Here is a 119663-nt window from a genome sequence, read left to right as displayed (position 1 = left end):
CGCCCGCTTCGGCACTTTTTTCTGATTTCAGTCCTTTTTAATGATAGCCCAACTGAAATCGCAATCAAAGGGTTAGCATAACGTGCACTTTACAAAAGTTAGCTGTATGCAATCGAGTCCACTCCAAATAGGGAATGCCTCGAATGGGGTGAACTCCCGGACTCACACAATTGATGCCTTGAATTGTCTTTGCGGTCGTTTGTCACACGGCGTGCACAGGTGCAGAAGTGTTGATTGCTGTGGTTTGCACTGTCAAACTGTCAAAGCTCGTTGCATATCGTGAGAATCGCTGCATTTTGGGGCTTCAAAAAATACTTGTTTTGTTTAAAAAATACCAAGTGAGAGGCAGAGAGATGAAGAGTGGGCTGCTCACTGGGCGTGATTCCGCATAAGCCAAAGGCTGAGCAATAGACCTATATGTATCCAAATCCTACATGAAAATAATCAATACATTGATAAAAATTTAGTTATAATAGGGCAGATAATCGTATCATAATGATACCGTATATGGATATCATTTGGTCTGGCAAAAAGCCTGAAATAGTATCTGAATATAAAAAGCGAGGAAAGCATTGTTAATACATTGTATCATTATTTTATTTTTTATATAATAATTTAAATGTTGATTACTTGAACATTACTAGAAAATATTAGGTTTAAAATGTTTAAAATTTAAATTATTTATATATTTAACATTTAATAAATTATTTTGATTTTTCAACTGTTTTGTCTATAGTTCAAACGCATTATTAATTATTAACGAATACAAATTAAATGTTTAATGTTTCATAATATTATTATTATATAATAATAATATTAGGCGCATTCGATCTAAAAATTTAAACTACAAAAATGAATGAATCTAAGAAATATATATTTTTTTATACTTTTATTCTCCTATTAGAAATTATGTTTATTTATTCATATAATTTTCTTTTATATTTCATATTTTTTATTTACAATCTTTTATTTTGCATATATTTAGTTTATGGTCATGAAGAAATATTTAAATTTTGAATTGTACTAATTTTAATCCCTGTAATACTATCTAATCTTGATATATTTTTTATACAATATTTAGATTTTTAAGTGCATCAATTTGATTCCCTGAGTTATTATGAAATTTAGCATATTTTTAATGATTTACATACATTTGAGAGCATGTGCCTATATTTTAAGCATTTGTTATTTTTTCTTAACAATAATGAGAGTATCTATGAAAGCAAGTTGAGAATCCCGACCTTTTTCATATATTTATATTGTAAAAAAATAAATGTAAACGATTCAGTTGATTGATTCTTCATTCAGCCCACATGTTCGACTATGAAGTGACCGCAAAAAAAAAAAAAAAAAAAAAAAAAAAAAACTTTAAAATGGTGAAATCAAACCTTGACGCGAGCAATTCATAAAAATGTTCACAGTAGCATAAAAAATGGAGGAGAGTCTATTATGGTCTAGAAAAAGAATCAAAATTGCAAGCCGATATCAGAACAAATCGATTCTCGGTTATTAGGCGTCACACAGTCATTAAAAATTTTGACAGCTTTTGACAATTTATTGATGTTTCTGCACAGCGCGCGACAAATGATAACAATCCGAAATTCTAAAAAAAAAAATATATATATATATATATACTCGTATATGTGTGTGTGTGTGTCTGCATGATATAGAAACGTAGACAGTTCGAAAAGTTTGACCTGTACAAATTGCGAAAAGTGGACAAATGTTTGCCAGGCTGAAATTTTTTGCTGCTGAAGTGGAGGGGAGTGGAGTGGAGTGGATGCTGTGTTTGGTCTCAACCCCCGGGGCGAGATAATTTGATTAATTGAAAGTCAGCCGACCTTTTTTTTATTGCGTCGAGGGGAGGGGTTGTGCCGAGGGTTGTTCTGCGGCGTGATTAAATGATCGTTTGGCTCGGGCGCCCGGCCGACCCTCAAGTAGCTCTATTGTATTCACATTAACAGGTTCGGATCAACCCACCCATTTCCGCCGCCACAAGCCCTCATACTCGAAACTTGTCTGACTGTTGGTATATCGTTTCCCTATCACTTCCATGTATCGCATCTTCCAAGTTTTTTATACAAAATTTAAATATCGCATTACACACAGACACTTGATTTTAAAGCGCATTCAAATGTTTCACTTGTTGGGCCGAACGACTCCTTGCGGTTGCTCTCTGGACAATTTTCGAACATGTGTTTTTTTGTTGGGTCGGTCGAAAATTAAAATCTGTGTCTGCTCGTGATTATGCGATAGACTTTGCTCCGATGGATCTGTCGTTTCTCTATCGCTTCTGCACAGTTGTCCAATTGTCGCTGCCTCAAGTGGTCTGTGGTCGAGAAAACCTTTTTCGAAAATTGCCCTCATTGTGGTTTAGCTTGAAATTTTAAGCACTTTACATATCAACTGGGTTCTAAATAATAAGCTAAAAGGGGGAGTGTTTTAAATTTGTTATATTATTGCTACTGTTTTCCTGCAAAATATCATATTGGTATAGTTTCTAGATCTGGATATAGTGTCTAGATAGTATATGTAAAACCATACAACTATATTTTTACTCTATGTTTCAGATAATATGAAGATTACTAAGTCTACAAAACTCAACAGAAATGTTTTATTTATAAAAATATTTTTTTATTTTTAAAGTTCGTAAATTATTTGTTTTAGTAATAAAACAGATCGAAATCGAGACCATTTGAAAATTATTTTACCCTAATGTCCAATTTTCAAAATATGCAACAGAAACCTCTACAGAAAACTACTTCATTGAGTTTAACATTTGTTAAGGACTCGTACTTTGGCTTCCATCAATGCCTAAACATATTTCATACATATTAGCTACAGATAAAATCTAGCGCGATTGTTTTTGAAAATATATTAGGATATTTTCAGTTAAGATCGCGCACTATTAAGCTGAAAGGCTAAAAACAAACAAGTAAGAAAGCTCCAGTCGAGACTGCTCGACTAGGAGATACCCTGAACCCTCCAAGCTGATATTCTAATCATTCTGCACTTCTTTTATGCACACATACATACACATGCATCCACACGCACGCATAAGCCTGCGCTCTGCTAACTGCGCAGTAAGCAGCGACTGCGCTTGGGCTGCGCTGCAGTGTGGGCAATATTATGAGAATTTATTTGTTAAATAATTTCTTTTGTAGACATACGATCTTAATGAAACTTTTAGAGCGTAATCATATGGTGAATATGTGTGTATATTCCAAAGCCCAAGTCTCTAGTATTTGAAAGTATTTTTTATCGATAAAAAAAGATCGGGATGAGTTATCGATTTTTAATGATAAACTTGATATGCGCGCTGTAATTACGGACATTTTAAAAAAAAATTTGAAGTCTCTAGCTCTTATATCTTCTGAAATCGACGCGTTCATACATACGGACGGACGGATGGACGGACAGACAGACGGACAGGGCCAAATCAACTCAGCTCGTCGCCCTGATCAAGAATATATATACTTTGTGGGGTCTGCCACGCCTCCTTCTGCCTGTTACATACTTTTAACAAAACCATTATACCCTGATTTCCCATTTTCAATGGGTTCAGGGTATAAAAAGCAAAAATGAATAATATTAATTGATCAAATTGTAAATAAAAGCAAAACTACAAAAACAACATTATTTCAGGCTCAATATACAAAATTTTTATACTTTTAAATAATCATTTAATTTTCAAAAGGTTTTATTCTGTTGCACTTTGTATATATAATATAATATATTAATAGTTTAACTTAGAAAACGGTTCTCTATATTATACGAACATTTTTTCCTATTGCTAAACAATAAGCAAATTTGTTGACTTTGACAATAACTAATAATTAATAAATTAACAGATGGCTTGATCTGCAATCTGATTTTCAGAATGAATATTCTGAACATCTCAATTTTCTACTCAATTTTCATTTTACTTTTATTCAACAGCTTTATTTGCAAAAATTCTCACATTGAGAAGAACGCAGAATCCTGGTGAAATTACCTTGAATTTAATTATAAATACATGTTTCAATTTTAATGCTCTTCTTTTTCAGTATTAATTATTTGATACGATTTTAATTCTATTATAAATTGGATAGCATAAATTCTAAAGACAGATATCAAGAATTGAATAAGTTTATGTGTATATGTCCACGTTCTGAAATGTATTCATAGTTATATCCAAACTACCTATGTATGTATGACCGAGCCCCTTTAAATACATTAACTGTTTATTCTATTTGATTCCAGGAAATTGCCTAACAAGTACATAATTTTGCTTTTACCTAACAACTATCCCAATGACACACACACATTCTCACATTATGAAACTCACACCTACCTGGACACTTATCCTCACACCAACTCCCCTATGCAAATATATACACACACACGCACACACTGACACCTATGAACGCAAGAGGTCCTTTGGAATATAGCCACATTAATTATCTCAAACTTCGGAGTTGGCTAAATGCAGCTAGAGCAACAACATTTTGTAATTTTCTGGCACAATGCCCCAAAATGTGGCTATGTTGCTGTTCAGAAGTGCCACGCCCACATACATATATGCAAATTGATTTTGTTGCATATGAGAGGGAGAGAGAGCGTCACGTCAACGCCGAAGGACATTCAACCTGTCAAGCAGCTCCAGCTGGAGCAGAGCAATTGTAATAAATGCAAAATGATGTGGCATGCACTTTAAAATATTCGCTCAGAAAGCGAAAGTGGGTGGATTGGCTTTAGATACACATAGATACATATATGGATAGATATACAGATATGTATATAGATGCATAGATACAAAGATACATATATTTATACATATATAGATATAAAGATATATAGATATGTAAAAATATCTTTAGTTGAGCATGGCAAATCGAAAACATAACAACATTTTTTACAGTTTTAAACTAAAGGCCTACAATTTCTACAGCTTTATTAATGTTGACTCGCTGACTCTTGCATTGAGCCATAAATGTTTTGCATAAATTGACTCGTTCTCGATTCATGAGCGAGAATTATGCAGTCGATGGGGTATGACTGTAAAGTTCTTACTTAATTTGCAATTTGCAATTACCAATTTGAGGCATTTCACTTTCCCCCTCTCTCTCGATCTGTAATTTCCTCTACCTCTCTCTCCCTCTCGCACTCACGCTCTTTCAGTTTTTCGCACTCTCCTTTTAGCCCGTAGCTTATTTGCATATTTTTCGCCAATTATGATTTGCATATGCGAAAAATATTCTCTGCCTATTGTGTTTGGCATCTAATGCGATTTTTGTTAGCTCGCGCCCATTTGTTCGATTCGTCTTGCAATTTGCATTTTTTACGATTTGTTTTGCCCGCTTGCCGCGCCCCCAGCCCCCTTTCTGGCATTGATCTCATAATCGACCCGGTTGTTGCCTTTTGATTGGCACTCAATAAAAAAAGAAAAAAGTCAACAGCAGGCCTTTCTGTGTACCTAGCTGAGGGTCCTCTCATATTTGCATGCGCACTTTTTTATGCTTTGCCAATTTTTGATAGATGATGCGTGAAAACCTTAAATGGCAACGGATCATCAGTCCGGGGGAAGAGTCGCGAGGGAGGCGGGGCACCCCGGGTAGCCGTCTCTCATAAATTGCGCATTTCAAACAAATTGTTTGTGGGCCAGCTAAGTGTTATTCAATGTGCCTCCTCCTGACTGCCTCGCTTATTTGCATATTTGATTAATATGTTTTTTTTTCGCGACCTGAGTATTGTTTCGTTTTGGGTGATTTTTTATAGAAAAATAATAGGCCATTTATCGGTGCGGTCTGAGGCTGAGGGATGTAGTTTTTTATGAAGGCTATACAATGGAGTGATGTGGAAAATCAAGGTTATAAGTGAGCTATTGTTTATGGGTGAAAGGTGGAGACCGATTGGGAGACTGAATGAGTGGATGAGGGGGAGAAAGAGATGTAATTGGAGCATTACAGATACATAAATTCAGATACAGATACTTAGACACAGATACAGATATTCAGATACAGATACTCAGTACAGATACAGATACAGATACAGATACAGATACAGATACAGATACAGATACAGATACAGATACAGATACAGATACAGATACAGATACAGATACAGATACAGATACAGATACAGATACAGATACAGATACAGATACAGATACAGATACAGATACAGATACAGATACAGATACAGATACAGATACAGATACAGATACAGATACAGATACAGATACAGATACAGATACAGATACAGATACAGATACAGATACAGATACAGATACAGATACAGATACAGATACAGATACAGATACAGATACAGATACAGATACAGATACAGATACAGATACAGATACAGATACAGATACAGATACAGATACAGATACAGATACAGCAAATTTAAATTATTTAAAATGTGGTGCAATTCTTTCTCAGTATTGTCCCATTTAACTAAACTACTCTAGCATTATATAGTTTATGGCTGAAGAACAAATGGGTTTCATGGACAGCAGCTTAAGCTGTGCTTCTTTCAGATGCAAATCGGAGCAAGGACAAGCCCACTGTGAATGCTGCAGCAGCTACTGAATGTCTCTGTTGAGATTCCTCCTGCTTCTGCTACTATTCGTACTCTGTCTACCCCCTCTGTTGCTGCTGCTGTTGCTGTGTTTTCCTGCAGGGCACGCACTAATCCAATTGCTGTATGGATCATTAAGCACTGATTGCGTTTATGGTGCAGACACTTGAACACACACACACACATATGCACACTCGCACACATACCGACACCTCGGCACATGTCGCACATATGCAGATTAACCCACTGCAAGGAAGGCAGGGGGGAGCAGCTCTGACATCAATTACATTGCTGTAGCGGTTAAAAACAAAATTGATTTTGCATTTAAAGTGCGAGAAGCTGAAATGCATTTGAGAAAATAAAATTTCAAATCAAAAACTTTTCTTACTCTCGGCGCCACACAAACAACTTTCGCGCATTCAAATGAGACGCGCTCAGATCTGGATTTGATGGACCCAGGCGCACATGTTGCAAAACCAAAACCCACACACACAGGCACAGAAAACAAAAAAGTTTTGGGTAGAGCAACTGTCACAAAAGGTAACGAAGTACACACAGATACACAAACACACAAACACAGACACAGCCATACAAAAGGCAAAACAATTGCCAATTACGTTTGGTGTCACTCAGTATGGTTGTTTACCGTTAGCAACAGCCCCACCCCCAGCCACGCCACCCTAAGCCACCGGCATAACAACCACACGGGTGAAAAAAAATAGGAAATCAGTTCATGAAAAACTATGAGGAAAATCACTTTTGCGCTCATAAATTTCAATAATAAAAATTTGAATGCATTTGACACGAAACAAGCGCAAGAGTGAGAGAGAGATAGGAAGACGGAGAGGGAGAGCATGTGGACAACAAGGTTAACTGAAATAAAAATCATTGAAATACATAAACAAGGCTCAAGGTGCGGGTAGCACACAACAAACCCAGCCGCACATAGCCACAGCATCCACAGCAGCCACAGCAGCATCCCGATAATTGAATTTCGTGCGCCGGCAACTGCAACCCTTTCTTTGCTTTCCACTTTTTTTATGGCTGCAACAAAAGTTTTCCTTTTGCATATGCTACACTAAGCGCCGTCGTTAATCTTGTTCTGTTGATTATAATTTCACGATGAATTGTGCTCAGATGTTAGGGTTTATTTGCGCCTAGGCTTTGGCTGGGCTGTGTTAAAGGCCACACATAAACAATCTGGCACTTAGCACTCTGTAATTGTGAGCCTATCTAGAGGTCAATGGGGCTGAACTACATATGTATATAATATATATACCTATATGTAAATATAAATATAATGGTCCATTTTATATAGTATGTTAAGACTACTATACTGCTAATTTACTACTATACAAATATTAAAACTAAATTTAAATTTGAACATAATAAACTCAGTTTTTTTTAGAATTATTTTAAGGAATAACACAGAATAGATATGAAAATATATTGAGCTTTAATGGGAAGTATATCTAATATTCAACATAAATTAATTTTCTACTAAATGAAAATCTTTTTAACATTTCTAGAAATAACAAACGAATTTTAGTTTTCACCAACTACGGATACGTACAACTGTATTAAGTAGCCCAAGCTACAAAATGTTGAGGTAGAGACAGACTCAATTATGACTCACTCATGGAAGTTCTTAGGACAGAACAACAATACTATTCAATTGTAGTAGAGTATATAAAAATACATATTAAGAAACTTAAGTTAAAATTATAAAAATATTTTTTAAAAAATTATAAAAATTTTACAAAACACAACAAAAATAGAATAAAAATAAAGTGCTTAAAATAATAAAAACAATGTATACACATACATACATATGCATTATCATCATTATTATATTTAACACACTCCATATTTACCATCACTATAATTATATCATTTTGTATATGCTAAAATTTTTGAAAATAAAATATTATATTATTGTTTTCTTATTAAAATTTTTCAAATTACATATTAAACAAAAATAAGACTACAAACATATTAATTTATAACTAAGAAAAATTAGATAAATAATTTTGTTATTTATTTTTGAAGAATTAAATACACTTCAGCAAGAAAACAATTAATTTAATTCGAATATGCATATGTATCGTATATTGTACATATATACATATGTTTAGTAGTAGTTGATATTAAAGTGCAATTCTTTAAAAATCCGGGTAACTAAAATGTACCACAATATTAGAAATTTAATTTAAAACAAAATGTCTACTAAAATTGTGATTTATCGTTTCCTAATGTTAAAAGTAAAAAAGAATTAAATTTTACATAAATTATTCATATATATCAGAACTGCTGCTATGTAATAATAACCGAGCTCATAAAGACTTGCAGATCGAAATAAACAAAATTGTGAGTTTAAAAATTAATTTAAAAATTCAAATTATAAATGTACAGAATTATTCCAGGTGACATAAAATGCACACAAGCAGCACAGACAGCACCCGCATAGCAAACATCCAAATAAATCAGATTCCCGCTGCGTCTGACTGTGGCCTGTCCAAAGGCAATAAACAGCTGCTAGGAGTAAATCTGCCTATTGTTGCTGCTTAGGTTCATTGTTCTGCTAAAGGTAGGGACGACTTCTGAATCTTCTTAGCGAATTGTGCAAATAAGGAGCACGCACCAATTGGATATTCCAGCAGCTGCTTTTGAGTACAATATAAATTCCGTCGCTCTTGCTTGACTTGGTTCGTACAATGGGGATAGATGAAAACACAACACAACAATTCACGTTTATGAAAAAACTAAAACTTTATTCTGGTTGTTGTTGTTGTTATTGTAGACAGAATTATCAGGTCTAGATGGAGTTTACTTCTTGGCCTTCTTGGCATCGGCCTTGGCGCCCTCCTCGCTCTCAGCTGCCTCCTTGGCCTTCTTAGCGCGAATGCCAACCAAACGAGCATCAGTACGTGCCTATAAACAAACAACATTGATAAGTAAACAATCAATCAAAATGAAGATAAAGCAATAGAAATAAGTCAGAGCTGAGTCGCACCTTGCGCAGAGTAGCGAATGCCTTGAACTTCTTCTCGTCCTGTGTAACATCACGGAACTCGACAACAGCTGGCAGCTCCTTCTTGAGGGGCATAACTGGTCCTTGCAGCTGGGTAGCCAACTTGCATTCCTCAACAGTTGATTCGCCCTTGCGGATCTTCTTCTCGTTGATGGGGAACAGAATCAGTTTGCTTCTGTATTCCTTCAGGCGCTGAATGTTACGTTGACGCGACTCCAACGACTTGTTCTTGCGACGACGATCGACAGCAATGCCGATGGTCTTGGCGAATTTATAGCTCAAACCAGCACCCTGCAATTGATTAAATTCATAAATTAACTATAGAAAGAAATTAAATTATGAGAATTCACATACCTTCAGCTCCTCCAAGGTGAAACCGCGTCCGGTACGCAACTTTGTGTGGTAACGGATTGTGGGGCAACGCACAACTGGACGCAGGGGACCGCTAGCGGGGCGAGGGAAGACTGCCTTTGCCTTCTTGACACGGTTTTCGTGTCTGCGGACCTTGCGCGCCGGCTGGTTGAACCAGGTGCGCACATGACGCTGCCACCACTTGTGGTAATGCTGGTTTGGAATCATATTGTTACCCTTACCCATCTTGGCGGTTTAGATTAGCTGCAATACAAATTCCAAAAATACACACACATAAATATATGGAGACATTTGCACTATAACCAAATAACGGGGGCATACACCACGTGGCTAGCATATATTTGTCTGTTTTAAGGTCTATTCTAACATAATTTTTAGCATATAGGATGCTCATTTATAGCCTGGTAGGCGGCACAGCTTTTTATCTATTAATCTCATAATATTAGGTGTCACTATTTATCAAAATTTATTTATTTCTATGCGTTGTAAAATTCCACACACCTTTTGCTACCCAACAACGAATCAAAAAGAAAATCGCAGCCAACTTCACGTCATGAGCATACAGTAATAAAATATTTCCCTTGCAAATTACCCCTGCTGCCGCACAAATTTCCCCAGCTATCGATTGGTGATGCAATCAGTGTTAACAAAAACTTCACACAGTTTACATTTTACCGTGGCAGAACGTAAAATAAATGTCAAATGCACAGCGATTGTAACGTGTCAAACAATTAAAAATAAGTATAATACAATTTGTGCGCATCTGTGAAACACAATATAGCCATTTGCCTTATCGATTGACTACTCTGTCGCGTGGCAACTCTGAACTGTACTTTCTGATACAGATAAAAAACTATTGACTATTGAACTGACTATCTATAATCGAGAAATTGCGCGCTTATTTTTTTGTGGCATCGGTAATCAGATATCAATAAACAACCAAAATAAGCTTAAAAATGAACGACGGAGTGGCCAGTTCGCCAATGGTCGTTGAGGCCAAATACGAAGATGTCTCGCAGCTCAATTTCTCCAAACTGTACTCGCCCAAAATGAAAAGCGTCTATTGGCGCTACTTTGGCTTTCCATCAAACGATAATGACGAGGTAATTACCAAGCAGAATGTTGTGTGCATCAAATGCCACAAAGTGTTGACCAATCATGGCAATACCACCAATTTGCGTGCTCATTTGCAACATCGGCACAAAGACTTGTTCAAGGCTCTGTGCCAGGAGAACGACATCCAAGTGCCGCCGCGCAAAACGCCGCGTAATCTCAACCATCCACCATTGTCCAAGCGCAATGTCTCCTCGCGTCGCGTCAAATTGGAATTTATTAACAATCGCAATCATCATGAAAACGATGAGGATGAGGATATGGACGAGGCTGCTGTGGCCGCAGCCGCCATGCAGGCCGAAGATGATAATGCCTCGCAGACAATGCTCTATGAGACAATGGTACCTTTGACTTACGACGATGCCGAGAATCTAGTCGAAGAGGAGGATCGCTCCATTAGCATCGAGCCGCGCGATCTGAAGTACGCACGCAAACGTAAAAGTACAGCCGCCTCGGGCACCATGCATTTCACGCGCGCAAACATCAAGCATGAGGAGGGAGCCGGGGGCATGCAGGTGCGCAGCTATATTACCAATTTGGCCGAAGCTATGGCCGACATTGTTATACATGATGTGCGCAATGTGGAGACTCTGTATGACGCGGGCATCAGTGAGTTCATACGCCTGGCCATGGGCAACTTGTCTTCGCTGCCCATGCCCCAGAAGATTGACGCTCTGATCACCGAGCAGCATGCATCAAAATTCGTTGAAATCGGTGATTTTACTCGCGACTTCACGGCCGAGAAGCCCTATTCGCTGGCCTTCGAGCAGTGGATTAATGTGGAACAGCGACGATTTCTTAGCATCTATCATCACTATTTGAGCGATGAGACGCAGTGCGTCCGCAGCATTATGTACGCCACCATAGAGTATACCGACTACGTCTCTTTCGATGAAGTTCTCGCCGACTTCTATTTGCCCAATTGTACGCTGGCCATAGTCAGCTATGACGAGGAGGAGGATCTGCTGCAGACCTATCTGAAGGAGAAGAGTGAGTAAATGAATAGTTTAAGATTTAAACAAATGGCATATATTGTGTGTGTATACTCTCGAATTGAATGAATAGTTTATCAAGTCTACTTATATAGTATAAACATAGACCCAAATGCGGTAAAAGTAGGGCATTTTTATTTATTGTTTTATTTGTTTATACTTAAATTCATATCATGCTTCGTAGGAGTGAAGTGAGAATATACATAATACAAAGTAGCCCCACTTTGTATATGTATAATAATATAATAATATAAACAAGGATAATATATACGGTATCATATAGTCAGCCCGGAAAGTAGTTGCTAACAGCATATCCATTCATCTATTAATCCTCGATACTTCTTCATCCTTCCCGCAGATATACCCGTTGTGCTCTGCTATGTGTCGGTGATTGACAAATGTCTGCGCCACGTCTTTGAGCTGGAGGAGGTAGCCACAGCACTGGAGCAGGTGAAGGACATCATACAACGTCATTCGGCTGAGATTAGCTCGAAGGTATCGGAGCTGCCGGCATACAATGAACACTTCCCTTGGACTCTGTACGAGTTGCTCAAGTTCTTTGCCGAATCCATATCTTGGTCCGAAGATATGGATCAGTTGGTAATCACAGCCAAAACTGTTACCGAAGCGCTCAGTGCCCTGGTGGTAAGTGTGAATAATGTTCAACCTCCTGTGAAGCGTAAAGATAATGACTAAATCGATCCACCAGATTGCATTGGACACATTGCGTGGCGAAGATATGCCACTTTGCAGCATGTTGTCGCCGATCACATCAAAGATATTGATCAAGAAACTGGGCATTGCTGAGCAGGATGAGCCCCTAATGATGAACATCAAACGTACGATCGCTAGTGTGCTGCAATCGCAGATTATTGCCAATGATACGCTGACCAGCGCTGCGCTGCTTGATCCGCGTTTCCATCGCCTGACCACAATTGATAATCTTGACAGCTGTGTGCGCATGCTAACACAGAAATATAATAAGGCTTTTGGTGGCTCGATGGGCACGGATAGCCAGAGCGGAGATTCGACTGAGGTGGCGTCAGCTGCAAATGTGAGCAGTGCTCCAACAGTCACCATTAAAACGGAACCAAATGTCAAGTCGGGCAGCAGCTCGGCAGCCGCAGTGGCCGCCTCGCATAGCGCAAAGAAATCAAGTAAGTTTGAGTAGCTAACAAATATCAGTCAGAAAATTGTGAAATTAATTTGTAATGGATTTCCTGTAGAATTGGAACTGCTGTTTGATATTACAGAGATACCCAGTGCTCCGAAGCGAGATGCCGACAGCACTGTGGAAACGGATCTCAAACGCTATCGCAACGAGGTAATCGTGCAGCTGGACGAGTCGCCCATTGAGTGGTGGAACAAGATGGGTCATATCTACGGCACGCTGCGCGATTTGGCTACACTCTATCAGGGTGTACCCGGCGTTGTCAATTTAAACTTCAAGAAGGTGCTGCGCGAACAGATTTATGACTACAATAAGCGTTTTATGCTCACTGGCAGCCAGAACCAGATCGACGCGATACTGTTTTTGAATCGTAGCAGCAACTTAAAGGACACAATATATGTTTAATAGATTTTAATGTTTTTATCTATATGGGATATGCATATTGTAATTCTGCTATTCTATAATCTGTAATTAAATATACATACAATAATATCCAAAGGGAAATTGATTTTGAGGCAAAAGGAATTTTTGGTGGGGGAAATTTTTCCAGATATAGGCAAACAAAATGTTGGAAATTGCCCATTGCGACTCTGCTTGCGCTAGTGCTGTAAATGATGCACATTTTGCTACGACTTACAGCACTGTGCAGTTTTTGGTACTGCCAGACAGTTAAATTTGCCCTTATCAAGCGACGGCACTGCAAACATAAAATACAAAAAGTTAACAAATAATTTTAATTTGCATATTGCAGCTCGGCCTTAATTGTTTTCTGTAGACTGTGTTCGTGTGTATGTGTGTATTGAAAACAAGTAATATCAACATGTGCGCTAAGCGCTTGCAAACCGTACGTGGGTGTAGGAGACGTTCCATGTAAAATTCAGATAGAGGGACCCTAATCGTACCAAGCGAACAAACCCACAGACAAACAATAACGGGGCGGCGGCAACCATAACAAAAAAAAAAAAAAAAAAAAAAAAAAAAACAAAAAAAAAAAAAAAAAAAGAAACAGCAACAACGAAGACGACGACGGCGATTTCGCTCTGTTGCTGCTCAGCGACTTTGTTTGAGTGACGAAAGCAATACTTGTAGCAAGTTTCCTCAAACAGAGAAACAACGAAACCAATGTGCAGGATGTGCCGTATTGACATCCGTCGCTTCTGTGAAGAATGGCGTATTTGGATAAAGCCGCTCCTGATTGTCACATATGCGATATTCGCGATAATTGTGGTGCCGCTGCTGATTGTGAACTCGGTGAAGGATGGCTTCAAGCAGAACGATCAACTTATACTTATCGGCGGACTCTTCGTGCTCTCCGCCGTGCCCATTTCCATTTGGCATATCATACAACACGTCATTCATTTCACAAAGCCCATACTGCAAAAGCACATAATACGCATACTGTGGATGGTGCCCATCTATGCATTGAATGCGGTAAGTGGGTCAATGGAAGCGGTCGAAATCGAAACTTTTGATTACTCAAAATCATTGAAATCGAATCTTAACCAATTATCGTTCTCATTGAGTGAGTGCTGGATTTTTTGACTAAGAATTTGTATTTTTGTTTACAGTGGCTGGGCCTGCTATTTCCGAAGCATTCCATATACGTGGACTCGCTGCGTGAGTGCTATGAGGCGTACGTCATTTACAATTTCATGGTTTATTTGCTAAACTATCTGAATCTTAACATGGACCTGGAGGCAACGATGGTATATAAGCCGCAGGTGTCACACTTCTTTCCCCTCTGCTGCATGCGTCCCTGGGTCATGGGCAGGGAGTTCATCCACAATTGCAAGCACGGCATCATGCAGTATACCGTAGTCCGGCCCATTACGACATTTATCTCGGTGTAAGTAGAAGATCACGCACAAGTGCCACGTGTCACTTTGTGTATAAGCTGTGACGAGCTCACTTTGGAATTTCGTATAATATATGCGATTCGCAATAGATTAAAGTTAACTGATCCTTAGATGATGAATGACTGATAATTTCAATGAGAAATCTGTAAATTGTTACATACACATATATTACGTTATCATTAACTAAATCTGGCAACTAATTCATTTAATATTAAGATAATTTAAGTGAATTATTTCGATTATACAAATTTAACTAATTATATTACTGATTCATACTTCTCCCCCAGCATTTGCGAACTATGTGGAGTTTACGGCGAGGGCGAATTTTCGGCGAATGTTGCCTTTCCCTACATTGTGGTCATTAACAATATCTCCCAGTTTGTGGCCATGTACTGCCTGGTGCTATTCTACCGGGCCAACAAAGAGGACTTGAAGCCCATGAAACCTATACCGAAGTTTTTGTGTATCAAGGCTGTTGTGTTCTTTTCGTTTTTGTGAGTACCAAAGCCTTTTGAAGTGAAGCCATAAGAATAACAGAATTTCCTCTTTTTAGCCAAGGGGTGCTGCTTAATGCGCTAGTATTTTACAAAATTATTAATGGTATATTTGGTGACGTGGGCGAAGCCAATCTGGCCTCCACGCTACAAGTAAGCGACACTGGCTGGAGTATCTAATCGTGATTTGTTAAACTCAACTCCGTTTCGTCTGTTTCAGAACTTTCTCATATGTATAGAAATGTTTATTGCGGCTGTGGCGCATATTTACAGTTTTCCGCATCATCCATTCCATATCAATTCGCCACAGTATTGGAATAATCCGAACCACAGCTGGTGCCGAGCGTTTCTCTCGATGATGGACATCTCGGACATGCAGGAGGATGTGACGGAGCATCTGGGCGTGGTTAGCAGCTCGATAAGTCGCCGTTTTCAGGGTCGCAGTACATATCAGCCACTGGCGCGTGGTCCGCGTCGTTCGAGCAGCGAGTCCGAGTACTTAATTAGCAAGCGGCAGGAGCCGTCGATGTCAGGTGGCAGCTCCGAACAAGCAGGTAACAGTAATGCCACCTATGGGGCAACAACGAGCCGGTTAATTGTGCCCGTCAATGTGGGGCAACTGGACACCCTAAGTGAACATCAAACTCATTCCCCGTCTCGATTTCCCTTAGCAGGCGCCGATGCGGCTGATGATATTAGCAGTAGCAACAATTACCAACAACAACAACTGCACTTGCCGGGCGCCAATTTGAAACAGTCGACGCGTCAGCGTGACACAAATCAGCATCTGCGCGAACGAGATCAGCAGCATTTTCTTGGCGGTGTTGGGGCGGCGCAAGCGGGTGGCAGTAGCTTTTTGCAGGCGCGTACGACTGCCTCGGCAGCAGCTCCGATACCCGAGTCGAACGATGACTATGCGCTTCTGCTGGGCGCAGGCAGATGACAACGTTATCAGCAGCAGCACATCGATGTGCTGGAGGATGGGGACGATGTAGAAGTTAGTCAAAATTTGAATGCCTCATCGCTGAGTGCATCGCTGTCCGTTTCGTTTGGGATGTCAAGCAGCCTAAAATTTAGCGCCACGTGCAGCAACCAGACTGCATCCGAGTGGTCCAATTCAACGGGCGGGGATGATGACAACGATGACGAAGACGATGACGAGGACGATGACGAAGACGAAGACGATGATGATGAGGAAGACGATGATGAAATAGTGAATGCAGAGAGTGTCGAACAGATGCCAGTTGTAGTTGTCGCATCCACGACGCGCCGTCGACGCGACAGAGAGTACATCACCTAGACCCAATTATTAGTGACAGAGCGATATTTGTGCTTTCTATATAAACACCTATACTATCAGTTATTTCACTTACTCAATTATCGTTTGCTCGATCTATTGGCAAACCAAAATTCCTTTGTATATTAAGCTAAATACTCACATTAAGCTAACTCTTCTGGCAGCCCAATCAAATTGGATGTTTCAAAATTGCGTGGCCTTAGTTTCCAAAGCGATAGCGAGAGCAACAACTGATTTTAAACCATAGCTGCATACTGCATATATAATCGATTTATAGAGATGCATACAATTCCATAGGATCATCATAAATATGTACTTCTATATGCATTGGCCAGCGAAGATTTTTTATATACAAATATATTATAGATTAGGCTCGAACTGTTTTTATACATTCAATTTCAAAATGATAGGAATACATAAATTAGACATATTCAGATAGAAAGAGAGAGAGAATTAACTAATATATATACGATTGCTGTGTGAGTGTCAGTAGCTTGTAATTTGATTAGGCTATTAATACCCTGTATTCGTATACTGCATAGTAGATCAATTGATACATACCCATAAAGCAAACGATTGTGAATGAAGTGACTGCCGGTCAGAAAAGGGCGTAACTTATATTTGAAAAACCCACACATATTGTATATTTAACTAATGTAATTCTCAATAATATAATTATGTAAAAATTCTATTAATGTATTTTCTTTTCGTTTTTTATCTTTTCTAATTGGCATTTTATTTATTTTTTTTTAAAGCACATATTACATTTAATTTGCATCCATTGTGACACCTCTGTTATTTCTTATTTTTATAATTATTATAAAGATGAAATGATATTTATTTTTTGTTGTTGTAAGATAAGCTTGAAATATCTCACTTGGCTTATTGTTGCTTTTATATTCAAATTATTATACTATTTAAAAACTTTTACTATGATATTTTGCCAAGTATTTTATGCAAACGAATTTACATATAAATATTTTATTCGAATTTTTATATAGATGCATAGCATCGCTTAGCTGCTAGTATATTCAATATTTGATGCCTTTTATCCATGACAATACTTAAAGAATGATATTCAAACAGCTAGATGATATATTGATGAATCTGAAAAGCTCCTTGAAGCAGATTTTTGTGAATTCAATTTATTGATTACTCAAGACTGAAATGTTATGTTAAATTCTTACTTTTGCTGACATTCTTTTATTGCCCATATCTGAAATTGCTTTACGCTTTCGCGCAGATTTCTAAATTGCATTTATTTCTCCATTTTTCTCCATTGTACCCAGACCCAGACCGATGGTAAACACACTCTAGAATTTATCAAAACTCTTACTGATAAAATGGTAATATCGTGAATCAGAGCACACGAGTCCGTATGTTCTGCACATGTGTGAGTGTGTGAATTATTTATCAACTTTTTAGAGTGCGTTCGCCCGATAGGCACCTCCAATTAATTCAGCAATTTCATCAAATCAGCGCCCACAGCCATCAATAGATTTCAAGCGTTGTTTGTTTATTTTTTTACAACATTTGATTATGTTTATTGTTTTAAGCATTTTATGTCTTTTCGTAATACTTGCATTCTAAGATTAGAACAAATAGAAAATCAAAATAATAATAGAAAGAAAAACTTAATTACCTGACGTATTAAAATTTCCTTTTTTTAATATTTATAAGCGGACGATTAACAAAATAGAGGAAAAATAAACAAAACTGGTGACAAGGACAACGTTTTTAAGTACAGGCAGAAGAAGCATAATCAAAAAACATATATATATAATTATTTAAATGGCATTACGAATGCTTTCGTAGGAATATCGTATAAAAATCCAAATTGCCGTTAAACATAAAAGAAAAACATGAAACAAAATTCGCTTATCGAAACACAATTCGAATACAAACAATTTCAGTCCAGGGTTTTGACACTTGTCGTGAACGAACGGATAATAATATTATAATTTGTAAATGTATTTCCCGTAAATTTAAAAGCGCGCTCTCCAATTAAAGGCACACACCAATTGCTTTCGAATTTATACACGCATCGACAACAACAGCGAAAATTGTTGTCGCCATTAATTGTTGTAGTTCTGCCTGCCGCCCAGCTCCAGCAAATATCGATCCGGATGATCCATCCAATCGGCGGCTGTTAATTTGACTGTACGCTGACGTTCCGCCTCCTTGATTTGCCACTTTTTAATATCCAATTGCACATCGCGAGATGATTTATCGCCGCAGCCCCAAACCTGTAAGAGAGAGCGTCGTTATTCACCTTCTTGTTGTTGTTGTTGGTAACAATTTGTTGTCTCGGAATTGAATTTGTTTTGTTTTGTTTTGTTTGGTAAAGAATTTAGACTTCATTTGTATGTACACACACTTTCGCGCCCTACTGTCGAGTCTGGCCTCGATTGAACTTAAGTAAATTGACTCCGGCAATGATCAAGCGTCCAAGTTCGATGGCCTTGACTCTAGCAGCGGCTCGAAAGTGTTGTTTGTAAATGCTTAGTCTGGCCCGTTGATATATACATACATACATACATAACTACATATAAGTATATACATATTATATTATATTATATGCGATAGAGCATGGCGACATTTCTATGAATTTTTTATACCATATATACTATGTTGACTAAGGCTTATTGCACATATAAATATACAATATTAGCAATTGAATCAATTTACCTCAATGGACCTAAGACCTGCCGCAATGCCCTTGCAGTCTACATTCTCAAAATGTTCATCTACCGCTATGATGGGCTTGCGGGGATCAGCTCCAGCGCGCAATCCCTTCGGATAGCCGCGAATGCTGGTGTTAAGGTACAAAATATTGGGCTTCTTTTCCAGTATCACAAATCTACAAAAAGAAAAAAGTTAATATTATATATTCTGTGATCTTAGTAGACTCCCAGTACACTCACTTGGGCAACAGCTGTATCACACAGCTGCCCTCTGATCCGACAAACAAATGGGTCTCCTTCCACTCACTGGGCGCCGCAATGCAGTAGGTCTGTTTGTCGTTTGTGTGCAGCAGGACCAGCGTAGGTCCGCGATAGCCAAGAACGTGGTGCAAGAATCGATTGGCACCGACGCCATGCTCGTTGGAGTCGTACAGCAGGGTCCAGTGTGATGGCATCATCGAGAGTTTATCCTTGAATATCTGCACAGCTGACTGGGCGCTGCTGTTGTTGCTACTGTTGGGCGGCGTAATTGTACGCGGCTTGGAATAAAGTGGCGGCAGAGCGCCGGCCAGCAGCCAGGCCTGTGAGAGTGGCATCAGCGACTCCATGTGCACGCTTTGCGCATTATGATCCGTTGCATCAGCGGATGCAAATGGATTGCGTTGCTCGATGACTGGCGTTTGCAGCTCAAGGCCACACGATTGTGTCTGCTGCTCCAGACCACGATATGCTGTGGAGAGCGTATGCACACAATACTTGTGCACCAGTAAAACAGGACGTATCAGATTCTGCTCGAACCATCGGCAAACGAAGCCCAAACTGAGGCTGTCGTGACTGAAAAATATCGACTTTGTCACCGACTCAAAAGTCCTGTTGATGGAGCGGCAGAGCACCGCGTTTCCCGAGTGCTGCATGGCAATCGTATAGCAGATATGCAACAGACGCGTGACGCCCACTTTATCGATGAAATCGGGATTATCCACCTGTGCGTACATCTTAATGTAGCTCTCCAGCACCTTAGTATCGTCCATTATGCCCAAAAATCTTTCGCATTGCTGTCGAAAGGCTACGACACCCAGATGCTTTGTTGTTGCCTTCGAGTTAACGTGCATTAATTGAAAGAGACGATGGCCCAAATCAGTGTACCCAGGGAACACTTGAGACTGCGTACGAGTGTGTGTGTGTGTGCGTGCAATTAAATGTTGTCAAGTTGCTATAAAACTGTTATCAGATAATTAATTGTGCTTGCTCACCACAAAAACATCTGACACAATGCCATTAATGCCGTACTTGGCACTCGTCTGTTCCTTTAATATATCAGCCAGGCGCTCCACTGGCACCAGCTGTGTTAGGTGCTTCTCCGTCACATCGGCGCCTGATGCGGATCTGGTCATTGTTTGTGTTTGTGATTGCACCTTGAGACTGTTATTGCTGCCGTTGCCGTTGCCGCCGCCGTTGCCGCCGCCGTTGCTGTTGCTATTGCTGACAACAATATCGCTGGCATTGTTGTTACCGTTCGATGACTGTATGCTAGATTTGTGATGTTGCTGGTTTTTATGTTTCCCACCATCCAGAGGAGGTTCGCTGCCCTCGCCATCAGGCATCGCCTTGGCACTCACATTGTTGCCCATTTTGAAGTTTTGGTTGTGATTGTGTTGTGTTCGTGGGTCCAAACTTCGACGCAATTTAATTGCAAAAAAAATTCCTCAATGTTAAAGGGGCAGAAAAAGGCCCAAAACGCAGGTTTGCTTTGAAACCAGCCCAACAGGTGCAGGGTAGATTTTTGTGCCAACTACGCCACAGTAACAAACCAGTTATGAAACACAAGCTCACATGAACATATCAAGACTATACTAATGAATCAGTTAAATATATTTACATAATTATATTTGCTAATCAAAGAAATATAAAAAAACCCAAACAAAAACAACCATCACCAGCTGGGTAATTTTGTTATCGATTAGTGCTGAAGCTATTTAAAATACGCCCATCGCTAGAACTTTAAAAACAAATATGGGTGGGTGTTGGTATGTTTAAATTATTTTATATATGTATGTGTTTTATTATTCTTCTAACACATACCACATAAAATACGCCGAAATGAGGTCATCTATATTAAAAGTGTCCTTTGAAACACGCCATTAAAATTAATGGCTTTTTCTGCTCAGCTGAGCGAACAGCTGATGGCCGAAAATCAGCTGTTATATTTTAGAGCATTATCCCTTGCCTGCTGAAAGTTCAACAAACTCATTTGTATGTTATTTACTATAACGTACTTATTTACATTATTGTTAACTGATTAACACACAAGTGCTATTAGCTATTTCTCTAGTTGAACAAGAAAAGAAGTGTGGTAGCAATGGTAGCTGCTGTAAACAAACTGCAGAAAAGCATAAATTCTGATGAAGATGAGCCCTCTAGGCCTGCCCACGTCCAAGGACCGGCTTCGTCAAAGCTGCACGGCTCAAGTATATTGTTGGATGCTAATTCGACAAAACGGAAGAGTGCATTTCTACCATATCGTCCTCAATCGACGGTCCTGACGAATTTGCAGCGCGGCAACACAGAGGCCACATTTTGTCCTGTGGAGGTTACGCTGTCCTTCCACGAACGTGCTGGTCAAGGCGAAATCACAGAAGAGCAGGTTAAAGCTGAGCTATTGCGACAAAAACATATTGATTTCAGGGACTCCCATGGATTCACGCCTCTGCACTGGGCCTCATCCTATGGCCAATTGGTATCAGCGCAATTACTTGTAGCGGCTGGTGCTGATGTCAATAGTCTGGCACCGGATATGGTTACGCCACTGCTGCTCGCTGCAGCTGGGGGCCACAATGAGATTGTGCGATTCCTACTTGATCGCGGAGCTGTGTCCACGCATATGGACATTGTGGGCAATACAGCACTTATGTACGCGGCAGCTGGCAATCATCCGCACACTTGCAACGAGCTGCTGGCCAGGGATCTGGACTTTAGTGCCACCAACGAGAATGGGGAGACAGCATACGCACTGGCCGTCGAGCATGGGTCGCATCTGTCCCAGGCTCTGCTGGAACAGTATATGACTGCCGTGCTGACGGCAGGAGCGCTGGGCAGCATTTAATAAAATATACATAAGAGATTTATAGACTATAATATAGTTTTAATAAAAAGTAATTTAAGTTGATTTCCAAACTAGAACTCGAACATTTTATTCTTGCTCTTTCGCGTCTGCTGCTCCTTGCATAAAGTTATCTCCTGCGCTTGCAGCGTAGCCAGCTCTTGCTTCTGTGCCTGGAGCTGCACATTCAATCGCTTCTGCAGCTGCGCATCCGTTGCATTGCGTGCCAACGACTGCTGCACTTTGGCAATGTCACGCTGCTTTCTGCGTATATCGTCTGCAACTCGCACCGTCTCCACATTGAGCGTTTTATTTGAGTGTTGCTGCAGATTGTTCGGCTTTGTTTTCTTGTTTGCATTCTCGGTCTGCTGGCTGCCCTGGCCCAGCACGCTGGTATTAAGAAAGGCAAACACATCGGCACGTTTCGCTGCACGTTCGTAGGCCTTTTCATTCGCAGCTTCCTGGCGACGTTGAGCGCGTTTCAGTTTACGCTCCACACTGAAGTAGTCCTTGTCGCCGTTGGCTGCCTCACGCAGCTCCATGCAAGCGTCGAGCGAGCGGCCCTGTGGCAGTATCTGTGCGCTAACGGGCGTGACAATACCCCGACCATCCGAGCCCAGGCCTGTGCCGTGTATGTAACCCATATTGGCCATCAGTTTGGAGCCTATGCCCTGAAAGTAATAAAATTTAGTTATTGAAAACTGGAACAGAAGTTCTTCAGAAAACTTACTCGTGTATACTGCTCCCAGGCACCCAATCTCTCGGTGGGCTTGAACGTGAAGAGGCTCAGCTCTACCATGCGTGCTTGACGCGCCGCTTCGAAGTCGTCCATGTCGGAATCATTCCCCGCATCGTTTCCATCAGTTTCATTAGACTCTTCACTGTCGCTAGTCAGGTCGTCATCTTCGGCAGTGACCAGAGGAAAAAGTTCCTCAAATGGAAAGTCTCGCTCACGCTCCTTGTGCTCCTGGCCATCCAGACGCACACGACATTGCTGCTCCACAAAATTGACGCATAGCACCCGACCACGGTGCCACAGTCGATCTTGCAGCTTGGCCAAAACTGGACAATTGCGTGCAAGTCTATGAAAGTCGGGAGCATTGTAATCCTTAATGGATGCTCCTGGTACCAGAGCCCCGTGCGAGTAACGACATCGCACTTCGTCAAATCTACATTCGCCCTCCAAAAAATAGTTACAGGGCAACATCTCGCGGTGAGTTGGATTTGTGAAGAGAACGCGCAGTCGCACGTCCAAAATACCATTTTTATCCACTATCAATTCATCATCTACCCCACATATAAGTGCATTGTGATAGCTGAGAGCACCCCAGCTATGCTCATGGGGTGCGGAGCACTTTTCCCCCAATAGACCATTATATTTGGTGCGTAGTTCTTCCAGCCGTTGTTGATCCTCGCCGGGATCAGCTTGCTGGTGCTCCAGGTCAATTAGTTCACTTTGAAAACGTTGTAGTTCATCGTCTATATTATCGGATGTCTCAGGTGTCTTTGTGTTGCTGGTAGCTTCAGGCTCACTGCCTCTGGTCAGAGCCAAGAGTTCCTCCAAATTTGTTTGCAGGGCTATTAATTCATCGCGTTGCTGCTCGTCGGATGTTACAAGCAGCGCCTGCTTAACCACCAGCAACTGAAATTGAGAAGAAATTTATTATGCAATTTTATTATAATCAGGTAAATCTCACCTGGGCTTCGTATTCATCCATCCTCTACAGTTTAAACATTTTTGTTTATATTTTACAAAAATATCTAATTTTGCCAGTTAAAATGAATCGGCGACATGCTTAAGGCTAGTATGCCGCTCTTATAGAAAAGAGATGATTTAAAAATGCTTAATTTTATATGTGTAAAATTGATTGATTATGCATGGGTCCTTTATTTTAATTTAATTTAAATGAAAAATGTATAAATTTAAAATAAATAAATAAATTTACTTTCTATTAAATGCGAAACCAAATACTTTTGCTCATGGCGAATCGATTATGTAGTTTACCAATCTGAAAATAAAACAGTGTTGAAAAATGTGGTAATCGTGTTGCACAATTTATCGAGGAATTTCAACGGGCGCCACATGCTTGTGTTTATTTACCTTTTGTGCTATTAAATAAGTCCATTTAAAATGGCTTCGCTTTTTATGCTGGACACAGCTGGCCATATAATGCTCGCGCCGCGACTTTTTCTGACGAGCACACACCTGCTGAAGCGATACACCTGCAAAATAAGCGCAGCAGTCGAGCCGGCAGTGCTTGCCGACTTGGAGCAAGCGGCGATCAAACCGAGGAAACATCCCGGCATTATAAAACCCAACTTCATCGAGCTACCCAAGCAACTGAGCGACACGTTAAAACGCATTGTGGGCGATCATCCTGTGAAAAAAGTTCTGCGCGACAGTGAGCTGCTCAATCGTTATATAAAAGCTCGCCATCCGCCGCCAACGCCGTTGGAAATCGAAAATAAGAAACGACTGATTATAGAAGAGATCAATGCAAAGATGCCATTGGAACGGCTTGCCACGCTCAGTGAGGAGGAGACGGCGCGTTGGCAGCGAAAGCGTGAATTAGAGATTAATAGGCGTTTGGGCCAGCGCACATACGCTTGGAAACCCATCGAATACGGCACCTACGAAGCTATCGTCTATGCCGTGGGCAGAGCGGCCCAGGAGTATGCGGTAATGAAGCGCGTGCTCTCCGAAATTCAATTGCGCGATGAACAGTTCAAGCCGCGCAGCTACATCGATTTTGGCTCAGGCATCGGCACCGGCATGTGGGTGGCTAGTGAACTGTGGCGGGACAGCATCTTTGAGTATTACAATGTGGATCGATCAAGGGAAATGAACGAACTATCTGAGCTCATCTTGCAGCAGGGACAGGAGAATAAACAGATTGCGTTGCGCAATGTTTTCTATAGACAATTTTTGCCCGCAATCGATACAAAATATGATTTAGTTATTATTTCACACACATTATTCGAGCTGCCCGACAAGCAGCACCGCCAGGAGGCTCTGTTGAATCTGTGGCGCAAATGCGATGGCTACATGGTGATCGTGGAGGAGGGCACACGCAAAGGCAGTGAGCTAGTCAATGAAGCTAGACGGTATCTGCTCCGTGCTGGCGAGGAGCATGCCGGTCACACGCTGGCGCCAGTGAGTAGATAAAAATGCATATACAATCGAAAGTTAATCCGTTCATTTTGCAGTGCCCGCACGATTTGCGATGTCCACGTCTTCGGGATTTGGCTGATCGTACGCCGTGCAACTTTGAAATTGCCTATACGCCGCTGCGAATTAGCAGTGATTCCGTAGTGGATCGTCGCACTTCTACGTATAGCTATGCGATCTTAAAGAAGGGTCCCAATACAGATGCCACTCGCCAATGGCCACGCATTGTGCGTCCCACTTTGGTGCGTTCGAAGCATGCGATTTGTCGCGTTTGCACGGAGTCTGGCAATTTGCAGGAGGTCATCTTTACGGCTTCCAAGCACGGAAAGTAAGTATAGAATGCTCTTCCATTTCCCATTTGCACACTAAATGGTATCCATTGCAGAGCGGCCTACAGCTGTGCTCGAGTCAGTCGCTGGGGCGACCGTCTGCCAATGGCCCTGGGCACGCCGCAAGCGAAGCAAAACAAAGCCAAACCGGAGCCAGCGGAACAATCTGAACTGGCGTAACTCACAATAGTGTTAAGGCATTTTGTTGTTAACGATATCGATTGGCTTTAAATATAAAGCAAACAATTTGTTGCTCTAATTAAATACAAACAAATCGTTGCGCAGCGTAAATTTTGTTAATTATTTCGACGCACTAAACTGGCATTTCCTTGATAGTAAATCAAACAGCTAGCGCACCCTCAACTAGCATTTAATGGCAAAAACACAAAGAGCTGGAAAAAAGTAGAGCGACACAAAGCAGCTAAACAGTTGGATTAAATTGTTTTCTATAAGATATACGAACGAGTATATAAGCGTTGTGTTTCGCCAATGGGCATCAGTGAAAACACGCCCATTGCTTATGTTCCAGTCGCTGGCACCGTGGATGGGTGTACGGATTTTATTACAGCAAACAGAGAATTTTATAGATTATATATGTGAGAAGAAATAAAATTGCAAAGCTTATGTCTGCAGAGTCGGTTTTATGATCGAATCATTATTAAATTTACAATTTCACAAGGTTGTAATATCCAATTACAAATTTTTAATTATTATTGGGGAAGCTTACTTACTTTCAAATACTCTATACAAAACTAAAAGAGAAAAGGATATAGGCTAGAGTGAAAATTGCAGAAAAGAATCATATCTTTATACACATATTTACTTATATTTGTATATAAAAAAAATTAATTAAAAATAATTTTTATATATTTGTTTAATATATAAATCCTATATAAAATAAATATTAATATTATTATTAGAAATTTGCACGATCACATTAAGGCAATAATTTTTAAGGGCTGTAAACATAAAATAAGGGGAAAAGTTGTATAATAGTATATGTATATAAATGTGTAGAATGATAATTATGATTATAGCTAATATTACTGTTTGAAAGATGAAGCTAATAATGCTGTTATGTAAGGCAACACAATTTGTTAATTGTGCTTGATACTTAATAGTTGTAATTATAATTGACGATGAACTTGATGGCGACAGAGATGAAGAAGAAGATTAGCATAATGAAGAACAAAAATTATGTAGTTTATGACGATGATGAGGTAATTATAATAAAAATATTAAAACAAATACATATTAATTACATTGTCTCTAATACAATTCCAAAGATTACTAATAGTTTAAAAACTATTAATTATTAACAAATTATTAACTAAAATACTTACATAAAAGAGGAACCCTGCACTGCTCGCGAAGTGAACGCCACCACGTCAGGAACACAACTGATCGAGCTCTGCTGCAGGCTCACACTTTAATAGGCGAGGAACCAATGAAAATGGATCACTAATTTTCTCTGAGCGCCTAGGGAGTTACGTTCTCACACTCAACCTGCAATGGAAAAGAGTAAAGAGGATTAGTGTTTTGTCTTGAGTAGGTGGAATATGGAAATGGTGGGATAATGGAGAGACAGGTGAAGAGATGTATATCTATGTATGTATGCGTATATACCTGATCAGGCTGGCGAGCTGAGCTGGCAGAGTATATGTACATACATATATATTTAGCATTGCTTTACTGAGCTAGTGCTTTCTTATTTGGCAGATGAGATGACATTGAAAGTGGAATATCAAATTAAAATAAATCAAATTAAATTAATTTAATAAAAAAAAATTATAAAATATATATAAAGAGTTAATTAATTAAAAAATAAATTATTTAATTAATAAATAAAATAATTTCTTGTTTCATTCTAATTTGTATTTTATGTACATAAGTATAAATATATATTTGTATGTACATATATACATACAATATATATATATATATATATATATATATATATATATATATATATATATATATATATATATATATATATATATATATATATATATATATATATATTGTTTTTTTTTCCTACTAAAATACATGTTTCCAATTGAACTAGGAATGCACCTATATATATAAACCGATCCTTATTCAAATGCTATAGTATTACATATTATTATTTATAGTCTTCAGCCCTGCATTGGAAACCCCTTCAAAATTCAATTAACAAAACTGGCTGCCAAGAGTTAAAATGTTTGTATATGTGCGTACGATTCGGGTGGCATCAGTGCCAATCCCAGTTAACAGGGCTAGCGACTCGCATACATTGCCAGACTGACATTTGGCTATGTGTTAATGTGAAACGCGCCCTTTTGGTGACCGCGGATCATCCCTGCATCGAGTCGTGCTCCTTGCGTGGCCATTTGGCATAAGGCTCCGGGCTAGACAAAGGGCAGCTGGTGGGGCGCGAAAACTAACACGTCTTCTCTCTTCACTTCCATGGGTGTGCCAGAGTTAATATATATAAGTACAAATATATGTATATATATACTTATATGTAGTATGCTTTTAAGGATTGGCCCTGTAATAAGGTGTGCTCTAGAGCAATGGACTGTGGATACATAAGAGTGGTAGAAAAATATTGGTAAATGGAAAATATCTAAGGGGTTTCAATTCCCTTTGGTGCTTTTTCAACATGTTACATTATTATCATTATGATAATTATAATTATGTAATGATTACTTCAAATATATTTATCACTAAAGTTTTGGTAAAAGTTTAAATTCTTATTATATTGTGTCGAGCAGGTATGGAAAATATAAATATTATGAAATATTCTATACTACTATTTTTATTTATTTGTATTTTATATATTTTAAAATATTCTATAGTTATTATAAATATATTAAATAATATATATAGCACTTGTATATAAGAAGAAAATAGTTTATATACATTATTATATACATATATCTCAAGATGAAATTTATAGAGCTTATCTGCTCGAATATTTGTCTTTTAATTCAATTGGAACATGGAACTAAATCTAGTTATTTTTATAATTATTGATTTAATATGAAATCTTGCTTATTATTTAGTATCAGTTTTAAAGAGATTTGAATTTACATATATGTATTTTAGCCTATGGCATAATAGGTATCACAGCTTCAGAAACCGGTACGAAATTATATTTATTGACTTGATCGAAATACATATAAGAATAAGCATAACAAAATTTGGAACAAATAAAAATATTTAATTCTAATAAAACTAATATATTAAATACTATAGATTTGTATTGTAATATAAATACTGTATTAAATTTATTTGTATGATATTTATATATACTACTTAATTTTGTTTTATATTGGTTCAGGTTAACTTTTAAATCTGCTTACAATTGTATATAAATTAAATATAATTAATTAATTATAAAAAAAAAATACATAAATTCTCTACACATTTATTAGATTAAGTTTACTTTCTATGTAGTTAGAAACTTTTGTAATTATTACTAAGATTTCCTCTTTATTGTACTTTAGATATATTAAATATTGCCCGAAGACCTTCGTTGCTCTGGCTTACAACTTGTTATTTAGAACTAATTCTTTGTAACAATAAATAAATAAATAATAAATAAATAAATATTGGCCAATTAAGCTGCTGTTGCGAATTATCACCATATGACACCTTACAAATGCATCTGGCATACAAATTTAATTAGAGAATGCATTCGCCAAGTCATTAACCCATTTAGTTAAATACATATAAACTTGATATGACGGGACATACATATGTACATGAATACATATATATTTGTATATATACACGGCTGTCCAATGATAAACGTTTACATTATATGCTAACCAAGGCACAAAGACACCCCCGCCCTATGGGAACTGAATAGCCAACACACACAAACACACACACACTCACACATACTGAAGCGCGTCAGGTGGCGCCCCCAGAGCTATGGACACTGCTAGCTCGATGCTCTAATGTGTGTGTATATATATTGTACATACAGAGATAGTTAGTTATACGCATAGCGACTAGGTGGGGTCAGCTCATTAAAAAGGCGCGTTCGCTGGTGTCAGCTGTCGCTCCGTCTCTATCTGGCTATTTGTACTAGTAAGGTGCGTCCCACAACAACAACAATAACAACAACCACAGCGAGTGAATTGGTGGCGTTTAGAAAGCATGCGCCGCTGTTGCAACATTCGTTTGACCCACCCAATCAGTCAGTCAGCCAACCAAGCGGCCAGCCGGCATTGTTGTTCCTTTTGTTCCGAGTCTAATTCTAATGTCGACTCCCCTGGACAGCAGAACAAAAAAAAAAAAAAAAAAAAAAAAAAAAACGAATATAATAAAAACTAAAAAACGGCATCAAAGTCTTCTCATACAGTATATAGTCGGTCGGACGAGCAGTTAGTTAGTTAGTCGAGCAAACGGCATTCCGGGAAGCTACCTAGTGGCTGTTGGTGCGGTCTGTGCATCAGTCGAGGCTCGAGCGTTGCCAGGAGTAGTTGGATAAATAACTATATAACTCAAGTCGAACCAGTGCTACTATTTGGGAGCTATCCTTAGCCGGCATCTTTCATTCGCGCCTGTATCTTGCTGAACCGTTACAATTGTCACATCCAAATCCGGTTGAGCAAAATTTCAGGTGTGTGAGAAATTTGTTGCGGCCTCATCGCAGCATCCAAAGTGTTCCACATAAGTGTATTTGAAATGAAATAAATCACAATTTTTAAAGATAGCTAACAGGTAATTACACTAAGACCGTTAGACATGGAGTGTTTTTGGAGTTCTGGAGAGGGTGAGCAGTCTACAGCTATCATATATACAGAGGTATATAAGCAAATATATCCTTCATACTTGGCATAGGATATCCTCTGAGGCTCTCCAAATTAAATGGAATCAGCTAAATTACGCCTAAAAAGATTTTCAAATAGGTTGTTAAGGTTTTTAGGGTTTTTTCTTTACTCAAAAGTGCATTCCTTATTTTACTAATCTTTAAAATTTGTTTTCTTAGAACTGGAATAAGCAAACCCCACAGATTATAAGCTCTGTATTATATTTTAATATACATATCCAAATTTGACAAATCAAGAAGAATTTCTCAACCCACCCAGTATCCGCGATATATCTTTAAAAAATTCCTATTACATCACAAAAATCATCCAATAATATTTGTATTTAAAATTAATCGAAAAACTATAGTGATTTTTCACTCTAGAATTGTACTTAACTATTTTCAATATCTTTAAAGTAAAGACTTAATATCATTCCAATATTCCAAAAGAAGAAAAATAAAATTTGTAACATATAATAATAATAATAATGATAAAATGTAAAACTAAATTTAAAAATATACTCTAAATGAGATTAAATAAAATAAAAATAATAAACGAATTGGCGCTGCTGCATATCAGCTGATCAAAAAAATAATTAATTTTGTTAAAATATTAATTTTGCATGAAAAATCATTAATTTTGATTAATCATCATGCTGTCAAGTTGATGATAAGCTCCAGACGGCGTGGGCATATAAATAAATATATATATGCATATGTGAATATAGTTTTATATACATATACAATATATATATATATATATATTTTTATAAATGTCTACAAAAGTTTCATTCATATGATTTCATTCATAGCTGAAAACCCCCAGCATTATTCATTCTAAATTGAATGAAAATAAATATTCTTAAAATTGCTTCAAATGTAGGAATGAAAGATAAATTTAAGAATTTAATACGTATATTTAAAATTAAGCGCATTATTATATGATGTGATATAAGATTTCTATATGAAGTCCTGGAAATGGATATAAAATTTAACTTGATTTACGGATATGATAAAAAAATATATATATAACTAAAATCTAGTTATTTTCTATAAATGCCATAACGAAATTCAATCAATCTGTAATTCATATGCAATTAGAAAGTCTCTCAACAATTCAATGTATTTCGAATAATATTTTAATAAAAATTATGAGCTAAGACTAATAAAAATAATTCATTGAATATATTATTCTAAATTTCGTTTCTCAAATCACGCCACAAATACGAATGGGTAATAAAATGGGCACACGTTTCGCATCCGACAAGAAACATGTTGAGGCGTCGATGGCGTAAGTTTTCAATGGAAAGAGCCCAAGACAAATTACTAATCCCGAGTTATCAGTTTCAAAATGAACGACATACACACAAACAAATGCGGAAAACAATAGCTACTATACGATTGTACTAGAGTCTATATCGCTCTCAGTAGAACACCCACAACTCAAGCTGACGTCGAGTTCGACAACGACTTTGACTTCGGGTTCGACTGAGATCATATAAATGCCGCAAACATTTGGACTTTGGCATTAGACGATGCGTCGTACCGAATCTAGCCGATAAGTAACTGACATTTATATTATAACTTGCGTTCACGTTGCTCGAGCCACAGAGCAGCCCAAGTATTTGCCAAGAATTTCCTGTGAATTTCTTCATATTCATTGTCGTATATTTTAATCTTATCATTTTATGTACCAATCGTGTTTTCGATAATATCGACACCTATGAAATGCTTATGTAAATTTCATATAAATGGCATTTTCCTTTCTGATCATCAATTAATTCATCAAGTATCCAAAGTCTATGTTCGGAAGCTCACGATCTTCAAACGATCTGCTAATCAGCGCTACAGACTTGAGGGAACCGGCCTGTGCATTGCTTTTAATTATAATTGCTATTGTGATTTTATTTTATTTCTTGTTATACTCGCAAGCGAACAGAGAGAGCATATTAGTTTTCAGCAGTGTCCTTAAAATTTGAAAATCCTCAACTGAACCTGAGAATTGATTAATTTACTTACAATCGACCTCTATAGAAAAATTATTTATATGCTTCTTAAAGGGCGTGGCATGGCGCAAAAAAATAATAATATTGAGCCGATCCACAGATCTTAGGTTTATTTTTAGTCGATCTTTCTGTTCGCTTAAGGATATTTTATATAAATACCTTCAGAGTTATAATATATTCTTATATACATAAGAATCAAATTAATATAAACTCTTATGCATACTGCATAAGAATAGAAAAAAAGAAAAACAATATTTATTTATTATAGATTAGAGTTTATATAAAATTTTCGTTAGCTTAATAAATATTTAACATATTTAACAATTTTTGAGGCAAGATTACAAGCTTGTCAATTGGATAGCCGTTAATCTACTATTCAGATACGCCTATAAATTATAAGCTACGAGTATTATGCAGTTGCTTGCACCCGATTACAGCTTTGTTTTGCTTCAATTCTATTAGAAAACAATAATGCATTCGTTTCAATTGGGTTCAGTCTCGTTTCACAGTCAAGCTAATTACGGTCCAAAGTCGAAAAATGAGCAAATAAATACTAATACATACATATATTCAGCCATATACACTTACATTACAGCAATTACGATAAGAATATAACTAGCATTCTTGAAAACTTTCAAGTATTTCAAAGCCACTTAAGATGAATCAGCTCCTGAATGCTCAACAACTGAGTTTTGAATATACTTTAAATAGTGAAAGTTACAAACATATATCTATGTCATATATGTCGTATATTTTTGGTATATATATATATAGATTTACATTGTGAAGTACGCTAAGCACTTAGTGATAAGCAAAATAATGTTATTTTGATAAGATATCGATTTTTAAGCAATGCCAAAACAACCCAACTCATTTCTTGCTGCATAACCTCTAGCTGAACTTTGAGTATAGTCCAAGAATATTGCATTATTTATAGAAATTAATATATGTATATTAAAAACAAATAAAATCTCAATACCTGTTTACAAGTTTTCCATTACGAGTTAGATTTAATTAAAATTTATAGTTGCACAAGTAAGTATTGAATTGAACTTTGCATTATATTATCTGATTTGCAAACATTAGACTATCAATAATATATGGGAATCTAAAGTTTCACAGATAGTCAACTGATATGAACAGTATTTCAAAGTTTCCTGTTGAGCATTTTAGATAAGAATTTTAACTTTTTTTATGTAGTTTATATAATTTAACATGGTTTACGAAAATATTTCTTTGCCTACAACTAGAGAACATAATATAACAGCGAAAGGCGAGCTAAAACCCAATAATTAATTAGCCATGATTCATGAGGGGAGCACAAAGAACTTTTGACTGCATTGGTATTATGTATTGGCAGCATTGTTAAGTCGTACGATAATGCTGCTCGTATAGAGCGATCCATTGTTTAAGAGCGAAGAAAATAACAGCAAGGCCAGCTGAAGAATTTTATTACGTAGCAAGACGTACGAAATGTATATGAAAGACATACGATATATGGACTTGTGAACCCAAAGGCCGAGCCCAATATCAATGCGTTGCGTTGCCAACCGATCGCGGGTGCTGCGTCGGCCAAATATATTATTGTGGAGCTGTTATCACTAGAAGGAAAACCACAATTATAGCAGGCCCACTACACTAATAGCCAATGTGAACAAAAAGCGTTAATAGAAGCCAGCAACAAAAGCCGAACGGACTTCGTTTTCGGTTTCGCTGTGATAAAGCTTGCATTGCACACATACATACACACGCACACACACACTAGTATTCGTGCTCGCGCTCACATAGATACTCACGCACGCTCACACACACTCACACAACAGCTGAGACGCTCGATCGTGTCTTTGTGTGCGTCTCAACCGGCTGGTAGCCGCCTCCATTGGAACTCGGAGGGAATTGCCATAGCTAGCTGGGATTATTGTTTGTTTGCTGGCCGCCAGTCGCCGATGTCACATCGAAGACGCTGCTACGCGGTTACTGTGGAGCGCGCAAAATTAACTAAATAAATAAACCACAACCGAAAACAAAAAAGAAAAGAAACGAACAGAATATAATCGAGTATATAGAGTAGACTGTGAATTGTGTAGCATAATAACCAAGTGACGTGCAATATCATTATTTAACTGCGATCGTTCGAGCACGGCACGGGTAAGGCGAGCACGAATTGTTTGTATCTACAAGTTAACACAACACCAGGAACAAGAACTGTGCGCTAAAAAAATAATACACAAGAAAATTGCAGAGACCCAAATTTTAAACATTTTAAAATTGTTTTGACTTTTGTTTGAGTTATGTGAATATCATTTTTATTATGCCTGAAGAGTGAAGTCTGAGGAATTTCCCCAGAATAACAAAAAAGAAAATAATTATAAAAAAAACAATAACAAAATTTATACCTACAAAAGAATATATATATACATATATAAAAAATTGTTTTATAAAATTTTTATAATACTATATACTATACTATATATAATTATAAAAAAAACAATAACAAAATTTATACCTACAAAAGAATATATATATACATATATAAAAAATTGTTTTATAAAATTTTTATAATACTAAAAGGATATTTCATAGTAAATATTTATAATAATAAACGATAGAAAATGATAAAAATAATTGTTAATTAATCAAATAAAACTAACTAAGCTCAAAATCTTATAAACAAATTTAAGACAAAATAAAAATAAAATAAAATTTATTATATATAATTATTGAGTTATGTATCAACCAAATTAAAAACAAAAAATATGATATCATACTAAAAAAAATAAATTTAAAAAGGATAAAAAATAAATAAAAATACATACATATGTAAAAAAAAAAAAAAAAAAACAAAAACAAAAACAAAACAAAGCAGAAAATATAAACTGAATATATTTAATATAAGGCATAACCAGAAACCGTACAATTTTTTGAAGAAATTGAAATAAATAATTAAAAATAACAAACTCAACATAACAGTGATATTAAATATATTAAGTTTTTATTTTTATTTTGAAAACAACAGCTAAATAAACTAAAGAACAATTTGTATTTCGACCACCCCAAAATATATATACATTTAAAAAATGTATTCAATAAACCAATTTTCGTGTATCTATTTTTAACTCATTTAAATTATTGTTAATTAAAAAATATATATGTATAAAAAAAAAAAAAAAAAAAAAAAAAAAAAAAAACTATTTAAACGATTTGAGTTATTGGCAAAAATAATCTCCGCCCTACTCGCATACATACAAAAACTCTGAAATTAATCTAACACAAATATTGCTTAGCACACTGAATAATAAAGCTATTAATTAGCTGTCAGATCATCATTAGCAATTTGGAATGATGAATGTACATAACTCTTACTCAAAGAGTATATTCACCTTTTGCCTAATACATAGATTTGCATTTTAATGGCAATAATTCGTAATGAAGTCAAATTTGAGAAAAAAATCAAAATAAACAAATTATAATTGTGGTCTTAGAAATGATGTTCTGATTCCCAACGGAAGCAGCTGCCGTTGCTCTGCTCTCTCTGTCTCCAGATCTATTCTATTCTCCAGGTTTAGCTACCGTTTCGAGTCTCTCAACCGGTTTACTTCCGAGAGCGGAGTAAACAATAACATTGTAGCATACAGATAGATACAAAGCACACACACATGCACATATGTATATGTATAGGTTACAATTGCAGTGCGTATACACATATAATATTTCATAATATGTGGATAAGATGAATTTCGGGAATACCTTGGCAACGGGAAAAGACAGGTTTCTCAGTTACCTTCGAGTCATTCAGCTGACAAGTTTTCTGTTTTCGGTGATTTTTGCATGCAAATAATAAGAGTGAACTGCAAATAGCAGAGAAGACACGACAGTGTCAATCAAATATTGAAGTTCTGCTGATAAAGTATCAGTGCGACGGTGTGCGTCACAAGCAAATGGCGTAGTTTTTAGTTTAGCCCTTCGGCTAGCTGATATAATTATGTCTATATAGTGCATAAGTTTGTGTGAGAGTGAGATTCAGGGCATTGACATTGTGTAGTGAGCTGAGTTTTCGTTCCAACCAATTCAAGTGCAATGCCCACTAGCCGTAGTTGGGTGAGCGAGATCAACAGATAGCTAGATTCTCCGATTAATAATTCGCATGTTATTGAATTATTGAATATTTAATGGAATACATATGCAATTCACGAACAGTTGACTAGCTGCTTTTGAGTCTTGACCATGTCCAGGTAAGCTCCACTTTACCTAGCCTTGAATCTAGGATTTGGATTGGGATGAGAAAAAGACGAGGCTCAGAAAAGACTCTACTGTATTTTGCCTCTTAGGATTGTAAAGTATAGTTTCAAGTTTCACTGAAACAAGAGAACAAAAAATTTTTAAAGTAGTAAACTGAACGAGAGCAAGGACTCTAATTTTTATTTTGCATTATTAAAGAGAGAGAGAGAGAGAGAGAGAGAGAGAGAGAGAGAGAGAGAGAGAGAGAGAGAGCCATATCGAATTTTTAAATTTACTTTGATATTTTGACATTAAAATATATGAAAGTAAAAGAATCAACATTTGCCTTAAATAGAAATGAATTTTATTTAAAATTAATGTCTTGAATTAGAAGAACCTTTTTAATAGTTTTTTCTTTTTTTTTTTTTTTTTTTTTTTTTTAATTTTAATATTTTTTAGACTTTAGCATGAATTTATTAAAAGTCTACCTCATAACATTGTTTGCCTATTCAATTGATTTCACATCACTTTGCTTGTAGGGTCTTTATAAGAAATTTTGAATACTCAAATCTAAAATTTTGTTTTTCAACTCAATCCAATTAAAAAAAAAAAAAAAAAAAAAAAGAATTATTTTATTTTGATTGTAGTAGTTTTTCTTTTAAAATTTTATAATTTTTTCGAGTTGTAAATTAAAAATATATGCTATCTTCTGCAATTCTGCGGTACAGTTGAATATAAATATATATAAAATGTATATCTATTTAATTCAACCAATTATTTATATGTGTATTATACATAGTATAATCTCTATATATACTATGCATTCCAAGACCAAATAATATATGTATTACACTAGACTCTAACATATACTATATACATTTGTTCTAGTCGTATCCCAACTTTGCATATATATTTACAATATATGTATATAAATATATATACCCTAGTTTACCTTGCCGTAGTATGCATAAACTAGATGCTTGTCAGCTCTTATACTATATACAGTTAGTATAAGTATACTTTCGCAGTAGTAACTATTTTTATTAGCTCTTTTGACTTCACATATCCTGTGTAATTCCTTTGTGAAAGACTCCGTAGTATCCTCTAGTATACCCGAGCATTATGCAGTGTATATTCACATAATAGGTGATATTTTGTAGATAAGGCGTCCAGGCTGCGGGTTAAAGATGACACATGATGAATAACTCGTCATAAGGCGAAGTCAATTGCATTTACATTTAATTCACATTGTATACAGATATACTATATGCATGTATAATAATATATATACATATTTACATTTATATACACATAATTAAGCCTACAATATATGAGATGAGTTCGAACAATGCTTTTGTTTTGATTAAAATGTCGTTACATATTTAAGAAATTTATAATCTATATATTTATATGCGATTGTTTTCTACGATTACAATTGTTGCTGCAGTTGCAGTTGTTGCAGTTGTACCTTGATCTTACGGAATATATATATATAAACGCATATAATTTCTATTTAAATAATATACATCTGAATGAAGCTATTTATTAACAAATACGGCAAAAATGTGGAGTAAATTGCGTGCTACATTTACTTATATAAATATTGAATATTTTATTGGGGTTGTTGCAGATAATTTTAATATTTTTTTTATATGCTTAAGTTCTGTTGTATGCTGATTTATAAAGCAAGCAGTTCTTATTCAAATATAAAGTGTGTTTATGGAAATATATATTATATGAATAAATAAATATCTTTCCATTTATATTATTTTCTTATGAATGGGCATTTTAAGAGTTTAGCACATATTAAATATAGATAATCTATCGGATTTGCTCTTCAATTTTAGCTATTTATTAAAAGTGCATGTTGCACCTTAATTTGTTCTCAAGAAGCAAAGCAAATATCAAATAGCATGCATAATTTTTGACGTCAAGTATAATCGTCATTTGCGTAATTAAGTGACATAAACAAAAACAACGCGGCTCGAAAGCCAAAAGAGTGAAAAAAAAAACTACAAGTGAGAATTTTACAAACGGGCGTAACCGACGGCAGTAATACTCATTAATCAACAAAATTCCACGTGCTTCATACGAAGCTTTAATTCACAGATTTTATTTTTTAAATATTTATTTTATTTATTTTTATAAATATATTGTACTTTAGTTTTTTTTTTTATTTATTAGGAAAACCAGACCATCTATTGCTCTATTATTAAGACATTTTTAACTCATTACAAATTTATACATATATACGAATTTTAGTAAATATATTTTTATACATCTACATTTATTGGTAGCTCCAAATCTCTGAAAGATTCATATAAGAATGGTGCTCGTGCTTAAATGAAACAATATATACATATATATTTTTATATTTGTATGACATCAAAACTCTAGTTTCAATAAAATGAAAATGCCTTAAGTTCCTGCTGACATAGCATAAAAACCAATATACTCTTTTCACTCTGTGAATCCGAGTACATACATGTTTGAATGTAAAGCTATATAGAATATATGTGTATCTGTCTTTAAATGTTTGTATGTGTATATACACAAATTCTAAAATGAAATCTATCCACTCACCTGGCGGGTGGCAAACGTTTCGTCGCTGTAATAATTAACAGGTGCAAAGGTGAGCAGCTTACGGTAGTCATCCACATGTGTTGCGCCCATGATCCGCAACAGTTTGGTCAGAGTGCAAAATGGCACGCAATTCACATAAAAGAAAAGAAAAAAAACCCGTTTGATCAAGTTGAGCATTTTCGTAGCTGTAGCTGCGGCCAGGTAGTCGCCAGCTGGACTCTGCCCCAATAAAATGTGGCACAGCTCCATGAGCCATGACGCCCGTTGCATCACTGTGAAAATCAATCAAGCATTGCTGCAACCCACTGCTTCATGTTTGAGTCTGCAAAGAGAGTTCATAAATGAATTACAGATGTGTATATAATAGATAGTAGACTCCATTATCAAAGTTTTTGCTGAATTAGTCATAACTAAATTAGCACAAGAGGTTGAAATCTATAATTAGTGATTAGAAAGTTCTGAGGTTTTTATGGGACTTCAATTAAAAATTGTATATATAATGCAACTTGATAAGTGAAATATATTATATATTAATTTTAGCCGATTTAAACTAATTACAAATATAGATATATAGAACTAGTTCGATTTAGCAGTAAACTAAATTGTTGAAAAAGAAGCAGGTATACAGCATGACTGAATTGCTACAATTATTCTAAAATATATTTAAATATTTTAAAGTGTTGTAAATATTAAATTTTTCAATAGAATATATGCGAAAATAAACTAATTTTCCTTTTTGAGTATTAACAACTTAAGTTGTTGATTATAGATATACAAAACCATTTATCGAACAGTAACCCCAAGGGCATATAATTAACTTACCGTTTACTACTTGGACTGGACTTTCGTATCGATAGTCATTATTATATCACAGCACATGCCTAAAATATTGTTTTTATTTATAAATATATAAAAATATTTATGTACATATTTTGTATATTTAATTTGTTTAGTAATGCAGAGTTTCACAAGATGCAGTCTTAGAAAAAATATAGTTAATAAAACTATATAAATAAATATATATAATTATTTAAATATATAATAATAAAAAAATTAATAATATATGGGTCTTTATAATGATTATTAATATTATTATTTATTTATTGAATGAATTTATTTTATATTTTACATAATCTCAAAAATAAAAGAATTAACCAATCTAATAATCTAATCGATGAACGTTAATCTTTACTTTAATTTTTCATTTCGTATTTAACTTCTTTCCAGCTGATTGATCACAATGTTATCGGCGCGAGAACAGTTCTTCAATAGCGACGGCGGCACTCCCGGCATAGGCCTAGGCATTGAGATTGGGGAGAGCGGCACAGCGAAGCCCGGACGTGGTGTCTACAATTCCACCACTGTGCCCATGACAAGTGCCAGCAGCTGGCGCAATGGACAGACGAATACCACGACCACTGCCACGCCCACTGCAGCTGCATCTGCCAAGCAACCGCCCTTGGAGCCGGTGGTGGAGGCCGAGGAGGATTTCAACCTTGATACGAATGCACTATCCAACCTGCCGCCACGCGAGCCCGTGGACATTGAGTTCAAGGAGCTCTCGCTGACGGTCAAATTGGGCTTCAAACGAGGTGAGTGCCGGCATTTACGATCGTCAGCTCTGGCCACGATATGGCAGTCCATAAAAGTTCAAACACGCCCCGATAAGATTGCCAAAATAGAAAAGAAAAGGCGCTCCATTTTATGGATCCACACAAAATAGCGGCTACTTTGTGATGGAGCCACAAGAACCATAAGCGGTGCCTAGGCGCATGGGTCTCGCAGTTCAATAAACACACGAGTAACCACCTATTAGGTATTTTTTTAACAGCTCATTCTTTTACAATTGATTAGATACGACGCCCTTGCCCCTGGCCGCCCATCAATTAGTCAACAGCTATAAATAGAACAGGAGCATATCAATTTTATAGCATAGTTTGAAATAGATTATGAAATGCACTTATGATATTTATTTTAAATATTTATATATTTATTTATTTATTTTATATTTTATTTTGTTTATATTTATATGTATATGGAGATGTGATATTATATTTAATTTAGATTTATATTTAAAGTTATATTTATAGTTTATATTTATATTTATATTTATATTTCTTTTATATTTATATTATATTTATATTTTATATTATATTTATATTTAGAGTATATTTATATTTATATTTATATTTATATTTTATATTATATTTATATTTATATTTTAGTTACATATATTTACCTAAAAATTTTAAATGAGATGATTTGAGGTACCCTATCACAAAATCTTTAATATAACAATATCAAAGTCCAAGAAGCTAAAACGTGTTAAATTTTCATATCACAGTTAATATTTGGCGTGTTTTCGGTTACTANCGCTTGCAGTACGCGAATGATTATACGTTAGCACAGCGCTCCATAACGTAATTATCTCTGCTTTTGTTCTCTAATGTTTTGTTCTCTAATGTTTATCATTAAATAAAGGCCTCACCTTTAAGAGCTAATCGACTGGCGCACAATTTATTACCAGTTTTAGTATATGCTAATATATGCATTAAAGAAATAAGCCCATTAATAATTTATATTCAATCTATAATGTGTTTATAAGAGTATCTGTAATAGGCAGAGGAAGTTAGTTAATTCCTATGAAGTATAAATACTCTTACTTGTTCTAGCATACGCTGTTTGCTTCGTAGATAGAAATGAAACTAGAATAATAGCTCAAGGTATCTCCTAGCTGGGCTTTCCCTTACTTGTTTTCATCGATTCCATAATCTGTCGCTATGACTGGTCACACACTAAGTGTTAATAAATAAGATTCTCATAAATCAGATTTTCTATTGGTTTAATCTGTTTGGTTTGGTATAAGTGTAATTGACTATTAGCAGGCAAAACGACTTATTGTAGAATGATTCGATAATCAAGATGAAAACTGACGGTTTATAAATTTATGTTCAACAGGTGAAAAGGAAATTCTGCACAATGTCTGCGGCAAGTTTCCCGGCAGCCAGCTAATTGCCATTATGGGTCCATCGGGAGCTGGTAAATCGACGCTACTCGATGCTCTTTCTGGATTTAAGACCACCGGCGTCGATGGTTCCATACGACTCAATGGACGACGACGTGATTTGCGTGAGTTTATTTCAAAATGAAAATTGAAAAATATTTAATTGATTAAATATAAATATATATGTATATCTCGATCACAGCCTCATTTCGTCGCATGTCCTGCTATATTACACAGGATGATCGTCTGCAGCCTCTGCTGACGGTGACCGAGAACATGCATATAGCCGCCGATCTGAAATTGGGTGAGAATGTCAGCTACGAGGAGAAGGAGAGCAGAGTAAGCCAAAAGTTTTGCATCTTTATGAAACTTCATTCAAGCATGACTTACCATTTTCTAGATTGAGGACATTCTGTTGCTGCTGGGCCTTTACGACCACGATCAGACGATGACAGGCCGGCTGTCTGGCGGCCAGAAGAAGAGGCTATCCATTGCCATGGAATTGATTAATAATCCCACTGTGATGTTTCTGGACGAGCCCACAACGTAGGTGCACATTTTCGTCTAGTCAACGGCCATTCTCAATCTCTCGCTTTACTCTGTCCAACAGTGGCTTGGACAGCAGTTCCTGCAGCAAAGTCTTGGAGCTATTGAAACGCTTGACCACCCAGGGTCGCACCATCATTTGCACCATACATCAGCCGACTGCCAAGCTATTCCAAATATTCGATCAAGTCTATGTGCTCTCTTCCGGCAACTGCGTCTACCAGGGCGGTACCCAGAAGCTGGTGCCCTTCCTCCAGTCCGTGGATCTGCCCTGTCCTATGTACCACAATCCAGCTGACTACAGTGAGTGTCGCTTAAGACCAACTGTAAACATAGTTGACGTTTCTCTCTCCCCTCTCTCCATACTCAGTCATCGAGCTGGCCTGCGGGGAGTACGGCTTCGACAAGATCGATACGCTTAAGTCAGCGTCGGAGAACGGTAGCAGTCTGGCCTGGTTCAACAATCCGAGCGCTGTGCTGCGCTCCGAGGCGCTCATCCACAAGCATCCCATACCCAAGCGTAGTAAAAACGTTTCCCTGGAGAACACCAGCTTTATGAATCAGTGCACTGTGCTGCTACGACGTGGCTACATCAAGTCCGGTCGCGATACGACAATGACCCATCTACGGCTCTTCGTCAACATTTGTGTGGCCGTACTCTACGGCGCAATGTACGATCACTCCGGCAAGGAGGGCTCACGAGTTTTGGATAATTATAATCTTCTGTTTGCCATATTGATGCACCATTCCATGACGACGATGATGTTGACGGTTCTGACATGTGAGTAGAGATTTATTAGCAACTGAGATTGCGCCGATCGGCATAGAGACTGATCCAATTGTATTTCTCTTTAATTGTAGTCCCCCTTGAGATGACAATATTGATCAAGGAACATTTCAATCGTTGGTATTCCCTGAAGGCCTACTACACAGCCATGACGCTCTTGGAAATACCCATAACAGTAATTACCATAGCCTTAACTAGAGAGGAAAGTCTAGTATATCTCATGTCTCACCTGTTTTCCAGTTTATCAGTACACTCCTGTTCACGGTCATAATTTATTGGTGGAGCTATCAGCCCATGGAGTGGGTGCGCTTCTGGATGTTCTTCGTGATCAGTTTGCTTGTTGTGTTTGTGGGTCAAAGTTTTGGATTGATTATTGGCGCCTGGTGCAATGTGGTCAACGGAACTTTCCTTGCTCCCGTGCTCACTATTCCCATGATGATGTTCGCCGGCTTTGGCGTCACTTTGCGAGACCTACCCAGCTACCTAAAGTGGGGCAGTCACATATCCCATTTGCGATATGGTCTCGAGGGCTACATAGCTGCCATCTATGGAATGAATCGTGGGGTTTTGGACTGCAACGAGGCGCCCTACTGCCATTATAGGTAAGGAAGTAGATCAGCAGCTGACGAAGTGGATTACTTAACATCTTACACTCTTACAGATACCCAAAGAAGTTCTTGGAGGAGATTGCCATGTCGGGCGATCAGTTCTGGAACGATCTCATGGCGCTGAGCATAATGCTGCTCCTCTTCCGTGTGAGCGCCTACTTTGTGCTCAAGGCCAAGCTCAAGTCGATCCGATGAGCGCTGCCATACCAAGAAGCAAACTTGCCCACTTGTATTATATATAAATTGTTGAAAATTACGTTTAGTGTTAATTTTACTAAATTAATTACATTAATAAAACACTTGTTAATTAAATCTATAGCACGTAGACTCTATATCACACGTTTCAATTGTTCACGCCTTGTGCTGCCTGCTTTAGCTCCTTCTTGGCAGTTGCTGTTTGCTCCAAAAGCTGTTGCAGCGCTTGAGCATTGGATGCCATCTCACCAGAATGGAGCTGAGGAGAGATTGGAATTAGAATTAGATTGGCTTCGCTGAAGATTAGGATCGTTTACTTACCAGCACAACGCGCTGACCCACCGCTTCCAGCAGTCTCCGCTTCAAGCGCAGCAAGGAAGTCGCCGATCGACTGAACTTCAGCGTCTGTTGTGGCGTCAGCAGCTCTATAAAGTATATGCTGGCTTGCTCGCCTTGGGTCTGGACACGCAGGCTGGGCAAATTGATGCCGGTAATGGGGCATACCAAGTCAACGCCTTCCACCTCGGAATCTGCGGACAACTGATTGGCGTATGCAGTGAGATCCTCACGCTGACTGAGCAAATAGGCGGGCGCACGGGCGAGCTCCTTGAAGGCCTGCTTCGTCTTGACGTCCGTCCAGGCGGGATGCTCTATGGCCACAGCAGATCGCAGCACAGTTAAACGGCTGTCCACTTTGGGTTGTGCGCGCTGTCGCTGATGTTGTGCGGCCTTCAGCTCCTCGGCCCCGTCGAACAGCTGCTTCGAGTGGTGACCCAGAATAACCAAAGAGAGACATGCATCCACTAGTTGGTCGGGAAAACGGTCATACTCGCCGTTATTCAATTTACGTAATGCAACCACTTCCAGTTGTCTCAGCTGCTCCGCAGTTAAGCTGCAATTCAACTGTGCGCAGCTCCAGAGGAATGTGGACACGTCCTTGGCACGCAGTTCACCGGGATTAAAACTCAATAATCGTTCCACAAGGGCCTGCATGCATTCTGGCTGATCCCACAGCATCTCAGCAAAGTACGCAAATATGTGTGCCAAGCCTCGCGGCTGAAGTTTTGTTAGCTGTGTGGGCTCCAGGCAAATGTTCTGCAGATGGTGGCAGATTCGCTCGTCGTGCACGCGTTGGAAGCGCAATGCCTTCACATAGCAAACAAGCAGCGAATCATCCGGAACGCTATCCCCGTCAAGCTTTAAGTTCAGAATTGCATCCACCAGGGCAGTCTCATAGGCCTGACGCACTTCACCGGTCACCAAAGTCGAAGTTTTATAGGCAGCATTACAAACTAGAGCCAGATCCAGAGGAGTTAAGTTCGCCAAGTGCTTGCCAAGCTGCGTCGCAAGCAGCGTCTCCAAATCAGTTTGCTGATATTGCTTCTGCAGGCCTAAATAGAAACAGATTTGCAGAAAACGCTGCTTGCTGCCAGCCGCTTCCTGCACCAAACGTCGCATGGCCGCATGATAGAAATCGATGCGCCTCAGCCAATTTGGGATGAGAAACAGAAATGCATAGAGCGTCTCCAGCACAGTGGAAACGTCCATTTTGTCTAGTTGTGCAGTTGCATGCGCATCCAACACATTCAAGGCCTTGGCATACATGGCTGGTACTGCATTCGAACGATAGCTGGATGCATGTATGATTAGTGCCGGCAGCTGTGAAGCTTCTGTCTGCTGCACGGAGCGTCGAAAGTAATGCTCATCCGTGATGGGAAAGTAGTCCGAATAGCGAATTTTCGTTGGTGGCAGCACGTGCTCCTCGCACTTGTAGCGGTCGATGGCTATGTGCTTGGCAAAGCGGGTCAGCAGCGTACCGGTCTCATCTGAAGTGTCTCGCAATACATCCCTTACCGAGAAGGACGCATAGCATCGCACCTGGTTTAGCTTTCTGCTGTTTGTGATTGATGCGCACGTCAAACGACGCAATAAAGCAAACATTTCTATTGCAACTTGTATATTATTTATATAACTTAATTTATCAAACACAACGTGCTCGGCTTCAATCTATGTAAACTAATCAGCCAGTGTTGTAAGCGGTGCAAAGCGCGCATTTTTTGAATACAAGCGTTTTTTTGCACATTTTGTGCTGGTGGTTGTCTCGGCTAAAAAAAAATACATTTTGCAATACAATTTACATTTACAAATAGCAAATAATTTGCAGTAGTTGCTTTAGCATTACAAAATAGGTATTCTTAAAATTAGACAACCACAAACACAATCGTTTAGAACGGCTATTATTTTTATTGATTTTTAAAAATTCAGTATTTAAATTAATTTATTCTATGCCAGGTCAGTAACTACAGAGCGTTAATTTAAATTACTTTTCAACACTTATAAATTAATTACGAGAAAGATGGGCAAAAGAGCAGCTGGATTTGTCCTTTTTCGGCGCCTATGTGGAGAAATCCAATATTTACTACTAAAAGCTTCATATGGTGATTTTCACTGGAGCGCCCCAAAAGGGCATGTGGATCCTGGTGAAGATGACTTTACTACAGCGCTGCGCGAAACAAAGGAGGAAGCCGGGTAAGTGCATATGAAACAAAGTGTAGCTTTTTGACCGTTAATTATACTCATTTTGGATTGTAGTTTCGATGAAAAGGATTTGATTATATACCGCGACACGCCACTCACTCTAAACTATGAGGTCAAAGGTAAACCAAAGGTTGTTATCTATTGGCTGGCAGAGTTACGGAATCCAAACCAAGAAGTTATTCTTTCCGAGGAACATACAGAGCTTAAATGGCTTCCAAAGGATGCGGCGAAGGAATGTGTTGGCTTTAAGGACAATCAAGTGATGATTGAAAAGTTTCATGAAATGATTCTGAACGTGGATAAGAATCGCACCAATTGCGGATGCCCGTAAAAATACCAAATAAATAGTGCTGTAAACGTTGTCAGTTAATGGCAGCATGACGGCATTCTGCAACACTATTTTTAAGGCATCTGTAGATTGATTTTGTTGTGAGAAACTAATCAAAAAAAGGCATTGAATAAATTTTCTAAAAACGGCAGCAATTTAATTGATTAACATATACAATAATGGGTTCTCGTTCGCGCAGTCCGTCAGTGAAACGCCGCCATCACAAGAGCAAACACAAAAAACGCAGCAAGAGTAAGTCACACAATCGCGACAGGGAACGGGACCACGAGCACGAGCGCAGTAGCTGCACCCGCAGCAGTCGCACGGATAGAGAAAAGTCAGCGGATATTAATCATGGTCGGCGAGAGCGCGATAGGCATCGCAGCGACAGGCACACTCACACGCACCTGCACACACACACAGAGCGCGACTATCACCGGCACTCGCACTCCAAATCCCGCAAACGCTCCAGCTCCTCAAGCAGTGATAGCCAGCAGTACTCGGATCACGAGACGCAGCGCAGTCGACACAAGCGCAGTCGATTCAAGAAACTGGATGAGGTAAGCATTGGCTGCCCAGCAATTTAATGTACTCCAGTTTGATTATTCTCTTCGGTTGCAGCAAAATTTACTTCAGGTAGAGCGACTTGCCGAAATGGAACGGCAGCGTCGACAAAAGGAAGCTGAGCAGAAAACGATCGAAGAGCAGGCGGCCAAGCGCATTGAAATGCTCGTCAAGAAACGTGTCGAAGAGGAGCTCGAGAAGCGACGCGACGAAATCGAACAGGAGGTGAATCGTCGCGTCGAGACAGCCAAAGCTGAAATGGAACGTGAAATGATGCTGGAGCTGGAGAAGCGGCGCGAGCAGATACGCGAAGAAGAACGCCGTCGCGAGGTAGGTGCTCGTATTCACATTTCGCTGGACGACTGCTGCTACCACAAATACCCAAACTATCAACTATCAACACACGCACAGTATACAGCCTTCGACTACAACTACCGAAAAACACACACATGTACAATACCAATAGCAGTTGCAAACAGTCGTCTTGAACAAACTCATTTACGAAACTGTGTAGCGACGTTTTCAGTTGCCAACTGTAATGAGCAGATGCTAAAGGCTCAGTTTGTCCCTGAGTGTGTGTGCGTGTGTGTATACAAATTTAGCTAATATTCATTCACGTAAACCTATTGATGTTCTTTTTACACTGCTAATCCACTAACCTACCTTCATACCATACCAATTAAACGGTTTAACCTTTTGGCTTATGACCGCAGCACACACACACACTCACACAAACAAACGCTGAGCCGCTGGCCACGTCGTTGCACATTTCGCATTACTATTGCCAAATAAATTTTGTAATTATTATTATTTATTTTTTTCTACAAACCAAACATAACGAAAGACAAATACCCAAAAGCCAAAAATGTCTCTTGCAGTTTTGACGCCCACAAAAGTGCATAATTCAATTTTTGTGTTACTTTTAGCCTCATCTATTCTTGTTTGATTTCATTTTGATTGGTTTCTGTAACTGGTTGTTGTTGTTGTTACATAATGCGCGCAATACTATGCTTCGATCAAATGTGTGTGTGGGTGTGTGCCTGCGTGTGTGAGAGTGTGTCTGTGTTTAGGAGAGATGGGATTACATCATTACTTCAAAGCAGACCGAACAGTAAACAAAACACAATATATACACATACGTATACAGAATTGTATATGTGTATGTGAAGCTCTGCTACCATTCAGCCCCCACCTTAGCCGGAGCTAATGCTTACGATGAGAATTCGGCCACACGGATGAGAGCACCAATCAGCTCTCTAGGAAATCCTTGACGATGTACTACACACGTATACCCACATACGTATCCCGTATAGCGTAACCCGAACACGTATCACGTATCGCGTATATCGTTTATCGCAGTGTAGTCGATCAAGCTCAGTAGCTGTTAGCCAGTACAGTGTTTGGGTGTGAGGGCGGGCTTAGCATAGCTTTCCTTAGTTCCAACAGTACGATGCATGCCAAATCCCTAATAGATCCCCCATACACGGGCGCCTATTCATACCAATAAACGGGTGAGTGAGAGTTCGTTAAACAAAACGAAACGTGTGAAAAACTTAAATGGATATAAACAAACCTGAAGTGTGTTAAGTGAATGGAACAATCATCATTCGAGTGCATTGCAAATGCAAATGCATATAATAAACAAAAAAAAACAAATAGTCTTTAAGGACTCTAAGCTCTCCCTCTAGGAACATTCGACATAGGACAACCAAATCAAAGCCGATCAGACATAAGATTGTTATATCGTAACTCATAAGCCCGGATAACCATTTGTCAATCAATGGGTATGACTGAACTTGTTGTTGTTGTCGTGCCACAAATATTAATTTGATGTATGTTTGGTTTCTTCAAACATTTATCGTTTGGTCGAAACGCTATTATAATTTGATTCCTAAACTAAAAAAAAAAAAAAAAAAAAAAAAAAAAAAAAAAAAAAATTGTAATGTAATTCTGATTAAACAACTATGTAGCTGAATACCGTAAATCAAAATACAAATTCGCAGCACAGCCAAAAATTAACAAAATGATTTAGCCATTAAACTGGAAAAATGAACTATTTCAATAGTAAGTAGCAACAAAAATAAAACAAAAACAAACAAAAAATAGAATAAAAGAAAAGAAAAAAATTGAAAACCAAATTTAAAGAAAATCAAATTTAAGTACATTTGTTAATGTTGTGTGCTCTTATTGTTAAACATTAAATTTGCAAGAAAAAAAAACATATTATTTAAACCTTTTTATTAGACACTACTAAATGTTTATTTTTTATTTTCTACAAATATATCTATGTAACTTATTGTTGAACATTAAATTAGATCTTTAATACATATGTATATCTATATGCAGCCCATCAAAATAAGATTACCTTGCGTCCAATGCCGCCGCAAAGTCTGCGTCACCGATGTTAAAGATACCACCGTTTATATATATAATCATAACTAGATTTAAGCATTCGCCGAAGCATTAAATCTGATTTATTAATACGCCATTTTATTTGGGTTTTATAGGAGGAGGAAAAGCAAAAACGCGAAGAGCTCGAAGAAATTTTGGCCGAAAATAATCGCAAAATTGAGGAGGCTCAAAGAAAATTGGTAAGTGAATATATCTAGATAAACCTGAAACATTTTCATTGATATTATCTATCCGTTCAACAGGCCGAAGAGCGCTTAGCTATCATTGAGGAGCAGCGTCTGATGGACGAGGAGCGGCAGCGTATGCGCAAAGAGCAGGAGAAGCGTGTCAAGGAGGAGCAAAAGGTCATATTGGGCAAAAATAATTCAAGACCAAAATTATCGTTTTCCCTGAAGCCGGGCGCGTTATGAGCCATCATTCAGCCAATAGCGGACGTTCCTTTCTGCCTTGTTGACAGCTTTGTGCTTTTCATTTTCTTACATTTGTTTGATCACGAATTGGCGCTTTGCTTGCGCTTAAAACCAATTGAACGCGTTTCATTGTTGTAGTTATATATTTTATTTGTTTAATTTTATTTTTGAAATGCGTTCAACAGAGGTTTGACAGCAAGCAAGGTGATATTATGTGGGGGATTGACCTATGTCTTCAACATACTCAATGTACACACAACAACACGACAGACAGAGAGACAGACTGACTGAACGAGAGACAGACAGACAACTTGCATACGTATTTAAAAATAGTTTTCATATATGGTAAAAAAAAAAATAATAATAATGGCCAACCTCTTCGATTATAAACCATTATACAGCATTCATAGTACAATATTCTAGCAATATACTTACATTTTTATACATACATTACATATGTGCGAAAAATGATAATGTGTAGTAGTGCGCCGTAATGTTGCATCATGCTAAACAATTGCAAATACAATAACGAGAAATCGCGAACTATGTACTCCCAAAACATTTTGATAATGCTAAAAAGAAAACCCCGTTAAGCTAAATTGATAATAAAGCGTTTCGCATACCTAACTATTGTGTTTTATTTGTGCAATGTTGTAATTTAGCGGTAAAGTCTGGAGTTGGGGTAATATCCATATGGAATGCCAGGGAAATCGGCCTATCTCAATAAATTTATTTATGTAATTTAAATATATTTTTTTTAGACTAAAAAAATTCAATTAAAATATTAAGTAATAATAGTTAGGGCTAGAGATAAAATTTAGCACCCGTTATCCGAAAATTTTTATACTTTTAAATATTTTCATTGAAATAGGAGTGCATGAATAAAATGATTAATTAAAATCAATATATATTAAAGTTGATCAAAAAAAGGGCAAATATATCCTGATTTCCCAATTTCAATGAGTGTAAGAAAAATTAAATAAAATTAAAACTTACTAATATGTATTTATTAAATATAGTCTGGTTCCTAACTAGTCTAACTCTTTCTTTATCCAACCTATTTGTAGATTCACATTATTACCTAAGCGAAAACAATTATTGGCCAAAATATTCCCTGAAGAAGCAGTGCACAAAAAGTGGATATAAAATAATTATAAAATATTAAAAAAGTGTAATTATGAAACCAAATGAGTTAGAGTCCTTTGAGCACCAAGAATCCCTCGTCCGATAACAAAAACCAATTTCAAACTATATACTCCATTTTGTATTTTTTTTTTTTTTGTAATATTTTTTATTATTATTTATAGCCTTGAAAAAGTTAATTTTATTATGCTTCCTTTTGATATATATTTTGCTGATAACATTAAATAAGATTTTATAGCTTTTTGTTTTCTTTTATCGTTTTCCAGCTTGTTTCATTGGTTATGCTAGCACATCTGATATATATATATATATTTATATATATAGGCATACGTATATACATGAATTACTTAATTTTTGTTTTGGTTTTGTTTAATGCAATATATGCAATTGATTTTTATTGAATCGCTAGCACAAATTAAATTTCCATTCATCAATCAGCCAACAATTTTCATTTTCAAGTCTTTCAATTTGTAAGATTTTCTGCCAATTTTTGCCAATCAATCGAACATCCATTAGCAGCTGAGAAAAAGCAGAAAGTTTTACAGCTTATATAATTGCACTTGAGAGTATTTTTTCGTTTTTGTTTTTAATTTTTTTTTTTTTTTATAATATATGAAAGTTAAGGAGAAAGAAGGAAAATAAATACTTTTTTACACACAGATTCATGTGTTGGTTTTTTTGTTTGTTTATTTTAAAATAATATTTTGCATAAAAAAGAACAAATCAAAATATTAAATAATATTTATGAAAATATATATATATAAAACCAAAGATGAAACTAAAAAATCAAAACAATAAATTGCAAACATTTCAAGAAATGGCATAATTTCAGCTATGAAATTAAAAATATGTAATATATAATAATTGTATGGAGAGAAATAATTAAATGTTATAGTTATATGATAAGTTTATAAGTTATAGTATATACAGCTTCCGTTCATCAACAATCTCAATCTCAAATATTTTGTATTTAATTTTAACATTTACGTAATTTTTTGTTCACTTTTGAAATTCTGGCTTATTTGCTGGCCCAAAAAAACAAAGCGCTTCAATCACGCTCAAACTAATTATTATTTTTCATTTTTATATTATTTGTTTGTTTGTTTACTTTTGTTTTTAATATGATCTTGCTGTTGTTTTTGTTGTTGTCGTTTTAGGTCCCACACAATTTCGCTAATTTATACAAATATATGTACGTGTTCACAATTATTACAATTTTAGTGTTTTTTTTTAAATATTTTATAAATATTATTTAGTTGCCTTTTGTTTTTTTTTTTTTCTTTTAATTAGCTTGCTGACTAAATTAAATTTCAATTGCAAATAGGAAATAGTTTTTTTTATTCTTGCTTTTTGTCTAAAATTTGCTTTTTCATTTAATATAGCCATAATTTAAATATATATTTATGTGTGTCTGTGTGAGTGTTTATGAAATTATGAGTAAGTGTGTGTGTGTTTGTATGCATAAATATTGATAAATGGTTTTTGTTTACATATATATATGTATGTTTGTATGTGTAGTATATTACTTTTAAATTAAATGTGTAGAAAAATTCGTTAAATTGATTTGCGTATAGTTTTTTTGTTTTTGTTTTTTTTTTTTTTGTTTAACTATTTGTGTTATTTCATTTCATTAGCCACAAATACGAATTGTTGGCTCGTCAAATTTGTTTTATGCAGTCATTTATTGTTTAAACATTTAATTTACTACGAGTTGTGCAATGCAGTTCTGCGTTTCATTTACTTTTTTGTTGCTTTTATTATTATTTTTATGAGTTAAATTTGTTTTCATTTTGAATTTGGCTGCAGTCTAGTGTTTAATTCGATTTATGTTTATTATACATATTGATATACATATAGTATGTTTAAATATGTGTTTATATTTAAATATGTATATATATATATATTTATATAAATCTGTTTAGTGCAAATGCTAAAAATTGTTAGCTTTAGCTCCACAAAAAAAATAATTTGTTTAACCACACAGAACGCGCAGTGGCGTTCGAACTGTAGCAGCAGCAGCGGCAGCACCAGCTTCAAATTCAAATCCACCACAAGCACGCAACAGTGGCTCCCAAACTGTACGGGAGTTGACTGCATGCACAGCACAATGGCTCCAAAACGTTATGGGTGTTGCTGCTGCTGCGACTGCTGCTGGTCTCCTGGCTGTTGCTCTGGTTCGGCTCCGTGTGGCGTTGCGCATCCGGCGCTAGGTAACCATCTTGACAAATAAAAGCGCCAATAGTATATTGACAAAGAGCACGAGCAGCATCAGCTGGCGGCGTACAAGCCAATCCTGTTGAGAGACAAAAGGAACACTGAGCAGCGGCTCAACTGGCAGTCCTTTCAGCACTCACCTTAACCTGCGGACTAACCAAATACAGCAAGGGATTCGCCCTCAGGCGTTCGTTGACTTCGATCTGGCGACGCACGGCCTCGCGACGTGCCGAGCCCAGGGCGGAGACCTCCTCGCGACTCATCGCCTCCGTGGCGCGCGGCAGCTCCTGGAAGTCGGGCATTGACTTCTTCCGCTGCAGCGTCACATTGATGGGCACCGTCTGCATCGAGGTGGAAAGGAAAATCAATACAATATTAGTTATGCAAGCGTCTTCTATGCGATTCTCAGTTGGTTGCATGCAACACCACCTCAACGGGCGGCTCAACTATCCAGCTTTCGCTGGCCCGTCGCGCCAACAGGGCCGGCGAGAACATCAAGTCCTCCTCATCCTCCTCGGGATACCAGTCCATGCTGACCCCTTCGGCTCTCAAAGGCTACACAATTCAGCAGCAGCCAGCGGCAGTGGCAGAGCTTGCATAAGTCGGGCAATCAGTACCGTTCAGTGGCGCCACCTCCAACTTGTAAACGAGTTGAACATGACGCTAGAATTTTTACTAAACACTTATAATGCCGACGACACTTGTGGCCAACTGTGGCCGCTGCCAGCAATGCGCCCCAATGGCCAAAAATAGTCCAACACGCACGGCAGTGAGCCAAAGCCAATGCAACAACAACAATTCGAAGAAGAAAAGAATCCCCGCCTTCGCCTCTGTTTCTGATCTTCAAAATTCTTTAGCACTAGAATAATATATATGCGTATATATATATGTATATATCTATCTATATATATAAGATTTGTTTAACAGTGACACAAGTGTATTTGCCAAGTGGATCTTAGCCACGGCCTCTGGCGGGACCAACGCGTCTTTTGCTACTACCAAAGAGCCAACGAAAATTGTCGCCAGCCAGCGACAATTGAGCGAGGCGACAAATCCAATTCCAATGGGCCACTGCCACCACTTGTGAAGTGTTCATCCACATTCAGCAAGAGAGGAGGATAGATAGGGAGAGAGAGAGAGGGAGAGAGAGAGAGAGCGGAAGATCAGCGAGTGGCATTTGCATTCCATTCCGGCCTGCACTCACTTTTCACTAAAAATAGCCGGAGAATGGGCACATGTTCCGCTCTCACTTAATCTCTCTCTCTCTCTCGCATTTGCTCTCCCTTTCCCATACTCCACTCTCCTCTCTCTCTCTCTCCCTCTCTTTTATATTGGCAGCTATTCTTGTTTTGAACAGATATATAGCCAACGAATTAAGTTAATTGCACGGATTAACTGAGTTATGAAATATTTGGGAATAGCCTGCCCGGGAATTTCATAGACAGACGCGTGCAGTTTAATGATCCGCATCAAAAGTGCAAATGAACTTAGGTGGGATCTCCAAATGGGTCAGCTAAACATGTGTAAACAAAGCATTTCCCAAAGTGCGTCATAAATATTTAAATTCAATTTCAATTTCTTTAAGTATACATCTAACAGTGATATTACCTAAACGAATACATTTTTCAATTACTTAGCTCAGTTTATACTCTCACTGTCCATATCTCTCATTCTCTTTCTCTCTCCTTAGATAGCGCCCTAAAATAATTCCTAACATTCTAACATTCCCATATGGTTTTTATTTCTGTCTAACAATTTTTAATACTTAGACTATTGCACATATTCTCATTCTTGGTACAAAATATTTTTCTGAATCAATTCTATATTAAAAATAATTAATAAGAAATGTTTGTATTGGGTTTTTCCAAAACATTTTTCTTCCTTCACAAAATGATTCTTGAAAATCATTTAAAATAAAGTAGCCCATATAAAAACAAAATATTAATATTTATATCTTATAAACAATAAATAATCATAGAGTCTATTTGTATATATTTTCCAATATCAAAACATTTCTTGTTCTCATTTGTTTCCGCCTACAATCTAACAATTTTCATATATATCTTTATCGCACATCTTCTTAAATACAGAACAATTTTTGGAACAAATTTTATAACACAAATAATCAATCAATAAGAAAGCTTTACATAGCTTTTGTAGAGATTTTTCCCCATCATTATCATTATTAAATTTTCTTACAAATTAATTTGATTTGATGGACTATATATGAAGATAAGATCCAAAGCCTGTCTCTACATAAATTTGTATGTAAGACAGCAATACTTCTTATTCACAGCAAAGTGTCTCATTAAAATTTGGAAATTTGTAAAATCCTAAAAGGATTTCTTATAAACAGTGAAAAATCTTTCTATTCTGTTTTTGGATTGTCTATATATTTATATATTTTTCTCCAATATCAAAATAAAATTTTGAAAAAGATCTGGACTGATTTCTAATATAAAGTAGTATTCAGAAGAAAATATCTAAAACAATGCCTAGAATGAGATCTTGACTGACTTCTTTAGGGGATAATAAAGGCAGGACAGAAATTTGCCATAAATATATTGATAAATAAATAAATATAAATAAAAACCCCATATTTATATTAAGTAACACCCAAATCTACTATCCACATGCAAAATATTCTCTTAATAGTCTGATTATTTAAGTTTTCGATATATTTCCCTTATTCGCTTTTCCAAACATAATTTTCTTTGACTCACCTTCATTTTCTTGCCACCACCGCCTTTGCCGCCCATGGGCACGCCCACCGGTGTCGCGGGCTTAGCTGGCAGATATAAGCTTTCGGTACGTTTGGGTTGCAAGGGCGAGGGAATGATATCCTGGCCGAGCGTGCGTTGACGCAACAGCACATCCTCGAAGGGCTGATTGGGCGACGAGAAGAGCGGCTCCGCCGCATTGCTTTGGCTGGGCGCACGCCCACCGCCACTGCCCAAACTGGGCGTGCCGGCACGCGACAAACGCCCGCCGGCGCCCGAGGGCAGCGAACCATTGCCGGTCATGGGCGAGTTGACAGTGGCGCCTGTTGCGCCCGGCACCGGCGTAGTGCCCCGAAATACTGAGCCAGCACGTGGACGCCCATCCGGAGTGCTGGCCCCACCGCCGCCGCCATTGGGCATCGTATCGGCCAGCCCGGTGCGATCCAGCGAGGCCTGACGTGAGCCGGCAAAGCCGCCGCTCATGCGGCTCGCCGCCCGCGCATAGCGATCGATGGACGAGTCCCGGCTGGGCGGCCTCTTATAGTGGTCAAAGTGATCGATGGACGACTGCTGGCCCATCTGGCCGAGCATGGGTGGCCGCTGGCCGCGCGGCTGCTGCTGCGCCGCGGCCATGGCGGCGGCATTGGCGGCAGCATCCGCCAGCTGTTGCTGGTGCAGCTGTTGCTGCTGCTGCTGGGAGGCGCGACGCAACAGGGTGGCACTGTTATGACTAGGCGAGGATTGCAGAGAGGGCTGCTGCTGCTGCTGCTGCAGCTGTTGTTGTTGCTGCTGCTGTTGCTGCTGGTAGAGTCTTTGTTGCTGCTGCTGTTGCTGTAGTTGCTGCTGCTGCATCAATTGCTGTTGGTGCTGCTGCTGCGGCGACATGTTGCTCATGTTGCTGGGCGCCACATTGGGATTGCCGCCGCCAAAAGGCGCCTGCTGATTCAGTTTGACGCCGCCGGGCGGCTGCTGCTGCTGGAACTGATATGCAGGATTCATTTGTGGATTGTTCTGTTGCAATTGCTGCTGCTGCTGCTGTTGCTGCTGCTGTTGCTGTTGCTGTTGCTGCTGCTGTTGATGCTGCTGCTGGTGATACATTTGATTGATGGCGCTGACGACCTGCGCATGGCTGGGCTGCGCTTGGCTCACCATCCCGGAGAGATCCGTCTGCGGCGAGACGGGCAGCTGCTGCGAATACATGGACGAGGGCACCGGGCACTCCGACTCGTGTTGCTGCTGCGACATGCGCCGCTGCTGCTGCTGCATGTTCACATATTGCTGCTGTCGCTGCGCCTGCGTGGCATATGCATCCGAGCCGGAGCCACCGCCACTGCTGGCCGGCGAAAATTGCTGCTGCTGCTGCTGTTGCTGCTGCTGCTGCATGGACGTCGCCGACTTGCCGCCAGCCGACATGCCCAGACTCAAGTCCACATTGTTTTGGCTGGGGGGCGCGCGGTAGCGCTCGCGCTCGCGATAGCGCAGCTTCTCGAAACGCTCCAGCACCGAGGGCTTGAAGTCCGGCGCAAACTCGCGTGCCATGCGCACGGCGTTCTCGCAATCGATGCGCGCCTGCTCGGCGGCGATGTCCGCGTTCTGGGCCTTGGCAGCGGCTGTGGCCATGCGCGAGATGGCCATGTCGGAGCGCTGCATGGCCATTTTGAGGGCACGCTGCGCGGAATTAACGGCGGCCGTGATACGGTCACGGAATTTGCGCGAACGCGCCAGGAACAAATGCTTTTTCTTCTGGCTGCTGATCAATATGTTGTTCTTGTATTTGCCCTCCTCGACGGTGCCATCGCGAAACGTGGTCACGCCATAGCCGTGCTTGCGATTGTTGTACCACTCGCCCTCATATCTGCAATGGACGGGGGAAAGAGAAGATAGAGAGGAGTTAGTTATCTGTGATTGAATCACATTAAGTTTGTTTACTCACTTGAGTCCGTCGCTCCGCTCGGCAACGCCGTGACCACAGCGCTTGTCCTTCTTCCATTCACCCATGTAGGTCTCCACTACCGTGGGATCCAGCTGCTCATCCTCCATGGTAAAACTGGCATTGGACTCTGTGTGCGCAGATCTATGAAAATGGGAATTACATTAGTAAATATCATAGTTGGCTTGAGAACTATATATCAAATTAAATAAATGAATGTACTTTCTAACTCGACTAGTTATCAGCCTCTACCTCTAAGGTAATTTACATATATGACAGAGCAGGTCGAATAGTCTATTCGATATTCTTATAAAGTTTATTGGACTCTGTGTCGCTATGCAGAGGGTGCATACAAAATAAATATTGTTTAACTATTATTTCATTCCAAGTTCTTTGAAAGACTAAATTCTTACTCATCGAATTTCTTGATGTCAAGAATAAATATATTTTAACTTTTTTCTCTTTGAATATTCTTATAAAGATTACCATAGACAAGCTTAATGCAATGACATTATGCCTAGCCCTTAAGAGTTATTTTCACTATATAATATATATACTATATAATATATATACAGTCCTTTGAACGTCGTAATAACCGGATTCTTTGTTTCTATATTATTAAAAAGATTTTTAAGAGATTAGTTGACTATGGGTAAGAATATCGTTAGTGCGGTGGATGATATAACAATATGCCTCCCCATTACGGTATTCCTCTAAAACATTCAATACTTTAGAACTATCCTCGCTATATAAAATACACATATATGTGTATATGTATATACATATTTACAGTAGAATTCGATTATAGCAACGCTCAAGTCCCAAGTCCGTCTTTACACCCGGACGACGCTATAACCCTTAAAGTTTGGTAAAAGTTTGTTGGGCAGTTGTTGGCATTTTCGTCGCAATAACCGTACGGACGCTATAAGCATTGTTATAACCGGATTCTACAGTAATTAAAGGAATTATATTAATTAATTCAATTTAGTATATTAATATTAATTAAATTAATTAATTCCATTTAGTATATTAATTAGTCATCATCATTTCGCACTCACTTCGTTGTCAAGTTGGACTGCTCGGAGCCGGTGCTAATCCACGAGGCCGACGACATCGTGGACCTTATGCTGCCGGAGGCGATGGTGCCTCGTTTTTCCAAATCTCCAGTGCTGCGCTGCTTACGCATTTTCAGACCCTGCGATGATGAAAAAAAAGCAATCAATATAATGTGGGGGCTTGTTAGGCACCTGTTGACATACCATCAGAAAACCCTTCTTCGTCTTCTCGGTGAGGCTGTTGCGGCGCACGGGCAGCTTATCCGACTTGGCGGTCAGCACGAAGCCGCCGCGTATCTCCTCGGTCTTCTCGGGCGCCTTGATGGCATTGCCGTTCTCGGCGCTGCGCAGGGAGCTCAACGAGGCGTGCAGATTCTTGCGGCGATGATGCGAGGCGAGGCCAAAGGGCGCCGAGGTGCGTATGCCATAGCCGTGCCGCTTGCCCTCCTGCCACTGGCCCTGGTACTTGCCTGCAATACGGACAAAAAATAGGCCATTAGATCGCACGCCCGTTTCTCCACTTCCCCTCGTGTTGGCCAATTAAAATGCAAATGATAAATTCAACCGCAGTGTGTGACCTCATTGGAATGCCTCAAGCAGGCGCAATTCCTGCCAGAACTCTCGACTGCATCTACTTGGCATGGAATACATTCATTAGCCGGCCGCCCAGTCGTAGGCTCTCGTATTGCTGGAAGTAACTGGTATTCTATTAATGGCGCCATTTGAAGACCTTACGGAGGGACAGACTGTTCGCCTTTTTATGTTGTGGCATTCGGAAGGAATGTCGGAAGCAGGTTGGGTTATTTAATTAGTAAATGTTGCTGAGGCTTAGCAGCAATGACAATTTATAGTTGTTGCCTCCCCCCAGACACCAGGGCAAACATTTGCATAGGCTTAAAGGTTACTGCAGCCCGTACACAAGATGTCCGCAGTTGTGGGCTATTGGGTATTTGCCGAGAGCCCCTAATAATAAAAGTTCTATATTAAGAAAGAGAGGAGAGGCAAAGGGACAACTAACTACTCGTATATTGCAGTTAGCCAGGCAGCTAAGAGCATTCGGTTAACTTAATCACTTAAACGAATCCCATATATATGTAAAAAAAAATAAGTTTTTAATGAAGTCATCAATGAAGTAAGTTGCAAGCACTATCAAAAGATTTTCTCTAAGCTCTAAATAAAATTAATTGCTAGCTAAAAAGTATTTACAATGCCAGAAATAACCTTTTTGAATGAATAAGATTTTTTAAATATACTTATTACTTTTCAAAATTATTTAATTGGAAATCTTAAACTAAGAAACATTTTAATATAATTCTTTATAAAATAGTTAAAATGAAATTTATTTAAATTCAGATTAACTCTTTTGTTTTTTTCTTTCGGAAGGAAACATAATTGGTACACTGTATATAGTCAGGTATACAAAAGTTTTCTCGCCCTAGTCATTATTTAATTTAAGGGAATTTAATATGAGAAGATTAAGTTCCTTTTGTTCCACCTTTTGCTTCAGCTCACTTTTCAATAAAGTTTAATATGCTGAGAGGCTTTTAAACAATTTAAGCGCAATTAAAACCTCTTTAGTAATTTTAGTCAACATAAAAGCCCGAACTTTGTCCAATTAAAGATCTGTGCTAAAATAACCAGAAGCAAAGTACACTGTTGCTATGATCGTACACTTAAGCTCATCAATATAATGAAATTAATTTTTATCAATTCAATATGATAATACTATTTATATCATATTAAACGTGTTTACTGGCTATATATATCTTAATTATTTCAAAAGAAGAGCCTTGCTGCTGTACGAATACATTATTGGCGCACTGTATCAGATGCAAGCACATGCATTGATGAGCCACAATTGTGAATAACAACCTCAATACAATATGAGTGCATCGCATTCGCACACAATGACATTTCGCGAAACAATATAAACTGCAAATATATTTTAATATTTGCATATTATATATTTAGTATATGCATCACCCCAGAAGGCAATGCCTACACATACATATGCATAAGTGTATATAGTAGATGGAGAGCCATATGCTCTGGGCACCCGTTGGCGAGCTAACCGAATTTCCCCAGAAAAAACCAACTCATGTTGCAAAAATGTTTCAAAAGAAAAACGTAAAAAGACTGAGGAAAATATGACGTCAGGCTGTGGTCACTCTCAGTGTGTGTGTGTGTGTGTGAAGCGGCTTTGTATGTGAGAGATTTTGGTTTACCGGCAAGCCAAGAACAGAATATTCAAAGGGGCTAAACGAATGCACACACACCGACACACCGACACTTACATGGACAGGCGCCGAATTATTACAGAAATGTCAAAAAGTAAAATAAAACAATAAATTGATTTCAGCTGCCGCGCTGCTGCTGTTGTATTTTCAAATTATGCGCGGACCAGCAAATAGTCGCCGAATGATCTCATGCATCGAGTGAAATTACGTATACGCAGCGTGAACCACTTACCGCCATCTGCGTAGGTCTCGCAACCGGAACCATCCTGATAGCCTTCGTTCCAGGTGCCCTCGTACTTGGCCGTCGACACAGTGCTCTCCCGCACACCGTAGCGCCCCTTGTGCCCATCCTTTGACCATTCGCCACGGTAGATCTGCCGGCCAATCTGCTCCACGCCCAAACCATGTCGACGACCATTTTGCCACTGACCCTCGTAGTGTGATCCGCTGCAAGCAGAAATAGATTAATATAATAGAGAAATTATAATTTGATTCTTCTAAGTATATTCTCTATTTTCTTTAAGTATTTGCTCTAAGTATTCCCTCCAAGAAATTTTTCTAAGCATTTCCTCTGTTTTCTCTAAATATTTATTGTATGTATGTCTTCTAAGTATTTTCTCATGGAATTTCTTCTAAGTACTTCTTCTATATATTTAATCTCAATATTTTCTTACATATTTTCTACAATTATTTCCTGTGTTTTCTTTAAGTATTTTTTGTAAGTATTTCCTTCAAGAATATTTTTTACGCACTTCTTTTACGTATTCCTTCTCTAAGTGTTTCTTTCCTCCATGTATTCCCCTCTAAGTCTTTAATGCTTAGCTTAACGATCACCCACTTCACTTTACTTCACTTTAGAGCACTGCTCGACTGGCCCCCACCACGCCTGGCTGACTGAAGAAATGCTACAGCTGTCGCCCTTTATATAGGGCATCACTAACTCAAAGCCGAAGTCGCGCTCAACTCTTGAGCCCGACGACAGCTACCTGGTAGGTAGAGATCGTTGCACTCGAGCTTTGAGTGACCAATGGGAGCTCTCTCTGCTGCTACAAGCTCTAGCTTCGTTTTACTCAAATATGAATACCGAATGAATACTGATGCATACATACAGACAACTTAAATGATCTTCGGAAGTTCTTCGTCGTCTCTTGCTTTTGTTAGGCAGTCACAGAGAGATAGACTCTGAGATAAATAGGGATGTCTCTCTGTCGACAGAGAGAAATAGACAGATATACAGACTGGCATTGGATTATCTCATTACGCAGCTCAAAAAAATATAGACTAAATTTATATGCTAAATAGCTTAGGTACATTAATATTAATAATTTTCCGTTTTTCTCCTGCTCTATGATTCTCTTAACTATTAGGACTTCTGCTCAATTATCGCTATTCCATCCATATTAATTTTCAATGTATTTATGTATATCAATAGACTGTCAATTAGGCTAGATCTAGCCGGAAATAGGCTAAACTGTCAACACTTGAACAAAAAAAAAAAAAAACGAACATTTGATCGTGTGAGCGCTTTATTTTCTGCCTCTTCTCTGCTTCATTAAATTGCTTTATGAAACGGTTTTCAGTCTTATTTTAATATGATTTATTTTTTACTGCTTTAATGAAAGTACTGTTATTAGCAAAGCTCTACAAAACTAAATTGCTCCACACAAATTAAATAAATAACTTTTTCCAGTTGGGTCAACTTTTCTATGCGCACTTCTTCCTCTTCTCTGTCCTTACCATTCACTAGGCACACATCGAAACAGCGTTGCCACCTAAGAAAACTTCAGCATGCATTAATGACGTCACAGCATGCATAACTAATTTAAAGTTTCTCTTGCACTAAAATTAATGAAGCTGTAAATTCCATTCCGAATTTGGCATTTTTATTGTATGCAAAAACTCATTAAAAGTCTGTTAATTGCATAAAAACAAACTAAATGTTGTAGTTACCTGGGCCAAATGTACGATCCGGATACTTCAAAGCCATAATTCCAGGCGCCTGCATACGCGCCCTGATGCTTCGGCCCGGTGCAGACGCCGTGTCCATGGGCCTTGCCCTCGTCCCAGCCGCCGCAGTAGGTGCCGCCGTCCTCAAAGTCAAAGCGGCCGCCGCTCATTGGGGCGCGCTTGATGCCGGCGGCGGCCTGGGCAGCGGCATAGGCGGCCATATCGCCGCCATTTTGTTGCAGCTGCTGTTGCTGTTGGAGCTGTAGCTGTTGTTGTTGCTGTAGCTGTAGTTGTTGTTGCGTTAGTTGATCAGCCTGTTGCATGCTCAATGCTTCTTCCTACAGGATGTGCTTCTCTAACTCCTCCTCTTCTTCTTCTTCTTCTTCCTCTGCTACTTTCTACTAATTTCTACTACTAATTGTTGTACACGCTTTGAGCTTTTTATGCTTTCGTATGTTGCGCATTGATTTACTGCTCAATTGTTGCGGTTGCTGCTGTTGTTGCTGTTGTTGCTTTTGCTTCATTTGCATTGGTGTGTGTTGTTGTGTTTAATCTAACTTTTAGTTCGTTTCGCTTAATTTCGTTTTAAGTTAAGTTTTATTTGCTACGTAATTGGGTTTGCTACAGTTGCTGTTGCTTGTTTATTTGTTGACTTCTGCTTAACTTAGAGTTAGTTTAGCTTGGATGCTTTGTTATTAGTTAATTTGTTGATTTTTCACTGAAACGCGAAAGTTGTAACTTTTTGTTGATGTTCTTATTTTGATTTGAATTGCCTTCTCAATTATCGATCAAGTTTCTATCGCTAGCATTTCAGAATTATCGATCTTTATGCTAATATCGTAGGCCATCATTGGATAAGCTGCAAGGCTGCAAAGACAAGTGAAAAACTTTAGTTAGAATCGTTGTGTAAACAAATTTTAGATAACTCAAATATATATTTTTATTTAAATATTCACTTTTTAATAATTTATAAAAAGAAATTATTTTATATTTCTATATTCAAATTATATTATTATATTAATTCAAAAAATTTTGTTTATCGAAGCATATTATCGATATCTTCATTTTCATATGTTTTTCGCTTGCATTTCATTTAAAAATTACTCAAATATTTTATATAATTGTTTTTTTTTTTCTTTTTTTTTTATTTGTTAAAATTATACTTATTTTTTTTTTAAGTTTTTATTAATTTTATTTTATATGTTTTATTTATTTTTTTTTTTTTCGTTTATGTAATCAAGTTAATATCGAGCATGATCTGTATATAGCTTTCAAGAAAAGATTTTTTCCCTTGTAAACATTTATTTATTTATTTTTGCATTTTCCAATTTGATTTATAGCGCGATTTAATTGATTTTTATCTGTCAAAATGTTATTTTTTTTTTTTCAATTTTTTTTTTTGGGCACGCGCGCTTTGAAATGTTTATGTTGTAAATAATATAAATGGATATGAGAGTACCTCGAATGAAGAGAACAAATGATGATGATGATGATGTTGGTGATGCTGATGATGTTGAATAATGATGTATTGTATCTTGGCTTTTGCTGATGCAGTTTATTAGGATGAAATGCAATTGAAATTACCAATTGCTAAGCGATACTCGCATATAAATGTGTATGTGTGCTGTGAGTGTGCGTGTGCAATCGTATGTGTGTGAGTGTTGCCCGCACTGTTGTTTGTTAATAACAAAAACGATTTTCGTTCTGAGTTTTGCTTGGCACCGGGACTATCCAAATTTATAGCCGCAACACAGCATCATTTTGTATATATAATATAGCGCAGCTATATCTATAGATATACATGTGTATTCATTTCTCTGTGTGTGTGTGTGTGCTTATGTGTGTGAGTGTGTATTCGCGTCAAAGGCCAAACGAAAAGAAATTCTCAATGGCGGGCCGTCGCTTTGAGTGGGAGGCAGCTGCAGGTTGCCACGCTCAGCTGTTGCCCGGTGGCAGCCACTCGCTGTGTGGGGCAGCCACTCGCTACGGGATCAGCGGATCAGCGAGTCGAGGCACTCGTTTGTTTATTGGCCCGTACGTAGGCACGATTGTAGTAATAATATATTATGAAGATTGCATAGTAGCAGACAAATGCCAGGCACAGCACTCGCAGGGTTTTCATTTTACTTGTTTTGCTTTTGCTTTTTATTTTTTATTTCTTATTTGTGGATCGGATCAAAGTTTTTGATATGTGGTAAATTGTATTAGGCGTTGTTGGTTTTGTTTCATTATACATTTCTTTTTTAGTTTTTTGTTTTTGTTTTTGTTTTTGTAGCTTTGCCAAGTAGTTTCTAGTATTATTATTTGCTTTTTGTTTTCTTCGTTTTACTGCCTCGTAATTATTTATGTTGCTCGGCCAATGGGCTTTTGCTTTCATTAAGAGCTATGTAATCTCTGCGGCTGGGCCATGTGTTAATCATATAAATATATTTATGTATATATTTATTGTACAATGCACATAGATGGATATTGTTTGTTATAGATTTCTTTGTTTGTCTTGTTGTGATTCATTTCATATATTGAACTAAACTTGTGTAAACAATAGTTTTTAATTATAATTCATTTAGTTTCGCATAGGCGTTCATGCTAATTAGTCAATATCTTAAAATACAACACTTTTCACAAGATCTTTAACAGGTGTTTTATATGTTTGATAGACGCTTGAGAACGCAGGCTGTTATGAGTCATGAATTTGTGAAATGATCAACACGAAACGAACCGAACCGAACGGAACCGAACGGCCTAACGACTTGAGGCATTAGGCGAAGCTTTAATTATTTGTGCATTTTCCTTAATATTTGCAAAAGATTATGATCCAGGTTGATCAAATATAAATATATATTAAATATAACCCAAAAATATATAACGAAAATTCAATTGGAGAGCTTCAATATATCAACTGTAAATTTTTATACCCTGAACTAATTGGAAATGTGAAGACAGGGTATATATGATTTTATGAATGTGAACAGGCAGCAGAAGGCATGGGACACCCTAGTAGTAGAGACTAAGTCGATATAAACATGTCTGTCTGTCCGTCCGACAGTCCACATACACCCAGAGATCTGATAAGCCACAAAAGCTAGAGTCTTGGCAGCTTATATGCACTCCATTTTCTTATTATCGATAACAATCGATAATTGTGAAACAAATAGAGCCTCTTTGCTGGGCTCTACTATTCGAACAGTCAAGTTGTTTACTATTCATATATTCAAAGTATCACATCACATATATTTAATAGATATTCCCGCTTAATGCGATTCCATTTGCAATAATTTCCCAAAAAAATAAAATTTAAAAGGAATATATTTATTCAATTGCTTAAAGAATACCAACTAACAACAATGTCTGTGAGCAGAAGAAGCAGAAGAAACAACTACAACACGAGCAAACATGAGCAGGAAATGTGCGCTTAACGCACATTGTGTATACGCCATGTGGCTCAGTGGCTAATGCTGTGGCATTGCGATATCATTGGGTTGGTTAAACCAGAGCTCCAGCGGAAATTGTTTATTTGGAAATTCTTCACTCTGTTGCAAATAATTTACTGCTTTATTGTAGCATGAGCGGGAGAGAGAAAGAGACAGAGCGAGAGAGAGGCAAGCAGAGTTGAGACTGAACGGATGCTGTGCATTGGCTTATCACATGGTCGAGTGGAATTCTGTGCTTGCGTACACTGGGCGTGGCTGGCAACAAAGAAGGGCCACAATATCCACCTGCTGACAGCAAACAGAAAACAAGTGCGTACATTGCCTATTTTGTTTTGAGAGCCATTGTTTTTAGCAATTCAAGCAATTTTTAATTGATTATAAATAGAAAGTTTACGATTATTTACCAGAAAATACCAGAGTGGCATATGACTTGGCAGAATTGAAATGAAAATGTATTAAAAAATATACTAAATATATTTTATTTACAATTTAATGGGGAAAAATTAAAATTATTATATATAAAATAGCAATTTAAAATATAAAATGTTTATAGAAGATGTTAAAGCCCAACATCAACTGAAAATCTGCAATATCAATGGGAAGATGGTGCAACAGTTAACTAAACAAATTTGAGCTATTAAAGTATGAATTAATATAAAAAAAAAAACATTTTTTTTTAAATTCATTATTTGAAAAATATATCCGTTGCAACTCTTACCCAGAAGTTGTACAATATAAATTTCTAGCCTAACAGAAGTTTAGTATTAACTTTTTATATTGACAGACACTCATCTAGTAAAACGCTATTCCTTTCATAATGTATTCCAATACATTTGAATTACTAATTACTTCTGCCACTTTAACAAATATTTTTTGTTATTATACTTCCATTCTTCAGAATGCTTTGCATAAAAATTATTCTTTTTACAGCATTAATATTAATTTGTATACTTGGCGTCGATCGATTGAATATGATTGTATAGCAATTGCAGCACTATAATATATTCGTGATAGCTATTCATAAAATGTACCGCAAGCATTTTAGCCACGTTTTTTTTAATTTATTTATTTTTTTTTTTTTTTGTGTTCTTCGAATCTTTGGCATCTTTGGCTGGCTCTGCTACTCAGTTTATTGTTCTCTTGCGGTTGCCGAGCAAACGAAACGAGACGAAACGAACCGAAACGAAATGAAATAACAAAAAGAAATTCAAATTTCGAATTTGAATTTGAATTCTTCTGAAGCTTTTGTTATTAATAGCAAAATACACACACCGAGCAGAGGAGCAGAAGCGTCAGAAGCCTCAGAGGCATCAGAGGCTGCTCTGTCTCTAGCTGCCAATGTTATTTTGTTTAAACATTAGTGATGATGAAAACACACGCATTGTACAGTGCATGCGATTGTATTCGCACTCACTTCCACTCACTCCCCCCTCTTACGCTCTGCTTTCAAAGTGAAGAAATTTTCGGGATTGTAAAATTCGTAGCATAAACAGCAGCAGCAGCAGCAGCAGCAGCAGCAGCCACAGACAACGCGCCAAGTGCTGCAGGCAACATTTTTTTCCTATTCTTCAGAATGGGAGCCATAAATTTCCAGCTCCAGAAGCAAAGCGAAAGGGAAAACTATTTCGTATACGAAATTCAAATACAACAGCATAATTTATGCCAACATTGTATATTACGTTAGCGATTTGTAGTTTTCCACAGAACAGCAACATTGACATAACTAAATTACTGTTAGACTAAGTATATTATAGTACTATACTATATTTTAATTGAAAAGTCAAAATGGAAATAAGTTTGCCATTTAGGATATATATATTAGGATATATGTATATACATATCTAGATATGTTTATATGCCTAATGAATAGATATATCATATTTTCGAAAACTCTATATACGCAATTCCTAAAGAGAATGGTGGTCAAAGTCTGACAAATCATAAAAGTTATCTGGCGGCTTTTGGACCATGAATGAGTATTCTGCAATCGATAACGCCCGAAAGTGTACAACAACCTAACGGAAGTTGAGATAATATATGAAAATATATCTTCAATTTATATTACACACTTTCAAATATTCATAATATTAGTAAATATACGTCAGCATATAAAGTCCGAGAAAACGTCATATACACAGAGAGAAAATTGAAATAAATATTGATGACACAAAAATAGTACGAATTCACAGAAGATTTTTCAGATGCAGGGAGAGTATCATAGCAAAAGCAGTATTGAACTGCATGCTATAAGGAAATGCACTATATCACAGTTTTATATCGCGCACAGTTTTATATCTTTCAAAGATCTATGGTCAATTATATCACTAAACTAACAAATAACTTTTAAAATGCAGAAAAATATACATGTGAAATTATTAGAAATACTAACTAAAGTCAGAAACTGTGCTTTAAATTTATTTATATAAAATATATTATATAAATACAAAATTATTATATTATACAAATTTGTATATATTTGTTATATAAAGTACCTCCAGATATATTTATTATTATTATTATTGTGGCCTGCTACCTTTGAGGCAATTTAATCCTAAAAAGAGCATCCAAAATTTTCATGTCTAGCATTAGTAATTTTTGTCAATTTAATTAAATATATAAAAATATATATATACATAAATAAAAGGCAAGAGAATTTTAAACAGTTACTATTGAAAATAAAGACCTGGCTAACATAAATGCAAAGGCATCTAAAAGCGAACCCCAACAATTTAGTTAGTTAGCTCTATCTGTGTGTTTGTATGTGTGTGTTAGCTTTATCACAGAGCTCTTGCGAGCTGGGCTGATAAAAGCATTTACGTATGCGCATTTATTTATAAACAAGCAGCAGCCGCATGTATCATTGTTATTTTAAAATTTGCTGCCTGCCAACGACCAAAGGAAAATAAATAAAATTCGCTTTGGCTAGAATGAAGAGAAACAACAACAAGAGAAAAACAAATTAAGAAATGAGCAGCAAAAAGCAAGTAAGAACGTTGCAGCCGGGCCGCATCGACTGCAGCATACCCATTCACGATCAGATTCACTTTTCGATTTGCCACGCCCCCCAATATATTAACTGGTATTGCCTACATTAATTGAGGATATCAAAATTTAGCCACACCCTCAATGGGCATTGGTTTCTGAGAAACCGGAAAATGCCTCTTTCGATTTGCCACGCCCCTAGCGGACGGACAGAAAGACGAACATTTCACAAAAACCAATATAATCATTTCAATTTCATAAATGAGCATAAAAAAGGAGCAAATTCTCGTAATATTTAACTGTATTTTGCGGACTCTTTGGCAAAGTCTATTAGAATTCTATGTTTTTTTTAATTTTCTATTTTTTTTTTTTTTAGTTTTTTTTTTTTTTTTTGCCAAGCAAAAAGTGTCGCTGTCCCTGGTTCGGTCTGTGCAAAATTGAATAATAGTCCCAAGTGACTGACGTCGTTGTCGATGTGTTTGGGGCACGACGCGACTGACAGCCGTCAGTGTCGTCCGTTCTTGAGTGCGTTTTGCATTTTGTTTGTTTTTTTCTTTTCATTTCTCATTTTATTTATTTTTTTTAATTTATATTTTTTATTTTTCTTATTTAATTTTTCGGTTTTGCTTGAGTTGCATTTACTTTTTGTTTTAGTTGAGCAACGCGACTGCGTTTCAATCAATCTCCACTGCACTCTCATGTACACACACACACACGCACACACACTTGCACGCGCACTCACACACACTGCAGCACACTCACACCAGCACACACACACACACACACTTAGACAGCGACACGCAGCGTTCAGTTTTTGGTATTTTTAGCATATTTTTGTCGAACAACGCGCACTATTCGTTATATTATATGTAGTAGAAGGCAGGCAAACACATTCTCTAAATTGAAATTATTTATAGGTTCACATAAATTAAGTATTAACACCCCAAAAAACGCCAGCCAACTACTGCAGTAGTTACTGCTGTTGTGGATCAACTGATATCGTTTTTCGAATGAACTAATTGATATTTTAGATATATTTTTATTAAACTTTTGTTTTATCTAATTTTGATTTTCAGTTTGTCAGAGCACAAGTTCAACCGACCCATGGCAACTAAAAATAATACAAGCTCGTTGTATTTTAATTAAGATATGACTTTATGCGAAGGTTTGGTTGGTTTTCTTTTCCTTCATGTTTCTTACTTTTTAATTTTCTTTCTTTAATTTCTTTAACATTTTTGTCGTAAATTATCAGCACATATTAATTCAATTTTTTGTTTTCATTTCACAAAAACTTCATAGATTTTTTTTTTTTAATTTTAACTGACATGAAAACTTATGCCGTTTGCTGCATAAACTTTGATTGTTTTATAACGTATTTAACGCAACAAAATTTTCCACATATACGCACACACACACAAATATACATACATACGCACACATGCAAAATCCACACACGCACAGAATAACTCGGGCAAATCGTTAGAAAAAAATTTAAGAAAGAAAGAAATTGTGAAAAATTTTTGTGTTTGGCCGCACACACACGTTAAAAATAGCAAAAGGCAAAGGCGTTTATGAAAATGTTGTTGCTTTTGTTGTTGTTGCTGTTGTTGTTGTTGAGAAAATCCCGTGCCTTGGAAACGTTTTTAGTTCCAAACGGCGCTGCGCCGAGTCGCTGACAGCTGGCAACGCGTACGCCAGCGAATGGAGATGACAACGACAACAACTTCGACAACGACAACGACGACGACGAAGACGACGACGAAGAAGACGACGAACGGAACGCACGAGCGGCAGGCCAACGACTGGCCAACAAGCGACTGGTCAAATGGGAACAGGGAACGAACGAACGAGCGAACGGACGAGCACTGATCTCACTATCTCTCTCTCACTCTCACACTGGGATCGTCGATCGCTCCGAACGGACGTCGCGCAGTAATGACGGCCTATGCCAGTAAAATGTTTGCCTAGGCAAAACGTCCACCGTCCACAGGGCGTATGTGTGATGTGTGCGTTGATGGATGTGCACAATGTTGCGTATACGCCCAGCGGTACACTAACTTTTTGCTCAGCAGGCGGTGAAACGGCGCGACATTTAGCGAAACGCGAACACGTCCAAACGCCAAACGTTCGCAAAGCGAAAAGAAAACCCCAAAACAGCTCTCGCGAGCACAGCGAATTTTTGTTTTTTCGGGGATCCGCTGAATTCACTCGATGTCGCCTTCTAGAAAGCGACAAACTGGAAAGCAACACAGACTACAAAGCGACACAGCGACAACGAAGAGAGCCAGAGATGTGTTCATTTTCGTTGCAGCCGCAGCCGCAGCAGCAGCAGCAACAGCCTCAGCCGCTCTCGAACAGCTGTTGCCAATTGTTGGCTACATATTTATGGGCATCAATTCTCAAACATAATATAGACATAATAATATGAATGAATGGCCGGTGGCATTCACCGATCACCCCCTATAGATAGATATTTGTACATATATGTATGTATATCCACTCTGTACACTTTGTTGCTTTGTTTGCCTTGCCAGGTAATTGGCTAAATGACAGCCAGGTAATGTGTGCGCTCTGAGTCATAATATGAAAAGTCTATGGCCAATGATGGACAGCAAACGGTTGATATTGCCTCAGCTGAACGATGCCAGAGGGATGGGGTAGAAGCTAAGGGCTAAGGGCGAGCTAAGTAGCCCATGCAACTAAATGCGTTGCAGCTGTTAAGCTTCAAATTTATGCATTTTCATAACCGCTCAAAGGCCAATTATAGTCCTGCTTGTCGCCCTTTCAACTCGTCACATGTGCCCCACTTTTCTTCCTTTACTATACTGAAGCCACATGAAAAAGGGTAATACAGGGTATATTAGACAATGGTAAATGTGGATAAGGGTTAGAGGAAGAGCTGATCAAAGAGACTTGATTGGATGTCGACAATAGGTCTATCTTCTTTACATCGAAATTAAAATACAAGTAAACCATCTGAGACATAAACACTAAAATAATTTTAAGATGGATTCATCATTTAAAGAACAACAAAAATAAGTATATAAAACTTAAGTTTTTAATGCATTAAAATCAATATAGAAAGCCTCATTTTACTATCTTAAAAAATACTAAGACATTTTTAATTAATTTAAAGCCTGCAGATAATAAGAAAATAATTGTTATTAATTACTATATACATATAACATAAAATATATTTGGAGTATCATGGACTATATGTAATATTTTAATAAATTGCTTGTTTGTTTTTAATTAAAATGAAATTTGTGTTATTTTTCTCGAAAAATATAATTGCTAGAGATAATATATTTAAGTTGTATTTCTTTAATTAAATAGATAGTCTAAATTATTAATTACAAAAAAAAAATGAGTAAATAACTAATAAAAAAATAAAAATAAATAAAACGTGTATTTAGGTTTATTTTATGTTAATTCTTTTATATAAATATATATAAATAAGTATATATATATATATATATTATAAAACATTTATTACCTAAGAAAATCATAACAAAATTTAATCCTTGTTTTGGGTTTCAAGATTGTTACAAAAACAATTTAATAAACTAATATTTTTAATAATTTAAATAAAAGAAAGTTAAAAATTTAACTAAATATTTTTAAAATAAAATTTTCAATTTTTAAATATTTCATTAATCATCATATCTCATATATATACTAAAATATATGCCTCAAAAATAAGCAATAATTCAACGCCTGAGTATCTGCTAGTCAGGACTCTCACTAATATCCTCGCCCCTATCCTTGTTGCGTTGTTGCAGCAAATGCAATTACCCCACATAAATGAACGTCTCAGAGCGTGCCATTAAATATGTAAGCCACAAATGCTGTTAATACTTTGGCAGTGCCTTTGGCGTGGTAAACACTTGAAGCGGACAGCTCTTAGCCGTAATTCCCTTGAGCTTGGGACACCAGCACGCAATGAAGCGATCCGGCCGAGGTACATGTATACACATACATACATACTTATACATGAATAGATATATTTTCTTGCCGGTCAAAAGCCATTAAGTGAAGTATATAGAAACATTGAATGGCATGCCAGCGAACGATACGCGCACACAGACAGACCACAACACAATGCTCCTGAGTAATCAGGTTATACAATTTCTAAATTAAAAAAACAAATAAGTATATACTACAATATTGCCAGCCAGCCAGCCAGCCAGCCAGATAGACAGACACCCAGCTACCCAAGCAGTGCCCATTGTTTTTGTAGCTCTGCTCAAAATATATTTGTGAGGTATGTCAATATTTTTAAACATCTTGAAAACAAATGAAAAATATAAATTAATTAAAGGCGAAGCATAGAGCAAAGTATTTTAAAATATTAATTTTTAAATATATATGCAAAAAATATTTTAATATATGAAATATTCATTCATATTACTTAAATATATTTTTTAATTTTTATTTTCATAAAATTTAATATAATATTTTGTATATATTTTAGAATTCAATTCATAAAATTAAATATAATACTTGGTATATATTTTAAAACAAATTAAATTTATAATATAATTCAAATTAATATTTGTGATATTTTTTATATATTTTAATATTTCAAATTTTCTTTTAAAAATTGAAATTTTTTTATTTTAAAATAATTAATGATATAGAAATATTTGTTTTATAAATAAAATGTTTATTTGAATATATAAAGTAAATATTTTAATTAACAAAAAAGTTGTATATATTATTTTAATAAATATTTTCAATATTTTAATATACAATTACAATTTTCATTGATATTTTAAAATATTTATACATATTTATAATATATATCTATATTTTTTTTATATATACAAGTATTTATATGAATATATGAACGTTGTGTAAATCTGAATATTAGACATAAATAATTTTTTTACGACATACGAGTTATAAACAATATATAGTATATAATGTTAATTATTAACATTTAAGGCCAATGCATTTTTCCTCATTCTTCGCCGGTAAAGGTAGGGTATTTTGAATACGTAATTTTAATAATTTCAATTATCTATTTTCTATTTTCTATTGTGTATATGTATATTTGTGTCAGTATTATTTTCATTGTTTTTATATAGCTAACCGCGCTGCCCAGAGCCCGTAGTTGACACGCACTCGAAAGGGCGACCAGAGATGTTCCGCTGTCTAGGCGAGTCCTTTCACTCTCCCTCCCTCCTGTCAAGGATGGTGGCCATGTACCAAATATATAGGTATATAAATACATATATATAGATATGAGGGAGACAAATGTGATAGGGAAATGCGTGGGACACACAGGTGTGTAGCCAGTAGAACGATTGTGTTTCCTGACTGTCTGTCAGGAAGTGTCAAATGCCGTGGTCTGCTCTCAGCTTTCTGCTTTCTCTTGCCTTGTATATCGTTCAGAAAGTGACATTTTTTATGCGTAGATTGAATTTTTAATTGGAAATGTGGCCTTTCAGTAAACAATTCGTAGAGTACAAGACAGGGGGGCGTTCAGCCATGCGATTGAACAGGAATGGACATGTATACTAAATATACCTATATATATATACATATATATATATATATTTTTTTTTTTTTTTTTTTATGTATATCAGACTGTCCTCACTATATTATATAATAGAGTAATCCAGTTTGGCTTGGCATTTGCCACGTGTCCGCAACTCGAGTAGAAAGGGCAAATTTCCATTTTGATTGCGGCCAAATTATGAATTTAAATGTTTTCATAATTTAATTTGGATTGTACGCAAATATTTTGTGCGCTTTTCATGTCAGCCACATTCCGTGCGATATCTGCCCCGGACTCGTTGTTGTTGTTGCTGTTATTGCCAGTCAAAGCAATTTTGTGAATCTCCATGAATCACACACAAAGAAATCTTTCATCCAGCCATGAAAAACACAATCGAACAATCAGCAGACGACCGTGTGATTAAACGCCAGGCATCTTTCGGCTTGAGGTTGATTCAGCTGCGGCAGCCAATGGGGGCTGGCCTACCTCTCTCCCTCTACCTATCTCTCTCCCACTGATGACACACACACACTGTTTGATTGATGCAAAATTTATGGAAAATATGCGACAGAGTTGAAAAGCCAAGCAAATGTTCGATTATCGATTTGCCTCAACAAGCGAATTAAGACAAATGGTCAGCACGATTCGGCAGCAAGTGCTGATTGATTCGGGCCTTTGAGAGTTGGCCAACAACGAACCCAAAAAAAAAAAAAAAAAATCATAAAAATAAAAGGGATGCAAAATAAATTAAATAAATAAAAAATAAAAAAAAAAAGAAATTGAATTTAAAATCACCAAAGACTCGGACGAGGTTTCGAAAGCAAAAATTATAACAAATTTATGATTGACAAATTGATGTTCGCTGTTGAAGATGTTGGCTGCAGATGAGTGCCATAAAAGCAAATGATTCTTATAAGTTCCTAATAGATTGATATATCACTACAATAAAAATTCATTTGGGGCCATAAAAAAGCTCATCATATTAAAATAGACAAAATAAACAACTGTAAAACGGGTTGGCTTTAAAGAATTTCGACTTCAATGTGGTTTTCGTTTGCTTAAGATATGAGACGAAATTTGAAATCACTTCCTTCAATGAGGGGCTTCGCTGCAGCCCTGCTTTAAATATTCTTATACTATTTTGAATTATGGATATTGTAATTAAAGCTCATATATATGTATAAGAGAATGTTTGGTAAGTTTAGCATATTATAAATGAATCAAAGCAAAATCCCATCGATTAAAAGAGCTACGATAATTGCGCGGCTTTGATTTCATTCATGCCACACACACACACACACACATAAAGGCCACAGATTGCTTTTACACTGTCAAAACACAACGAAAATAATTATAGGCTAACAACAGCTTGAATTTTAAAGGAGCTCCAAATGAGAACTTGGCCAACGATTTATGCAGCTGTTGACTTGCAGTGCAAAAGGACTCCACGAGAAGCAAAAAATCCGATATAAATAATGAAATATTTATGCATATGTCGAGTGTGTGGGCCTGAGTATGTGAGCGTGTGTGTGCGTGTGTGTTTATGTGTTGCTTTTATTGTTGTGTCAAATACAAAGGGATTGAAGGAGAAAACACACACAAACACTCACACATGCACATAAGTCCTTATGCGGGGCATAATAACAATAACGAGAACAACGAACAACAACTTGAATCAGCTCTAAGCATTGCCACACACACACACACACACACACACACAGACACACTCACATATAATGCGATTGCATGTATATGTATGATATGTATATTTAGTTAGGAGTGTCCTGTGCGCCTTCATCCTGGCCGTCGTGATTGGCGCGATAAGCACAAAAGCCGCCAGATAAAAACCAAGAGAAATCGACAACAGCTCGCACGTTAAGTGTTTATGGGATAATGCCACACATAACTATATACATGGATCTATCCATATACATATATGTACATATATATACGTTGGTTAAAGATTAGAGCAACAGCAGCCATAACAATAACACTTAAAAGCCAATGCCAAAGCCAAAGCCAAAGCCAGGCAGGCGAACGAGCCAAGCTGCAAGCGGTTTCTAGCTGGTGTTTAAGCATAGTATTTAAAGCTGAACCGCTGACGGCGTCTGTGGCCATCGCCTGCTGTGCGATGACACCGCAGAGACCCACGGCTCCAAATCGAGGACACTGCCCAGATGAGAATGGGGACGAGGATGAGGATGCGGCTGCGGATGTGCATGGAAATTTGTTTAAACAGTATTTGAAATTGGGTTACAGCCGAGTTGTTATATAAGGCCTTGGGAAGAAAACATGTGTGTGTGACTGTGTGTGTGTTTGTGTGTGGCACACACATAAATCTCAACAAATATGCAGCACACAGTGCTGAGCGCTCAGCGCACGCACTAAGCAACAACAAACACCAAAGTCATGGCAGGCAAATGAATTACAACGCAGGAGGAGCAGGAGCAGGAGCAGGAGTAGGGGACATATACTCGTGGCTCCCTGTGAACAAGTCAAAGGCCATTGCGAATGTAAACTTCAAGAAGGCCAAATTCATTTCGTACTCAAGGCTGAAATTCGGCGAATAAACTAACAAAAATTGTCAGTGCTCTGAAAAGATTTACAACTCAGAAAGGACGACATAAAAAATATGCATTCGAAGGAAATGAACACACATTTTTTAGAGCCCCATACAGCGGGGCAGAGCCGAAAGTCGAGCGAAAGTTCCAGTAGATCGTACAAAAAGAAATATGTAAATGCGTGGTAACAGTATAAGTAATACAACTACGGATGATATAAATTATATAGCTAATAGAGGAGGATATAAGCCAGCGGCACTTGCAGCTGAGAAATCCAATTTAGCTCTAACGATAAACCTAAAGTTAAGCCAAGTTTAGTACAGATTTATAAAATTTTGCAAATAAATATATAAAGTTAAATATAAATAATAAAAATATATATATACATACATATATATACATATATGTACATAAAATTTATGAAATTCGAAAAAGATTTAGATTTATAATTCTTATATTGTATTTTAATACTTTCAATGGATATATTTCAATTATTGAGCTGCTCATAAATTTTCTTAACTTTTTAAAGCATCTTACAAACAAGTATATATTGATTAAAAAAAAGGTGTAAAATTTATAAAATATATATCTTATGTCTGACGTACATAGCTCTGAATCCCCCTTCTAATCGTCTTCTCTTCATCCACTTACAACTATAGCCACTCTTCCTGAATAATCTAAATAGTCATCTCGCTCTCACTCAGTAATACCCATAACTTAGAGTATGGAATCTAGAAATGAGAGGTTTCCAACCAAGATTTAAACTCACTCTGTAAGAATCTCTATACAATAATATTACTAATGTAGAGTCGTCAAAATCGAATCGAATTTAGAGATTTTAGAGAAAATATACTCTACTCTTATTTTACAGAAATAATGTCATAATGTATAGACATATATTATTTAATTTATGAATGATTTTTTTTTATAAAATATAAATATATATGTATTTCATTTTTATGAACAATAAGCATCAAATCATTATGAATGCTCGACTTCCGACCCATTCATTATTTTCCACACCATTTCTATGTAATTTTCATTTAAAGCCAGAGCATAAAATTCGAATACATTTTTGTGCTATGCACATTAAAAATCATATATGATATTATTATACACATGATACTAAAAATGATATTAAAGTATGAACAAGGACACACTCCCTGAATAAATGTAATAATATTTTTTGTAATTTTACAACAAAAATTACGACTCAAGTCTGTCATTCATGTGGCGATTTAGTTTCGTACCCAAAAGCTGAATACTTAGGTGAGTATATATTTTACTGTCTTTTCATGCATTAAAATCCTTCCTGTAGCATATATGATTTGGTTTGCTTTTAAGGCCAGCTCCATTTATATTGCTCTGGTTTTTTTTTTCCAGAGTCAAGAAAACTGCTTTTCCATGTTTGTGCTGCGTACCTTCCGGCTTTTTTTTTAATTTTAGTTTTTTTTTCGTTTTCTCTGCTCAGGTCGGGTCAGTTTGCTAAGCATTGGAATCATTTGCTGGCAAATGGACAAACATCCTAGCGACTCTCTACCAGAATGCCACAAATCTAAAATCTTTAGTCAGTTAAAGCCCGCAAATCGTGGCTAACGGGGCAGCGAAACAAAATAAAGAAAAAAGTAGGAGAACCAGAAAAAGTAAAAGAGCGAACAAACAAGCGAGCAAACAAACAGGACAACCAGAACAAACAGGGCGCACATTCAATTTAAAATTTCCTGAGTGCAGCAAGGACACGGGGAGGAGCTGAGGCTCTAGCTGAAGCTGACGTTGACGAAATGACAAACAGGAGGCGCGCATCGAGCGAGCGGGCAAACTGTGCAAAGAGCACACGGGATATCCGTTTCCGTTCTAACAAGTGCCACCCTAAAAAGCAGACAAGCATAGACTACTCACAAACACACACAAACATACATACAGTCACACACACACACATATGTATGTACTTTGCCATAGACACACAGAGTTGCAATGAAGCGCATTTCGTAGTAGCTTCCGGTGCTCACATACAGCAAAATACACTCATACATAAGCAGACACACACACACACACATGTAAAATTGAAATTGACATAAACACAGACACAGCCGCTTGATTGTGCGGCTTGTGTGACTGTTGCTGGCTATAAAAATGTACATAACACTCATACGCCGTGTGGCACCAGACAACATCAACAACAACAGAAGATAAATGGACTGCAACAAGGTTCACAAAGCAGGAGTGGGCTGGGGGCTGGGTTGTAAACAGTCAAGCCAAGGCAAGGCAGGCAAAGCTGACGCAGGCATTCAACAAAAAATCTTTGTTATTTCGATTCTTTTTTTATCAAAATGCAGCTAATTTGATCAAATATTCAAAACCAAACAAAAATGATGGCGAAAGGGAAAGCAAAAGAGAGAGTGCGGTGGAGTGTAAGTATGCGAGAGTGGAGGCAGCTCCTCCAGGTTGGTTTCTACTTCAATTTGCTGCGATTTAAATATAGACCTGACTACTTGTCGGCCTATGAATCAGAAATGAATAAGCTATAAAAATAGATCAAGTGCGCATCGATGATAAAATAATATTTGGGTTAGTAATTATATAGACATTATTAGGTTTAAAAGTGTTAACAAGGAAAAACATTTTAAAATTCAAATAATAAAAATTTTGCATTTTTTAATCATCTTATGGACGTTTTATAAATTTGTTGATAAATCTTTAGAGTAACTCTATTTTCTCATATCAATTTATTTTCGATAAAAATGAAACTCAATGCCTTTTTAGGCATTCAAATGGAAATTAGTTTAAAGAACAAATATAAATAGGTATAAAAGTATAAAGAACCATTATGTATTAAATAAAGTTTGGAAGTTTTATAAATATTTCTTTAAAAAATTTAATATTTTTCGAACTCTCCAAAAAATAAAATAGATTGATAAAAAAGTTGAAATAAATTAATGAATTAGTCATGAAAGTAAATAGAAATAATTATTAAAAATTGTAAGCCAATATGATACGCTCAATATTATTATTCATTTTGAAGAAGGTAAATATATACATACATATATGTATATATACTTGCTATTCATAACAAACAACAAATATTTGATACTGAAACCTAACAAATATTTGCTACTGAAGCAAGACGAAAAGCCCTATGAAAGTTTGGAAACAGTAATAAAGGGGAAATAGAACAAATATGTATCTATTTACAAAAAAAAACACACATAATACAATATATGTATATAGATATATATTGTTTTGATGTTCTAATTTATATATTATTTTATGTTTGGTGTCTCTACATTTTATTTTTCAGCAATAAAAATATTGAATTTGATTTAAGACTAAAATTTCATATTTTTCCATCATTAAGAAATGATATGTGTGAATAATAAAAAAAAAAAACAAGTTCAAATTCAAGGCCTAGAAAAGTGTATATACCCGAGTTAAAAAAATTATTCACATGGTTTAAGAAGGAATAGTTGGGATAAAAATGTTTAACGATATAAAAAACCCAAAATGAATACAAATATTCACTTACTTTGCAAATAATTCCAATTGCAGTTGATCATTAAATCCAAAAAAGAAATTGAACAAGTATATATATGAAATATATATATTTATATATGTATATGTATGTCCGTATGCGATACGTTTCACAGTTCATCCAATGTCGAATGCATTTGTCGCGTATTTCTAGTGAATCCGCGAGTACGTATACAGGTGCTACCTCTACATACATATATACATATACATGCACATATGGGTTTTTATTTATATGCTGCTCATACGCTCGTTCGGCTACTTGTGGATTCTTTTGTTTCGGACTCGTTAATGCTCAATGCAATCGGCTTAGAAATGTGGATTTCTCACACAATTATTGTTAATTTGATATATCGAGAATGTTGTTTATAATATACTACTGTGTGACGGTCAGGTGTGTAGAGGACTAAATGTTAATTTGTATGCGTGATTTTCATTTCTTTTACTTATTCTGTGGATGCTTTAGCTTATGTATTTTTGTTTGTGCTTTACGCGCGCGTTCGTTTCGTTTTAGTTGTTGGTTCGTTTCACACTAAGCGACACGAAAATCATTGAAATTTTCTACTCAAGCGAAAATGTTTTCGTCTGCTGACGGCGACGGCGACGTCAGCGCCAACGGCAACTGCGGTGCAGAGCAGGAAAAACCCAAAAAAAAAAAAAAACAAAAAAAAAATACTCTCATTTATTTTTTTCAACTGCAAGGAGGCAGCACTTAAGGAGAGCAAGCGAGAGAGAGAGTTCAGCAGTGCGAGAGAAAAAGAGAGAGAGAGAGAGAATGTGTGAGTGAGCACTAATGGCCAGCAATGAAAAGCTTTTTCTTCTTCATTTCTTTGTTTGTTTGTTTTTGTTATGGCGCGCTACGAAGTTGCCAGACTGCCTCAATACCAACATGGCGTATGCGTAATGCGGTTTTTTAAAACGCCAAACGCTTGTTCCACAAGCCTCTACATGCGTGTGTCTAACTGCCTGAGTGTGGGTGGGGGAATTTAAGGGGGCGTTTTGATAATGTTTAGCGTTCATAGTTGCGGTTGTGTCTGCGTCGAGCTCAATTTCTTCCTTGAAACATTGCTTAAATTTTAAAATATTTTTGCTGACACTACGTGTTTGAGAGGGTGAGCGTGTGTGTGCGCTTGGAATCACAATTACAAATTAACATAGATATACATATATCGAAATATGGCCAAGTGGATATATAGACTACGCCTTGAGCATGTTGCTTGCATGACACTAAAGATAAAAGCTTCAATTTTCTACATGGCTACTCTTGCTGTGGCTTACAAGAGTTACTACAAAAGCTATGAATAATAAGTTTGTTTTAGCGTAGAGTGGAAATTAGACATATTGTCTACAAGTTTCAGAAGTAAATTAATTTAATATAAAATATTTAAATTTTACTGTAAGTAATTCAGCGAACTTGCTCAAGAGAAGACTGAAAAGTTTGAGCAAGAGCTACTATTACTACTGCATGAATAAAATATATATTTGTTGATATCTAAACATTTTAGATCAACATTAAATAAGCAGACTGAAAAGCTTTGTTATATTTTCAATAAAATTATGTTTTAAATCAGGCATGTTAAATAATGCTTATTTTGGTATATATTAAACTCAAATAAATACACATTAAGATTTCTATATTATATACAAAAATACTTCTACAATTACAATTCCCAACTCTAAACTTTTTTGATCCGTCGAGCTTCAGCTGTCAATTAAGAAAACAGAATGGAAAACAACATACATATATACATTTCTAGCACTTGTCTATCTAAATTTCCGGTCTGTGAACTAAACAGAATTAAGCACAGAAAGCCAGAGAAGCAGTTTGTCATGTTTAACCTTCGTGACGGACTTATTGGACCTTGAATTATAGATTAATTACAGTCGGAAACGAGAGCTGGAGGTGTGCAGCGCTCTCGAGGGCGTCACAATGATGTTTTTACAATAAAACCCTGTTCAAGGACTCGCCTGGCCACTGTCACATAGCCACACACACACACACTCACCCACACACACGTACTTCTAAGCACACACTCATGCATTTAATATGTGCGCGTGTGTGTGGCATCTACAGGTAGCCGCAGCAACGATGCCCCCAACAGCTTACTTCGATTTTCTAACGAAATCGAAACTCTACACTGCAAGAGAGCAGCAGCAGCAGCCGAGTGGGAGAAAGACAGAGAGAGCGAAAAAAATCAGAGAGCGCAAGGAAGCGGACAGAGAGAGAGAGGCAGAGCAAGAGTGAGAGAGTGTGGGCAAAAGCGCTAAATGCGCTTTAGAATTGCATTCGACTGAAGCTGCATCGGAACGGCATAAAAAGCCTTAATATGCTAGCTAAATTAATAGTTATCTTTTCGTTTCATTGCTTTTTTCGTTTTTGCTTACGTTTTTGGTTTTGGTCTCCCGCTGGCTGGGCTCTATTACAAATTTTTCAGTTCAGCGCTGTTAATAATTCATAACGAATATTTAGATGCACACACACACGCACACGCACATGCTGACATACTCGCGCACACACACAGCGCGTAACTGACACAGCAACAAGAAAATGCGTTGTGTGCTTTGAGGCGCCCGCAAGGACTTGCGCCACTCTCGACTGTCCTTTGCCAACTGAAGGCACGACACGAATGTTGTTCAGCTTTAAAGCGGCGTCGAAATGGGATTGCACTTGAAGCTTCCACTGCTGACCAAGTTTCGGCTCGCCTTGCTTCGGCTCGACTCGTTGGTTCGGCTCGTGTCAGCTCGTGCCTGTGTCTGTGCATGTAGGCCAAAACAGAAACGAGCCTCCTTTTTATTGAATTTTTGCGCGCACGCATCAGCAGATAAGCTTTCAATGGCACGGTAAATGGTTGGAATGTGAACGAGGGTGTGTGCGTAGCGTGTGGTCTTTCTACGGGGTGGGGTAGCTGGGCAAAGCTGAAGCGTATGCTTGCGGTAAATTGCAAGTCAGCCAAGTTGTAAACAAATCATTAAGGGGCGAACAGCAATTTGTTGGAATGATAAGCTCAGATGAGCTTTTAAAAAAGCTTTATTGCCAAAGGCCACAAAAACAATTAAAGTAATATGAAGTGTTAATTGAAGTGATATCAAAACGATAAGAATGAGTTAAGCCCGATATATGAGAACCAAAAAATTCTGAATGTATAATTTCATAATATTGTATTTTAGAATTTATATGAATGTTTTGCTATTGTTTACCTTAACAATATTCATGGTATTTTTCAAAATGTAAACAATTTCTAATCGTAAAGCGCCCCCTGTTTCGTGAAAGCTTTGAAAAAGCTCAACTGCATCCTATAGCACAATGTAAACAGTTATTGTTGATGAAAAGAGCTTTCTGCGCAAGCTCATACGATTCGTAACACATCAACAATGATAACACAACTGAAGTCCGTTTACAGAACAGTAAAAGCTTTTCACAACAACAACTATGACACTAGAACATTTTGAGTGCTTTTTTTTTTTTTTGCTTTTAATTTTGTTTATTCTGAGAGCTGTTGCTGCGCTGTGGCTGTTTCAAATGTTCGCTGAGAGTTAGAACCTCATTTACGGTGGATGTACACTTATACATGCAAATACGAAAACAGGCGCACACACACATATACATATACATACATCTACATTTCGCAGGGGAAGATTTACATTGGTGCAGGGCTGTTGACAACAGGAATACAAATCAGCACTGTTATTGCTTGCATTCAGGTAACAGCAAATCGAAAAGAATGCGATCACTAAGGCAATGAGTAACGGTAAACTGCAAGCGAAACAGAGTAAACATACTATATGTAACTAAATAAATATGAGATCTGACTCATGTAGTATTTTAGTAATAGTATTTTGGCCTAAGCTATTTTATTATTATTGTTAATAACAAATCGAAATAAGTACATATATTGAAATACCTAATAAAATATCTGTATACATAATACCCATATTAAAATTAATATACCACACCTTTGGTTATTCATATTAGTTGCCCATAATATTGATCAACATATTCACCAATATGCTGTTAACGCAATTCAATTATATTTAGTGGGAACCGAGACCACAGTGAAGCACATTTTTGTTGTTTCTGTCGTCGTTTGCTTCGTCGTTTCTGCTTTGTGTCTCTGTCTCTTTGCATTTTGTAGCGCGCAGTTGCCGTTGCTCTGTTGCTGCTGCTGCTGCTGTTTTGTCTCTGCCACTGAGTGTATGTGTGTGTGTGAGTATGCTGAGGTCTGTGTGTGTGTATTGTTTGTATTATTTGTTGTTCGCCAGCAACAGCAACAATAAAAAGTTGTACTTTTGTTGTTGCCAGCTGTTGTCCGCTCGTGTGTGTGAGTGTATGTGTTGCTCGGCTCTGTGTGCGAGAGAGAAAGAGAGCAGCGTTTTGTGCGTTGTTCTCTGTTTGCTGTTGTCGTCGCACAGTGGTACAATGTGTAACAAAGAACTGCATAATTTTTTCATATAACTATTGAATTCGTAGACTTGAATATGTTTCGCTCTTAGTAAGGAGGCCTTACATATACTAAGAAGTTAATACTGAATTTATGCTTATGTATATTGGGTTATACACATTTATAAACATTAATTAGTAATAATAATATAAAATAATAATAATAATATTGTATTATAATTTATATGGAATATAATTATTTTGGACATACTATAAATAACGATATATTAGTGAATATAAATAACGTTATACTTTTATTGATCTAAATTATTATATTTCCACAAAGTGGATTATAGCATTATTATATGAAAAATATTTGTATATGTAATTTTATACTAATTAATAAAAATATATTTAATTTTCAAGTAATAAGAAACAATCAAGGCAAAAATTGTTATCATATTCTGCTAAGTGCGTACCACTGTACATCGTTGCCGCTGCTGCTTCGACTTCTGCTGCTGCTGCTGTTGCTGTTGTTTTTGTTGTTGCTCTGTTGTGTTCTACTGTAGCTGATAGATACCGAGTATCTGAGTGTGTTTAGTCGCTTTCGTCGCTTGAAACGTGAAACATACGACAACTGAAAACGAAATTAAAATTGCAACTTTTTGTACGTTACGTCAGTCGTCCGTCGCTGTTGTTGTTACAGTCGCAGTCGCAGTCGCAGTCGCACACGCAGTCCCTGCTGCAGTCTTCAGCGCTGCTATCGTCGCCATCGTAGCGGACACTTTTTGGCGCCGTTTTGTGTGCGCGGCGGAACTGGCTTAAAGAATAAGCGCGATTTGAATTTAGTATTTGCGTAAACGGTTTTTCAAAACAGCCCGGCCCGGACGCATATTGCACAGTACAGGTAAAATAAACAACATGTTCGAAACGTAAATGTTTTCGAAACAATAATATAAAAACCACCCGAGCAATAACAACAACAACAACAACCATGCCTTGGCTAGATAAGCAACAACAATTCACCAACAAGAAAAATTCTATATGCCATAGTGTAACTGTTTGTGTGCCAGTGTGTTGTGTATGTGTGTGTGTGTGTTTGTGCCTTTTGTTGCTGCTGCTGCTGCTGATGCTATGCCTGATGTTGTTGTTGTTGTTGTCGCTGCTGCTGCTGTTGTTCTATCTAACAAAGTTATTGCCTTTGCCTTCGCTGCTGCTGCTGCTGTCATGGGCAGAGGGGCCAGCGGTTTGTGGCAGGGGCTGCCGGGTATTTCTGCAAGTTTTGTGTGTGTTTTGTTAGCTTTAGAAATATTCTGTTGTTGTTGTTGTTTTTTGTGTTTTCTTGTTTTGCACGTTGCTGTACTTTTTGTGTGCTGCTGCTGTTGTTGTTGCTGTGTTGCTATACAAATAGACATACATATGTACATATATGTATGTATAGTCATAGACGTACATATGTACAATACACACAATAAACATTCGACTACGTACGTACATACATACATACAGTTATTTGTCTTCACAAATGTGTGTACACAACTAACGTACGTATTTTATGTTAATAGACAAATCAAAATTAATATTGCCAGCTAGTTTATTGTCTGCCCTCTCTTCTACTTGTCATACTATAACAACAACAACAACAACAACAAGCACCGCTACAATAATAACCGTTGCGCAGGCGGTACAACAACAACAACAACGAAAATACAGCAAGCAGCAGCAGCAGCAGAAACTACAACAACAAAGTCGCTGCTGCTGCTCTGTCTCTGCTGCGGCGGCTGCTGCTGCTGCTGCTGCTGCGTCAGCGACGCTGGCAACTGTTAAAGGCGAACAAACAAAACTAACGAAAACAACAAAAACAAATGACGAATAATACAGAACATACGACAGCGACAGCGACAGCAGCAGAAGCAGCAATGGCAATAACAAAAGCAACGTCAACAGCAACAACAACTACAGCAACAAGAACAACAATAGCAATAGCAACGATAACAACAACAGCCAGAACAGAAACACGCGCGCAGCGTAGCAGATGATAATGAAGTTGGCAATGTTGATAATAATGATGACGACAAAAACAACATAACAACTGTGCCACAGTGGGCCAAATATCGCGCATATTTATAGCAGAACAAATTCAAAGTAATTTAATTAGCGGCGATTAAAAATAGTTGTTCGTAGTAAATATGATAAGTATATATGTATATATATACATATACATACATGATAATAGAAACAACTATGCTCGAGGAGCATATGCATAGCCAGCTAATCAAGTTAGTTTGTTTAGTTTTTGGTATAATTAATTATTATTCATATTCACTTTTCGACAATATATTTCATGCTCTCAGCCCACTGTACGCACGTTGTTTGTGTGCGAAACTGGTGGGCTTAGCGCAAGGTGCTGAAAGTGGCGGGAAAATTTGTTAAAGATTTTAGCGACAGCCGCAACGGAGAGCAAAAGAGACTGACAGACAGACAGGCAGAGTGTGAGAGAGTGAGAGTGAGCGGGATTTATGAAGACAGAGCGAGAGAGAGAGAGAGAGAGAGAGAGAGAGAGAGAGAGAGCAGCATAAAGAGAGTGGAAGAGCGTGCGGCGGCGGTGCAGAGCTGAGTGGGTTGATTAGAATCAAAACAGGTAGTCGCAACAAGCAGTTGCAATAACAGTCAGTGGGAGGGGGGAGGGGCTGGCAGCCAGTCGAAGCATTAAACGGATCATTTGGTGAGTGAATCGGAATTGCTGTGAATATATTAACTCAAAAGCCGACTGAGCTGTTATCAAAACAGCGTAAATAGATGCATGTGTGTGTGTGTGTGTGTGTGTCTGTTTTTTGTATGGCGCAAAGAATGGCAAAAATTTGTTACAATAATAAAAAAAAAGAGTGTACAGCCGAATTGCCTGTTATTCTTGTTATTTCCTTTATGGCTGTTGTTATTGTTGTTATTGTGGCTATAATAATCCGAAAAGCAAACAATGTTGCTCATGTTGTTGTCGTCGTCGTCGACCACAAATGTCACGAAACTGCTTTGAAAAACACAACAGCGACAGCAACAACAGCGTCCAGTGTTTTATTAGGTTTCACAAAATACACAGAGTTATGACGACAGCAACAGCAACAACAACAGCAACAAAATACCAATTGCAAAAAGCTCTCTGACGTCTGCTGCTGCTGCTGTTGTTGTTGTTGCTGAGACAGCAGCAACACCAACACATACATATGCAAGCCAAAAGCACTTTGAAACAGAGCACCCAATCGCATTGAGTAAACGTTTCTCTTGTTCTGACTGTTAGCAACAACAACAACAACCACAACAACACAGTTGCAGTTGCTGTTGTTATCAGCATGCCTGACAGCAGCAGCAACAGCAGCAGCAGCGAGCGCATTGCAACATTAAACAGCAAACTGATTGCACATTCTGTAATTAACAGACTGCAACAATAAACAAGACAGCAACAGCAACAACAACAACAACGAGTGGAACGAATATGACCACCTCAACGCCCAGCAACAACACCAGCACCAGCAGCAATACCAGTAACAACAACAACAACAACAACTACAACAGCAGCAGCAGCAACAACAACAACGATAACAAAAATCGACAGGGGGACAGCGAGCGTGCAACATCGGCAACAGCAACGGCAACTTTGTACAGCAGCAACAGCCCGACTGCAACATCAGCAGCCATAGGATCAACAAATCGTGTCATGCAAGCGGACGAGGATTTCAACATACGATTCGTTAATTTGGTGCGCACGCATCGCTGTCTGTACGACAAGAAAGTGCCGGAGTATCGCAACAGGTGAGTGAGCGATGGGAGCGTGAGGCGATTAATTGATATTGGAGTCAGCAAATTGATTAACTTGGCTAAAGACATGTTAATGATGTAAAGTCGAGCGAGAAGTAAATTTGGTAGCAAATTATATGTAGACAGAGATGACAGCGTGAGACGATTAATCAGTTAATAGTAAGTGAATCTCTAAATTTAGTTGGAATGATTCGTTAAGAAATGGCAGGTAGTCTTTAAATTATTTTGCAATGGGCGAGTGAGTCGGTCATTCGAATTTAGAGTAATTGAATAAGTCTGTAAATTAAGTACAAGGCAAAGATGATGAATAATGTTTATTTAGTATTAAGATTAAGAAGAATATCTTACAAATAGGTGCGTGATTCGTGAAATTACAGCACTAAATTGATTTGATTTTAATGGATTATAAAGTTTTGTTATAATGAACAATCGTATAAGATGACAGCTAGCCAAGAGCGTGACTCGTGTCACGATGAATACCCAATTATTGCATAGTTAGTCAATAGGTGTACTTACTTGATGAGTCGTGGCGATAGTGATAAGTCCAATCCAAGATGTGCAGATAGATAGGCGCGTGAGTCATGTAACTCTTAGAGCCGTAAATGTCGACTAGGTGGAATATATTCGAGTCAATGGAAATAAGGTTGTCAAAGCACGAGATAGGAAGAATCCATCATAGTAGAGCTATAAAATCTGTTAATGCTGAAGAGTCAAATAGCAAATAGAATCTATAAATAGTCTAAGAAAAATATAGGATATTGTTTATTCTTACTTTTCTATATTTGTATGCCAAATTATGTGATTCATGAAATCCTGGTCTGATACCTGTAACGAAACAGGTGTTATTAGAGTTGAGTGATGAATGAGATAGATGATGAAAGTACTTTAATTGAAAATTAAAATTTCAATAGATTCGTATACATTTTTAATACTACTCCTACCTTCTACCTTCTCTTATCTACCCCACTCATCAATGTGATGTGATATCTCTAATAGTTTCAACAACTTTTGACTTTGCAGAGACAACCAGGAGAAGGCCTGGGCGCTGATATCAAAAGAGACACGCGAGAGTGGTATGTTTGTCATTAACATACCCATTATATCAGATTCTATAAGTTTATTTATTTATCTCACCCCCACCTCAGTGATACACTGCAAGGAACGATGGAGGAATCTGCGCGCCTGCCTCTCGCGCTATATCAAACAGCAGAGCGGCTCGGAGCCGCAGCACAAACCCTATTATCTGACCGAGCATATGGCCTTCCTGCTGCCCTTCCTCAAGTCGACGCGTAACTCGTTGGATGGCAATTCGAGCTTGGCTAGTCTCTATCAGTTCTCGCAGCAGCACTTGCACCTGCAGCAGCAGCAGCATCAGCATCAGCAGGAGCATTTGTACTGCAACAACAACAACAACAATAATAACAATATTGCTCTCAATGGATCCCTGGAGCTGAAGCAGTCACTGTCGGAGAACGACGATGAGGAGACGATCGATGCATTTGATCCAGCCATAGCAGCAACGCTGGGCCTCCAGCGTGCTGCACCCACTCCCGGCTCCAATGTTTTGGCCGCTCCCAGCTCGCCGGCGCATAGCGAGACGGCGAGCGCGAATAGCCTACAGAACTTCATACCCGACGTGCAGCTGGCGGAGTCTGGGCAGGATCTGATATACAACGATGCATCCTCCACACCGCTGCACCATCAACTGCAGCACGCCCACAACCATGTGCTCCACCATCATCACATGCAACACCATCAGCAGCAGCAGGCGGCGCACTTCGAGCCCAGCAGCGCCAAGCGCATCAAGACCGAGTGCGATGCGGCAGGCAGCGGCGTCGCCTACTTTGGCGGACTCAGCGCAACGGAGCACACGGACATGGAGTTCTTCCGCAGCATTCTGCCGGACATTGCGGCACTGACGCCGCAGCAGCGACGCAAATTAAAAATTGGCATACTAGAACTAATCGACGAGGTTGTGGAGCGCTATCCTTCGCAGGAGCGTTTGAACGGTGCTGTTCCTAATGGCAGCGGCAGCGGCAGCTCTGCTGCTGCCGGTGGTGCTGGTGGTGGTGGCGGCGGGAGTGGTGCTGGCTCAGCTGGCAACAGCACGGGGGGGCGATACCAGCGCCGCAATTCGGGTCGGGAATACAAGTTTAAGATATAAGCACTTTAATCTATATAATTATTAGATGTTTAGCTAGATAATCTTGAACTAATTGATGCTGAGAGCTGAGAAGCTGAAGATGGGAGGAGCTGGGAGATAATTGGCAAATGAAAGGAAATACCAAAAACAATTTATGATTGTAATTCAGTGCAAACAAGAGACAAGTGCAGATGCATTAGAAATTACTCAGATTGAGAGAGCCAAGAGTCTTATAAAATGCATTTCTTATACAAATGCGTATTGTGCAACAGGCATATCAATTCGAATTATTTTTAATTATTTTTTAATTTTACCCTTCAATTCAAATTTTGCAATATTTTTTATTATTCAACTTTTTGATTCATTCAATATATAATTTTTTTGAGTCGATGATTTCACTTAGCTATATGTTTTAAAATTATTGTAAATTGTTTTATACAGTGAGTGACATTGATATTCGGTTCTTTTATTTTTCAACTTTTTTCTGTTTATGTATAATTTTTATTAGCATGTCAAATATTGATATATACCTCATCGGCAAGGTTATTTTTTAAAAATCGATTTACACGTTTTTAATTTCAAATATTTTATTTGTTTTATAGGCGTTATTGTTTTTATAGGCGTTTTTAGTTGAAGTTAAAAATAAAAAATAAAAAGAATATCAATGTTACTCACTGTATGAATTTTTGCATAATTTAAATTTATTATTTGAAACTTTTTTTTTTTTTTTTTGTAAATTAGATTTTAAAAATAGATTATATATACTTTTTTATTTTCTCATTTATATGCCAAATTTAACAACCATTTGTAGTATAGGAATATTTGACGTAAATTTTGATTGAAATTCAATATTTTTAACATTTTTTTTTTTTTTTACTTTTTAAAAACGGATTACTTGTAGAACCTTTCTGAATCTATAAATTTCCATTTTTTTAAAGTATTTAAGCATCTCAATCTCGATTATTTTTTCTGGAATTGTTTTCATTTATAATTTGTTTTACAAAATGTTCTGACTTCAAATTAGAATGGTTTATCCTATTGTCTGTGAAATTGAACAACAGTCTATCCCTAGTCAGCATCGCAGCTCTTCAGCCCTTCGCTGTTCGGTGTCCAAGTGTCGTGTGCTCAATGTGCTAGTTGTAGATATTAATGAACTTCGTTGTGGCAGCTCTAGGCTGTGGCAGCGCTAATTGTTGTGTTTATCTAGGAAATATTGAATAGGATAAGCCGCTTTGTATATAGAAATGGATGTTTTGTTATAGTACGTATTTAGGTTAAGCTATATAGAATTGATGTACAAATTCGTTGCTGTTTAGGCTAAGGCGAGAGATTCCTCAACTCGTGTCAAAGAAATAAATCAATGTATGAAAATATTACATGATATAGTTGTTTTATTATAAAGCTTCAGAACATCAACATGGGGCGGCAGCTGGCAACTGCTGCATAAATTTCATTATGAGAAATGCATTCGAAATAACGCTATATAATTCATAATTCATAATTCACTTTAAAGCTAAATATCGTTTTTAGGGCTGTCGTCGCTTACAACTTCGCTGCGTTAGTCTTGGGATAGAATTTCTTGGATGGGTCCTTGGCCATGTCGATCAGTGTTTGGGCTGGCTTGAAGGGAGCACCGTAGAGCTCGGCGTAGGACTGCATTTTGCTGGCTAGCTTGCCGGCGCCGTACTGGTCCACCCAGCGGAAGGGGCCGCCTGTAAATGGTGGGAAGCCCAGTCCGAAGACAGCACCCACATCGCCTTCCAATGGGCTGTCGAGGATCTTCTCTTCCAGGCAGAGCACAGCTTCGTTGACGAAACGCGAGACCATGCGCAATGTCAAATCCTCGGGAGTATTGGCGCCCTTGGACACCAGCGAGTACTTCTGCTTCACAATCTCCAGGGCTTCAGTGTTCACTGGACGGCTGCCCTTGCTCTGGCCATCGTACAGGAAAATGCCTTTGCCGGATTTGCGGCCCAAGAATCCTGCCAAGACCAGATCCTGCATGACTTCCAAGTTGCCGCCACTGAAGCGCTCACCGAATGACTTGGCCAAATCCACGGCAATGTGGGAGCCCACATCAATGCCAACTTCATCGGCCAATGTGGCAGCGCCCACAGGGAAGCCGAACTTCTTAGTTAACTGATCCAATTCCTTGGCGTCCACGCCCTCTTGCAGCAGTCTAGGTATATAGAAGATTAACATTTTTGTTTGCTAAGTAGAGGAAGGATTCATGGACTCTCACCTTATGGCTTCGGACAACATGGTGGCCAAAATGCGCGTGGTATAGAAGCCGGGTCCATCTCCCACGGTGATCACAACCTTGCCCTGCTTGAGGCCGACGGCAACAGCCTGAGCAACGGTGTCCTTGGAGGTGCCTGAATGTGTAATGATCTCCAGCAGCTGCATCTTGTCCACGGGCGAGAAATAATGCATGCCGACCACTTTATCGGGTCGTGAGCTGCCCGCAGCTATCTTTGTTATGGGAATGGCGCTGGTGTTGGTGGCAATGACGCAGTGCTCCGGCACCACGGCCTCCAGCTCCTTGATCACACGATGCTTGATTTTGATGTCCTCAAACACAGCCTCGATCACAATGTCGGCAGTCTTGAAGTCGTTGTAGTTAAGTGTGGGCAGCAGATGCGCCAGCGTCTGGTCGCGTTCCAGAGCCGTGATGCGCTTGCGCTTAACAGCCGTTTCCAGGCCCTTCTGCACCTGCCCGATGCCGCGTGCCAGACCCGCATCGGTCGCGTCTTTCATCACCACATTGTAGCCCTTGTCCACGGAGACCTGCACGATACCGGCACCCATGAGACCAGCGCCCAGCACACCCAAAGTCTTGACGGCGCGCTGAGGCTTGCCGAAGCGATTCTTCTTGCACTCGGTCTGGCCGCGGAAGAGAGCGATCAGACCCTTCGATTCGGGTGTGGCCGAGAGTTCGCCAAAGCCCTTGCGCTCCGCCTCGTAGCCAGCATCGGTGCCCTTGTCGACGCCCGTGCGAATCACATCCAGAATCTACAGAGCAGAGCAAAGCATGAGAATCTATGCAAGGGGCGAGCAAATTTGCAATCAGCTTACTTTCAGGGGAGCAGGATAGAGTCCTCCAGAAGCCTTCAGTACCTGCTTGCGCGCGGTATCAAAGATTTTGTTCTTCACAAAGTCTGTGTCCATGACGAGCGCTTGCAGCTTGTTGACCAAGCCAGATTTCTCGCGATTGACCTGGGGGACAACCAGAATAAGCCTTTTATCTTGTATCTTATCTTATCTTAACAATCTTACGCGCAGTTTGCCGCTGGCCAAGTCGTTGGCCACTTGAATGGCCGTCTTTTCCAGGTAATCCATGGTGTTCTGTTCGGCGGGCTGCAGTCCGGGGCCAATGGGATCGACGAGCAAGTCAACAATGCCCAAGCGTTTGGCGCGATCAGCACGCACCTGTTTGCCGGTCAGCTCCAGATCCAGGGCAGTGGGCACGGATGTTAGCTTGGGCAGGCGCACAGTGCCGCCGCCGCCGGGCAGCAGACCCAACATGACCTCCGGCAGACCCAGTTTCGTCTTGTTATCCTTGGTTGCAATGCGATAGTGGCAGGCCAGCGCCAGCTCCAGTCCTCCGCCCAGGCAGACGCCGCTGATGGCGGCCACAACGGGCTTGCGACTGCGCTCTAGGCGCTCAAACATCAGCTGGGCGCCGTGCGAAATGAGAGTTGCCTCCTCGGCCGTCTGGCAGGCCTCGAGCATGCCGATATCGGCGCCGGCTATAAAGCAGCCCGGCTTGCCTGAGATGAGCACAGCCGAGTTGACCGAGGGATTCGTCTCCAGCTCTTTAATCACACGCTCAAACTCATCGCTCACCTCGCTGCCCAGGGAGTTGACCTTGGCATCGGGCGAGTCGAACCTAATAACGAGCACTCCATTCACGACCTTCGTGTGCAGATGCTTATTGGAGGCGGTAGCAGCGGGGGCGGCAGCCGGCGCGATCTTCGGGGCTGGATTTGTGGACATTAGGCGACGATGTAACTGCACTGACGCCGGGTACACTGGGAGTGAATAATTAATGTTAACACAGCTATCACAAAATCATGTTCATACACAGGTCCAGCATTTTTCACTATCTCTAACGGCAATAGTACAAAGTTCAAAGTCCAATTTTCAGATTGCCAATATCTCAGCTATCAAACAGGCTATAAATGCAGATCTTTATCTTTATTCTATTCTATATAAATATGTACCACATATTGTTTTCTATCTGCATTTATCGTTCGAAACGGAGCTATTATTACTTAAAGTTATCATTGTTAAAATACCTCTGGAGCATTTATGGTGCAGCAATTGTTGTCGGGTTATTTGACCAATTGCACACAGAATTCGGGACGACATGTTTACACTGATTTGTCTAGGCACAGTTCGTTGTAAATGTTACGAGTTATTATAAATAGTATTCGTATGCACTTTTAACTTGAAAATTAAATTAACTAAAAAAATTGTATAAAAAACTTCTGCCGACTTGTTGCACACTGCAAGCACCGACAACGTAAGCGAAACTATCGATGACGGAAATTGACCCGCCGCCACATTTCGTAGATAACACAAGATTGGTAAAAATGACAACTAGATGGCGCTTTATAAATGCAATTGGCTGCAGCAGTCTGGCAAATGTAATTAGAGAGCAGGAAAGTATGCAATCATGTACATATAGTAGTTTAAAAATTGTATTCGTATTTATCGAGATGCGGACAAAGTCCTTGGTTTTACAAGTTGACTAATGTCTTAAATGTTGCTAGTTTGATTTAGTGAAATAATTGTACTGAAAGGCTTCAGTATAGCTGTGTGTTTTAACTTAGCGGTAGATGGCGCCATTAAACTAAACAAATGTAACCGTCTTTCAAATTCCATTGCATATGAGTAAAACTGCAATTATAAATACTAAAATTTTGCAATTCAAGATAAAACAATTTTTACTATTCAATTTAATGCTTTAAAACTTAATATTTGATTATTTGGTAATTAATTTATAAAATCTAGTGCAAAATTAGCTTTATACTCGCCTTGATTCAGTTACATACTTCGAATACAACCGCTCACATCTGTGTACTTATTTTCTATATTTCCATATTATATTCCACATCCACACTATATTCATTGAACTTTAACTAATTGATATATGTTCGTCATGATCAGCCCGCTGATCTTGCAGGGTCGTTGAGGCCAGCATCATTTTGGTTGATTTTTGTGTGTCAAATACTCAAGTGTGACTTCTCGGCTGTGGCTTTTGACACATCCTGTCTATCAGAAAACACTCGGCCGATCCAGCTGCAGGAATGCAAAAAAACGATTAACTATTTAATTTATGATACGTGGCAAAAGCTGTGCGCATTCAACGTCAACTGTTGCGACAATAAAAACCCACAACAATGTGCCGAAATGTTCATCCAAAACTATTTAACGGGCCCACTTCAAAAGGACTCGCCACAACGAGAACAAACGCCTCGGCGCAAATGAGGCGCGCTTAATGCGCGGTTGAATGAGTCCTGGACGCATGCGCACAGCGCTGACCCAAGCGATGCGGCCGAGTGCCATGCGTGTCCCTCAAATTGTCAAATTGTCACGGGGTGGGTCAGCGTGGAAATCGCCGGGAAAACAAAGGAACAAAGTGGTAGCTGCCCAGAGCGAAAAAGAAGGTTTTCTTGCTAAAAAAAGAGATATTATTTCCTATTAGATTGTGATTCTTTACTTTATTTAACTTTAACTTTATTTAATACTATTTATATAAATTAAATGACATGTTTGTGCTATATTTTACACTATTTAGTATTTGTAAATAATTAATTCTGGTCCATCCTTAAACCTAAGTTTCTAGGCTATGAGCAGAGATTTTATTCCTCTTGACTTGACCCGCTGTGATTAGGGAATCAATATCACATATTCAAATACTAACTAAGAGATTCAAGAGACACAAATATATTAAATTCTGTATATAAAGCCAAAAGCAAGTTTAACTGATAACAAATTTTGAATTGCATTGCGAATTGCATGGGGTTTCGCAACTTTTATGAGGTGAACAAAATACTATGAATTGATAAAGGCCCCTAATCTGAATTGGATTTGCGAATTATAATTATTATTATTAATTTTATTTTATTTTTTTTAATTATTGCGAAATTTGACTTAGAGGGTAACAAAAAACAAATCGAATTATGCAAGTTCATTATTAATTCGTATTAAAATTTGATTCCAATAAATACAGTTTTTTTTTTTTTTTAATGAATGATGAATATATATATGTATATATGTATATTTGACATAATTGATAATACGTGCGGTAATTATTATGTATTATTATGTATGTTTATTAAGATTTCCCGAAGTTTCAATCGAAATATATACAAAAAGAATATTTTGTTAAATTATTCAACGTAGTTTTTATTATTTTATTATTAGATTATTATTTATTTAAAATTATTTTTATTTAAAACTTATTCTAATTCTTTTGAACAATTTCAAGAGTCTAAATTGCATAATATTTATTTTTTCCTGATTTAAAAAAACTATATAATTAAATATAAAAAAGTATGTCGGCGTAATAATATTTAAAATATATTAAACTAAAGTTTTTTATTAGACTACTACTTTATTATTCAATTTAAAGTTTGTATGATTATTGAAAATTGTATGACACCATACAAAAAGGAATATTTTAATAATATTAATACAAAATTTTAAAAATATTTATTAATTTTTTATTAGACAAAATTTTAAGTTTTAATAAGCATATTAGCAAAAATTGTAAAAATACATATATATTTATTAATAAAGTTAGTTATATTGACGTAAAGAGCATATCCTTTTATGTTATACTCGTCCAACTGCCACTCGAGCTGCCACTTTATATATAGATATAAACACCTAAACACATTTTTTTTTTTTTAATATTTGATAAACCAGTAATCCCTAAATGATTTTTTATGCGCAATTAAAGGAGCAGTCAGAAGTACTCAACTATTTTAAATCCATTTTTTCAATAGTTTTTTTTATGCTAAGCTGATTATAAATAATTGAAAGTAAAATGGAATAAAGAAAAAATGAAAAAAACGTATGTCGCTCGAAAGGGTTTCCCAGGAGCGCGACCCTAATGAGGGTTTGAGGTTGCGGCCATAAACAAAACGCCCATTAGTTGTCATGTTGAGCGTGCGCGCGACTCCCGACGCGTGCGTCCTTCAAGGATATTCGCGGATTGTAAACGAGGCGGGGTCGAGGTCGGGCTGGGTTGGGGCGGTGGTCGAGGTGCGGTGGGGTGGTGGGCAATCGAGATGACTTTGTTTCATTCAGTATTTGCATATATAATTCAAGTTCAGATGGCAGACAACCCTCGAGTGCAAATGAAAACATTTATAATGTTTTGATTTCATTTTATGTTAATTTCCCAACCATAAATCAAACAACAGCGTGTGCTTCCTGTCTTCCTGCGCCTAACACTGCGTATTTGTCCCTGTTGTGTTTGATTAGACCCTAAAGAAATCATATTTATATATATGTATATATATAAGCACCCAGTTGTATGCAAATGCGTTGACTGACTTTGTTCCATTTGTGTTATCCTCAGCTGAGCCTTATGCAAATCAGTTTGCTTGATCCTTTCGCTGCCTTTTGTAATTCAATATTCGCGCGAAGCCGTGCGCAGATTCGCCGTAAATGATCCATTCGCACATTTCAAGCAATTTCGGGGTGCAGGCGGTGCGAATTTGCCAAAGCTAATTCAATATGCAGATAACAGCCTCAAAGAACCAGCCAATTTGTTAATGGGCATTTTCGCATTAGGATGCGCCGAGTGAAATGTTGAATGTTTTATTAGATAGCAAATAATATTTAAATTTGTAGGGATATCGATGGAAATTGAAATATTCGATTGGAATTAATTCATTTGAATTTTTCAGAATTTAGAAAATATATATTTTCGAAATATATAAAATAGATATTCCTATGAAATAGGCATGAAATGTAAATGAGATACTTGAAATTTCTAAAATATAATTGTAATTGAAAATATAAATATATCTGATTACGCCGCACTGATTCTCAGACAATAAAAAAAATTCAAATTCAAATTAAAATGTTTTTCCTAATTAAGTAATACACATCTTAACACTCAGCATAGTTTTAAATATAAGAAAAGTATGCTTTCTGAAAGAATAGACCACATCTATGCATAATACACAGCAACAGTTGAGAATGTTGTAAAACTTTGCTGTCTGAAAGGATTCTCGATCTCAATTCTCATTTCATTTTGGGCAATGACAAAAGTAACACGACAACGCCTAACCCGGTTTACACTTAGCTGAAAAGTATTCAGTTATTTTTTTATACACTTTTTTTACATATATACATACAAGTATTTGAAATATCATTGATAAGCTGAAAATGGCGAGAAATCGCGATACGGTGCCCAAGAAGAGCGCGATCCGCAAGGCTGTGAAAAAGGGGAGCAATCCGAAACAGAAGATATCCATTCCAATGGTGTTGAATTGCAATGGCAGAGCCTCGGATCTGTTGCCCTGGTTCATCAAGATAGTCGAGCTGCTCAGCAAGGAGTGTGCGGAGATGAAGGGTTCCCAGACTCGGGCCAAGGGATCGGGTAAGACGCAGCTGTTGCCATTGTCGGTGCCACTGCTGCCGTCACTACCGATCGAGGGCATATACATGGACCCGGCGGAGCTGGTGGAGTTCATGCAGGATTCCACCGACGACTCCGAGTTGACAGAGTTTCCATGGAGCGACACGTCCAGCAAGTCGACCCGTACCAAGAGTCGCAAACAGGCGAACGTGATGCGACGCCGCAATAATGGGACAATGAAGCGCCCGATCTGCACATCGCCTGCTAAGCGCAAGTACATGAAGCGTAAGCGTCCTGAGAGCGACTCGGTTCAGGTCTTGTCGGACATCTCGCACGTGCATCTGACCAGCTCCACTTCCTCGCCGAGCAGCTCGTCGGATGGACCAAAGTTGGTGGTATCTTCGGCCACAGATTCGGGGAAATCGACTCCTGAATCCTCGGACACTTCTATGCCGCCATCCCCAATAGATGCGAAGGCTTCGGTTCTGAACGAGGCTGTGGCCAAATTCGATGCCCGAATGATGATGTTCCTCACGGCACAGCGTGCCGCCCTCGATGCCTTCAATGCAGCTGGCGATGGCCTGAGCAAGGCGTGCAGAAGCAGCAGCAATCAAGCCGTCTATAATTTCCAGGATACCTGGAACGAGGTGGTCCACAGTCAAGATGCCGAGATCCAGCAGATGGCCCAATGCGACTTCGACTCGAGCATGGAGAATCTCTATCTGGTGCCCTCAACGGATCAGGAGAGCTCCTCACCCAAGCTCGCAGCCAATACCGAACGCTCCCAGGCAGCCACCGTTCCAGACGTGACCATATTCAACCACATACGAAACAGCTTACACGATATATGCCACAGTTTTTTGTCCCAACCAAATAGTTCCACCAACCCCGTTCAAACCGGACCAAATTGCGATGATGCTGAAACAACGGACACTGAAGCGACAAAGGCAGAAGCCGCCGTTCCTGCTGATTTCTATTCTCAGTTATGCTCCAACTTGGGGAACACACATGTTAAGCACATGAACCAAGAGAATTGACCCACTCAATTCTCTCCATTCAACTTCTGCAACATTTTTATATCCATATCTTTATATCTGTGTGAATAATTGGCTTTCTGAATAGTACCAAAGGCGTCCAGTAGAAGAAATTTTGGAAACAATATTTTATAAGGTGGAACAATACAAATTAATCATACCCAATATTATTTGTATTTACATTTTAACAAAAAAAAAAAAAAAAAACAATTCTATTTTTACGAAATAAATTTGTGTTAAAAAATAGAACATTTTAGCAAAATAAATTTTTGTAAAAAAGAAAATAATTCGTATTTTTACTAAATTAAAAAAAAAAAAAAAACATATTTTAGCGAATTAAAGTTTTGATCGTACAAATATTGAATTGATCTAATATAAATAAAATAAAAAATAAATATATTCCTAGGCAAAATTTAATGCAACAAAATTTATCAAAATAATGTATTATTTACATAATAAAATAATGAATTTTTTGTAGGGATCAAACATTTAATAATCTATCGGATCAGCACAATAATTTTTTCTTTTTTTTTTTTTACTTTTATTCACTTAAAAAGAATATTACCGTTGTAAAAACTTTTTTTTATAAGTACAACTTGTATGACGGACGGGGTCAGAGTCAGTTACCAAATATTTCTTTTATGCCAGAAGTCTAATATTATTCACGAAAAAATTGATTAAAGTAAGATTTATAGTTTTGTCTTTAAAGGAAAAATCTAAGATTAAAATTTACATCGATCCCTGGCTAAAATTCGGTATAAAAGCAAACAGACATAGGAAAAATATTACTTGATTTCTTTTCATAAGAGTTCTGCAGGAAAATGTCATTAGGTACGACCGATAGTCTAATCATACTAATCATAGGTTCATACCTGTCTTCAGAAATCCAGGAAGAAATACATGACGTTGAAAATTTATCTTTGATAAAACAAAGAATTTTTTAAATATTTCTATTGAATCTATTTCAATAAATAAGTGATTTTCACATTATATATCGTATAGATAGGTAAGACTTGTATTTGAACTTTATTTCTTTCATGTGAATTCCAAGACGTAGAGCGAGCTCAAGATCAACCAGTCTAATTTCCAGTTGCAATTCTCATTTTAAATTAATGTAGATTTCCCAATCAAAGCATATGAAAGATATTTTCAATATTTGTTTTTCAGTTTCTGTTGTTTTTATTACAAAATTCATAAATAGGTGGGTGTTTGTCGCTTAGATAACTAACATACTAATAGACTTATGCACTTAAGCTAAAAACTTTGGAATAGCTGGGTAAACATAATGTACGCAATGGACTTAGGAGCTAGAAACATGAAAAGTGTTAAACGTCATAAAGATACAAATAAAACCAAAAACCAACAAGCGAGCAGGTGGGGCAACAACAAAACATTGGAGCGGGCACAACTGGCTGAGGGCGCTGGAGATGTGGGTTCGACTAGAGACTAGAACAACGCTTGAGTGAGTGTTTCCGAGAGGGGACTGAGTTGCTATCGAGATCTGGTGGGGATTAACAGAAGACGCCAATGCCTGACTCGAGGCTAGCTGGCGTTTGGTATGGCGCCGTTGTGACACTTGCATCCATTTGAATATTCCATACATTGTCCACGCCCGTGTTGCTGTAGTAGTAATCCGCCGTAGGATGTTGCTGCTGCTGCTGGTAGGAGAAGGATTGCTGCTGCTGCTGCTGTTGCTGGAGTGTTTGCTGCTGATAGGCTGTGGCCTCGTCGTACAGCAGCTCCACAGTGGATGGTCCGCCGCTGTTGATGTTCGGATCGAACACGCTGAAGATCTCCGAGTGCGGCGTATAGAAATTATCTGGGCTGGCATTGGAGCTGCCGCTCAGATCCAAGCTCTGTGGCACATAGCCATTGAAGTAGCTGTAGTCCTCGGAGCTGTAGCCGGAGCTGCTGGTCAGGCTGGAGGTGTCGTCGCAGCTCTCGTATAGATTCATGCCCGCCTGGTAGCCGACAGGAGTCGTCGTCGTCGTCAGCTGATCGTAGGCGTTGCCCTGTGGCAGCAACAGTTGCTGCTGCTGATGTTGTTGTTGCTGCTGTTGCTGCTGCTGCTGCGACTCTGCTGCATTGTAGTAGCTGGCCGTGGAGCTGTTGGTGGAGAGTGGCGAGTGCAGCATGTCGTAGCCGTAGATGCCGCTGCCATAGCCCAGTCCCGCATCCTGCTGATAGTAGCCGTCCGCTGTGCTCCACTGCGGCGTGACAAAGCTGCTGCTGCTGCTCGGCGTTTGATTGAAGCTTGTCGGGTTGCTTGTTGTTGTTGCTGCTGCTCCTGCTGTTGCGGTTGCTGCTGCTGCTCCTGCTGGCTGATAGTTCTGCGGCAAGAGTTCGGTGTTGTTGTTGGCACGCTGCTTGCGTGGCGTCTTCATTGGACGCTTGCTGCTGCGCAGGCTGCACAGCTTATCATTGAGTGCCGCATCGCTGGCCAGGATGACGGCCAGGCTGCGCACGCGTCTGTTGCCCGCGAGCAGGCGACGCGCCTCCGTGGAGCCCTTGGCCTCGGGCCGAGCATGATCGTGTGTGCCCTTCGCCTGGAAGTAGATGGCATTGCCAGCGCGACGCCAAAAGTGGGTGACCGGATAGCCGCAGTGGCCGCGGCACGGCTGAATCTCGAGGCGTCCATTGCAATTTCTGAATGAAGATAAAAAAGAAGGAAAGTTCAGTTAGTATATAGCTCCCCCTCTATGTTTCTCTGTCTGGCACTCACCTATTGGGGCACTGTTTGCCCTGCTGCTTGCGCCGCGCCTTGTCGCAGATGGCCGGACGCAGATGCACGCTGGCTCCATTGGGCAGTCGGCACTTGGCGTTGCACAGCAGCACGCCCAGGCAGCTCTTCTTCAGGATGTTCACGTTGTGATTGTTGGTGTTGCGCATGGCCCAGCCGCTGGCATGCTTCTTGGCGTCCTCGTTGTGCCCGGCATAGATGAGGCGACAGTGGCCGTTGGCCCAATCATTGAAGTCATCGAATTCACTGACCGTCGGCACAATCGTATCATTGATATCCCATTCGATCTGGATGCGCGACTTGCTGGCCGGCGGACTGGGCACCGGACTGGGCTGCGGCAGCGACATAGGCAGAGGCAGTGGCAGATTTTGGGACTGAGGCGGCAGGCACATTGTACTGGCCATATTGTTCAAGACCATGTTTTGTTCAATTAGCTTTACAGTTTGAAATGTTAATGGTTTCTGTTCGATTCTCATACACACAGACACACACGCATACACACTACACTTTTCGTAGTTCTGTGTCGAGGCTGTGACTCGACTTAAGGTTTCTTTTCTTTTTTTTTTTTTGTTGATTTTTCCCGGCGCGGTGTAGACGTCCGTTCACAACGGCTGCGCAATGTTGACTGTCTCTGGCTGAGCCGAACACCACATTAAGTTCCTTTTGACCGAAGCGACGACCACGACAACCGCAACGGTGGTTGTTTTTGTACGACTCGCACCGTAGCGCTCTCATTGGCTTGCTTTCCAGTTTATCCAGTTTATCCGGTGTTTATCCGTTCACTATCCGTGTGCCAGTCAGACACAAACACACACACGCGCACTCTCTTTCTCGCATTTCTACTGGAATACTTTTACCGTTTTTACTCATATTATGTGGGCATTCGCCACCATCCAGCCGTCGCGTTGTCGCTGCTGACGTCGGCGCTAGCGCTGGCGCTGGCGTTGCCTGTGCTCGGGTTTGATTGGACAGCCATTGGCTCTGGGCAGCTGGCGCTGCAGTGCTGCTGGGAGCAGTTGAGTGGCGGCTGCAGCGCTGCCGTTGCGCTGCTCTTGCATTGGCACACCTGCGCTCCGATAATGTCTCTGCCTCCACGTTCTCCTCCTCCAGCTGGAGCACGCGTCTACCAAATGGCGGGGCGGGTGGAGGCGGGTGCGGAAAACATCAGTGGATATTTTTATTAAAGCAGCCAGTCAAAGCTAATTAAGTCTGCGCACAAAGCAAAAAAGTAACAACAATTGTGAATTGCCAGGCACCTGGCTGTGGCCATGGGGAACAGAGACTGGAGAATGGGTAACAGGCACAGGCACAGCAGCAGGAGAAGGCGCAGGAGCAGGACATGTAGCACGGGCACGGGCACAACCACAAGCAGAGCCGAGCAGATGTGCGATTGTGGTTTAGTTTTGTATTGAAGTTTGCGCTCAAAGCGGCATCAAATATGAATGCAGAAGCAGCTGAGGGAAATGTGGGGCTCTGGAGCCGGAAAAGTTTTTATGCGTTTTTAATTACAAAGATTATTTAGAGAGAGGGGAGTTGCAGGAAATTCGAGTTGAGCACAATTAAAAGTTTATTTTAGAAGAGTTAAGTTTAGTTTTTGGCCTATTATTTAATTTATTTCTATTATTTAATTTACTTTTTAAGTTTTATCATACTTAGATTTCATTTTATTACTTTCAAGAGTTTCAACTCTATTTTATTAAAAACTGCTTCCGAATAAATGAATATTTTTTGTAAATAAAAATGTTTTATTTTCTTTTTTTAAATCCTAGTTTACTCTTATTTATTTAATTAAAATTTATGATATTTTTCATATTTACTATTATTTTATATTATTATTGAAAGATGGAAGTTTCAATTAACTTAGACTTGGTTCACTTTTTTGGAGTTAGTCTGATTTCTTAAATTGAATTTTAAGAAAATGAATATCTTTAGTTGAAGAAATCATTTATTTTCAAATATAAGAAAATATTATTTTTTTAATATCTTTATTTTATTTTATACTTTCTATTAGTTATTTAGCTTGTGACTTATTATATTTGGTATCTTGTATTACTTTTTTTTTTTTTTTTTTTTTTTTTTTTTTTTTTTTTACTAAAGTCAACATTATATATAAGGTATTGAATACATTTTATTTTATTTTTATACTTATTTTATTATTTTTTCAAATAAATATCTTTACTTTAATAAATATTTTATAAATGTAATATTTTTTATTTAAGTAGAGGAAAATTCAAATTTCTGATAACATTCTGATAAGAAGCTACCGTTCTGTAACTTAGTCTTTCGCCCATTCAAATATAACGGTGTTACTTCTCACGATCTGTGCAGCGATAAGCTTTAAACGATTGCAAAAAGCAAAAGAACAGAAAAAATTGAAATGAAAAAGAACTCTGACGCTATCTGCAGTAAAATCGGATAGGAACCTCCTTGCACAAGATTGTAAAACACAATTTAGCACGCAAAGAGATGAAGAAGAAGCAGCAACAGCAGCAGCAGCAGCAACCCCCAAAACCCAAAAAGGATAGATGTGTATATGAAAACCCAAGTCAAATGCCATAACTCAGGCATATGCCATAAAGTTAGCAAACAAATTTCTATGGTCTCTCCGAGTCTCTCTCAGAGTCTGGGCGATCGTAAGCCATAGATAAAGCAAACAAACATAATCATTAAGACCGAGTGCCGAATGACGAAAGCTGAAGGGTTGTGCCAAGAAGGCGACGGGTAAAACCCATAATTTTCACACTTCTCTCAAAAGAAGAAGAAAATCGTGCAATTATGGCACAGCACAAACCTATGAATGAGCAACCCGTCGAGTGCCTAGCCTGGCTTGCTCTGGGACTCGGCGGAGATTGACTGCTCAGCACGCGATAGGAGTTAGCTGTGAACGGATCTCAAAGGATTACAAAGTCGAAGGGGCGTTGACTTGAAAGGATGCCATGACTCTGCATATCGTATGAAGAAATTCACATATTCATATGAGATTCAGATAAAAGGAGATCATCTGCGCCAGCGCCTGGGTTAGCGCCTACCTGGCCAGCCAGCGCCTTGCCAAGTGGGTGTGGCACTTTAATGATCCCTCAAATTAACTGTTCCATTTCAATTACGCTCACAATATGAACGTCAATTGCGACTTTTCACTTCACTCAAATTTATTTGACAGTCTCCCCGGGGTGGCAATCCATCCCATTCGAATTGCTTCGCTATTCGAAACTCTTTTTCCACTCACTTTCCACGTTGCGTTGCGCTGCGCCGGCCGTGACGCAGCCATAAAATTTTAACCAAAAATTACGCATAAATGTCATCGTAAATTCGACAATTTCCCCGGGCCAAACGTGGGAAGTAACGCCCAAAGGGATTTGCTGCGGTTTTCAGCTACAGCGAACTGAGCCGGGCATGAAAGGAAATCTAACTGCGATTACTCTGAGTGCAGAGTAAACAGACAGCTATGCGAAAGATTATTATTGGCTTAAATAATAGAACCAATACTGTTGCGGGCTCTGAATTGCTTTAAAATGTATTATTTTTAGTAAATATATTTATTTAAGAATTTATGTCGGTTTAAAAGCCTATAAAAATACATCTTTGTATATGAAGAAGATGAGGTTTGTAAATTATTTTATACGCTTTAAAAATCTCAAAATTGATTAACTTTGAATGTGAGTCTCTTCGATGTTAATTACTTTTATTTATTATTTTTGATTTATTTTTATTTTATTTAAAAGTGAATTTTTCATACTTTATCATACTTTTCAGCTCTTTTTCACATTTGCAAAATTTAAATAAACATATAAATTCATTTTCTCGAGTATATTTAAAATTTTGTTATTCGTTTTAAGCGGGCCTTATCAATCAAAACTTATTTTTTTTTTTTTTGTGCAGAAATACACATCAGGTTTTAAATATTTATTATAATAAATATATATAATAAAATCGAATTTGATTTGTTTATAAATATATATTATTTATTATTGAATATATATTTATATATATAAATATATTTATATTCAAAGGAGAAAGTTATATACTCTCATTTAGGGCAAATGAATATAATTTAAAATGTTATTTATTTATAAATAATTATTATTGTTTAATAAATATATATATATTTATTAGATGTTTGAATTCACTAGTATTATTCAACTTATTATATCACTAAATAATAGACTTACTTAAATTACAATTGGGGTCATTAAAAATATTTAATTATATAATTATTTTTGTTAGACTCCACGGATTAGATTATATTTCATTTACATTTACCTATTAACAATACTCAATTATATAATAATATTGTTATACAGTATGAAATGTTAATCACCTGGAAAAAGTTGACTTGCCTGAAGTAGTCATGGGAAATACTAATATAATACATGCTTATACGTATTTCACATAGTATTTAGAGAAATCTTTCCTTCCTTCTTACGTATAACATAAATATAGTTCTCATAGCTAATCAACTGACACATTTTAGTACAACTCTGCGATCACGAGATCATTTACTTTTCCTAGTTAGATTTCAATCTCTCCCCCTGGCCATATTTCCGCTCTCTGAGTGAAAGGAAATGCTTTCATGCTTTCCCTAACTGCCAGGGGGCTTATCAACTAACTCGCATCTAACAAACAGTCGAATAACAATTCGCAGTTAATTAACTGTACTTTTTGCTATAGACATTCACTGCTCTCTCTCTCTCTCTCTTTCTCTCTTCTCTCTTCTCTAAGCATGATCCGTCTCTGTTGGCCGCAATTAAAACCGCATATAGGAAATCATTCATTTGGCAACAGCGACAACATGAAAAATCCAAATAGCCAGCGAGTTTCGATCGATGCAGTCAGAGATAAGCCCAATGAGCCAATGAGCAAGTTAGAAACAACCCTTGGGCTGGCTAGTCGGATCATGGTAGATGTTAAATGGTAAATGATTTAAAGCAAGTCTCATAATTTCTCATTGTTCATCTGGCATTTCCACAAAAACTGATAAATGAAGCTCAAAACATAAGCGGCAACAACTATATAACCAACACATACACACACACTCGCACAGAAGATCGAGTCAAACTGATAATACCTTTCACACTCTGCGTGAGTCCTCGGCGTTCGCGAGTGTCCTGCGGCGCTGGGACAAGATCGCTGGCCCACGATAGCGTCAGGCTCGCTTGAGACCAGAGAGTCAGAGAGAAAATTGAAATGTTTCGACTCAGGGCACACCGATCGGACGCTCGACCGATTGACCGATCGTTCGGACAAGTGGCTCTGCTAAGTAGCTCGGCTGACTAATCCGATGTCCAAACAAATCGAGGCTGCGGTCAGGTGTTTTGTTGTGTGGATTTCGGTTAATGGGCTTAGGGCTCTCTTTGTCAGCTGAACACCATTCTTTGTGAAGGATTACGTGTGAAACATATTTGTTAAATATTTTCATAATTTCCCACGCGCATATTTGTCTATTTATATTTTCATCATCTGGTTTTTTTTGCATTTCTTTTCATCGAAAATTGTTCTCGTGCATATTATTTGCTTTGGTTTGGAAGAAATTATCGCATTGAATTACATTTCTTCTACAATGTTGTATATACTTATGGCATAAACAAATTTCTCCCACCATTCGAGGGGCTCGATGGTGAATTGTTAGCTACCCGCATTGCCTAATCATAATGCGTTAGACTCACTGTGCAATTCTGAGCAATGAAATAAGCCCAACAGTGGCAGAGTGAGAGAGGGTAGAGAGTGAGAGAAAGAGAGAGAGAGAGACAGAGAGGGGGTGGGGGTAGAGTGGGAAAGAAAAAGAGAAAGTAATATAGCGCGTGGCAGTTGGACCTACACTTTGGGAAATATCTCGAAAATCGAGCCTTTAATTTATTTATAAATTAACTCGCATTTAGTCTTAAAAAAGAAATTTCGAATTTTCTAATTACGAAGTACTATTAGAATTCAAATAATAAAGCCCTAGCAGAGTAATGCAAAATATATGTTGTATAAACACAAATAATATTTAATAATAAATAAAGATTAATAAGATAATAAGATTTAGACACTAATAAGTATAGCTAGAGTATATGAGGCACTGTATGATCATAATTGACTATCATTAAGTAAAATGATGATTCAATGATTTATTGAACTAAATGTAAAATTTACTTAATTTTATTATATGATAAATCTAAAAATATATTTCGTGAATATTAAAATATTACAAATAATGCCATAAATAATCATTTATATATCTTATAATATATATGTTATTATATAGTAATAAAGTAGCACTTTTGAAATTTTAGTTTAGCAATAATATATTTACATATTATATTATATGTGTTATATGATACTTGTGTTTTATATTTAATATTTTTGTATTGGGTAGTCTAAAAAGTCTTTTCGTATTTGTAGTGAAACTTCAAATCATATTTTTTAATATTTATAATAAACTTTATTAAATCAAATATGCACCATTTTGGTCGGCCACCTTTTGCCATTTTTCCACTAGAGACATAATTCCATTCGTGTAAAACATTCGTGGTTTCTCTTTGAAAAACTGCTCCAAGTAATTTTCACAGGCTTCTCTTGAAGCCAACTTTACTCCATTAAGGGAGTTCTGCATTGACCGAAATAAATGGTAGTCCGAAGGTGCAAGGTCAGGGCTATATGGTGGATACATCAAAACTTCCCAGCCAAGCTCTCTCAGTTTTTGCCAGGTCATCAAAGATGTGTACGGTCAGGCGTTGTCCTGATGGAATACGATGCCCTTTCTTTTGATCAGTTCTGGCCGTTTTTTTTCGATTGCTTGCTTCAATCTCACCAGTTGTTCACAGTAAAGTGTCGAATCAATCGTTTGACCAGGCTGAAGCAGCTCATAGTGGATTATTCCTTTCCAATCCCACCAAACACACAGCATTACCTTTCGAGCCGTCAATCCTGACTTTGCGACCACTTGTTGAGCTTCACCACTCTTGCACCATGATCTTTTTCGCACATTATTGTCGTATTTGATCCATTTTTCGTCCCCTGTTACCATTCTCTTCAGAAATGGTTCGATTTCATTTCGTTTCAGCAAAGAATCGCAAATGTTAATTCTGTCCAATAAATTTTTCACAGACAATTCATGTGGTATCCATACATCGAGCTTTTTTTTGTAGCCAGCCTTTTCTAAATGGTTCAGAACCGTTTGATGATGAATGTTTAGTTCATTTGCGATGTCATGGCTGCTTATGTGACGGTCTTGGTCAATCCTTTCCATAATTTCATCGACTTTTTCAAAGATTGGTCGACCAGAGCGAGGTGCATCTTTCACATCGAAATTTCCTGAACGGAAGCGTGCGAACCATTGTTGTGCTACACGAACTGATAGAGCATCGTCACCGTAAACATCACAAATTTCATTAGTGGCTTGCGTAGCATTCTTCCCTTTTTTATACAAAAATTTCAAAATATAGCGAATTTCATCATTATTTTTACTCATTTTTGAACAGCTGTAACTTTTTTCAAATTCTTTGAATTACATTTTTTTTTTTTGGCAATCGAAGCTTAAAGTGCTACCAATCGAACACCATAATGTGCACATCATGTGATTTGTAGCACTGGAGATATATGACGCCAACGACATCTATTGGCAAAATACGAAAAAACTTTTTAGACTACCCAATATATAATATTTTTTGAATTACATTTTTTATTTCATTTTTTTATAAAACTAAATTCTAATTTTGTATACAAATAATAAAGATAGGACTCTGTCGAAAATATTTCATCAATTATATACGATCATCTATGTGTCTTGTATTCAGGTAAACCCGATGCCTAAGGACATTTCACACCATAAAAAAGTGAATTAGGCACACTTGCCGCCGCAAACAAAGCGATTCGCGCTACGCAATAAAATCTAATTAGTAAACTTTAAACGAAACAATGGGAAATACAACTAAAACTGTAAAATTTCAGGTACTTCGGCGACGGGTAAAAAAAGATTCGAGAATTCGGCATGGTAAGGACACTTCAGGACAACAAAGATGCAGAGACAAAGGACACACGCGCGCCCCTCGCAGTGCCAAAATACAAAAAAAAAAAAAAAAAAAAAAAACAACCCCCACCCCGCAAGAGTTTTATTTTATTTTATATTTTTTTTATTTGCAGTCCCTCGCGCTGTTTACTCAAGCAGAAGAGCAAAAAGTTGGGCCGGACTCTAAAGCAGTTGAAAACGTTTCGCTTTTACTTTTTATTTTTGGCAAATTTAAAAAATCAAATGCCACATAAAGTGGCAAGAGCTGATGCTTCTACAGCTACTCCTGCTGCTCCTGCTGCTGCTCGTGTGCCGCGTGTCGAATGCTGTCAATATTTCCGGTGTGTCTAATGACAAACGCATGTTTACACGAGTGCGAACCACGTCCGCGAGCGAACGGGGTGCACGCCCGGAACATTACACGGACATCAGCATTGGCATCAGCAACATCCGCATCATCATCAGTTTAAGAGTTTAAAGCCATTCGGCAATTAAATGGATTTACTCAAGCGTTTCTCTGCGCGATCGGGCACAGCCCCATGAGATCCAGTGTATGCCTGACCTGAATGCTGGTAGGGATATGCTAGTCAACCTGGATAGATTCACGACTGAGGACGAGTCTGAGTGGCATCGAAAGCGAGTGAGCATCTTTCACTCGCTGCTGCAGATTTTCTGCGGAAACCGCATCCGCAGGCTGAGCTACCCCTTACTATTTTGTGGCATGGCTGTCGGTTTGATTTATTACTTTCGTAAGAATTAGGGAATTGTAGGCGTACACATTTTAAAATTCAACCACACAAATTCCTGAGCTTTGTATACGCGCGACGAACCGCAACAAAATCGAACTCACCTTGAGCTCTCAAAATTACATTTATTTTTATAAAACCAAAAAAATAAAAAGAAAAAAAAAATACCAAAACAATAGCAAAAATATCGCCAATACAGGCACAAATCCGACGACGCTACAAAAACTCCCAAAGTATAAATCACTGTTCTCGGAACTGAACAAAGCAATTGTATCAAAATGATATATATAGTATATAGTCATATATGTATATATATTGTAGCTGTTACGAGGAGTATGGGATATGCACAGTAAAAACTAACTCATTTCAGATATAGACAAGCTAACATGATCGCCAAGCAACAGAGATCTCTGCGATGTCTTTAGACATCGTAAATACTAAGATGATAAATGCTTTGAGAAGTGAGCATAGTAGAGATGGGAGAAATGACCCAAGTAGATTAATGAATGCATCAAGCCAGAGTGCAAAATAAAGAATAAATATGAGTATTAGATGAATTTGAGAAAATTTAAATTTAAATTTAATAAAATTAAAATTCAATAAATTAGTTGAAAATATTCCTATTGCTATTGAAAAACGACCCTTCACCACTAGTTCATATTGTCGTTGGAAATATGGTTATTTATTGTTATTATTTTTATTTATTTATTTTTTTTTTTAATTTTTTTTTATTTTTTAAAGAATTTGTTATTACGGCTTTTTGGCTTAGAGCGCAGTCATCATTAAACCTTAATCTAAATTATGGGATAGAAGGCAGTAAAGTTATTATTATTATTAATTTGCAATTGTGAAAAATGTGAATAATATTCCATTTTCTTATTAAAAAAAAAAAAAAAAAAAACTCTTGCACCAATAGTTGAAACTTTAGTGTGAAAATATCTAAATATCCTTGCTTATTTATTTATATTGTACTACAAAAATATTCATAATATTTAACCAACTTTGTAATTGTTTAATTTACACATCATTTAGGTCAGCTCCATATTCTATCTACGTATCTATGATCTACAGAGTCAACTGAATTATGTAAGATTTTCAGCATGGTATTTGATTCTTAATGGCTATACATCAGCTCCATTAATGATTTTCAACTTTAGTTTTGTGTACAAACAGCTAGAATAAACTGGAATATTCTCAATAATTGATTTCAGGTCTCACATAATTTCTCCAAATGTTTTCTCACTTGCTCGCTGCAGCATTCGTGCAACTCATCTGTCTAGAAATGCAATGACTCTATGTACATATGTATACTTGAGTCCCTTCAAGTGCTTTCTCACTTCTTTAAGTTTATTCAACTGCATTTGAATGTCAATTAGCTTAAATAGCTAGTTGTGACTTACAAAGCAACCAAAACCTATTAACAGCCCTAGCCACACAGACGCAGCTCAGGCCAATAGACCAATTAAGGGCTAGACTCGCACACACGCACACACATACACACAGTCTACACTGTATGTATTCCGCTCTCACAATGTATCCATAACAAGGGACGAGTGCATTAACCTCGGCTCAACAAATATTTGATTTGCATGCATGTATCTTTCAGATACATTTGGGCTTCCGCCACTGCACGCCATCGCACTCAATTTAATTTAATAAAATTTCAGTGCCTCTCTATGACTATTTTTCGGGGTGCCCTTTTGTTAATTATTAATAATATTTTCCACTCTGCGCCTTCTACTCCTCCTCCTCCTGCTCCTCCTGCGATTGTTGTGCACATAAAACGCATCCATAAACAAAATGGCTGAAAAGCCGTTTATTCAGATCTTCAATTAATCTCAATTAAGTGGCGAAAATACGCAGCAGACCCTGCCACATATTGATGGAAAGTTTTGTTTTAGGGTTCGCAGTAGCCCTTTGCTTAGCTCAAGGCGGCAGCTCTACCAATTGAGGGTTGGGCCCCGGACCCGGGCCACATTAATTCTTATTGTATAACTTGGCAATTGGAGTTGTAAATTTTGTGACTGGCCAGTTGATTGGCATGTTGAGCCATTAAGTTGTTTGTTAAGGCGACGAAATTGAAATTTCTATGGTATATTAAAAAACATAAAAAAGTTAAACAGAACGAGAACCCATTCAGCAAATAAAGCCAACGAAATAATATAAAATTTAATTGCAGATATAACAGTATAATCAAATTGATCATGGTTTTATTGCAGTTCGAAATCTTGAAACTTCTTGAGTTGTAGGAGAATTCAAATATGTAATGTAACTGCCTCTACCACACACACACAAATGTAGAAATTAATGTGTAAGTGTATACATATGCATACCAGACAGATATGTGGTAGATAGTCAGCTGTAAGAGGAAAGCTCTGAAATTAAAATTTTCTCTCAACTACTAAATGCGAGAGAGCATTTAGTTAATCTATAAAGAGATTGTTATAGTAAATTTATAAGGCAGGTTTAAGGTAAATACTTTCAAACCAATGTACATATTCGAAACATATTTTATATAGCTTATGAAAATCCTTTCATGAACTATGCGTTCTTTCCATTACTAACTTTTTCAGCATTTTACAGTTATATGATATATATCCTTAATTTATATGCACAGGGAAAACAAAATGTTGATATATATTTATATTTAAATCATGATTTCAAGGTGAAAATATAAATATAAATAAAAATATTATATCAGCAGGTATATTTGGATTTCTAGAAAATAATCTATATATATAAAAGAAAGTTGTGTAAAAGTGAAGACCGCTTATAACTTGATTTGGGCTGAACCAATTTTCATGGTTTTTGATTTGTTGGATTTGTCTCCGCAACGAGTTTAGTATAGGGTCTTAAAAATACTGAAAAAATTTGCCGAATACTTGAAAAACGCGGTTTTTTCCCCAAATGTTCAAATTTTTTTTATACCCAGTAGGCTTGGTAACAGTGACAGTTTTGACAATAGTGTAGAAGTAAATAAACAAATGTAGTCAGTCAGTCTACGGTCTCCTGACCTCGAGCAGACCTGACTATTCAAAAAAAAAAAAAAAAAAAAAAAAAAAAAAAAAAAAAAAAAAATTCAAATCAAAAGGAAAAATATTTCAAATCAAAAATCTGCAAAAAATCAAAAGATTAAAACCTGACTGTTCAAAAAATAAATAAAAAATTAAAAATTCGAAATTAAAAAAAAAAAGGTAATTATTAAAAAGTGTATTTTTGGCTTTTTATATTTTCGGACTTTTAAACTTTATAAATATTTCAAATCAAAAATCTGCAAAAATTAAAAAAAAAATCAAAAGATTAAAACCTAACAATCAAAAATAAATAAAAAATTCAAAATTCAAAATTCGAAATTAAAAAAAAAAAAGTTAATTATTAAAAATTGTATTTTTCGACTTTTACAAAAGCTAAATATCTCGAAAGTTCAGGTATTTGTTTGTCTCAAACATAAATTTGTGTAAATAATTTATATTTATATTTCTCGATTGTTTTATATGGTTTTGTGCGAGGGCAGTATTACTATTAATAAAAATGCCGCGTCCTAGAAGATCTAATCTTTCCCGGCGGACCCATAATGCAATTAGGCAACGGAATAGCGCGAGTCAATTATCTGACGAAGAGCGAGAAATCGCCCGAGAAAGGCTCCGCGTTAGTACCCAGGGAAGAAGGGCCTTAATTCGTGCTTCTCAAAGAGAGGCAGCCCGTGAAATGGCAATAAGAAATGGTTCAAGGATTGATTTGAATCGAGCAGCGTTTCGATATGATTGCACCATTGATTACAGCTTGAATCGTTTAGTTTGCATTGGTCCAATGGACGTTGTTAGCTAGCATTGTGGCGCATTGAAGTTTGCTGGTGAAACGCCCGGTTTGTGCTGCCTTAGTGGTAAAGTGACATTGCCATTAGCGGTCACCATAGCCATTGCGTTCCCTGCTTTATGGCGAAACACTAGAATCACGACATTTTCTAGCGAACACTCAAAAATACAATGCCTGTTTCCAAATGACATAATTTGGGGCGGAAAATATTGGAGACGGATATTTAAGGTAATTTACGTTAAAAATTTTATTTTCTATGACTGCCAAAAAAAAATTTTGAATAATGTAGTTTGTTAGATTTCTGTAAATAGTGTTTGTAAATATAACTATAACTATGGCTTTGAATTTAAAGATTCAAGGCCAGATTTGCCATCGCATTGGATCATTGCAACCTATTGAAGATGCACAGCAAAAATTCTTGCAAATATACTTCATGGGCAATATGGAAGAACAACTTGACCGGCGTCAAGAAATGAACACAGCTATGAAAAGAGCAATTCTCCATGATTTGCATGCTTAGAAATTTAAACCAACCAAAACTGTGCAATGGAACGCGTTTGGTGATAAGAAAACTGATGAGCAATGTGATTCACGCGTTGATACTCAAAGGAAAATTTAAAGATGAGGAAGTTCTTATTCCTAGGATTCCGATGAGCTCAACAGATATGCCCTTTGAATTTAAACGAATTCAATTCCCGCTTCGTCTTGCCTTCGCCATGACGATCAACAAGTCACAGGGCCAATCTTTGACTATTTGTGGCCTCAATCTAGAAAATGCGTGTTTTTCTCATGGTCAATTGTACGTGGCATGCTCACGTGTTGGCAAACGATCCGCATTATTTGTTCTTGCACCCGACCAAAAAACGAAGAATGTCGTTTACAACAAGGTGCTTGAATGAAAATCCGATTAATAAATTTATCAGTGTATCCCAGCCTGAACAACATAGCTTTCAACAATTTTTTACCTAGAAATAATATAGAGGGCAATGCAACGTTTGCCGGGCCAGCTAGTATGGTACTAAAACATAACTAATTTTAAAATCATATATAAGCTCAATAGCTTTAGTTTCATTCAATAAAATGAAAAATCATATGAATTATCATTCTTTGAAGTAAAATATAGATTTGTAAGCATAGGAATGGAATAAACTACACTATACACAATATGAATGATTTAAGATAAGATAGATAATGATAAATTTAATATATAATAAATATGCAGAAAATTGAAATAATATTCAAAATTGAAAACATACTAAAACAGACGCATATTACAAGAATGCTTTTATATGATTTATTTATTTTGATCTATAGTTTTTATTTAATCTACATTATATTCAGAATATAATAATAATTATCAGCTACATTTACTTTCAGAAAAGGCCTTTCACAATAGAAAACAAAACAGTTTCAAAGACACTTTTGATAAGCTTATTAAACCTCATAATTGTAATAAAAGTATTTCAAAATACAATGCAGAACCGCCGCTTTATGGGCAGCCAAGTGGTGTGCCAAGCCTTGAGCAAAGCTTTTGATTGAGACACTTGAGGAGCTAACCAATAAGTAAGTAAGAATTAGGCCCTATTTACACAACAATGTGTGCGCATTGGTGTGAAATTCTTGGCACTGTGTGGTAGAGGAAGCTTCGTCCCTTCCTTTCAGCTCAGTTCAGTTCAGCTGAGTTCGAGAAGTGGCGACCCTTCCGTTGTTGCGTGGCTCTTATCCTTGTCTGGCACAAATAAGACGTCACGCTCATTACAATATCACAATGGCAGCGCTATGCTCTCTCTCTCTCCCTCGATCCCTCCAAGAAATTGTGTGGCTCGAGTGCTCGTGCTTGCTTTTGTTATTTGTTTCACATTCTGTGCGTTTGCTCACTTGAGCCAAAGGATCGCCGATCTTCAAAAGACGAAACTCTGCTCTACTCTCTCTCTCTCTCTTTCTCTCTCTCTCACTCTCTATGTGGATTCAGTTCTTGTGTATTGAT

At 37.7% G+C, this 119663-nt stretch overlaps 15 protein-coding genes and 2 long non-coding RNA genes across 32 annotated transcripts; 9 read left to right on the top strand and 8 right to left on the bottom strand.

The window, feature by feature from the left end:
- Positions 1 to 9305: 9305 nt before the first annotated feature.
- On the bottom strand, positions 9306 to 10605 carry RpL13 (ribosomal protein L13). The gene is made up of 4 exons (XM_018003527.2): positions 10466 to 10605; positions 9947 to 10207; positions 9575 to 9883; positions 9306 to 9492 (listed from the first exon to the last, which is right to left on the bottom strand). The coding sequence occupies exons 2-4, from the start codon at positions 10187 to 10189 to the stop codon at positions 9388 to 9390; spliced, it is 657 nt and encodes a 218-aa protein (XP_017859016.1). The 5' UTR covers positions 10190 to 10207; positions 10466 to 10605; the 3' UTR covers positions 9306 to 9387.
- Positions 10605 to 14246, top strand: Dref (DNA replication-related element factor). The gene is made up of 4 exons (XM_018003518.2): positions 10605 to 12067; positions 12428 to 12714; positions 12779 to 13226; positions 13296 to 14246. The coding sequence occupies exons 1-4, from the start codon at positions 10921 to 10923 to the stop codon at positions 13643 to 13645; spliced, it is 2232 nt and encodes a 743-aa protein (XP_017859007.1). The 5' UTR covers positions 10605 to 10920; the 3' UTR covers positions 13646 to 14246.
- A 116-nt stretch (positions 14247 to 14362) lies between these two features.
- Positions 14363 to 20735, top strand: LOC108611066 (transmembrane protein 184C). Of its 2 annotated transcripts, XM_018003522.2 has the most exons (6): positions 14363 to 14671; positions 14809 to 15086; positions 15384 to 15590; positions 15650 to 15743; positions 15811 to 16144; positions 16262 to 20735. In XM_018003522.2, exons 1-6 carry the CDS (start codon positions 14363 to 14365, stop codon positions 16531 to 16533), a joined length of 1494 nt encoding a protein of 497 aa, XP_017859011.1. In that variant the 3' UTR covers positions 16534 to 20735. The 2 variants fall into 2 exon arrangements, with proteins under 2 accessions (XP_017859011.1, XP_017859009.1); XM_018003520.2 differs by having other exon boundaries at positions 15811 to 20735.
- LOC108611065 (uncharacterized) lies at positions 18531 to 21375 on the bottom strand. The gene is made up of 4 exons (XM_018003519.2): positions 20825 to 21375; positions 19812 to 20734; positions 19576 to 19747; positions 18531 to 19133 (listed from the first exon to the last, which is right to left on the bottom strand). Exons 1-4 carry the CDS (start codon positions 21200 to 21202, stop codon positions 18963 to 18965), a joined length of 1644 nt encoding a protein of 547 aa, XP_017859008.1. The 5' UTR covers positions 21203 to 21375; the 3' UTR covers positions 18531 to 18962.
- A 198-nt stretch (positions 21376 to 21573) lies between these two features.
- On the top strand, positions 21574 to 22751 carry LOC108611070 (ankyrin repeat family A protein 2). The gene is made up of 2 exons (XM_018003525.2): positions 21574 to 21824; positions 21892 to 22751. Exon 2 carries the CDS (start codon positions 21931 to 21933, stop codon positions 22672 to 22674), a length of 744 nt encoding a protein of 247 aa, XP_017859014.1. The 5' UTR covers positions 21574 to 21824; positions 21892 to 21930; the 3' UTR covers positions 22675 to 22751.
- Positions 22693 to 24524, bottom strand: LOC108611068 (zinc finger CCCH-type with G patch domain-containing protein). Its single transcript, XM_018003523.2, has 3 exons — positions 24369 to 24524; positions 23402 to 24313; positions 22693 to 23342 (listed from the first exon to the last, which is right to left on the bottom strand). The coding sequence occupies exons 1-3, from the start codon at positions 24387 to 24389 to the stop codon at positions 22746 to 22748; spliced, it is 1530 nt and encodes a 509-aa protein (XP_017859012.1). The 5' UTR covers positions 24390 to 24524; the 3' UTR covers positions 22693 to 22745.
- A 124-nt stretch (positions 24525 to 24648) lies between these two features.
- LOC108611069 (ribosome assembly protein METTL17, mitochondrial) lies at positions 24649 to 26460 on the top strand. Its single transcript, XM_018003524.2, has 3 exons — positions 24649 to 25825; positions 25879 to 26168; positions 26226 to 26460. The coding sequence occupies exons 1-3, from the start codon at positions 24803 to 24805 to the stop codon at positions 26347 to 26349; spliced, it is 1437 nt and encodes a 478-aa protein (XP_017859013.1). The 5' UTR covers positions 24649 to 24802; the 3' UTR covers positions 26350 to 26460.
- An 8422-nt stretch (positions 26461 to 34882) lies between these two features.
- On the top strand, positions 34883 to 45038 carry LOC108610804 (ATP-binding cassette sub-family G member 4). 2 transcript variants are annotated; one of them, XM_089465603.1, is made up of 10 exons: positions 34883 to 35124; positions 41005 to 41369; positions 42736 to 42906; positions 42984 to 43120; positions 43182 to 43327; positions 43392 to 43630; positions 43698 to 44108; positions 44189 to 44289; positions 44355 to 44716; positions 44776 to 45038. In XM_089465603.1, the coding sequence occupies exons 2-10, from the start codon at positions 41018 to 41020 to the stop codon at positions 44915 to 44917; spliced, it is 2061 nt and encodes a 686-aa protein (XP_089321729.1). In that variant the 5' UTR covers positions 34883 to 35124; positions 41005 to 41017; the 3' UTR covers positions 44918 to 45038. The 2 variants fall into 2 exon arrangements, with proteins under 2 accessions (XP_089321729.1, XP_089321730.1); XM_089465604.1 differs by lacking the exon at positions 34883 to 35124 and adding an exon at positions 36095 to 37208.
- Positions 44976 to 46965, bottom strand: LOC108610803 (uncharacterized). The gene is made up of 2 exons (XM_018003122.2): positions 45239 to 46965; positions 44976 to 45176 (listed from the first exon to the last, which is right to left on the bottom strand). The coding sequence occupies exons 1-2, from the start codon at positions 46856 to 46858 to the stop codon at positions 45066 to 45068; spliced, it is 1731 nt and encodes a 576-aa protein (XP_017858611.1). The 5' UTR covers positions 46859 to 46965; the 3' UTR covers positions 44976 to 45065.
- Positions 46966 to 47061: 96 nt separating this feature from the next.
- On the top strand, positions 47062 to 47934 carry Datp (purine phosphoribosyltransferase family protein Apf). Of its 2 annotated transcripts, XM_089465605.1 has the most exons (3): positions 47062 to 47209; positions 47274 to 47446; positions 47510 to 47934. In XM_089465605.1, exons 2-3 carry the CDS (start codon positions 47274 to 47276, stop codon positions 47784 to 47786), a joined length of 450 nt encoding a protein of 149 aa, XP_089321731.1. In that variant the 5' UTR covers positions 47062 to 47209; the 3' UTR covers positions 47787 to 47934. The 2 variants fall into 2 exon arrangements, with proteins under 2 accessions (XP_089321731.1, XP_017858619.1); XM_018003130.2 differs by lacking the exon at positions 47062 to 47209 and having other exon boundaries at positions 47251 to 47446.
- A 28-nt stretch (positions 47935 to 47962) lies between these two features.
- Positions 47963 to 51796, top strand: Arglu1 (Arginine and glutamate rich 1). Of its 2 annotated transcripts, XM_018003129.2 has the most exons (4): positions 47963 to 48343; positions 48405 to 48677; positions 50855 to 50938; positions 51002 to 51796. In XM_018003129.2, exons 1-4 carry the CDS (start codon positions 47963 to 47965, stop codon positions 51167 to 51169), a joined length of 906 nt encoding a protein of 301 aa, XP_017858618.1. In that variant the 3' UTR covers positions 51170 to 51796. The 2 variants fall into 2 exon arrangements, with proteins under 2 accessions (XP_017858618.1, XP_017858617.1); XM_018003128.2 differs by lacking the exons at positions 50855 to 50938; positions 51002 to 51796 and having other exon boundaries at positions 48405 to 49977.
- Positions 51797 to 52955: 1159 nt separating this feature from the next.
- jp (junctophilin) lies at positions 52956 to 85044 on the bottom strand. 10 transcript variants are annotated; one of them, XM_089465596.1, is made up of 9 exons: positions 84803 to 85044; positions 64419 to 65282; positions 62701 to 62915; positions 60436 to 60701; positions 60235 to 60371; positions 59180 to 59320; positions 57250 to 59101; positions 54667 to 54867; positions 52956 to 54605 (listed from the first exon to the last, which is right to left on the bottom strand). In XM_089465596.1, the coding sequence occupies exons 2-9, from the start codon at positions 64736 to 64738 to the stop codon at positions 54519 to 54521; spliced, it is 3219 nt and encodes a 1072-aa protein (XP_089321722.1). In that variant the 5' UTR covers positions 64739 to 65282; positions 84803 to 85044; the 3' UTR covers positions 52956 to 54518. The 10 variants fall into 10 exon arrangements, with proteins under 10 accessions (XP_089321722.1, XP_089321720.1, XP_089321725.1 ...); XM_089465594.1 differs by lacking the exon at positions 84803 to 85044 and adding an exon at positions 82416 to 82968; XM_089465599.1 differs by lacking the exon at positions 84803 to 85044 and adding an exon at positions 82864 to 82951.
- A 2323-nt stretch (positions 85045 to 87367) lies between these two features.
- Positions 87368 to 94127, top strand: brwl (brickwall). 2 transcript variants are annotated; one of them, XM_018003126.2, is made up of 4 exons: positions 87368 to 87702; positions 90229 to 90602; positions 91629 to 91681; positions 91754 to 94127. In XM_018003126.2, the coding sequence occupies exons 2-4, from the start codon at positions 90286 to 90288 to the stop codon at positions 92770 to 92772; spliced, it is 1389 nt and encodes a 462-aa protein (XP_017858615.2). In that variant the 5' UTR covers positions 87368 to 87702; positions 90229 to 90285; the 3' UTR covers positions 92773 to 94127. The 2 variants fall into 2 exon arrangements, with proteins under 2 accessions (XP_017858615.2, XP_017858616.2); XM_018003127.2 differs by lacking the exon at positions 87368 to 87702 and adding an exon at positions 87732 to 89520.
- Mtpalpha (monolysocardiolipin acyltransferase Mtpalpha) lies at positions 94125 to 97296 on the bottom strand. Its single transcript, XM_018003121.2, has 5 exons — positions 97050 to 97296; positions 96028 to 96782; positions 95827 to 95967; positions 94994 to 95763; positions 94125 to 94930 (listed from the first exon to the last, which is right to left on the bottom strand). The coding sequence occupies exons 1-5, from the start codon at positions 97120 to 97122 to the stop codon at positions 94294 to 94296; spliced, it is 2376 nt and encodes a 791-aa protein (XP_017858610.1). The 5' UTR covers positions 97123 to 97296; the 3' UTR covers positions 94125 to 94293.
- A 6238-nt stretch (positions 97297 to 103534) lies between these two features.
- On the bottom strand, positions 103535 to 106576 carry gcm (glial cells missing). The gene is made up of 2 exons (XM_018003125.2): positions 105110 to 106576; positions 103535 to 105033 (listed from the first exon to the last, which is right to left on the bottom strand). Exons 1-2 carry the CDS (start codon positions 105601 to 105603, stop codon positions 103899 to 103901), a joined length of 1629 nt encoding a protein of 542 aa, XP_017858614.2. The 5' UTR covers positions 105604 to 106576; the 3' UTR covers positions 103535 to 103898.
- Positions 106577 to 116584: 10008 nt separating this feature from the next.
- On the top strand, positions 116585 to 118622 carry LOC149269940 (uncharacterized). 2 transcript variants are annotated; one of them, XR_016269248.1, is made up of 3 exons: positions 116585 to 117288; positions 117375 to 117904; positions 118029 to 118622. It is a non-coding gene; the product is annotated as an uncharacterized LOC149269940 (long non-coding RNA). The 2 variants fall into 2 exon arrangements; XR_016269249.1 differs by having other exon boundaries at positions 117966 to 118622.
- Positions 118458 to 118677, bottom strand: LOC149269939 (uncharacterized). Its single transcript, XR_016269250.1, has 2 exons — positions 118642 to 118677; positions 118458 to 118566 (listed from the first exon to the last, which is right to left on the bottom strand). It is a non-coding gene; the product is annotated as an uncharacterized LOC149269939 (long non-coding RNA).
- Positions 118678 to 119663: the final 986 nt, after the last annotated feature.

This window comes from Drosophila arizonae, chromosome 3 (assembly GCF_054131065.1).
Source record: "Drosophila arizonae isolate 15081-1271.41 chromosome 3, UAZ_ARI_1.0, whole genome shotgun sequence".
Taxonomy (NCBI): Eukaryota; Metazoa; Arthropoda; class Insecta; order Diptera; family Drosophilidae; genus Drosophila; species Drosophila arizonae.
Note: the sequence above shows the minus strand (reverse complement) of the source record. Positions and strands in the feature narration are given on the sequence as shown.

Excerpts from the sequence above, each read along its gene's own strand:
- LOC108611070 (XM_018003525.2), top strand. The coding sequence starts at position 21,931 with ATGGTAGCTGCTGTAAACAAACTGCAGAAAAGCATAAATTCTGATGAA.
- LOC108611065 (XM_018003519.2), bottom strand. The coding sequence starts at position 21,202 with ATGGGCAACAATGTGAGTGCCAAGGCGATGCCTGATGGCGAGGGCAGC. Across the intron at positions 20,735-20,824 it reads TTGTGTCAGATGTTTTTGTG|TCTCAAGTGTTCCCTGGGTA; the intron begins GTGAGCAAGCAC and ends ACTCGTACGCAG. Across the intron at positions 19,748-19,811 it reads GTGATACAGCTGTTGCCCAA|ATTTGTGATACTGGAAAAGA; the intron begins GTGAGTGTACTG and ends TTCTTTTTGTAG.
- LOC108611066 (XM_018003520.2), top strand. The coding sequence starts at position 14,363 with ATGTGCAGGATGTGCCGTATTGACATCCGTCGCTTCTGTGAAGAATGG. Across the intron at positions 15,087-15,383 it reads ATTACGACATTTATCTCGGT|CATTTGCGAACTATGTGGAG; the intron begins GTAAGTAGAAGA and ends CTTCTCCCCCAG. Across the intron at positions 15,591-15,649 it reads GTTGTGTTCTTTTCGTTTTT|CCAAGGGGTGCTGCTTAATG; the intron begins GTGAGTACCAAA and ends TCCTCTTTTTAG.
- Arglu1 (XM_018003128.2), top strand. The coding sequence starts at position 47,963 with ATGGGTTCTCGTTCGCGCAGTCCGTCAGTGAAACGCCGCCATCACAAG. Across the intron at positions 48,344-48,404 it reads GATTCAAGAAACTGGATGAG|CAAAATTTACTTCAGGTAGA; the intron begins GTAAGCATTGGC and ends CTTCGGTTGCAG.
- LOC108610803 (XM_018003122.2), bottom strand. The coding sequence starts at position 46,858 with ATGTTTGCTTTATTGCGTCGTTTGACGTGCGCATCAATCACAAACAGC. Across the intron at positions 45,177-45,238 it reads TGGGTCAGCGCGTTGTGCTG|CTCCATTCTGGTGAGATGGC; the intron begins GTAAGTAAACGA and ends ATCTCTCCTCAG.
- LOC108611068 (XM_018003523.2), bottom strand. The coding sequence starts at position 24,389 with ATGGATGAATACGAAGCCCAG. Across the intron at positions 24,314-24,368 it reads TGGATGAATACGAAGCCCAG|TTGCTGGTGGTTAAGCAGGC; the intron begins GTGAGATTTACC and ends TCTCAATTTCAG. Across the intron at positions 23,343-23,401 it reads CCTGGGAGCAGTATACACGA|GGCATAGGCTCCAAACTGAT; the intron begins GTAAGTTTTCTG and ends TATTACTTTCAG.
- RpL13 (XM_018003527.2), bottom strand. The coding sequence starts at position 10,189 with ATGGGTAAGGGTAACAATATGATTCCAAACCAGCATTACCACAAGTGG. Across the intron at positions 9,884-9,946 it reads TCACCTTGGAGGAGCTGAAG|GGTGCTGGTTTGAGCTATAA; the intron begins GTATGTGAATTC and ends AATCAATTGCAG. Across the intron at positions 9,493-9,574 it reads CATTCGCTACTCTGCGCAAG|GCACGTACTGATGCTCGTTT; the intron begins GTGCGACTCAGC and ends GTTTGTTTATAG.
- Dref (XM_018003518.2), top strand. The coding sequence starts at position 10,921 with ATGAACGACGGAGTGGCCAGTTCGCCAATGGTCGTTGAGGCCAAATAC. Across the intron at positions 12,068-12,427 it reads GACCTATCTGAAGGAGAAGA|ATATACCCGTTGTGCTCTGC; the intron begins GTGAGTAAATGA and ends TCCTTCCCGCAG. Across the intron at positions 12,715-12,778 it reads AAGCGCTCAGTGCCCTGGTG|ATTGCATTGGACACATTGCG; the intron begins GTAAGTGTGAAT and ends TCGATCCACCAG.
- brwl (XM_018003126.2), top strand. The coding sequence starts at position 90,286 with ATGACCACCTCAACGCCCAGCAACAACACCAGCACCAGCAGCAATACC. Across the intron at positions 90,603-91,628 it reads GTGCCGGAGTATCGCAACAG|AGACAACCAGGAGAAGGCCT; the intron begins GTGAGTGAGCGA and ends TTGACTTTGCAG. Across the intron at positions 91,682-91,753 it reads AAAAGAGACACGCGAGAGTG|TGATACACTGCAAGGAACGA; the intron begins GTATGTTTGTCA and ends CCCCCACCTCAG.
- Datp (XM_089465605.1), top strand. The coding sequence starts at position 47,274 with ATGGGCAAAAGAGCAGCTGGATTTGTCCTTTTTCGGCGCCTATGTGGA. Across the intron at positions 47,447-47,509 it reads GAAACAAAGGAGGAAGCCGG|TTTCGATGAAAAGGATTTGA; the intron begins GTAAGTGCATAT and ends TTTGGATTGTAG.
- Mtpalpha (XM_018003121.2), bottom strand. The coding sequence starts at position 97,122 with ATGTCGTCCCGAATTCTGTGTGCAATTGGTCAAATAACCCGACAACAA. Across the intron at positions 96,783-97,049 it reads GCACCATAAATGCTCCAGAG|TGTACCCGGCGTCAGTGCAG; the intron begins GTATTTTAACAA and ends ATTCACTCCCAG. Across the intron at positions 95,764-95,826 it reads TCTATCCTGCTCCCCTGAAA|ATTCTGGATGTGATTCGCAC; the intron begins GTAAGCTGATTG and ends TCTGCTCTGTAG.
- jp (XM_089465596.1), bottom strand. The coding sequence starts at position 64,738 with ATGCAACAGGCTGATCAACTAACGCAACAACAACTACAGCTACAGCAA. Across the intron at positions 60,702-62,700 it reads CGAGACCTACGCAGATGGCG|GCAAGTACCAGGGCCAGTGG; the intron begins GTAAGTGGTTCA and ends TCCGTATTGCAG. Across the intron at positions 54,606-54,666 it reads TGGTTAGTCCGCAGGTTAAG|GATTGGCTTGTACGCCGCCA; the intron begins GTGAGTGCTGAA and ends GTCTCTCAACAG.
- LOC108611069 (XM_018003524.2), top strand. The coding sequence starts at position 24,803 with ATGGCTTCGCTTTTTATGCTGGACACAGCTGGCCATATAATGCTCGCG. Across the intron at positions 25,826-25,878 it reads CCGGTCACACGCTGGCGCCA|TGCCCGCACGATTTGCGATG; the intron begins GTGAGTAGATAA and ends TTCATTTTGCAG. Across the intron at positions 26,169-26,225 it reads ACGGCTTCCAAGCACGGAAA|AGCGGCCTACAGCTGTGCTC; the intron begins GTAAGTATAGAA and ends TATCCATTGCAG.
- gcm (XM_018003125.2), bottom strand. The coding sequence starts at position 105,603 with ATGAGAATCGAACAGAAACCATTAACATTTCAAACTGTAAAGCTAATT. Across the intron at positions 105,034-105,109 it reads GGCAAACAGTGCCCCAATAG|AAATTGCAATGGACGCCTCG; the intron begins GTGAGTGCCAGA and ends ATCTTCATTCAG.
- LOC108610804 (XM_089465603.1), top strand. The coding sequence starts at position 41,018 with ATGTTATCGGCGCGAGAACAGTTCTTCAATAGCGACGGCGGCACTCCC. Across the intron at positions 43,121-43,181 it reads ACGAGGAGAAGGAGAGCAGA|ATTGAGGACATTCTGTTGCT; the intron begins GTAAGCCAAAAG and ends ACCATTTTCTAG. Across the intron at positions 44,290-44,354 it reads TCTTGGAAATACCCATAACA|TTTATCAGTACACTCCTGTT; the intron begins GTAATTACCATA and ends CCTGTTTTCCAG.